Source organism: Cynocephalus volans, chromosome 6 (assembly GCF_027409185.1).
Source record: "Cynocephalus volans isolate mCynVol1 chromosome 6, mCynVol1.pri, whole genome shotgun sequence".
In the NCBI taxonomy this organism is placed as follows: Eukaryota; Metazoa; Chordata; class Mammalia; order Dermoptera; family Cynocephalidae; genus Cynocephalus; species Cynocephalus volans.
This window is the reverse complement of record NC_084465.1, coordinates 121,308,060-121,425,223: the sequence shown is the minus strand read 5'-3', so window position 1 is coordinate 121,425,223 and position 117,164 is coordinate 121,308,060. Positions and strand designations below refer to the sequence as shown.

At 43.1% G+C, this 117,164-nt stretch overlaps 2 protein-coding genes across 8 annotated transcripts; one reads left to right on the top strand and one right to left on the bottom strand.

Moving 5' to 3' along the window:
* Window positions 1-16,060: 16,060 nt before the first annotated feature.
* On the bottom strand, window positions 16,061-100,127 carry WDR37 (WD repeat domain 37). 5 transcript variants are annotated; one of them, XM_063099839.1, is made up of 14 exons: window positions 99,948-100,127; window positions 83,328-83,505; window positions 75,962-76,058; window positions 73,584-73,679; window positions 73,238-73,302; window positions 69,558-69,693; window positions 68,243-68,314; window positions 61,840-61,884; window positions 59,590-59,666; window positions 50,953-51,193; window positions 49,669-49,810; window positions 30,456-30,590; window positions 29,829-29,943; window positions 16,061-19,015 (listed from the first exon to the last, which is right to left on the bottom strand). In XM_063099839.1, exons 2-14 carry the CDS (start codon window positions 83,463-83,465, stop codon window positions 18,884-18,886), a joined length of 1,491 nt encoding a protein of 496 aa, XP_062955909.1. In that variant the 5' UTR covers window positions 83,466-83,505; window positions 99,948-100,127; the 3' UTR covers window positions 16,061-18,883. The 5 variants fall into 5 exon arrangements, with proteins under 5 accessions (XP_062955909.1, XP_062955908.1, XP_062955910.1 ...); XM_063099838.1 differs by lacking the exon at window positions 99,948-100,127 and adding an exon at window positions 99,358-99,496; XM_063099840.1 differs by lacking the exon at window positions 99,948-100,127 and adding an exon at window positions 99,358-99,496 and having other exon boundaries at window positions 50,953-51,190.
* Window positions 100,128-105,191: 5,064 nt separating this feature from the next.
* IDI1 (isopentenyl-diphosphate delta isomerase 1) lies at window positions 105,192-112,600 on the top strand. 3 transcript variants are annotated; one of them, XM_063100805.1, is made up of 5 exons: window positions 105,192-105,332; window positions 107,025-107,198; window positions 107,794-107,886; window positions 108,328-108,458; window positions 109,332-112,600. In XM_063100805.1, exons 1-5 carry the CDS (start codon window positions 105,248-105,250, stop codon window positions 109,647-109,649), a joined length of 801 nt encoding a protein of 266 aa, XP_062956875.1. In that variant the 5' UTR covers window positions 105,192-105,247; the 3' UTR covers window positions 109,650-112,600. The 3 variants fall into 3 exon arrangements, with proteins under 3 accessions (XP_062956875.1, XP_062956876.1, XP_062956878.1); XM_063100806.1 differs by having other exon boundaries at window positions 105,249-105,396; XM_063100808.1 differs by having other exon boundaries at window positions 105,249-105,413.
* The last annotated feature ends 4,564 nt before the right edge of the window (window positions 112,601-117,164 follow it).

Here is a 117,164-nt window from a genome sequence, read left to right as displayed (position 1 = left end):
GGGACAGAGGGGATTTGGGGGTGAATGAAAAGACAGCAGCTCCACTCCAGAAGCCAACAGGGATCCAAACGAGGTGGCTCACCATGGCCAGGTCATGCCACACATAGGCTGCTCCCAACCGGGAGGCCAGGCCACAGGACTCTGGTGCAGCCTAAGGATGCGGCTCTCGCTTGACACTCAGAACGTCCCAGCACAATCTCTAGGCTTGCTGTACCCTGCCTTTTGACTGCTGAATGAGAGTCTTGAGACAAGCCCACGTACACTTCACCATCTGAAGTATGTGTAAGGAAAACAAAACACAAACAGATGGTGTGTAACTTTTAGTCACCCTGAAAAACAACATGGCCCAGCAAAACTAAAGGAAGACAAACACAGGGTCGGGGAACGTCCAGGCACTTGTGCAGCCGAATCTGCCTCCAAATTGCCATCTTCATCTCTCTTTGTGCTGCAAAACACCTAACGACCCAAGTCCCCCGTCTTCACGTCTTCTGTGTTCTGTATTCATACCATTTAGCCCTCCTACGAAAATCCAAATAAAATCAACATCATCTTTATCTGCCTCCAAAACACACATTGCTTCCCTGCTGGGGAGACAGATAGGCAGTTTAAGGTTTCCTGCTGGTTCTTGGTCAAAAGGTCAGTGTCTGATCATTTTGGAGCCTTTTCACAGGACCCAGCCCGAGGGAAAGGCCACAAGGCGGTTCAGGCTGTACTCGCCTATCTCCAGCACAAGGTTTCACAACAATGCACGATAGCAAGTTATTGAATTTAGGATTTCTTTGGTTTTTCTTTTTGCCAAGGAAAGGATTTGCGAGTCTATAACTATTGTTTCCTTCTTAGTCTATGAGTCTCTTTAAGGCTGTATATATCTGTCATGCCACTACTGATTTTGTGATGAGTCTTACTGTTCCTCAAACATGTCAAGCTGTTACTTTTTAAACAGATGCATAGCTCATATTTTTTCCACATAATTTCCTTTTCACAGAAAGCTGTTCTTATTAATGAAGTTAAATCCTTTTTTTTTTTTTTTTTTTTGGTATAGTATTTAGGTCTGGAGAGCCATAAACAGTAAATACATAGTATATTAATGCCCAGAATAGAACAGTTAAGAGTATTTTGATGAAATCCTATTTTTAGATTATAAATTTCAAGATGTGTCTATAGTATCTTGTTTAAAAAAATTAAAAAGACATTTGAAACTTAAATAAAGTAGACATTTTTAATTTAGAGAAACTTATATAGCTTTTCAAGAAGCCATTCTAATGAAATAATCTGTCCATTTGGCCCAACCAACAATAAATGTCATCTAACAGAGACCAAAGGGAAGTTAGAAAGTCTTCTTTTCATGTACTGCTGTTTGATTACTATGACCACCTCTTTCAGTAGGTCTCACTTAACACTCAGCAAAACCCGATGTCCCCACGCTGGTGTCTCCACCACCTTTCCCTAGTAGAGATTACAGGGTCCATAATCCCGTCCAGGATTAGAAAACTCACCGCCTGCACATTTTGAAAGTCTATCCCAGCCTTGAGTTTCTGCAGAGTTCATGGTTGGAGTGGAAAATTAATAGCTCTGTGTTGCAGAAAAGGCCGTAGCCCCATCAGCAGCTCTCAGCAGGGACACACCCGTCCTCTGAGGTCTTGCCAGTATTTCCTGCATCTCACAGGCTGAGTTGGCTAATGCTTGGGGGATAACCTGGCAGGGGACAGGTGGGGCCCGGGTGATGTGGGGCAGGGCGGATGCCCTGCCAGGCGGCCCTTGCCCTCTGTCCGTGGTCCTGACCGTCACTGCAGCTGCAGCCCAACTGTCTATGGGGGCTCTTGTCCAACCTCTCCCACAAATTCTGAACCAGATAAAGGATGGTGAGGGGGTGAGAGCAGATCCAGAGACAGTAGATGCAGGCTGTCAGAGACGGCTGTGCAAGACAGCGGAGCTGTGTTCCCCGCTGTTCCTGCCGCCCCTCAACTCTGCGAAACCAGCGGGGGTGCCCATGGCCCCCACTCTGCCCGCTCTCCCAGCCACTCCACCTCTTCGGCTTCCTTTCTCATCTTTTGCCCTCCCTCCCCTTTCTTCTACCTTCCTTATTGTCTGTCCTTCTTGTTCCTTTGTTCTCATTCCCTGGTACGGCTGAGAGGAATGAGGTCTCAGACATGTGGCTGCCCCAAGCTGATCTACAGCAGGTTTACGCTCAGGGCCAGACAGAGCTCCCAACATGTCCTCCCAACACCTGGTCCACAGCAATTCACTGCAGTCTGTTTGTGGACTCCTGGAACATGCCCACTCAGTGTGAACTCCCACCCAAAGGAACTCTGATCTAGAAATACAGACCAACCAACTTCACTCCTGCAGGGAAATGTAGACATGTCAAACCACGGTGAAAGAAATACCTTATTTCCCAACTCACCATTTTAAAATCGGAGTTCGAGAAATGAAGCATCCTTTTAAAATAAAGATAAAATTGTCTGGATTCTAGTGCTTCTTTTCACACAGGCACTAGATTTCTATCACTCTGCAGTATATGCATCAGTTAAAAAAAAAAATCTTTCCCAGCAGTGCCCAGTTAATTTTCGGCATTTTGTAAACAAAATGAACTTAATAAATAGTAATTCTTAATTGAAGGTATGTACATAAAAAGCATGAGTGAATGGCAATATTGTATCAATGGATGTACATTTGTAATATTTGTAAAAAAAATAAAATTCCAAAACCTTAAAATATGGATTTACATATGTCAATTTGCCTTTAACTTCTGTAAATTGCACTTCAGTGATAAGAGAATGTTTCTGTTAAGTGAATAAAAATATCAAGTAAGATTGTTCTTTCCTGGATGGTCAGGCCTTTTTCATCAGGCAGAGTTCTAGAGGTCTCTGGAGCACGTGATGTGTAGGTTAACTTAGAGTCCACACAATGTCTTCCCACTCCAAAAAAAACACAGCACACTCAGCTCTGAAACCCTTTTAATTTCTATAATAATTGTGTCCATTAGGAGATGCTGCCTGAGCAAAGGTCACTAGCACAGATGTGACCCTTCCGTGTTCACATGAACCAGGATGGGGAATGAAAAGTTTAGACTTCAAGCCTTGAGCCACCTCCACAGTAACTGTGAAGTGACCCACTTCGTACGTGATTTCACACCTCAAATTCTCACTGTCAAGTGTGGGAAACAAGCCCCATCCTACTGCTTTACAGGATTGCTAAGGGAATCCATGAAGTCAGAATGTCACCATGCTGTGAAAAGATAAAGCACTGTAAACACTTAAAACACTCTGAGTTCTCCACCCACATTTGCCATAGCAGGTGAGGTACAGGCATGCTGATCACCTTTCTGTAAAATGCTAAGAGGGACCCAGCTCATGTGAGAGCTTGATCCCACTTGACAGTGTTAAGAGGGTGTGAAATCTAACGAAGGTGCTTGAAAGGTAGGGCCTTTGGGAGGTGATTGGATCATCAGGACTCCATCTTCATGAATGGATTAATCCACTCATGGATTAGTGGGTTATCAGGGAGTAGAACAGAGGCTTCATAAGGAGAGAAGAAGCATGTGAAACCCCACTCTTGCCATTCTCACCAGGTGATGCCCTGGTCACCACAGGGCTCTACAGCAAACCCCCACCAAGAAGACCCTCCCCAGATGTGCCCCTAAGCTTTGGACTTCCCAGCCTCCAAAACTGTAAGAAATAAATTTCATTTTCTTATAAATTACAGGTATTCTGTAATTTATAAACAACAGAAAACTAATACCATGGATATTGGGGCATAATAAATACCTAAAATATCGCAGCCTCAGCTCTATATACTCCACAGAGACTGAACATTCCAGAGTTCAGTTGAGTGTTTTCCCAGTATCACATTTTTCCCCTTTCCAGAGATATAAGTTTGGATACAACTATGTCTGGAAAGAGACATAAGTTTGCCAGCTGAAAGAACTTTTATTTTCCACTTGTCACCTTAGGAATAGAGAATATTACAAGTATGCTGAACAGAGAGAATGCATGCTATAGTGGAGTGATCACAGGTAAGATTTTCTGTTTGAAAGTACTCAGCCACCCCAGGGTCTGAAATTCCAGCACACATCCCCTTGCAGGCCAAGGTGGGGATTTCTTACCTTTTTCAGTCCACACTTATTTCACATTAACCACAGTGAGGCTCAACTCAAGTGAGAGCACATGAGATCTCACACAGAGGACAGAGGTGGAAGTGAGGTCTGCACACATCTCAGGGATGCCCCACGACCTTCCCTTCATCTTGGGTGGTGGGGGCATGCTCCTCTTGGTTGAGTGCCAGTGTTCTAAAGAGGTTCTCATCTTTTGAGTCTTATAGTAAGTTACCCCTAATAAAGAGGATAGTTAGGAGCTGGGGCTATTAGTAGGGAATAAAATTAGAGACCCAAAAGCATAAACAAGGTTCAAGACAAATCTCAAAGTCAGAGGTCATCTGGTTTGAATCATCACCAAGCTTTGAGAACCTGAGTGTCTGGTGGCAGGGACTGTTTGTTCGCCAAAAGAGAGAAAGGTCTCCTGATTCAGTTGTCATGGTCTCCAGAAGTGACTTTTGGGGTTGGTACCCAATGCTTGCTGTCACTCACAGAGGACCTCTTCCCACCAGAGAAATGCCATCATGTCTGGAAACGAGAGTGGTCTGACTCTTGGCAACCTCCTTAAACTCAATGCTTCTACAAACCTACCCAAGTCATTCCTCAAGCCGGCCGAGTCCCTGTCTGCCCTCTCCTGGAGTATTGCCTCACTTCTTGTGGTATTTTTCTTTCTTGTTGAAAATATTTTAAGGCATGAAACATGAAGCTTATGATATATTGTCTTAGTAAAAGGTTTCAGCTAAGGGCATGTTCCCAAGGAAAGTAACTGGAGTCTACTCTGATTCTTAGAATCCGACAGGTGTGCACAAAGGCTGAACGGTGAAATGGCCAGAGCAGTGGTTTTAAGCGCCGTGATTGATAGTGCCTTTGTCCTCCTTGGAGCTGTTAAATCAGGTCCCTTTAGTCAGGTTTAACTTGATGACAGAAATTCAGAAAGCCACTGCCCTTAAAGGGCCAGGTTTCTGAAACAGTCTTCTGGTCAACAAAGTTGAAGTGCAAGGAAGACCAAGGACAATAAGGGTGGACACTAATGCTGGCCTGCTCCAAAGCGGCTGCCCCCCACCCTGGCCTTTCAGAATCCTGAACCACCTGGCTAAGTCTAATGCTAGGCCCACTGAGAACTTCGTATTAGAAGGTCCCCACTTGCACAGAGCTCAGGTTGCTGCAGGAGAGTTTTGACTCATATCTGGCACTCACCTTTGGGAAACAATCTCCACTAACTCTTCAGAAATGAATGACTTGCTCTGTGAGGAAGTGGCTCAGAAGGACTGGGATGCTGGCTTGCAGTCCTGGCTCTGTTGTCAGTGAGCTCTGTGACATCTGGGCAGACAACTCTGCTCTTTCAGGGATTTCAACTGCAAAATGGGGCAATACTTACCCTGCAGGGTTGTGGCAAGGATCGGGTCAGATATAGAGAAAACCTCCTACACTGAAAGATGCTTTTCTTCAGAGACTGAACACATCTGGTGGGAGGCCCAGGTGAGATGCTCCTAAGGATAGCTCCACTCAAAGATGCCACGGTTTTAATGGCAAGAGCAAGACAGCTTCCAGGGTCAGAAAGTATTGGGGAAGGAATTGGATCCATGGAGGGAGATAAGTTGTCACAGAGATAGGAGGAGAGCGGGGCAGTGTAAGTTTCATTGGCCTAAGAGGAAAAAGCACGTCGGGGAGACACTTAACCGCGTAGAAGAAACCTGTGGAGAGAGCAGTACGAGGACATGGATAATATCGCAGATGACCAACAGGATGTCTGGGAGCTTTAAAGGAGAAATTCCATTAGGTTAGGGGCAATGTTTTGACACCATAAGATAAGGTGGGAACAACACAGGCAGTGGAGGGGTGCATGCAGGCGGCTCGCTGGGAGTCCACCCATGAAGAAGTGAGCAGAGCAGTTAGAGGGACAGGAGGCCGGCCAAGCAAAAGAGCAAGGGGCACTCAGCTTGGGGGGAGCCCACAGGACAGCCAGGACGACAAGGAGGGTGCAGTCAGTGGGGCCTTGGAGCTAGCCTCTTACTCAGCCCAAGCTCCTGCTGACGGCTGGGCTCGTTTCGTCCTGCACAGTGGCACCATGTCCCCAAACCTTCAGGAGGGGACCTGCTAGAAAGCACACTCCACAGGGCCACGATCTGGAGCCACTTTCTTTTGGTTGGTTTGCTCATTCACTTATCAGCATGTTTCTAGTGCCCAGCATGTAGTAGGTGTTCAGTAACATACAAATAAACAAATGGATAAGCAGTTCTCCCAACGAGGAGCGGGGGGAGGAGACCTGTTCAGGCACCCAGCACAAACGCCAGCTTCTGCACTCTGGTTGTCCTCCAAACCCAGATTTTATGGCAGAGGAGTCATCTGGCCCCTCTGAAACATGCCATTCCAACCTGCAGAGGGAGGTTCCACTCCTGCACCATCTCTCTCTCCCTTTCTGCCCCCTTTCCCCTCTCTCCCCCCTCCCCCCTTCCCCTTTTCTCTCTGGAAAGCACACCTGCCACTGCTGGTTCCGTTCTGTGAACACAGCGGCCTGCTGAATGATGATCACTTTCCTTATGCTCCCCTTCAACTACACTAACTGGGTAAATGTCCCTTGTGACCAGAGTCCGTCTACCAGCTGATGCAGTGGGTTATGTCCTGGCTGTCAAGTGACACCTCCGTGGAAGTTGGTGTGTCCCTGGAGCCTGGCCATCAGGTCTTCGAGCCAGTTGGGCCAGGACCATCAATTCCAGTTTGTGTGCTCGCCGGGCCCCCTGACTCACCATTGACGACAGGCACCTGGGAGCTGTGGCGAAGCACGACCAGAGCCCCCATCCCACTGGGCTCTCCAGACGCAAGCCACGGGCTGTGTCAGCAGGAGTCCACAGGGGACCAGAACCCAACCCTGAAAGGACCTGCAGGACAAACCCCTGGGGCCTCCAGCAAGCCAGATGTTGTCACACTGGGGCCCAGGCTACAGTGACAGTGACGTGAAGGCTGCCTCTGAGCACCTGGTTTGAGGCAAAAGTCTTACTTCCCTGATCTGCATAGAGCTGATGATAAAATAGGCTTGAAATGGCTTCTTTAAAAACAAATGCTGATGTGCTCTCCAACACTGAACACTGTTGGGAAGAGTTCAGACAGCCAGGCCCAGGGAGGCTGGGGCAAGGTGGCCCACCAGTGCGGGCAGCTGCCCTGGACAGTGACTTTGGCATAGAGGCTTGCAGGGTCTTCTAGACCTAGCTAGAGGCTCTCCCCACTTACCAAGTGTGTTAAGCACATAGAGAGACACCTATGATCTTCTAGAATACCGAATTCTGTCCCCAAGAATTTCACATGCTTTGTGCTCTAATAATGCCTGACTGCCAATAGACTTGGACGCTCCTGGGTCTTGCCCACCCTGTTATTCTGCATTGCCTTGGTCAGCATCCTCCAGAGAAGCAGAACCAACAGGATGGGTACATCTATATGGAGAAAGATGTATTTTAAAGAATTAGCTCACACGATCGTGAAGGCTTGCTCAGTCCAAAACCTGCAGGGCTGGCAACAGGTTGAAAACGATGAACCACCACACATCCGAAGCTCCACTCTTGCCTTCCAGCCTCACCTGCATCACGCTCGCCGGCATCACGCTCACTGGGAGGTCATCCTGGGGCCAGGCGGGTGTCAGCCCTCTGATCCCATAAGACAATGTGCACACACACCGCCCACTGAGCTGCGCATCCGTAGCTTCCTCCGGCTGGGGACTGCTCCTTGTCCATCTGGGAACCCCAGTACTAGTTCAATGCTTTGCACAGACTTGGTGCCTGATAAATATTTCTTGAAATGAACTAAATTTCAAGTGCCAAAATCACAGCATCTCTGCCTCTATTGAAGACCAGTGATGTGTCCAGAAGAGGACCTGATCCAACCTGGCCTCACTTCAGAGGCAAAGGCCCAGCTCAGCTCACCAGATGTGGGTTGTCACGTGTGGAGTAAACATGTCACCAGTTGAGCCAGCTCACCTCTCTCCCTGCTGCCTACATTGTGTACCACACTGAGCTAACACGCTTCCCAACTTCTTTCTGTATCACTCAAGATTCTTATTATCCAGTAACAGGTTAATGTTGCTCTGTTACACAGGAACAGGGATCAATAAAAGTAGTAAAATAGGCAAATTGGCCACAAAATTATTGGACAGACTGGAGAGTTGAGCTTAAAGCTCTGGAGCTAAGAGAAACATCTGAAACATACCCCAGCTGCCTGCTGAGGAGGGATGACCATGAGCAGCGGATGGGCTAGGTGCATTGATGGGGCCGTGACAAGGGCACAGGCCCAGGTCCCGCCCACCAGAGGTGCTCCGCCTCTCAAGCCAAAGGTGGATGTGTCTGAGCTACGCACCGTGCTCTAGCCACACAGGACCAGAGAAACAGATACCCAGCAATTTTGTTTTCTATGGCAGGAGATGGACTTTGCCCTCAGCTGTGATTTACAGAGAGGTATGTGTCATGGCACTACTGGTGCCAAACCTAGATCCCTCTGACGGCTGGTGCGCAGCTCCCCAGCTGTTGTGAGAGCTGCTGGCTAATGGGTTACAGCCACCATTTTTCTCTGGAGGGCTCCCCTCAGCTAAGCAGAAGCCACTCACCCAGGCAATTATGAACCACTCCCTCCCCCACACCAGGCACAGCCCCCAGCTGACGATTCAGAGACATGCAAAAGCCAGACCCCTTGCCTCAGCAAGGAGCTAATGCTGAGGGACAATTCCTGCTCCGGAGCTCCCCGTGGTAAAAGGCTGGAGCCAGAGGCCGGCTGAGACCAGAATTGGCAGGCTTTGCTGCTCTCCTGGGAGCACTGTTTTCAATAAATCACGTGCCCCAATCTCTGTCTCGGGATCTGCTCCTGGAGAGCGTGATCTAAGACAGCTGCTATCAAGAACGGTCCCAGAATTCTGTGGCTATCAATAAAGGACCCACCATTGGTAGAGGGGGTGTCGGTGGTCCTCAGTGCTGCTGTTAAGACATCTGCCTGTTGAGGACTGAACAAGAGGTGGGTGGAAGGGGATGCATATCCTCATGCAAATCTCCAGCATTTGAGCAATGCTACAAAGACTGTTGAGTTGAGCCATCATTGCTGAATACCATGTTGCCTGGAAGAAAATGACATACTTGGGATAATCAATGATCAATTTTGAGCAAAGTATGATTGTCAGAGAGCTTCTTTGGTTGTCATTTAAACAAACACTCACATCCTGCTGCCAGAGGGCAGGCGAGGTAGAAGCCAGGCACAGAACTTGACTGTGAGAGAAGGCTGAACTCCAGAGAAGGCTGAACTCCAGTTGAGGCAGAGCTCCTACACCAAAGTCAGGAAGAGCAGGAGCCTAAGACTTGGAAAGGGGACATCAGCAGATACTCATTCAAGCAGGTTGAGCCCCACACAAGCCGTGTGGGCCTGCAGCAGTGATCCACCTGCCTGGAGACGAGTGCCAGCCTTACAGGAGCATGTTCCCTGCGAGATGAGGCTCTCTCCACCTCCCTCCACTGCCAGAGAAACAGGGTCTCCCTTCAACAGGTCCTGACTGTGGAAAGCTAAGCAAGGAAAGGCATTATACGACAAAGGAACTGCAGGATCTGCTCCCACACTGTTAGCACACGCTGGCGGGGTCTGGGAGGGAACACCTGGGAGCAGACCCCGAGGACCCTGCACCACGAGGTGGGGCATAAAGACAGATAAAGGAAAGTTTGTATGCATAAGGGCACTCTTCCACCACACGAGATTTAACATCTGTGTTACTCAGGGTTCTCCTGAAAAATAGAGCCAAAGGAGGATGTACAGAGAGAGAGAAAGACATTTAATTTAAGGAATCGGCTCGCACAATGATGGAGGCGGGCAGGTCCACGATCTGCAGGATCGACCAGCAGGCTGAGAGTTGATGCCACCGCTCAAGTCTCAAGTCATCTGGAGGCAGAATTCCTCTTCCTTGGGGGACCCCAGTCTTTCTCTGAAGGCCTTCAACCAATTAGATGAGGCCCACCCACATTACAAAGGATCATGTGCTTTAAAGTCCACTGATACAAACGTTAGTCTCACATAAAAAAATACTTTCACAGCAACACCTAGACCAGTATTTGACCAAAAACTGGATTCTGTGGCCCAGCCAAGGGGACACATAAAATTACCCATCACCCACTCTGACAGGGGCCTCCGGGAGATGCTTCTAACATCTGGGTTGGCTCAGAAGCTTAGGAAAAGTGTCAGCCTCTGTTAATGAAACAGAGACACGGGAAGACAGAGAAGACAGTGACTGAAGACTCACAGACACAAGGGTGCCCGAGCAAGACCCCTGAGCACTTCCTCTCCAGGCCAGTGTTGAGAGCCGGGACCCTGATGCAGAGTTGGTCCCTGAAACAGCGGTCCCCAATCTCTACAGACAGAGTCACGGGTGCCCACCACAGACGTCTGGCTTGCTAGGTATGGGCCAGGGTTTCTCAGACATGGCACTGCTGATATTTGGGATGCATAATTCTTGGCTGTGGAGCCATCCTGTGCATTGTAGGGTGTTGAGCAGCAACCCTGGCCTTGACCCTCCAATGCCAGGAGAAGCCCCTACCCCGTTGTGACAATTTGTCTCCCGACATGGCCAACTGTCCCCTGGGTGCAGATTTACCCCTGGTGGAGAACAGCTGGTATTGGGTGCAGCTTTGCATCTGGACTTGTTAAAGCTCTCTGGGTGATTCCCGTTTGCAGCAAAGTCTGGAAGCACTGCCCTGGGGCAATGGGGATTGCAGAGAAGAGTCCTGGGGTCCAGCGACAGCAATCAATGGTCGGAAGCAAGGAGGGTCTAGCTGCCAGAGTGGGCAGCCAGAGGGCCTGGCTGCAGGGTCTGTGGTGGTGCCCATAGAGCACAGCGTTCACAGGGCGAGACAGATGGTTGGTCAGCAAGGGTGTCACTCAACACACACAAAATCAAAACAAATGAAGAATGGACAAGCAGAAGCCTGAGGCCAGCCACCCTAAGGAGAGACCTGGGGAACCTGCCAGCTGGAGGAAAGACCCGCAGCATCATTATAGGTGGTGGATCAGGGCCCCCAGGCCCTCCCCAGTGTGACCTTAGAGCCACAACGGTGGGGCAACCACACACAGGGGACAGGGAAACGTCTAGTCCTCTTGGGGCCCACTGCAAATGATGTCCACATTGATTCCAATACTCCAGGGAATAAATGCATCATGACAGGCCCCCCACCAGAGTAGAGGCCTGTGGCGTCAGGTGATAAATGGAGCCCTGTCTCAGGTCCACCTCACAGGATCACCTGGAGCCACAGACACCGTCAGGGTCTTTCCTGGTTCCCACATGTATAACCAACAAACATTCTCAGAGATTCTAGATGTTGGCAGAACCCTCAGATTGGTTCCTTGAGCTGTAGGAGTTAGAGTTGTTTTAATAGGGAATGCCAGGTGGGAGTCCCAGAAACTGCACCTCTTAGAACAAGATAGTGAATCAAACCATATCACAAGTCTGAGAGGACGGCGGAATTAGTCACACTAAAGACAAGTGATGCAGGAGAGGAGGTCCCCTCATGTACCCCCTTGATTCACCAGCCTGGTCTCTGCAAAAACCAGATGGGTCACGGTGGAGGACCACTCAGGTGAATCCAGGCCCAGTTTTGACTATAACAGACTAGTACAGCAACCAGAGCTGGAGAAGAGCGTGGGGACAAGGGGCTCAGACACCACAGTGATGAGCCTCTAATCTCCCTATCAGGCAAGTCTAGCTGGTGCCAATGGTGCCGTCCCACTCGCAGCATCAACACCACAGGACATGGGGGAGGGAACCTGGAGTCAGTGATGGAAGACGGAGATTGGGGTATCATGACACACTGCACCAGTGAGAGGTGTCGTGCATCCCACTAGCCAGTTCTCTAGAAATTTTCCCACAACTATGACCAGTGAGAATCCTTGAGAAGCTGTGCCTGCTTCTCAAGAAGAGAATTCAGTGGGAGAAAGGAATGGTCTGAGCAGGACACACAGTGGGCTGTGGTGGACATGCTTTCACTCAACGTAGATTCCCGTAAAGACAGGTGCACCCAGTTGTCAGCTGCTATAGGGGATGATTTCAAATGGCTCACAGCTACCCCTTCACCAGACAGCTGCTCTCAGCCAAACAGAAGCCAGCGTATCTCCTCACAACCAGGGGCAGCCCAAACCATTGGCTGACTGACAGAGAGGATGAATCTGACCCTCATGCCTTAACATGGTGTGATTCTTGCTCCCAATATCCCATAAATCAGGCTGAAGCTAGACTCATCACTGGTGCTTTCCTAACTGCCACGGTCCTGCAAACATACCCTCTCCAGAGACCACCTGCACATGTCTCTGCCCCAAGAGCAACCCCTCTCCAGAGACCACCTGCAGCCAGTTAGGGTTAGGCACACCCTCCCACCCCAACCAAACAATTATGCCTAGGCAAAGAGTCACGTGACAGAAAGTAACAGCTCTGAGAGCACCCAACAGGTGAGGGAAGCACACAGTGCCTGGCTTGGGGACGGTGTGGTTTGTGAAGTTGTGGTGCCAAAACCCCTATTGCACAGGCAGGAGAATTGAGCTCAGGCAACTTAATGTCTCTAAATTGGGACTGAAATTTCTTAACACACTGTTCATCTTTTTTAAGTGAAAAATCCTTACGCATTCAGGATGTCCATGCTTGAAACATCTTTTGGGTGCACTAAGGAATGCATGCAGAGTTGAAGCCATAGGCTCGGCAGTAACAGTCTTTTCACAGATGTCTGCTCAACTATAGAATCAAGCACCCTCCCAGCTAGCAAGGACTGCCTGCTTTAACTCCAAAATAGATCTCAAATTCGTTCTCTCTCCACACTGCCCAGCACCCTGCCCCGGCTAACAGCGTGGCTTCTCATCTCCACCCTGTCCAGCCACCTCCACCAAGAAGTCGGTGCACACAGAATGAAATCCACACTCAGAGTGAGACTGTGCGTGCCTCATCCCGGGCCAGCCGCCCTTCGCTCGGACACAATGATTTCCCAAAACGTGCCAAGCTCTTTCCACTGCGTTGCCTGGAGTTGCTGCTGCCATTTCCTGGATACCCTCGCTAACCTCCAGGTTTCCGCTCCAATGTCCCCTCCTCAGAGAAGCCTCCTTGACCACATCACCTGCAGCAGCTCCCCCATCTTTCTCTCAGCCCACAAATCACAACCAGGTCACCAAGGAACCCTGTCCTTTGTCCTTCACACAGATCTCCCACAGCTCCAAACATATGTTTAGTCTATTTTCATTTTGACCAAAAGCGTCTTAACAAAAGATATTTTAATAAAATTAATTTCAAATTACACAAGAATTTGGTTTCATTTTCAGCCTTCTTCCTGCTGTAATATGGACTACACATGTTATAGGTTGTATATAACAATTGAGATGTTCCCAATTTTTGGAATAACTTTTTAAAATTCTGAATTATTAGAGGAAAACCAACAGAAAATCTATGGGTAGTGAGGGAGACAGACGTCTTAGCAGCATTTGATGAAATCATAGCAATGGAAAAAGCAATGACAGCCAAGCTGGGGCCGCTAGAGCTCAAGGGAAGAGGAGGAGAGACCTACAGAGTGCATGAAGGCCAGAGAAGCCACGATGAGAGACAGAAAGGCTTGCTTCCACCATTTCGAGCTCCAGCTGCTTCAAGGCTGGCCCTGGTGAGCACACAGAGCAGGAGCCGGCAAAAGCCACATCTGTGGCCCTTTGTATGAAGTTGCTTGGAGGTGGCAGGGGAGAAATGGGCCTTGGTAGCCATTAGGCCAGCAAGACCACTAACAAGGTTCCCATGGACCCACATAGGAGTGAGGAGCCAGAACAACTGAAAAAAGGAGCCAGTGAGTCATCGCAAGGGACCGGCACATGGCCCATCCCATGGAAAGTGTTTGGAGTGCGGGCAGTGGATATGGGCCCAGCAGGGGAACATTGGGGCACAGCATGGACAGCTGATCTTCCCTCCAATCAGTACAGACCTACTCAGTGGAGACTGGTCAGGAATATAGAACTGCAGGGGGTGCAGTTTGTTGAAAAGACTCAGGCCCAGACCAGAATTTCCATACAACCCAGGTGTACCGGATCTCACAAGACCCAGAGGTGCTTACAAGGTGAACAATTAAAACCTGAGCTGCACAAAAAGCCTTCCCCAGAGAATCAGCAGCAAAGCAGCAACTCAGCTCAACCACACAGCTCAAGTGCTGGTTCCCTTAGGAAGTTCCCCCATTTTAGAAGTAAGCAAAGGACAACAAATTAGTTTCAGAGTCCAGAGTGCTAACCATTACACGATGGAACCGCCACTAACAACAAATTAGTTTCAATGCAGAATTTTAAGTGGTGGGGGTAACTAACAATCCAACACACAGAGCTGAAAAAAACCAAAAAACCCACAGATCAGAGACAAAGTTCTGATACTAACCAGTAAAAGTCTAACACCACCAAAGAACACTTATAAAACCTAGAAGTACCGGAAGCCCCCTGAGCTTCTGAGCCAGGATAGGGGCAGGGCTGAGGGCCTCAGCCACACCCCCAATGTCTTCACCCAGCCCAGCAATGACCACCAAGCCACCGCCAGAAGCACCCGGGGCTCCCAAGCCAGTGCAGTGGGGGGGCCAACAGCCTCAGCCATGCCCCCCCCCACCATCTGCCTCCAGCCCAGTGATGACAGCCACCTCCAGAAGCCCCCTGGGGTCCCCTGCCGGAATGAGGTAGGTGCCATGAGCCTCAACTATACCCCCTCCTTCCTTCTCCTCCCACCCTATTCTCCTCCCCCTTCCCCTCTCTCTCTACCCACAACTGCTCCACATCTTAGAATGTTAAAAAAATAAAGAAACCATAGCAATGCAAGTCTTTTCTTCTTGACTCTTCATACTAATACAGCATGAACCTTTAAGTCAACTGAAGATGTAACTATAAAATTCTGACAATAATCACTACTTAAGGAGTAAAGTCAAAGTTAAGTAATCAGTGGAGCTATTTCTACCTTTGTGGGTCCGAATAGACTCTGATGCCTGTGCAATTTAGACAGTGAGCTTTACTAGTCCACAAAAGGAGCCACTAACAAGCAAGAACAGTCCAGAGGTACTTGATGCCTTCTGAGGTTGCTCTACCAGCCACAAAGCTTCGTCCACTTGGACCAGCGTGTAGCGAGACACAAGCAGTCACTACCAGTGCTGACTTGCACTCTCCACAGAAAAAGTGCCTGCTTTCTACAGCTGTAATCTTTTTACTTTAAACAAGCTTACTGTCATAAGAACAGCACAAGCACTTTATGATCCTAAGGAACTTTACCAAAAACTTGTGTTATGTCTAATTACTAGCCCTCTCAGAAACTTCCGGGGTGGTGATGAGGGATGAAGAAGCATAATTATGTATCATTTAATGTTTGCACAAGAAATGGATAGGAAACACAACTGATTTTTAAGTCTAAACTTAAAATGTTTCAAATGGGAAAAACAGACAATCCCTGACTTAAAATGGTTTGATTTTCTATTTTTCAACTTTATGTTGGTGCAAAAACCACATGCATTCAGCAGAAACTGTGCTTCGAGTACCATGCCACCATTCTGTTTCTCACTTTCAGATGGGAGTCAAGAAATTACAAGATATTCAACTTTTTCATAAAATAAGCTTTGTGTTAGACAATTTTGCCCAATTGTAGGCTCACATAAGAGTTGAGCACATTTAAGGTAGGCTAGACTGAGCTCCAATGTTTGGCAGGTTAGGTGTACTAAATGCATTTTCAACTTATTTTCAACTCACAATAGCTCTATCGGGACATACCCATTGTAAATCGAGGGCCATCTGTGTCATCCCTGTAAACTGGTAGGTCACTTTGATGTTTATACAGCTGTTAACAATGTTCCACCAAAGCAAAACACAAAAAAAGTAAAAATAGTAAGAGATCTCAATAATATAAAACTTTTATAATAGTAATCATGGAATATGAATGTTTTAATGAATTTCATATTACAATGAAGACACTGAACACTTAAAAACAATTACATCAATACAATAAAAACAAGTGATTCCATATAACAGTTACAAATGCATAATTTTTCCTCCAAAGAAACTTATTTTTCACAGATTTAAGTAACAAATGATTCACACAGAATTCTTCAGATTCCAAAATATGTACAGAATTTTTGACTCTACAGACACTGATGTGCAGTGTTGCCTTTTACAGCATCTCTCTTATATGAGATTCTATGTCAACACACATCATTCAGTAACCACTGTTTTCCTTCCATTATTAAATGAAATTCTGGACATATCAGCACACAGAACAAAACCATCCCCATTTCCAAACACTGATTCAAATGAGATTACACGTAGCTGACAACATGATAATGCTAGCCACACATGCGCATACACACACATACACACGTGCACACACACGTGCACACTATCCCCAATCTCCTTTGTGACTCTGGACCAACACTAGGCCACAGCAGCAGTGGGGTGAGGTCACACTGACAGGCGACACAGTGGTTGACAGTAAGTGCTGCCCTGCTCCCCAGAAGTCTGCCCGAGCACCCTGGGGTCTCCTACTCTCACAGAATGAGTTGAGGAGCCTCATTTCTGGTGTGTGGGTTGGGGGGCCCTCCAGTTCATGAGAAGAAGAGCAGCTACTGGCAGTGAAGGCCACTAGTCTGCACAGACCTAAATGGCCATCATGAATATATATATTTTTTAAAGCTTCAAAACTTTTTACTCCGGTAGAGATCTGGTTCTTAAGTTTGATTTAGCTATCTGTAAGCATCTTTCAATGTTCCTAACAATCTCTCTAAGACACCTAGACTTTCAAATTAAAATATGAGGAACCCGAGAACTCAGCACACAACACTTGCACTGGAGTCGGGTACTGGATGTCAGGTGCAGGAATGGGAGGGTGTGGCCATCAGGCCTCTTGCTGTAAGGCAAAGCCAGGCCACAGCTAATACCAGATAACATACAGGATCCATTGAGCAAACTGTGCTCCAGACAGCAGGAGCTGAAACGTAAAATCCTGATAAACCATAGAGACCAGCCTGACTCCAATTCTCAAAAAGTGCAGTTGGGTAAAAGAGTGGGACTTTAAAAATGCAGCAAATTTTTGAGCTTCAAAAATCAAATTACTCCAAAGCACTTGTTGTTTGTCCTACAGTCAGCAACCTCCACTCTGTACTACGTCGTCGTGGGATATCCCTGGGTCCCTCCTTCTCTGCCAGCTGTCAGCCACTGCGGAAGCATTCTGCATGGCTTAGATCTGAACTTCCTAAGATCAGCTCCTGCAGGACCCAGGTAAACGGTGCCAACAATGAGGCACTTCTCACTCTGTAAGCTCTCCGAGGGACAGCACTACATCTTACCAAATGGCTACCTATCAGGCAGCAGCCCAGGTGCCGCCCACATCCCCACGGAACAAGTGAAATCATGGGACTGGGGAGGGCACCATGAAGGTTTTAGATATTACCCTCCTGTGTCTCTCCACGTGATCAGCTTCCAAACATGTATTTAAAGAACTGAAAATATGAGGAGCAGTAACTGAGATGTCTCTTTATCAAAACTGTACTCAACAAGAAACATTAACTTACAAATATCAGATGAACAGCAATTTCTGAGAAGGCAAGAGTAACAGGCTCACTCAAGCAGTAGTAGGATTGGCACTGAGAGGTATCCCGGCTACTCATGACAACAGCATCTTGCTGCTTCCCGCTATTTCTTACGGTTATCACCTGACCAGCCTAACTGAAGGAGCTTCTACCTCCAGGATACATTTGATGCGACTGTCTGTCTTCATTCTGAATTGAGCTCAGTATTCCAACTACAAATCAAAAGTGCTTCAGCTAGGCAACTGTGAGACTCCAAAGTTTTCCAAATATTTGCTTTTGAGGTAGTACTCATTCATGTGCATTGTTGGCTCTCAAATACCACCAAGGAAGTGAACCCATCTAGAAATATGCAAACCAAAGATGTAGACAGGAAATAAAACTTTGCTTTCAGGTAGCAAGGCCTTCGGATATAAAGGTCAAGTCACATTTAGTGGATAAGTCATTTGAACCTTCTAAAAACTGTTTATAACCATAGCTATAAACTAAAGTGCTTTACATTTTGCTTAATATCTGAAATTAGTGATTAGAATCATTATACTTTAGAATTTGCTAGTACGAGACCTCAGGAGATTGAAATGATTTTCTATAAAAAGAACAGAAACCTTTTCTTTTCAAAAGAAACTCTCCAAACGTTGCAACCTCAATATTTTGTGCTATTTTTTTTAACTTCTAAAATCTAGGTTATATTTACAGAACTGTAACAGAAATCAGAAGTGAGATTGAATTACAAAACAGCACATGCTAAAACGTCATAGAGAAGTAAACATGAAATCTTTGCTCTTCCCTGTCATTCATTAGCCAACACAAACACAGCTCTGCAATCTTCCCGGTACAAGGTAGATACGTACAATTATTCCAGAAAATGCAACAGACTGCTTGTGCCTCACAATAGGTACACAGGTTCACATTTAATTCACACAAATGTAATGCCCGACTGTCCATCTGCCAATGTCAACAACTCACAGCATCTTCTGTGCTACATGGTAGGTGAGATTCACTTCTACTGACCAGAGGATGCCAATGTACACACACAGGACAAAAATAAAAACAGGATCATACGTCTTTCTGTACACTTCATGCAAGCAGGGCACAACGTGAAAGAGCACATATGAGGCACCCTTCCCAGGGTCAGACTCTCACAAAAATGGCTGATTAACTTCAGAAAGCCCACACCAGGCAAAGGTCCATGGCAAACGAGGGAACTAGGAACAGGGCGCCCTTATTTCTCCTGTAACAAGGCAGGGATATTGATGTTCCAACCGATGGCTTGCCTGTCAAACCCGCAGGTAAACAGATTGCATATGGGGTGGTCTTCACTCCATGCTGAGCAGCACACCATCCTTCTGTGGCCCTATTCACAACCAAACAAACCAAAATTAGTGAATTATTCCTAAAACAAGAGTTATAAAACTTCAGCCAAATTAATAACCATACCACTCAAAGCGATTAAATTAAAAGAAAAAAAAAAAATTAACACACAGGATTACTCCAAGTGAGCCAAAAACTCTGAGCGTGACCCCAGGCTTCCAGGGATGTGTTGGTAATGTCCCAGTGTGGAGGTGAGGTCAGAACATGTGATTGGATGAAGGGATTTGGTGGGGCTCATACCAAAAGCACTTTATGATTCTTTCTTTAAGAAAATGAATAAGATTACAGTCCAACAGAAAAAAATAAGTAATCAATTTGAAGATTTTAAATAAATAAAGCTGGAACATATTTAACAATAAATTAAATAAAATTCACTGAAAGACCTCAAATACCATTTTAATGAATAATTGGTTCGGGTAATAAAGGAGCTAGAAAAACACATTTGGTGCCAAATAAAACAAGAATAAACAAATGGCCTTTCAGGTAGATTCCTGCTATCATCAAGAATTCAAGTTAAATATAAGAATGTTGAAAAAATGACTCCAAAATATTGGAAAACCTTACAGTGTGATATAGTAGTGCATATGTATTAGCATGTCTCTGAGCAATGCCTTAGGATTCATCTGCATTTCTTCTAATGATAGCACTAATACACTGTTGTCATTACATCATACAATAAAGGACAAGAATCAGTATTAAATAAAACTGACTGAGACTTATGAGGTAAAAGAAACACTCAGATAATGACGCAAAATTTTCTTCTGCAAAACATTCACACATATATAATGATGTTTATACATTTGGAGAAAGAACTACCATAGGCCACAAAAATAAAGCAATTGTGAGAAAGATCACAGGACAAAGGGCTACAAAAGATATCTTCTCTTACTTCTTTATCACCAAAAATAAATAAATAATACATCCATTAATTGGTAGTAAAACCAAGCCTTTGGACAAGAACTAAAGATTATTTCCAGCATTCACTATAGAAACAGTGAAACCAGGTTCTTAACATCTGGGTAAAGGAAAAGACCACCTGGCACCCAGGAAAGTTGTTAAGAATAAAGAGCTGCCCGTTGAGAAGGATAGAGGCTGCATCTCCTGGTTTGATGATTGTCACCTCGGGTGAAGTCCCAACAGGGACTTCCCTGCCTCATGCGTTCCCCACAACAGCACCAGCCAGAAAGAGAGGACTGTGGACACACACATACATGAAGACACTCCCCACGACGATGGATAGTCATAAGACATGTCAGCACATGAGAAGTTCTGGGGCTCCCAGTTTAGGACCTGCTCACACATCACAATGACCACACCTCAGGGCCTTCTACCCTGGAATTCCTTGTTACTCCCCACAGAGCTGGCTTTCCCGAAACAAACTTCTGGGAAATGTCACTTACCTTATCCCCAAAGTAAAACAATTTTAAATTATTAGTCCCTTTCATCACTCTACTACTTAAAAGTTCAAATTAATGTTTTTTCTCTTTTTAAAATCAGTCAGCTGACCCAAGTGGACAAAAATGGAAACAATAATTTTAAAAAATGAAGAAAATCTAAGAGATTGTCAGCTAACAGACAACCTTAAGCACACAAACATCTGAATTATGGGTATTCCAGAGGGGAGGAGAAAAGAAAAGACACAGAACATATTCAACGAAATAATAATGGAAAACATCCAAGGCATAGGGAGATACATAGACCTTCAGCTCCAGAAGGCTCAAAGATCCCCAAACAGATTCAAACCAAAAAGATCCTCTCCAAGACACATTACAGTCAAACTGGCAAAGCTCAAAGGCAAATTAAATCTTAAAAGAAGCAAGAAAGAAGCATCAAGTCACCTATAAGGGAGCTCCATCAAACTAACATCAGACTTCTCAACAGAAACTCTACAGGCCAGAAGAAAATGGGATGATTATCCAAAATACTAAAAGAAGAAACCTGCCAGCCAAGATATTATATCCAGCAAGACTAACCTTCAGAAATGGGGGGAAAATAGTGTATTTTCCAGACAAACAAAAACTACAAGAGTTTACCACCACAGGACCAGCCTTGCAAGAAACAACAAGGGAGTTCTGAATCTGGAATCTGAAAAATGATAATCACTACCATGAATACACAAGAAAGAACAAAACCCACTGATAGAACAAAAATGCAAACAAGAAAGAAAGACACTAAGTCTTACCACCTCAAAAAACCAACAAACTTCGAAGACAAAAATAAAAGGGGAAGAAAAGAACAAAAAATATTTAAAATATTCAAAGAAAAATGGATAAAATGCAAGGAGTAAAACAAAACATTTCAATAACAACCCTAAAATAAATGGATTAAACTTCCCACTCAAAAGACACAGACTAACTGACTGGATTGCTGTCTTCATGAGACTCATATCACCTATAAAGATACACACAGACTAATAGGTAAGGGATGGAAAAAGATATACCATGCAAATAGAAACCAAAATCAAGCAAGAGTAGTTATTCTTATACAGACTTTAAACCAAAAACCATAAAAAGGAGAAAAAGAAGGCCATTATAATGATAAAGGGATCTATCCGGCAAGAAGACATAACAATCATAAACATACATGCAACCGGACATATAAAGCAAACACTATTAGACCTAAAGAAAGAGACAGACCCCAGTACAATGATAGCTGGGGACCTGAACACCCCTCTCTCAGCATTGGACAGACCATCTAAGCAACAAATTAACAGAGAAACACAGGAATTAAACTATGCTTTAGACCAACTGGACCTAGCAGATATCTACAGAACATTTCATTCAACCACTACAGAATATACGTTCTTCTCATCAGGACATGGGCATTCTCCAGGATTGACTACATGTTAGGTCATATAACAAATCTCAACAAATTTTAAAAATTGAAGTCATTTCAAGTATCTTTTCAGACCACAATGATTAAAAATAGAAACCAATAACAAGCAAAACTCTGGACACTATCCAAATACATGGAAATTAAACAACAGGCTCCTGAAGGACCAAGAAAAAGTTAAACAGGAAATCAAAAAATTTCTTGAAACTAATGAAAATAAAGATACATCATACCAAAACTTGATACTGCAAAAGCAGTACTAACATGGAAGGTTGCTGCAATAAATACTTATATCAAAAGAACAAAAAGATTTCAAATAAACAACCTAAGGCTAAACCTCAAACTAGAAAAGCAAGAACAATTCAATCCCAAAATTAGTAGACGAAAATAAATAGTTAAGATCAGAGCAGAACTAAATGAAATAGATACCCAAAAATGACATGAAAGATCAATGAAACAAAAACTTGGTTTTTTAAGAAAACAAACAAAACAGACACCACTTACTAGACTAACTAAAAAAAGAGGAGAGAAGACTCAAATAACAAATATCAGAAATGAAAAAGGAGACATTACAACCCATACCACAGAAATACAAAATCATCAGAGACTATCATAAACAACTACATGCCAATAAATTCAAAAACCTAGAGGAAATGGATAAAGTTTTGGACACATTAAAAACTACCAAGACTGAACCAAGAACAAATAGAAAACCTGAACAGACCAGAAGCAAGCAATAAGATTGAAGCAGTTATCAGCAGTCTCCCAACAAAGAAAAGTCCAGGACTAGCTTTACTGCTGAATTCTACCAAATCTTTAAAGAGGAATTAATACCAATTCTCTTCAAAGTATTCCAAAAACTTGAAACAGAGGCCATTCTCCCAATCTCATTCTATGAGGCCAGCATCACCGATACCAAAACCAGACAAAGAATAACATAAAAAGAAAACAACAGGCCAACATTTCTGATGAACATACATGGAAAATTCCTCAACAACGTATTAGCAATCAGAATACAGCAACACATCAAAAAATTTATATACCATGGTCAAGTAGGATTCACCCCAGGAGGAACGGATAGTTCAACATACACAAATCAATAAATGTGACACACCACATCAACAAAATCAAGGAAAAAACCACATGACTATCTCAATAGATGTAGAAAAAGCACTTGACAAAATTCATCATCCCTTCATGATAAACACTCTCAGCAAATTAGGTACAGAAGGAAAGTATCTCAAAACAATAAAAGCCATATACGACAAACCCACCACCAATATCATCCTGAATGAGGAAAAGCTTAAGAGTGATCAGGTACAAAAAAGAAATAAAGAACGTCCAGATTGGAAAAGATGAAGTCAAACTGCCACTGTTTGCAGATGATATGATCTTTATATAGAAAAACCTAGACTCTACAAAAAAAAACTCTTAGAGTTGATAAATGATTTCAGTAAAGTTATAGGATACAAAATCACACAAAAATCAGTAATGTTTTTATACTCCAATAATGAGCTTGCAGAAAAAGAAATGAAGAAAGCAAGCCCATTAACAACAGTCACCAATAACATAAAATACCTAGGAAACAATTTAACCAAGGAGGTGAAAGATCCATACAATGAGAACTACAACTCACCGCTGAAAGGAATTAAAGAGGATACAAAAAGATGGAAAGACATTCCATGCTCTTGGACTGGAAGAATTAACACTGTGAAAATGTCCTTTCTACCCAAAGTGATCTACAAGGTCAAGGTAATCCCCTTCAAAATACCAATGACATTCTTCACAGAAATAGAAAAAACAATTCTAACATTTGTATGGAACAACAAAAGACCCTGAATAGCCAAAGCAATCCTGAACAAAAAAATAAATAAAGCCAGAGGCATAACATTGTCTGATTTCAAATTACATTACAAAGTTATAATCACCAAAGTAGCATGATATTGTCATAAAAAGAGACACTCAGACCAATGGAACAAAATAGAGAACACAGAAATCAACCCACATACTTACAGCCAAGTGATCTTTGACAAAGGCAACAAGAACATACACTGGAGAAAAGGCTGCCTCTTCAATAAATGGTGCTGGAAAAACTGGACATCCATATGTAGAAGAATGAACTAGACCTGTACCCCTCACCATATACCAAAATCAACTCAAAATGGCTTAAAGACTTAAATATAAGACCTGAAACTATAAAACTCCTAAAAGAAAACAGGGGAAACATTTCAGGAAGTAGGACTGGGCAAATACTATATGAATAAGACCCCAAAAACAAAGGTACAAAGGAAAAAATAAACAAATGGGATTATATCAGACTAAAAATCTTCTACACAGCAAAGGAAACAATCAACAGAATGAAAAGACAACCTACAGAATGGGAGAAAATATTTGCAAGTTATATATCCAAAAAGGAATTAATATCCAGAATATACAAGGAACTCAAACAACAGTAAAAACAAACAAAAAAAAGTAACCTGATTTAAAAATGGGCAAAGGAGCTGAATAGACATTTCTCCAAGGAAGATATACAAATGGCCATCAGATAGATACATGAAAAAATGCTCAACATCACTAAGCATCAGAGAAACACAAATCAAAACCACTCTGAGGTATCATCTCACTCCAGTTAGACCGGCCAGTATCAAAAAGACAGAGAATAATAAATGTTGGTGAGGATGTAGAAATAGGGAACCCCTTATACACTACTGGTGGGATTGTAAATTAGTGCAGCCATTATGGAAAGCAGTATGGAGGTTTCTCAAACAACTACAGATAAAACTGCCATACAATCCAGCAATCCCACTACTGGGTATATACCCAATGGAATAGAAGTCATCATGTCAAAGGAATACCTACAGTCCTATGTTTATCACAGTTCTATTTACAACAGCCAAGAGTTGGGACCAACCTAAATGTCCATCAATGGACAAATGGATAAGGAAAATGTGGTATGAATACGTAATTGAATACTACTCCGCCATAAAAAAGAACAAAATCCTACCATTCACAGCAACATGGGTGACTTAGAGAAAATTATGTTAAGTGAAATAAGTCAGGCACAGAAAGAGAAATACCACATGTCCTCACTCATAAGTGGGAGAAAGGAGGGAGGGAGGAAGGAAGGAGGGGACAGAAAGAAACAACAATCACAATAATTCGTTTAACTTTCAAAAGGAGAGAACGGACCGAGACCACCAGAGGTGGGAAAGGAGGAGAGAGAGGGGGGTTAGCAAGAAATTGGTAAAGGGCCATAAAAAATTATTACATTGTGCAATGATAAATATAGTTAATTATCCTGATCTGAGCATCACGTATTGCACAAAGATACTGATATTCAATGCTGTACTCCACAGATATGTACAATCAATTACGTTTCAATTAAAAAAGAAAAGAAATCAGTCAGTGGAAAGAAGTTAGAACAATATAAACTAATAATTTCTAGCTCTTCTTTTTCTATTTTCTTAAGGTAGAAGTTATAGGTATTTACAAGTACAAATTTCTAGCTAAGGTTCTGTGACACTGAAAACCACATCTGAAGAAGAGTTACAAGTTCAAAATGAAGTTAAATGTTATTCATTAATATTAAAAGTAAATTTATTTCATATACCACTTTAGGAGAGAATAAAATCCAAGCACAATAGAATTCTATAATTCCAACAAGGCTGAATGTTTACAGATAACTAATAATGAAATTATCTACACGGAATTAGGACCACAAAAAAACATGCAAAACTCCCTATTTTCTTGAGGGAAAATACTCTCCATGTAATAAAGTCAAATACATTCTCATAAATTTGTGTTTCAAAATGGAAACGTTACATGTTGCACAGCAAATTTATGTAACCCACATAGACCAGATTTTTTTTTTTTTTTAAAGATGACTGGTAAGGGGATCTTAACCCTTGACTTGCTATTGTCAGCCCACAGTCTCCTAAGTGAGCTAACCAGCCATCCCTATATAGGGATCTGAACCCATGGCCTTGGTGTTATCAGTACCAGACTCTCCCAAGTGAGCCACGGGCTGGCCCCACGTAAACCACATTTAAAAGAGGACATTCTATTGTGTTTAAGATGCAACTTAGACAATACATTCACTGATACGCAGCAGTTATCAAATATGAAAAAAATCCCCTGGACAAGCAATTTATGGTTTTTTTAGGGGTTGTGAAACTTTTCTTAGTTACTTTAATTTCATGAGTAATTTTTCTTTTTCTTTTTTTACTTTTTAGCCATAAAACAAGCCTTAATACATTTAGAAATAGAAAATATATTCACTGACCACAATTACAGAAGGAAATTTAGAAAATTCACAGATGTGTGGAAATTAAACAAACACAAGATCACAGAAAATATTTTCACTGACCACAATTACAGAATATAGAAAATTCACAAATGCGTGGAAATTGAACAACATTCTCCTAAATAAACAATGGGTAAAAAGAAAAATCACAGGGATATTAGAAAGTACTTTGAGATAAAGATCAAAGCACAAGATATCAAAATTTATAGGACACAGGGCTCATGCAGGGCTTAGAGGAAAATTTATACTTGTAAATACCTATAACTTCTACCTTAAGAAAATAGAAAAAGAAAAGCAAGCTAAACCAAAAGCAAATAAAAGTAGGAAATAACAAAGATTATAACAGAAATATATGAAATAGGGAATTAAAAAACAATAGAGTAAATCAACAAAACTAAAAGCTTTTCTTTAAAAACACGAACAAAATTTGCAAACCTTTATCTAGACTGACCAAGAAAAAAAAGAGAGAAGACCAAAATTACTAAAATCAGAAATAAAGCAAGAGCATTATTACATTGTCATTACAGTTTTTTGTGGTAGTAAGATTTGGTCTCTGTCTCGTTTGCATTTTTGTTGTACCAGTGGGTTTTGTTCTTTCTCTTTCCTGTGTATTCATGGTAGTGATTACTGTTTTCTGGATTCCAGATGCAGGACTTCCTTGAGGATTTCTTGTAGGGCTGGTCCTGTGGTGGTAAACTCTTGTAGTTTTTGTTTGTCTGGAAAATACACTATTTTCCCCCCATTTCTGAAGGTTAGTCTTGCTGGGTATAATATCTTGGCTGGCAGGTTTCTTCTTTTAGTATTTTGGATAATCATCCCATTTTCTTCTGGCCTGTAGAGTTTCTGTTGAAAAGTCTGATGTTAGTCTGATTGGAGCTCCCTTATAGATGATTTGATGCTTCTTTCTTGCTTCTTTTAGGATTCTCTTTGTCTTTGAGCTTTGCCAGTTTGACTATAATGTGTCTTGGAGAGGATCTTTTTGGTTTGAATCTGTTTGGGGATCTTTGAGCCTTCTGGAGCTGAAGGTCTATGTATCTCCCTATGCCTTGGATGTTTTCCATTATTATTTCACTGAATATGTTTTCAATGTCTTTTCCTTTCTCCTCCCCTCCTGGAACACCCATGATTTGAATGTTTGTGTGCTTAAGGTTGTCTGCTAGCTCTCTTAGATCTTCTTCATTTTTTTTAAAATTATTTTTTCTTTTCTTTTTTTTTTTTTTTTGTCTGCCTGGGTTATTCCAAAAACACTATCTTCAAGAGCAGAAATACTTTCTTCTGCTTGTTCTAGTCTGCTGCTTAAGCTATTGGTTGTGTTTTTTATTTCACTGAGTGAATCTTTCAGTTCCATGAGTTCTGCTACATTCTTTTGTAAGGTTGTAATCTCTTTGTAAATTTCCTACTTCATAGCCTAAATTTTTTTTTCTTGTTTCATGATGTTGTCTAACTGAATCTTCCCATATCTCAGTAAGTTTCCTCAAGATTGTTGCTCGGAATTCCACTTCAGTCATTTCAAAGCTTTCCTGTTCTATAAGGTCTGGTATAGAGAATTACTGTATTCTTTCAGTGGTGCCATATTTTGTTGGGTTTTCATATTTCTAGTATCTCCACATTGATGTCTGGCCATCAGGTAGAGCAGTTGCTTCTTCTATTACTCTGGAGTGAGCACTGAGGAGAGAGACATCCTCTTTTTCTGGTCTCTGCTGGTGACTTTCCTTGTGTTGATGCTGTCAAATGCCTGGCGGACCACCTGCATGATGGCTGTGCCTACTGCTGTGGTACTGAGCCACTTTTGCAGCAGACATGGCTGTGGCAGTGGCTGTGGTGGGCCACTTGCATAGAAGTGGTGTTCTGGGTGTGCTCCTTGCCTGTTTCCAGGAGGGTGATGTTGCCCTTGGCTCCTGCCTAGGACCCCAGGCATGCTCTGTTTCTTGCCCACTTCCAGGCAGAGGGGGCTGCACTTGGCTCCTGCCTAAGATCCCGGAGGTACTCTGTTTCCTGCCCACTTCTGTGTGGAGGGGGCTGCCCTCAGCTCCTGCCCAGGATCCCAGGTTTGCTCTACTCCCCACTTGCTTCTAGGAAGAAGGTTCTTCCCTTGGCTCCTGCCCTGGAACCTGAGCATGCTCTGCTTCCTGCCCACTTCCAGGCAGAGGGGGCTGCCCTCCTCATGTGTAATTTTTCTATGATGTGCACTCAAAGAGTAAAAAGATCAATAATTAACTTCAAACAGCACACTTATGAGCCATAAAAGAGAAGAATGGCTGAAACACCCTTGGTCTTAAGAACAGAGTTTTTGGGAAGCTCATGCCACTTAAAGAAAAGGTAATTCTCTGTTGATAGCAAATCCCCACTTTACAATCTATCTCCCTTTACTATCCTTGGTCTCCAGTTTCTGAAGTGCACGTCCAGTGCAGAGCTGACTTGTAAAGCCTGAGGCTTTACACCATGACACAAGCCTCGTCTCAACAACAAGCAAACAGCAGAGGAGCAGCAGGAAGCAGTGCCTGAGGGCCAGGGACACACAGGATTGTACACGTGGACACACGCACATGGAAGGCCAGGGAACAAATCGATTTAAAAAGAACACAACAAATCGGCTTATTTATCACACAGACATCAAGATGATACTCCGAAAAGATCAAAAGAAAACAAGAGAGCGATTATGCTGTGGAGATTGTGTTGTTGAACACAAAAACCTGGAGAAATGCTGCCTCGACAAGTGGAGGAGGTTTTACTTACCACGGCTACCTCCATCACCTGACCACATTAAAGCTCTGGCCCTAACTCCAGAGTCCATCACATGGAGAATCACCCAAGGCACTGCTCTAGACACAGGCTCCTGGGCATTCCCTCTGCACACTCTGATTCTAATGGCCTGAGCTGGCACATAGTCCAGACAACCACGGTGGTGTGGCCTGAACACCACACACTAAGAAACACCCATCAAACTCCCCACACCACATCTGCTGAGGTTATATAAGGAGCAATCCCTTAATTTATAAGAAAATAGCATTTAAAATGGAATTTCTTCTTGTTGTGACAGTCTGCCACAGAAAGGTGTTTCTCTGGTTGGTTTCTCACCACCTTGGAGAGCTCCCACCACCCTGCCTGACTGCTGTAATTGCTTGTCATTTCAGACGTGTGCTGTCTGTGTAAACTCGACTGCAAATATCTAAGACTGTGCTTCCTAATGTAGCAGCCACCAACCCATGTGTTAATGAGCTTGTCAACATGGCTAGTGAGACTGAGAACTGAATGCTCGAGTTTACTTAATTTTAAACTTAAAAACTGATACTCAGGGTAGTCAGGGAAATACTGACATGGGTTTGGAACAACTTGAGTATGTGACTCTACTTTTTGAACTTTAAATTTTATAAACTCTAAATACAGAACAAATATTTCCAGTGAAAATTTATGATTCAAAGACTTAGTAAGAAAATAAGAACATAAAATATCTCTAATATTTTTATATTTATTACATGTTGAAATTATATTATTTCAAATATTTGGTCAAAGTATTTAATTTCGCATTTCTTTTTATATTTAAAGTGTCAAATTACCTACATGGCTCACACTATCTTTCTGTTAGGCAACGATGACTTAAGATGGGGAATTTCGAGCCCCCCTCTCATGTGTTGGAGGGTACGTATTAACAGGCTATTACCTGTCGACTGCTCCGGGGAAGCCGTGCTAGCCGCACTCCTGACATATCAAACAATCTCACTTGTCGGTTGTCATGGGGGAGGGCTATAATTTTTTGGCCAACACATACATTGATCCTGCAAAGAAGAGATAAAAGTGGGTTGTGTGTAGAGAGTGACACTGAATTTTTGAGTTTATGGATAATGATGCAGTAGGATATCCCATATTATTCACACTTCAAGACAATCTATTTTAACAACCACAGGTGTTACTTGCCTATGGCATTAGAAAAGATACCACATTACTTGTATATAACTACAGGAGCACACACAGACCCTGCCCCACACAAGATCAATCCCTCATGGAAAGTAAGCAAAATCCCTACAACATTTGGCCATAAGTGGCTTAGTCTTAGTCTTACAAATGTCACTACACCAACCTCAAAAACCTAGTTATACTTATACTGAATAAGTTTAAATATTTATGGAATATTGAATTTGCATTGAGGATGAATAAAATGTATTTTCCTAGGAGTCTAAACCACTTTTCCCAGTGCTCAATTAAAAACTAAATCTGTATTAATAAGACATTAAATCACAATCAACCACTTAACATCAAGCATCTTATGAAATGAAAAGCTTTACTTTACCTGTTAATGGCAGAGTCTGTGCGAATAGTTGCAATTGGGGATCTCATATTTTTTAAGTCCCAGACTTTCACCGTGCGGTCGTCGCTGCCCGAAACAACATTGTCCCCCACAGTGAACACAGCAGAGGTCACAGTGCTACAAGTAAAGGGGGTGGATCAGACACCTCAGTGGTACAGATGCAGGAATCAACTATGTGTCCCCCCACACTGCACACTGAACACACAATCCTGCTTCCAGAGACAGTACAGGGGTGAAGGGAGGCCAGAAACATGCAGGCTCACAGTGGCCGTCTGCTTTGCACATTGCTCCTGCCTCTCCAATCCTCTCCATGTGAGCAAAATAAGGACACCCAATTTCTTCTCAGCAGATTAGAAAAATACAGTCCGTTCTACTCTATTCTACCATCTAGTCAATGACAGAGAGAAGTTACCAGAAAAATATGGATTACATAGAACCTGCCAAAATTTCTATTTATTTAGGTCTTGATAGCAGAGAATTTTCTAAAATTCCATTCCAAACTGCAAATCTCAATCAATTTAATCAGAACATAGGCGTCAAAGAAAAACTTACTCTGACTACTCAACAATTCAAAAATGGGCAAAGGTCTTCAACAAACATTTTTACAAAGAAGATACACATATGGCCAATAAACACATGAAAAGATGTTCAACATCACTAGTCATTAGGTAAATGCAAATCACAACCACAGTGAGAGAAATAAGAACCCTGTGCACTGTTGGTGGGAATGTGAAACAGTGCGGCTGCTATGAAAAACCATGTGTCAGTTCCTCAAACAATCAGACACAGAATCACCACAGGATTCAAAAATTCCACTCCTGGCTATATATCCAAATAACTGAAGACAGGTCAAACAGGTATCTGTACACCAGTGTTCATAGCAGCATTACTGACAACAGCCTTGGTAGAAACAACCCACATGTCCATCAATGTATAGATTTTTAATGTGGTGTATACAAACAATGAAATATCATTTAGACATAAAAAGGAAGAAAATTCTAACACATGCTACAACATGAATGAACCTTGAAAACACAGAAGGATCCCACTTATATGAGATCCCTGGAATAGGCAAATTTAGAGACAGAAAGCAGAAAAGAGGTCTCCAGGGTCTGGGGGAAGGTGGGAACAGGGAGTTTCATGGGGACAGAGTTTCTGTTTGGGACAATGAAAAAGTTCTGGAAATGGTGGTGATGGTTGCACAACACTGTGAATGTACTTAATGCCACTGGATTGTACACTTAAAAATGGCTACAATGGTAAATTTTGTTATGTATATTTAACCACAATTTTTAAAAAAATAGTTTGGGAAGAAAAACTCAACATAAGAACCACTCTCTTGGAACTTGTTTATATAATCCAAGAAAATAATTAATAATTTTCTTTCTCACATAAATGATCTGAAGCATGTGAGCATGGGGTGAAGGGCTCATGGGACGAGGAGGATGTAAGATGGTAAGAGGGGGAGACCCAAGGACCATATGCTAAAGACCAAAAGTGCTACAGAAACAGAAAAGACAAAAAAAGGTTTCATCTAATTTGTTACTTAAACAATTTCATAAACTGTACTCTTGAAAGGTAGGAAATACATGGTGTCTGATACAGTGTTACGTACATTAAATATTCTAATGGTGAAATTGGATTAAAAGTATAAACAAGGGGCAATCTCATCACTAGAGCTGCACTGATAATCTTTGAAGAAACCCAAAAAAACCTTCAGAGAAAACCATGTCTCTCCATCAGCTGATGTCATCTCAGAGGCAGCTGTGGTTACCACTTAACCAGCAATACTAACCTCCCTCTCAATCAAAAGAAACTTGCCACTTTTTAGAAGATATTTAGGACTAAAGTAATAAAATGACATTTGAAGAAGAAAAGACTAAATTCAGTCACCTCTGTTCACTAGCAAAGTTCAGTAAAAAGAATGTGATAAAAACCTTAATTTTCCGGTGAATTAAAGACTGAGAAACCTTACTTACATACATATCCTTTAAAACATGATCCAAGTGCCATGGAGGAATTCCTAAAGTATGTTGGATTTTCATTATGTGCACACGAGTTCCCACTTTATCACTGTCTCCTAAACGGGCCTGAACAGGACTTGCTTCCTGCTGAGTACGGTGCCTCATGTCCACTTCAGTCCATGTGTTAACAACGAGTCTCCCACCAGTAGTCCACCCAGGAAGACAGCACGTGACCTCAGGCCAGTCAGCAGACCCATACATGTCAGAGCAGTAGCTTCTCAAAGAGACATGGGCCTCACCCCTGCCACTGTCTCCATGACCACAAAAACAGGTCGGTCACTCTGTGCAGAGGCTTAAAGCACATCTCAGTGATCACTGAAGCAGCTAAGTCACCTACAAGATGCCAGCATGTGAACTTCCACCCATCAGTAAAGTAAGGTGTCCTTTTATCTTCACAAGTCACTAATTCTCAGGGACTAAAGCTTGGTCTCTAGATCCTCGATTTACGCATATCCACCCCAAATGGGCTCAGGCCCATCGTCCCGTCGACTGCTTGAAATTTAGCAAGTCCAGTGTAACTACCAGTTGTTGCTGTCACTGATGCTGTTCTGCGAGATGTGACTCCATGTTCCACCCAGACTCCTGAGGAGACATGCTATCCAGGCACAATGCCCCAGTATAGAAACCCTCTTAATTTAAATGGACACAATGAAGTTCTAATTGAGTCTAAGCTCCACTGCATTAATACAAAGTTTTAAAAAATCAGAGCATTGCAAAGATGCTAAGAATCAAAGAGTTTCAACAATGCTTGACAACAACATCTGACATGCACTGAAGCCACAGGAACACGATCAGGAGCAATGTGAGGTGGACAATGACTTCACACAGCCCCTCTGCCTCCTAAGGTACAATCCTCTCCACGGCCCACACTCACAAGTGCCCAGCTCACAGCTGACACCTGGGGGACCTCCTCTGGGTGGGCATCCTGCACACAACAGGGTGTAGCAGCCTCCCCCTCTACATATCAGATCTGGAGTGAGCCCCTCCCAGGTGTGACAATCAGCAGTGTCTCCAGGGGGCAAAGTCGCCCTGTTGGAAGCCACTGCCCTACACCTGGAGGGACATAAAAGCACCATCTTGCACCCAGTCACAGATGATGCCAGGAGAAATGGGTAGAGAGGGTCAAATCTGTAAAATCAACCCAATGACCCTCCTGAATTCTTTATGTAAAAAAATAAAGAACAGTGTAAAGGTTTGACTATAATTTAAGTGTTGCTATTCCTTAAGAGCAAAGGTTACAATAAGGCTCAAAGAACTTCAACTGCTGGTAGAACTTTGAAAGGCAGAAGGCAGAGATGCCCACTTCAGGAGGTATTGGCCAAGCTGAATTTCAGTTAACATTCTGCTAAATTAATGAAAGAAAAGCCTTAACAAAAGATCATCTAACCCTATGTTAATGAAATGCTAAAAGACATTAGGTTTTTAATAAATCACAATCTTGACAGGTATTGTAGGATATCAAAAGAAAAAACTGGCAAAGAGGCAGTCGTTTTAAAGGCACCCTTAGACCATGGGTCCCTTGGGGAGATTGGTAAGCTACAACCGCTCACTGGAAAAGCTTCAGACTCTGCCAAACTCCAGCAAAACTCATTTATCTTGTCGTGGAGAGCAGCCGAGCATGGACTTCCAGCTGACAGTGAGGCGCCTTCTCACTGCACACCACTGCCTGATCTGGAACACTCTGCTCCCTCCGTGGATCTCAATCAACAGAAATACTCTAATGCTAGCCTCCTCATTAGGATGAACAGCTGTCTCTTCCCAGTCACACAGAGACACAAAACTGTTTTGCATAACAGTCTGCCAAAATTTCATGGCTAAGAAAAAAAATATATGACGTGGAAAATGCTGGACCATGAAACGCTAATGCAGAGTGCTTTTCTGGCACCACCACAAAATGCAGCTTCCTACAAAATAATGTTTCTGTGTCTCAAGAACAGACCAGGATGTTCACAGAGAGGGAGCATTCCCTAAAAGCAGGGCCACAAGAGCGTGGGCACCCCTCTCCTGAGGAAACAGGTACACAGATCTGTCTATGAAGGTATCATTGTGACTTTACTACAGGGGCCAGTCTTCACTTGTTTTTGAAATATTCCAAAAGGAAATAATATTTTACATCAGCTTTTGAGGTATTATGATACATACAAGCCCTACTCAACAGAATAATTAGGAAAATTAAAGTCAGATGTATATTAAGAACTATAAATTTTTACTCTCAAGTACATCAGTAGATGAGCCAATACCTGCAAAGTAGAAGAAAGGTCACTCTGGCTTTGACGGACACACAAACAAAGCCCCTGGAGCAGGGAGTGCCAGGCGGGGCCTACGCCTGTTCTGCTCTGCAGCGACTATGGGAGGAGTCTCTGCCTCATTCGTAGAATAAAGAGGTTGACCCAGGTGTTTCTCTCCCTCAGCAGCAGGCCGACTCCACCCGTCCAGCAGGGGGCTGCCCTACACGAGAACAGGCTCCGTGGCATGAGAATGAGGTGAGCCCTACAGGAGGGAACATGCGTGAAATACAGCTGCCCTCCCACAGACACAGCAGTGGGCGTTACTGAGCGACTGCCAGGAAGCAAGTGAGTTTCAACAAGCCACACCTGACTCCGAAGGCACCGTGGGGCACATGGAGGTGGGGAGGACTGGCTGAAAGTCAAATGTCACTTCTACAAGTTCAGAACGGGGTGTTGTCACAGCCCTCCAACACCTGGCGTTTTTTTAGAGAGCCAACCCAGCGCCAGCTCACAGCTTTATTTTCTTAGTACATGTGGAGTTCATGCATTTATATGTCTGCTCTTCTGGAGACTGATATTTGAGGGGCACCAGTACACAGGATAATCAAAGCCCCTTCATATCCTGGAACCCTGAGGAGCTCAGGGTGAGTGACAAGGCCCCAGGGTGTCTCAGACCTCACAGAAGGTCAGACGACAACCACCAGAACAACTGGTTCCTCAACTGGCAACACAAACACGCCTCTCCATCAGACACACCGTCGGATTTGGGGTGTTACAGTACTGGTGGGGTGGGGAGGATGACTATAAAACATTGCAATGGGAAAATGTGTTTATTAAGTTTATTAAGCTGTGGCCAACATATACTCCTTTAAGCTAAGGTTCAGACATTACAAAGCATGACTCATCAATGCCAATCAACTCCCAAAAGATTGCAAAGCCCCATAGTCCTCTGCTGTCCTCTGCATTACATGCAGACCCACGGCACACACCAGCACCAACAGGAAGGGACTCAAGTCACGGTGTCCTTGTTTTCTTAGCAAAAAGTCGACAGCCCTGTCCCCATTCAGGTCAGACTCCAAAGCTGGCTTAACTTCTAAGAACAACCATCACAATTATGCCCTTGCAAATACCCTCAATGCCCTCAGCTTGGGAAAACTTCTACCTACCCTAACCAACCCTGCATACTCCGTGCTGCCCCTGCACAGCTGGCCACAGCCCTCCTAGAGGCCCCCACTCTACATGCAGCTCCAAGCTGCCCACAAGACTCCAGGTCTACCTGACACCTGCTGGTCCCACCTTCCACCTGGGGATGCTTCCATGCCCAACTTCCAGGCACACAAAGAGCAAAGCATACGAGTGGCAGAGACCCTCATCTGCTGGGGTCTGTGTGACACGTCTCACCTCCACAGTCTGACCAAGGCCACAGTCACCACTCCCTTTCCCACTCCCCCACACCTAGCACTCACCTGCATGGCATCCCTCCACGTCTCTCCACCTAGAAACACAGCCTCCTTCCCACCTTCCTGTGCCCTCTGCAGCGAGTGTCCTCAAGAAGGCCAGTCACCCTATGAAAGACGAGTGCACCACCACGCCACCAAAAAACCTGCATGAGGCCATCCTGCTCCGTGGGACCCACAGCTCAGGGTCATACTGGGCTCGTACCCACATGGCTGCTCTGAGTGCCCTCCCACCACACTGACCGTACCAGCCCCTCCTGCGCTGGCAGAAATATTTTTAAATAGCAACTCACAACTATACATATTCATCAAGAATAGATGTTTTCCCCTCAACAAAGTCTACAGTTGTATAATAGAAGTGATATACCTTAAAACAACTCCTTGTGAAACACACATTTTGGTGCAAATATTGTACCTTAAGTTTTAAAAGTCCTCCCTCACAGCAATCACTCCCTGAAAAAGTAGAATACCAGGTAACTACCTACGAGATATAACTTTCTTTTTCAAATTAGACAAACAACATTTTAAAAAATCTTTTTAGTTGTTAACCACATTAAGCTATCTTTATTAAACTGTTTATCCTTATTATTCTAACACGTACAAACTAGGTTCTAAGTTAGGTCCATTAACAGTGTGGACACAGTGAGAACCCTCTTAAGTTATTAACTAAGCAGAGCCAAAGAGTATCATCTTGGCTATTATATAAAAGGAAGCAGAACCATTACAGAAACACCAAACTGTTAACCTGGACTAAGTAACAACACTCAGCTCTGTGTCTTCTGAACTAAGTAACAGCACTGGGCTCTCTGTTCTCTGAACTAAATACACAGCACTCAGCTCTGTGTTCCCTGGACTAAGTAAGAGCAGTCAGTTCTGTGTTTCCTGGACCAAGTAATAGCAGTCAGCTCTGTGTTCTCTGAACTAAGTAACAGCACTGGGCGCTCTGTTCTCTGGACTAAATACACAGCACTCAGCTCTGTGTTCCCTGGACTAAGTAATAGCAGTCAGCTCTGTGTTTCCTGGACCAAGTAATAGCAGTCAGCTCTGTGTTCCCTGGACTAAGTACACAGCACTTAGCTCCATGTTCTCTGGACTAGGAGCACTCAGTTCTGTATTCTCTGGACGAGGTAAGAGCACTTAACTCCGTGTTCTCTGGACTAAGTAACAGCACTCAGGTCTGTGTTCTCTTCATTCAATCTGTTTCAGGTACTGGTCTTGTCTTCCCAGAAGATCAAGGCTACGTAAGGACACAGACCATTTCTTACAACTATATGCATTTGCAGGCGCTGGGTACATATTTTACAAACACAATTGTTTAGACTGTTTGCAACACAGCCTTTCAGAATATAGAAGAGTAGCCCTCAGACTTTTATTTGGGGTTAATTTTTATTGCTGTATCAGTTTTAAAATGTTGGGAGCAATGAATAAGATAAATTGGGGATTTATAAGAGAAACAATGTTAGACACTAGCACAAAAATAGCAAAAAGTGCACACACACACACACACACACACACACACACACACACACAGTCTTTTTAAAGTTTAGGTGCTTGAGAGATTACTGGAAAAATCACTTATGTGGAACAGCTTGCTCCCCAAAGACGGCTCAGATGGACACAGAGAAGTTGGGCAGTGCTGAGAACGCAGGAGTGGAAGCAGATGCAGGTGCCAACCAGGTACAGCCTCACCTGCGTGAGGGCAGGTCAGGCTGGTGCTGGCCGGCAAGACCAAGCACACATGCCACTGTCACCATCATCTTCTAAAACTAAGCTCGACCTTCGGGCAGCTGCCCCCTCCCCACTCTGCTTGTTGTTCTACACGTTACCTGATGGCTTCTGCCAACACATGGCATCTGATTGAGAGACATCTCATATTTGTCTCAGAGAATCTGAACTGAAGCATCTCGTAGTTAGGAAGCTTCCAGTCTGTGTCACTAACCTGACTGTTGTTTCAGGTCATCTCAATGAAAAGTGATGGAATCCAACAGCTTGCAACAAAGCTGCAGAGCAATTAAAATGCACTGATTCCCTTGAAGTCCTTATTATTATTAGTTCCTGAGCAGCCCTTCTTAAATGAGGAATTTTAAAAGAGTAAAAATGGAGGAATATTAAATCTCCTCTTACTTTCAAAGATCATATTCTGAATTGACAACAGCTTTAAAACATATCAACATGGGACTGGCTCAGTAGATTCTCATACGTTCAAGCTTCAGGATAATGTGAGAAGGAAGGGGATTGGGAAGCCCTGGAGGTGCCACCAGCAAAGTGCTCAGACACTTGCAAAATGAAGTCCTTTGCACGAGAAGAGCAACTGTGCCTAAGTGTGTACAACATGCTGTGCAGAGCATAGGGTCTACTAATGTCTCCTTGGCAGTTTCTGTTGTCAGAAGACAAAACACTCACTAATGAATACAAAAGAAACGCCCTTGAACACAACCACTGCAGTTAGATCCCACTTCTGCCAACCACAGCCCATTATATTTCTCTTTCAATCTGTGCAGCCTCTTTAGGCTAACTAGTAAAGCTGAGAAAAACCAAACATGGAGCAAAATATTAGGTGTTTACATTTTTAGACCATTAGTCCTTAGTGATCCTAAGCCTTGGTTTTATGATAACCTTAGACATTAAACAATTATTGCTAGAACTACATCTATAAACTTCCTCAAAATAAAATTACTTTTAAAATCCATCTAGTTAAAGAGGACAGAACAGCCATGCTTTCAGGCATGTGGGTGAGGAGATGTAAAATGGAGAGAAAGTTTTAGATTCAAAGGCACTAATGTAATCTACAGCTCACTCTGTTTGTCAGACAGTCATTTCCACCGCAGGAGGTACCTCCAGAGCCATCCTTCTGTCCCTACAAGACACTACTCAGTAGACAGACACTGTTTTCTCCTCCTTCCTCCACACAGATGAAGGCTTAAAAGCAATCACCAAAAGTAAAACAGATTTACAAGGCAAGTGAAGTCTTCCAACATCTCTACCCGCAAGGCAGCTTGCCAGTGGAACTCTACCCATCCTCCCCATGGACCCACACAGAAGCTGATTCCCACAGGCCAACTCTGGTCAAGCACAAAATTCAGCTATGATTAAAATCAACCTCCATCCAGTTAAAAATGTCATTTTCCAAATATTTTCTCTCTTTAAAAGTATAAAGAGAACTATTAATGTCATGACACAAAATTCAAAGCTATTTTCATCTTGGTAAGTATAAGATCTAGAATTTAGTATTTAGTAGTATCTCCCCCAGGTATTTGGCAATAAAAGTATATGAAAGTGTCACAACTTCATAGCAATCATTACAATTTTAAACTAGTTTTTAAATATTTTAGATGTGTGCTTTGTTTTCTTTAGGAGAAAGCACCAAAGCTCACATTTTGGGGATAAAGTTACAGTCTTGTGGGAAACATTAAAGCAAAAAGGAAGGAAACTAAAAACTTTGCATTCTCAAAATATTTTATCCACGTTAAGCTAATTTCAAATTTTTTCAGTGCCAAAGTTTATTCACACTTTATTCAGCGACAAAAAGTGGAGTCTTAGGCCACCCACAGAGAAGCTTAATGACCAGTGACTTCTCACATCATTGTCTCCTTTTATAGTGACTGAAACAAAAGAAATGGGGACGAGAGGGGAGAAAACTCCACCCAGCGTGGGGGATGCTGGGCCTCCTGTTGGAGGACAATCTAAATGGGCATCTACCGCTCCTTACAAAGGACAGTTAGTGGACTTTACCTGAAAATAAACGCTATGACAATAAGCCTCTTGCAAACAAGCACATGCATCCACAGCCTCACAGGACAGGGAGAGGCACGCTGGAGCGGACTTTGTGCTGAACCCAGTCCACTTAGGTGTGTGGAGGGCGCAGTGGCGAGAAAAGGGTGAGGCTTTGCAACAGTCAGCTAGGTGCACTGAATTACACCGTCAGGCAAAAAGCACATGGACAGATGAGGATTTAGTTTATTTCAGGTAAAAAGAACTGAATGTCGGTTCCACCTCTTAATGATTAGGACAGAAATACATGAGAAACTGTCAACAGCTGAAATTTCTGTAACTTATTGTGGGGAAAATAGAATAATTGAGTCAGGCTCCCTGGACATTTCTTATAAACAAGTTGTGTGTGGGTGGAGTTAGTGTGCATGTGCACCAATGTATATTTTTAGTTTTGTAGCTATTGTGTGTTCTGCACTTTGTGAAGCAGGCTGGCGGCAGAGAGCTCACATCTAACAATAGAGCATGTTTACTCTGCTGGCAGCTGCTCAGTTTCAGTTTTTCTTTGGACTTTGCCGGTAGCAGTAGAGTTTCTGAGTTTCTCTTGGTATGCCTAGCTCATAGTGGTGTGTGCTGAATAAAGACTATTCCTTCTTCAACCAAGGCTCCAAGGACATTTTGCTGGTTACCTAGCTCACAGACCTGTATGTGAAGGGTTTGTGAATGAGCTCGAGGGGTCTGTGAGCTTCAGACCCTAGCCCTAGCTCTACAATTGGCGTAGTCAGCAGGATTACACCAAAACTGGTGTAGTCGGTGCAGGATTCTGAGCAGATACAGGAGCCAAGAAGCCCTTGGAGAAGGAGGAAATGTGGCTGCTTTTGAACATGCTGTGCCCTGTGGCCACTTTCCTGTTGACCGGGATCTGGTTGCTGCTCACTGCACTGCAAGTCAGCATAGATGAGGCACTACAGTGGAAAACCCCTTGGGAGGGGGAGGGAATGTGGCTGTCCTTGAGTGTGTGGTGCCCAGTGGCCACTTTTCTGCTGAACAGAGCCTGGCTGCTGGTCACTCTGCTGCAAACTTATCAGGATTTGAAGTGGAAAGCAGAGTTGTTGGCAGATGACGTGCAGCTACTGGCAGATTCGAAGTGGAAAGCAGAGTTGTTGGAGGCACAGATATATGTCCTGGAGGATGACATGCAGCGACTGGCCACTCCAGCTTCTCACACCAGGGAAGATGACAAACCCAGTGGGTGAGTTGGGGGAGACCATGCTTCCCCAGGCAGGACGTGTCATGCACCAGAAAGTGAAACACAAGCAGCCTATGGGACCAGGCGGACAAACAGTGGGCAATCCACAGGTGACCCAATTTACCACCTATGTCCCATATACCCAGGTTGAGTTAGTTGACTTGGGGAGACAGTTTTGGCAGAAAGAGGGGGAGCCGCTGGCTGCTTGGCTGTTGCAGTTATGGGACCTAGGGGTGGATAATGTGATGTGCTCTGGTGAGGAGATGGAAAAATTGGCCTCCATCACCATGCGCCCATCCCTGAGGCAGCGGCTGCAGAATAGCCGCAGGTACGCACAAGGGCCAGGTAATTACTCCTTAATGGAATGGGTGAATGCAGCTGCCCGAACCATGTGGGCAAATGCTGGAGAACTGCCCAAGATTGTTAGCAAATGGCAAACGTATGCTGAGTTAGTTCAAATAATTCGAGAGCTGGGGATGTGGCAGTCCACGTTTAATGTGAACACTTGTGGCCCGGACGATGAAAATTTTATTGGCAGCATGAGAGACATAGTGCTGCAGAATGCCCCATCAATGTTCTTTGGGTCACTGATGGCCATACTGGCCCCACACATTGGTTGTCCTATACATGAGGTAACAACCACGATAGCTAGCTTGGGTGAAGTAGAGGAGAGGAGATAAGCAAAAGGGGTCCAAAAGGTGGCTAAGACCAAACCCCAAAGAAATACTTTATCCCAAAGGGACCAAGCAAGACTAGCCATAGGCAGACGTGGCTTGACTTGCTTGCAGCAGAGGTTGATAAAAAGAAAACTGACCAGCAGCCAAATGCAGTTCTGTTTGCCTTATGGCAGCAATTGAGCCCTGAACAACGTTTCTTCACTAAACATCCAGAAACAGGTAGCAAGGTACGTTCAGTGGATTTAAAGGACTTTTTGGTTGTTCCCAAGGAGGCGGACGAAGTGTTCAGAGTTGAATAGGGAGCAGGCCAAGGTACTCATCTTTTGGGGGCAGGCAAGGACCAGAGGCCTCATGATGAACTGGCAATATACTGGTCGAGGACAGATGTGCAGCGTGTTTTGGCATTGATGGATACAGGTGCAGAATGTAGCCTGATACATGGCAATCCAGATAAGTTTCCAGGGGCCACAGTTCATATAGATGGCTATGGAGAACATACTGTTGAGGTCAAAGCCGTGTCATTGCCATTGGGCATAGGAAGATCAACCCCTCGTGTATTCACTGTACATATATCCCCTGTAGCTGAATACATCTTGGGTATGGATGTACTTTATAGTTTGTACCTGCAAACAACATTTGGAGAGTTTTGGCTGCAGATACGGACAGTAAAGCCTATGTTACAAGGATATGCTAAACATGACCCACAGGTGTTACCCAAGCCAAGACATGCAGTTAATGTAAAGCAGTATCACCTACCAGGAGGACATGCAGAGATAAGTGCCACTATATTGGAATTAGAGAAAGTTGGCATTATTCGTCCAGCTCAGAGCCCATTTAATGCTCCAGTATGGCCAGGTATCTCCTGATGGTACCTGGAGAATGACTGTAGATTACTGAGAACTGAACAAAGTAATGCCTCCTTTGCATGCAGCTGTGCCTTCAGTTCACAACTTGATGGATCAGCTGACAACTCAGCTGGGGACTTATCATTATGTATTGGACCTTGCAAATGCTTTTTTCTCCATTCCGATCTCAGCTGATAGCCAAGATCAGTTCACCTTCACGTGGGAAAGGAGAGAGTGGACCTTTCAAGTATTGCCCCAACGTTATCTGCATAGCCTAACCATCTGTCATGGTTTGTTGGCTGGGGACCTAGCCAAGTGGACTAGGCCCAGCACGGTTACAATGTTTCACTACACTGATCATGTGTTATTAACTTCTGATTCTCTTACAGATTTAACCTAGGCAGCTCCAACGCTGCTAAGTCATTTGGAACAATGTGGGTAGGCTGTGAACACAAAGTGCAAGGACCTGGGCTGTCAGTCAAATTCCTGCGAGTGGTCTGGTCAGGTAAGACAAGAGTCATCCCAGAAGTTATTATAGACAAGATACAGGCATACCCTCAATCCACAACCGTTGCTCAGCTACAGACATATTTGGGATTTCTGGGGTATTAGAGAGCTGTTGTACCCCATATGGCCCAAATGGCACGACCACTGTATGCATTAACAAAGAAAGGAGCCCCCTGGGATTGGACTGAGGAAGTAGAACAAGCTTACCAGGCTACAAAAAGGGCAAAACAGCAAGTGCAGGCTTTATAAGAGGTTGATCCCACTAAGCCTTTTGAGTTAGATGTACATATAACCCACGAGGGGTTAGGATGGGGTTTGTGGCAGAGACAAGACCGATTCCACACACCTGTGGGATTCTGGTCTCAGCTCTGGAAAGGTGCTGAAGTGCGTTACACCCTAATAGAAAAGCAGTTAGCAGCTGTGTATTCTGCCTTGATAGCCACTGAAGCTATCACAGGAACTGCCAAAGTCCTAGTAAGGACGACATACGCCATAACAGGTTGTCTGCGCATATGGGCCACCAACCCTAAAACGGGTATAGCTCAGACTCCCACTCTGTCTAAATAGGGAGCATATATAGAACAAAGGAGCACTGTGTCAATGAGTCCTCTGTCCAAAGAGCTGTAAATTGTGCTAGGCCCAGTAGAGGTTGTGGAGGAAACTTTGACACAACTGTTACCCCTGGAGGTGGAGGTTACACCTTTCCATGCGGGAGAGGGACTTATCCCAGAGTAAACTTGGTATACAGATGGCTCTAGCAGGGGACCTTCAGCATCGTGGACAGCTGTTGCTGTCCAGCCCTCAAAAGATACCATGTGGTATGAAAACAGCACAGGGCAAAGCAGTCAATGGGCTGAACTGAGAGTAGTATGGATGGTGATAAAAAATGAGCCTGGGCCATTAACCATCTGTATTGACAGCTAGGCTGTGTTCAAAAGTTTAACCCTTTGTATCTCTACTTGGAAATATCAATGGTGGATGGTAGGCCACTGACTCCTGTGAGGACAAGCCATGCGGCAAGAGTTATGGGAACAGGGACATTAGAAAGAAGTAACTCTTTCCCTTGTCACAGGACACTTCCCCTTAGCCAGTCCAGGAAATGATGAAGCCAATGCCTTTGCTAAGGTAAGATGGCTAGAGCTCCAGCTACTAATGTAGCCCAGTGGTTACACTGATGAATGCAGCATGCTGGCAGTAAAACCATGTGGATGGCAGCTCAAAGACGGGCCCTGCCTATAAAATGGGAAGATGTAGTGAATGCCTGTCGTGCTTGTCCAGTGTGTGCTCAAGACAGTCCACACCCCCAGTGGAGGACCCATACAGATGGGCAAATAACTCAAGGAAGGGTGCCCCTGACTCAATGGCAGGTGGACTTAGTCGGACCACTGCCAAGGTCGGAGAATTTCAGATATATCTTCACAGCTGTTGATACAGCTACCGGTCTTCTGTTCATATGGCCTTGTAAGACCCCAGACCAGGTAAACACTGTGAAGGCATCGAATAGCCTTACTGCTATGTATGGCCGGCCTGTAGTCATAGAGAGTGATAATGGAACCCACTTTACTGGACACAGGGTTCAGAGGTGGGCCTCCCAGTTGTCCATTCAGTGAAAGTTACATGTGCCATATCATCCCCAAGCAGTGGGAATGATTGAATGGTACAATGGCCTTTTAAAAAAGGGACTAAGGCTATCTGCCCAACCCCCATCCCTGAAGGGGTGGACAGAGTGGTTATGGCTGACAGTAAGGATTCTAAATGAGAGACCCCGCAAGGGCAGGCCCTCTCCAGTGGAAGATCAGTTGTATAGGGCTGCAGCACCTATACAACTGCAAGTCACTACTAAAGATGAGCTTTTGAGGCCAGGATATGGTAAGAATGGAAATATTCTCTTACCAGCCCCAACCTGTTTGCAACAGGGACAGACAGTACAATGGGAATGGCCTTGAAGAATAAAAGCACCCATTTACACTGGGTTGGCTTAATAGGGCCTTGGGTAAAAGGATTAGAGGAAGGCTTGCAAGTTTCACCTTGGGTGACAAGTGCCTGCCCTCCTCGAGTAAAGGTAACATGGCCTGGAACAGATAAGTGCTCTATTCTAAAGGGCACATTTGTATTATCATTATGGCCAGTTATGAGTTCCCCTGTACTGTTACATGTAGAACCTATAGATCCCACAGTGTCAGCAGATAAAAGTATGGTATCATAAACCAGGTAAGATACCTATTCCTGCAACCATTCTTTCTCAGGATGGCAAACTGGCATGTATCTTACCAGAGGGGCAAAAACTTCCCCTGTTGGTACCAATAACCCTTCTGTCTTTTTGCCCATAGTGTTCTGGCTGTGGGCACTGCACCAGAGTCGACTGAGTACATACATACATTGGTGTGATCATCTACTGAATATGCACTGAACTTCAAATCAGTATGACTACAGGATTCCCATGGAAAATCACACCAATGATAACTACTAACCAGACATGTGCAGCTAAAGGACAGAACTATAGGACAAACATTAAGGCATATCGAACAGACAATAGGTTGTATAAATAAACAGGTCATTTATCCTCACTAAGGGAACATCGCAGAAGATTTTTAACATGTAGATTGTATGGTGAGGGACCCTAAGGGGTGGATTGTGGGGAAAATAGGATAATTTAGTCAGGCTCCCTGGACATTTCTTATAAACAAGTTGTATGTGGGTGGAGTTAGTATGCATGTGCACCAATGTATCTTTTTAGTTTTGTAGCTATTTTGTGTTCTGCACTTTGTGAAGCAGGCTGGCGGCAGAAAGCTCACATCTAACAATAGAGCATGTTTACTCCACTGGCAGCTGCTCAGTTTCAGTTTTTCTTTGGACTTTGCCAGTAGCGGTGGAGTTTCTGAGTTTCTCTTGGTATGCCTAGCTCACAGTGGTGTGTGCTGAATAAAGACTATTCCTTCTTCAACCAAGGCTCCAAGGACATTTTTGCTGGTTACCTAGCTATAGACCTGCGTGTGAAGGGTTTGTGAATGAGCTCGAGGGGTCTGTGAGCTTCAGACCCTAGCCCTAGGTCTACAATTGGTGTAGTTGGCAGGATTACGCCACACATTCCAAATCTTTCTAACTGAACATTTCTATTATTCCCAAGAACAACACATGCTACAATTTTGCATCCCTGGTATTAGGAAAACAATGTTATATAGAGTATTTGAAATTACTTTTCGTATAAATCAGTACACATTGGGCTGCTAAGAACTAGTCAAATAATAACAGGCACACAGTTATACTGAGCAAATACTGTTATGGTAAAATTCCTGTTATAATGAAGAAATTGTCATAATACAGAGTGAAAATAAATGTAACACATCAAAAAAGAAAAAGGCTTATTAGTCCTTTCTAAAAACGTACAACAAAAGCCTTAAACACAGCTTACATCAAGGCTTTCTCTCAACCCAGCAAAGATAATGACAGTACAAATTTCAAGGGGACCCACTTGGATAGAATTTATCTTACAGTAAAGTATTATATCTCAAACTCTAGTTTTTCAAAAAGGCATAGATCCTTGTAAAAGTTCAGGGATAACAGTAAGAGAAAAAAGGGAGAAGGGGTAAATCTCTCTCCCAGCTCCTACAGAAACTAGATTACAAAAACTGGGCCAACAGTCTTGAAGCCTATATAGCTACATCTTGCCTTAAAAAAATCCAATATACAGAAATTCAAATTAACTGACAGTTAAATGAATCATTCATGTTATAAAACATTAGATTCAAATATACCTTAGTAAAGAATTTATGCTGAGTTCCTGTAATTAAAAACACTCCCTAAAATAAAATTTCTTTTTTTTTTTTTTTTTTTTTTGTCTTTCTCATGACCGGTACTCAGCCAGTGAGTGCACCGGCCATTCCTATATAGGATCCGAACCCGCGGCGGGAGCGTCACCGCGCTCCCAGCGCCGCACTCTCCCGAGTGCTCCACGGGCTCGGCCCTAAAATAAAATTTTAAAGTGTGTTCCATATCATGTTAATATGAATTACATGAGAAAGGGTTTTTGTAGTCCCGTATGTTTAAGAAATACTACCTCTGTTTAAGAAATGATTCACTAAGAAACACTTTACAAACAACTTTTCAGGGCTGCACCAACAAAAACAGCAAACTTCTAACTGCATGTCTGAGTTCCGCTTTAATGTTCAGGAACAGAACTGGGTACAAAGTGCATGTCCTGGAAAACCAACAGTCACTCATGAGACCAGAAGACTGTGCTGTGGACCTGAGGATGCACAGTGGACAGGGGCTCACAGTGTCACGAGGATGCTGTGGAACACTGCAGAAGAGCCACCAGAGGGGAGGATCCATCAGAGCGGTGTGACAGGGGAGGGCAGGAGACCAGGGTTTACTCTGATAAGCCACACTCAGGACAACCTGAGGAGTGACAGGACAGCATTGCTCATAACCCTCATGTTTGCTTATAAGAAAAGCAGGCTTGGGCGTGGACACACATCTGTACATTTGCAAAGATAATGCACTCTGTAGGTTTAATTTTCATACAGGCTCAACCCTAGAGAACCTATGACAGAGACAAAAAGCAATAGTTATTAACTATGAAGATTCCACAACTGAAACCTTGAAAAATGCCTCATGTCCTGCTTTTCTAAATTAGAGGTATTTCTAGAGGCTTGCTGCTGATCTAATATTAGTATGAAATACTTCCTGTTCAATAAAGGCTCCTGCAGCTCCATCTGCTGACCACATCCTGAACCTGCACAAGTGGCCTGAAGGGAGGGAAGGAGGCCCTTAAGCAAATCCAGCCTTGTGGTTCCTCGCAAGTCCCACCCATTCAGAAAGGTTTAAAAAAGTTAAAACTTCCCCTTCTCTGACACTTACAGCAAGGAAATTAGTACCAAAGAAAGAACACTTCAAAACTTATTTTTGGATGTACACATCAACAAAATATGCTAGTTCACATTAATTCAAGCAAGAAAGAGAAAAAGTAAGTAATCTGAATAGAACAGTTCTTGTGCATACATACTGTTCTCACTAAAATGTCCCCTTATCCCCATGGCTGAAGTGAACATGGGCATCAACCTGCATCTGAGAAGACCTGGGTGGCAGTGCTACCTGGTGTGAATTACACACTCCACACTTACACTGAGCCTGTATCTGATTCCATTAAAACAACACAACCCTAAGAAACTGTATTCATAGGTCCATATTAAATTACAAGAACTCTTTCATAACCAGTTACATACTCCTCTTAAGTGTATCTTTTTGAAAGTATTATTTCATGTACCCACCAGCTGCACAAATGCACCACGAATTAAACATTTAAACATAACACCAGCACTCCCTACATCTCACAGCCAAGAGACAATGAGAAATTTATTGTTGAAACACCCTTAGAACTGGAACACTGGTGCCCCAAAAGGAGACAACACTGTACGTGCTCAACTGTTGAGAACTGAGGGGTTTCTGTTGTTGTGGCTACTGTCAACCCAGCTACTGGAATAAATGCCTACGTATGTCAGGACAACATCATAAGACATGTGTGAAGCTCCCATAACAGACCAGTCACACACGAGGACCTCACCATGCATCGCAACTGCTGCCAGCCCCCAGATTCAAGTCTCAAGCTTCTTAACAAACTTGGTCCTCTCTTCCATTTAAGCATTTTACTAACATTTGACACTGAATCTAAAACTTAGTATCTAATGTTAAACACAAAAAACAGATTTTCATTATTTTGGAATAGCCAAATAAACAAGTATTTTACTCATTTAAAAAACAGTCTCTGAGAGCCACTGTGGGCAGGTGCTCTCTGGACTTGAGGCATCAGGCAGGCCAAGCACTACCACCCAGGTCTGTGCCATGCAGATGCGACTGGACAGGCGTCTTGCTCGTGGACTAGACAGGGGATAGTATGGGGGATGGTGATAAAAGAGAACAACCAAGAAATATTTCAAAGTCTGTGGTGTGAGTAACTGGGCAGATAGTCTCGTCATCTGTTGAGAAGGGTCAGACTGGGAGAAGAACACGTTTGTGGAAAGAAATAAGGTGTTCTGTTAGGAGATGCTTATGCTTGAGCTCTGACGGAAACCCAAGCAGAGAGGGACATGCTAGAGCGAGAGGCCACGTCTGCATGCGTGTGCACGTGTGTGTGTGCACTTTCTCCCAAAATGTGCCTTTGCAAACGCTTGTAGTAACAAAAACTAGACAAAGAAAACCCAGGAAGATAAGGAGAGTGGCTGAGAACAGCTCCAGTGGGGTCCTCTCGTGGGCCTGGAGTGCTTTTGATCCCCCCACCTATCCCCACCCAACTTGTTCAGAGAACATCAGAGTCTTCTCTTAACCTCCTAACTCTTCTGAAATCTCCAAAATGTCATAAATGTTTAGGAAAATAAGCGCTATTTTGAAAGATAGTAGAGTTGGTAATACTGAAAATTAAGATTAGAATTCAGTTTTAATGTCAACCACAAAACTTGCTCCATGAATAGTTACAAACAAATCTCTGATCAACTGTGACTCACTCTGTGTGTCCCTGGAAAACATTCACGGAGTGGATAGAAGGGTCCCTGAAGTCCCAGAGACGGAAAGTCGTGTCACGGGAGGAGGTCACCACAAGCCGCTGGGTGGGGTGTGTGCAACAGTGCGTTAGCTCCTGGTCGTGCCCTGAAGCCAAAGATGACAGAAACGCAAGGTCACCCGCAGCAGAGCCACAACAAGAGGGCTTCCTAAAAACACAGGAAACCCAATAGAGAGATGAACCTAAAGGAATCACTGAATAACAGGTGGAGTCACAGTGGGACACGTTTTTCCTAACAAGCTGGAAGTGCTTTCAGTCATCCTTTTAAAGGGAGCAGGGAACTAGGAGTATGTGTAACCTACAGGCTGAGTGCACAAACAACTCAAATCTTAATTCTTCACCTCCAGAATAACTTCTTATAACATAATACTGTGGGCCCTCAGTAAAACACAATCTTAACACTCAATTAGGAAATGCAATTTTCCTGACACATTTGTAAAACTCTGGTAGGCAGAATCCTCAAACGGCCCCGAGACCCCAGTCCCAGGGTACATGCCCTATGTGACGTCCTTTCCTTGCATTTGGGCAGAACCTGTAAACAAGATGAGATCTCTGGTAATTATGATACATTTTAAGACAAAAAGAACTTTGCAGATGTAATTAGGGTCCCTAAATCAGTTGACTTTGAGTTAATTAAAAGGAAGATTGTCCCAAGTGGCCTGACCAGGTGGGCCTTTTAAAAGGGTCCAGGCCCTCCCAGAAGTCGGAGAACTCAGAGCAGCAGAGGCACATGTTCCCTTTGGCCTGGGGGAAGGCAAACTGTACGTGGTGAAAGGTGTCTTGAGGGGCCGCCAGCTAGCAGGAAAGTGAAGGCCTCAGTCACACACCCAAGGAAATGGACTCTTCCAACAATCAGTAAGCTCAGGGGAGGACCACAAACCTCAGTGAGTTCCCATTACCAGGACCCAGAAACCCCAACTCTGGAAATCACTAGGTAGTAAATTCCTGTTGTTTTAAGCCACTAAGTTTGTGGAGATCTGTTACAGAGCAAGAGAAAGCTAATATACCACAACCATATTTTAACCATCTAGATACTACATGCTACAATTAAATTCCCTAAAGATGAATTTAACTACCAATACAGTTATATTATAATTATTATATAATTAGAAAGGATCGCCAAAACTTACAACCAAAGAGCCAGAAGAACTAAAAATAATTCTGGCCAAGAAGTAATCTGCCAGAGAGGACCTACACACACAAGCACAAACCGAAAGGCGGGAGGCACCTGTCAGAGAATGCACAAGTTCAGACGTCTCCACGTCATACAGGTTGGCTGTCCTGTCCCAGGAGGCCGTGACAGTCTGCTTGCCCCCGACCAGCCAGTCAGCAGCTATGACCACCCCCTGGTGGCTCCTGAGTGCTGTCAGTGGGACCCGGATGGTGGGGCAGTCGCTGGACGTGTCTCCATCAGCATCAGGCTCGTCCTTGTCAGAGCATTCTACTTCATCCTCTCCAGACATCTGCTGCTAAAGTCAGGGTTAGAAAAGAGAGAAATTTCCTGGGGACACAATCAAACTGTTCCCATTTACCTTTCCAGGACTTATTCATCATTATAACCAGTACGAGCGCAGCGTCTGGTACATAACTGGTACTCAATCAGTGCTTATCAACTTTATGACTATCTACTTGGCTAAAACCCAGGCTAAATATAAGAAAAAAAATTAAGGCCTCTATTATGTCAAATGAGCTACAATTAATTTCCCTTAATAAATGAAATAGCAAATAACGTAATTTTCAACATTTTATGTTTTCACCACTTAACAGTACAGATGTAATAGAAAGCTAAACAAACAAAATTGAAAGTCAGTAATTTATCACAATAAAAAAAGAAGCATTTCAATCCTCAGCAGCCTGTTTAATATATACTTAGAATTCTACAGCTATAATAAGAGTCCATTTTATTTTTCTACAATATCAATGAAGTCTTTTGTCAAAAGCCAAGGATAAAATAAAAAGATAATAGCTCCGGCTTCAGCTCTGTACAAAAATGTTTATTCATTCAACAAATATTTATCAGGTGCTTACAATGTGCCGGCCCCCAGACCAGCATACCAGTTACACTGCATAGAAGGCAGATGACACCTGTCTGACATGAGATGTACAGAGAAGTCAGGGAGGAGAGGGCAGAGGGCCAGAAGGAGACCCACAGGCAAGGGGAGGGCAGGTGTCGGGAGGAGGAGAGAGCCAACAAGACGTGAGAGGAAGGAAGAAAAGGGGAAAGAAGAGTTGTGTGATGGAGGGAAAGCCACAGTGACAAATGGCACAGAGAAGCAGCCCAGGAAGCATCCTGAGAGTGTCCGCTGGGTGGGGTACATGGAAAGGATGCTGATGACCAGGGCTCAGCACAGCGGCAGGGACATGAAGCTGGCCCAAAAGGAGAGGAGTGTGTCTCGGGAGGGGAAGGAGTGCAGGTGATAGTCCGAGGAGGTGGCTCTGGCCAGGCCGTGGGACTAAGGCTGGTATGGTCTGCAGGGCAGGTGCTGTTGGGAAGGACAGAGAAAGAGGAACATTCTGTGATATAGGACAGAGGGAATCCATGCAGGAGGAGAGGGGACAGGACCCAATGGCAGGCAAGGATCACACCCACGACTGCAGCACAGCGGTGCCTGCATGGATGTGCTAGGGGAGGGAGGAGATGATAGCCCACTCGGGTGCTTCCATCTCCTCCAGTTGTGGGGAGGGTGGGAGGAAGGATCTGAAGAGGCCAGGGCATGACAGGGTTGCCACACAGCAGCCTGCAGCCCAGGGTCCACTGGACGTGGGAGGCTACACACTCAACGCAAGAGCGGCCAAGCAGGGTGCTCACTGCTCAAGAGCAGGAAGGGAAAGAGCAAAAGTGGATTTAATCACAGCTGGGATTTCTCCATGGAGAGAGGATTTACAACCTAGTGAGAAAGTTCAACACAATGATTATGCAAAAAATGACCTATTTCAGATTATGCTGAATGTACACAGAAAAAATGCAGGAGGCTTTGGGAGCACACCAGATGGTCCGGCTGGTCAGGAAGTGACATCTGAGCTACCCTGAAGGCTGAGGAGCTTGGGCAGGGGAAAGAGGAGATGGCCTAGGAACTGGCGAGCCACGACTAGGAAGGAGAGCATTCGGCTGGCTCAGGGCGGCTGCAGAGGGTGAAGGCAGGAGAGCACTGTGCACCTGACCCTGCAGGATCACTCCTGCTGGAGCACGAAGGACCTGGACATAGCAGCCAACCTGTGGCAGGGAGACTGGTCAGGATGCACTTGCAGCAAGCTGGCCGGAGAAGATGAAGCCTTGTTCATCTGCGAATGGACGCGGCTGACAAACTCTTTCCCTTCTGCCTGAGGATAGGGTTTTGTCCCCTTGCTGCTTAAGGTAAAATGACCCAACTGTAAACAGCATCTATACAGGGGACTCCACATGTATTATCAGTTCCTGACAGGACACTCCAGCATTGGGCTTGGTGCCCGGCTGGCTCTGGTGCCCAGCCCTGGCACTGCCTGTGGAGTCCTGGCTCCTGGGCCGGGAGGCTGCTCAGCTTCCACAGTCTACTTGTCTGCACCTGTGCTATACCTGGGTGGGGAAGGAGAGCAGCTTTGTGCAGCTCTGTGCACACATGCATGATGGCTGCAAAGACACTGGCAGACAAGGGGTGAGGGATGTGACCTCCAGCGCCAGTCCCATCTGTCCCACCGCCTCCTGCGTGATCCAATCTCAGGGGCAGCCAAGGGGCTGCTTGGAGGAGACCTCTGGATGGATGTTGCAGAAGTGGTATAGAGAAAGGTGGATTCAAGAATTATTTAGGAACCAGAATCAGAAAGGTTTCATGGACTAAACGGAAATGGGGTAGGGAGAGGATAAAAGAGAGGGATGTGTCAAAGAGAATTCCAAATGTTCTGACCTAGAGCAATGATCACAACAGGCTAATTCACTAAATGGTTTTGGCCAAAAGTATTTAAAACTAGGCATAAAATAATGCTACTTCCTCAGACAGAAAATGTCTAAGAGGTTTGGGAGTAAGATCGTGTGCTTGGTCTGAGTCATGTTCAGTGGGAGGCATTTGAAAGGTCAAATGGAAGAACCATGTGTGTGAGCTTGTATGTGTGTGTGCATGTGTATATGCATGCATGTGGGTGGGACAGACACAAAAGGAACCTGGAAGAGAGGCCTGGCATTCCTGGTTGTCAAGATCCACATTTTAAAAGGTGAAACAAAGTCACTACTTTATAGAAGTAATTTTCCAACCACACAAGGAATTTAAAAGTATCTTAAAGTGTAAATGTAATAAGTCCCATGTTAAAGAACAGTTGTAAATTCTTTTAACCTTAATTTTACAAAGGGTAGGAAATAGAAAGGGTAGGAATTATTTACATGTATTCTACCATCTTAGAGATAATTAATATACTTAACTTTAATCAGTTTTACTGCCAGCAACGTTTTAATAAATGTCCGAGAATTGCCAATTTTATGCTGACAAAGCTTCTAAGTACCAGCAGTCCACAAATCAACAAATCATTGAATCATAGTGTTCCAATATTGCAAGAGCTATGAGAAGCCACTTAACTCCCTTTCAATTTTCACTTTCAAATGGGAGAAATTAATTAACTAATTAAGGACTCAGTATCACATAACTAGTGTGTGATACAGTTATTTAGTTAATAATCTAAATCTGTTTGGACTACATCAACCAAATTTTTTTTTAACCAACACTGTGAATGTCAAGTAAAACTCACGGATACAAATTTAAAAAAGAAAACATCTGTCCAAATGCTGATTCAATATGAACCCAGATCTTAATAGGTTCATTTTCAAGTCTAGGATTAGAACTGCTAAGCAGACCTGAGTCAAGACTGGCCAGCAAAAGCTTAACAAGTTGCTTCCACCCTAAGACATACCACGGGCACTCAGCAACAGGTAAAGAAAAGTGCGTACCATGCCGCTTTGTATCAGGGACTTGGGCATCCACGGGTCTTGCTATCTGGAACCTATCCCCCGCGGACTCCCAGGGATGGCTGCACTATCTGCTCTTCATCAGGGATGGTCACACAGAGCCTGTCCCTGACAGCGCCTCTGAAGCAGCTTGAGGTATGGCAAGTGACGCAGGCTAGTCTTCAACTCAGACCAAGCTCCCCACCCCTGACATGAGCCCCAAATCCTGAGGAAGCAGCTAACAAGCAGGAAAAGTTCCCGCATCCAATGCAGACAAAGCATGAAAAAGAAACTATAGTGAGTTTAGTATTCTAACTAAACAACAAAGTGTTTTAATGTAAGTTCTGTACGTAAATCTCCCCTCTGAAAAACTGGTGCTTTTTTTCATATTTTATTTGGGAAAAAATCCATACAACGTTAACTCACTTCTCAAATTTCCTGGACATTAATCCTCATCTCATCTCTCTGTCCCATCTCTTGTCAGTGCTCATCTTGCTTGTTTCTTAAATGAATGTGCAAGTGAAGTTCACCACATAAGGAAGAGTTTGGTAATTACATAGGGGGGAAAAAAAAAAACTATGCTAAAACAAAATACGTAACATGATCAGTATGCACTGTTAAGATGTCTCAACTAATGAAAGCTCATTCTTATTTATCACTGGAATTTATTAATTGCTTAACCCATCTCCAAATAGAACAATGTTTAGAATGTTTATAAGGTCAGAACAGTAAAGGAATATTCAAGACGGAAATATCAAAACTAGAAGATCACTGTCGTCCTCATGACAATCACACATACTTGCTCTGTCTGCCTGGCACCACTGCCACCTGCTCAGGCAGCACCAGGCAGTGAACCATCCGTTAAGACCATATCGCTAAAAGATAATAGAAACACACCTTCACTCAAAAATAATTAAAACCTCTGCATGATCATAGACATAAGGTGTTGCACTGAAGTGGTTCAAATGTATCCAACAGCACAAAGTAAACAATAATTTAAGGATTTCTGGTATAAATATATCATTCTTCTTAATAAGCAACATCTTTTGTTACTTATGTTAAAATTTTACCCACATAAAAATGTCATATAAGCCATTAACTGATGCAGTAATAAAAATCCATGAAAGACAAAGTGTCTAATGTTAAATATATAAGACATTAAGAAACACAATCTAAGCACAAAATGTTAAAAAATGAGTAGTTAGTGCTAAGTATGTGTGGAGAGGAAAGCTGAAGCAAAGGCACACACACATGACTGATGGTGCTTCTTGGATACTGTCTTACAAAATACCACGGACCGAGTGCCTCAAACATCAGAAACTTATTTCCTCACAGTTCTAGAGACGAGAATTCCACGATGTCAGGTTCTGGCCGGGGCTCTCTTCCTGGCCTGAGGGCAGCTGCCATCTTGCTGTGTGCTCACATGATTTTTTGCGTGTCCAGGGACAGAGCAAGAGCAAGCTCTCTGGTGTCTCTTCCTACAAGGACACTCATCCCATTGGATCAGAGATCCACCCTTATGACCCCATCTAACCTTCACTACTTCCTTAGACGTCTCATCTCCAAATACAGCCACACTGAAGATTAGGGTGTCAATTAGGGAGAAACACTCAGTCCATAACACTATGCCCCAACCCTCCCCACAATTTATGTTCTTCATACATGCAAAACATTCATCCCACCCCAACAGCCCTGCAAGTCTTAATTCGTTCAGCATCAACACTCAAGTCCAAAGTCTCATCTAAACATCACCTAAACCACATATGGGTGAGACTCAAGGTGAGACTAATCCAGAGGCAAATTTCTCTGCAGCTGTGAACTACCAAAACCAGACAAGTTGTGTGCTTCCAAAATATGATGGTGGGACAGACACAGGACACATATCCCCATTCCAAAGGGAGAAACAGGGAAGAAAGAAGGGGTGACGGGTCTCAAGCAAGTCCAGAACCTAGTAAGGCAGATTCCACAAGGAGTCTTCAGGCTGGAGGCGATCCTGCTGGGCTCCATGCTCTGCCCTCGGGCCCATGGAGGGAGCAGCAACACCCTACGGCTCAATGAGCAGCCCTGCCCCCCCACCCAGTGCTGGGCCATGGCATCCCAGCCCCCAAAAACCAAAGAGGCCCCACCCTTTGAAACCAAGGAGGAACCAATCCTACCCACCCCCCAGGCCTGTGATGGGAGGAGCAGCCCTGCCAATCTCTGAATCCCCTTCTGGGTCCTTCTTCCCTTGTCTTGAAGGATAACGCCTGTTCAGCCAGATAGCACTACTTTCTGGTGCTGTAGAATCCCAGAAGTCCAACAGTCTACCTTCATTTCATCCCATTTTCCCTGTTTCCTCTAGCTCCACTGGCAATGTCTCTACTGGTATCCCTTCTCCATTCCTGGCTTCTGCAGAGGTGGCTGATTAAATTTGTGGTTCACGCCTGATGGAGTTTGGATGTGTTGTCCCCTCCAAAACTCATGTGGAAATTTGATCCCCAATGCAGCAGTGTTGGAAACTGATTGAGTCATGGGGGCGGATCCCTCATAAATGGATAATGCTCTCCCTGGGGGAATGAGTGAGTTCTCATTCTATTAGTTCCCACAAGAGCTTGTTGTTTAAAAGACCCTAGCATCTCCTCTCTCTCTCTCTCTCTCGCTTCCTCTCTTGCCATGTGATCTGCTTATACCTGCCAGCTGCATGACACTTTTCTGCCATGAGTAGAAGCAGCCTAAGGCCCATGCCAGATGCAGCTGTCCCAGAATCATAAGAAATAAACCTCTCTTCTTTATAAATTACCCAGTCGCGGGTATTTCTGTTACAGCAACACAAAACAGACTAAAACCGAAAATTGGTACCAGGAGTGGGGTGTTGCTAAACAGATACCTGAAAATGTGGATGCAGCTTTGGAACTGGGTAATGGGCAAAGGTTGGAGGAGTTTGGAGGACTTAGAAGAAGAGAAAAAGATGAGGGGAAGTTTGGAATGTTTTAGAGACTTATGTGGTGGTGAGCAGAATGCTGATAGAAATGTGGACAGTAAAGGCCATGTGGATAATGAGGTCTCAGATAGGAATAAGGAACTTATTGGGAATTGGACAAAAGATCACCCTTGCTGCACTGTAGCAAGGAATTTGGCTCCATTTGTCCATGCCCTTGGACTTTGTGGAAGGTGGGACTTAAGAGTTGTGAACCAGAGCATTTGGCTGAAGAAATTTCTATGGAGCAAAGTATTCAGGAAGCTGCCTGTCTACTTGTAACAGCCTACACTGAGTTATGGTGGCAAAGGCATGATGTAAAACCAGAATTTAAAAGGGAATCAGAGCATAAAGATTTGGAAAATTTGCAGCCTGACCATGAGGTAAAGAACCAGAGAGCAGGAGAACAATGCAAGGGTGAAGCAGATGAACTGGTTGCTAAAGACATTATATTGGCAGTGAGGCAGCCAGATGCTAATAGCGGAGAAAATGAGAGGAAAGCCCTGAAGGCATTTCAGAAGTCTGGAAGGGTTACCCACCCATCACAGACCCTCAGGCCTAGAAGGACTGAGTTATCCTGGAGGACAGACCTGGGGCACAGCTGCCCTTGGGATCCTGCTCCCTGCATCCCAGCTGCTTTGGCTGGAGCAGCCCCAAGTGTGGTTCATGCAGCAGCCCTGGAGAGTAGAGGCAAAACCTTGGTGGCATCCACACTGTGTTAAGTCTGCAGACCGGCAGGATATGAGAGCAGTGGAGGCATAGCAGCCTCCACCCAGATTCTGGAGGATGTATGGAAAAGCCTGGGGGCCCAGGCAGAGACCTGCCCCAGGGGCGGAGCCACCAGAGACATCATCTACTAGAGCAATGCTGAGTAGGAAAGTGGGGTCAGAGCCCCCACAGAGAGCTCCCACCAGGGAAATGTCTAGTACTGCCAATGCAGCAGGGCTGCTGCCAGGACCCCAGAACTTCAGGGCCACTGGTAACGTGCAATGCAGGCCTGAGAAAGCCACAGGCACCAGTATGGCCCACTGCGCTGTGCCTGGCAGAGCTGTGGGAACAAGGCTGCCTGATGCTTTTGGGGCCCAGATGCCCAATTGTCTCCAGGATGCAGGAGTTGGAGTCAAAGATTATTTTGTAGCTTTAAGATTTAATGTCTCCTTTAAACCAGACATTAATGTCAGATTTAACCCAGTCCTGCTGGGTTTCGGACTTGTTTGGGGCCTGTTTCTCCTTTCTTCTGGCCTATTCCTCCCTTTTGGAATGGAAATGTATACCCAATGTCTGTTCCACCATTGTATCTTGGCAGTGGATAAATTTGGTTTTGTCTTTCAGGTTCACAGCTGGAAGGACTTTTGCTTTTGGTCTCAGATGAGTGTCCATATTTCTACCAATAATCCCTTCATGGAATTCTAGGCTTTTTCTAACATATACATCAAAATTCCTCTAACCTCTAACCATTACCTAGTTCCAAACCACATCATATTTTTTGGTATTTTACCCCACTTCTGGTACCAATATCTGTCTCAGTCAGTTACGGCTGCCATAACAAAACACCATAGACTGGGTAACTTATAAACAACAGAAACTTATGTTCCCACAGTTCTGGAGGCTGGAAGTCCAAGAACAAGATTCCTGTCAATTTGGTTTCTGGTGAGGGCTCTCTTCTGGCTCACAGATGGCCACCCTCTCATTCTGTCCTCACATGACAGAGGGAGAAGGAGAGAGAGCACATGAGGTCTCTGGTGTCTCTTATTACAAGGACACTAACCCATCAGATCAAGTCCCCATCCTTAAAACCTCATTTAACCTTAACTCCTTCCTTAGAGGCCCCATCTCCAAATACAGCCACACTGGAGATGAGGGCTTCAACATAGGAATTTGTGGGGGACAGAAACATTTAGTCCATAAGAGATATTATAAATTTTTGCTAAAATCTGCAAACATTCAGAATCCTGCAAGGACAGTCAAGTTGAGTTTTCAGGGCAGATAAATGTGCTTACACTGGTGTCGGCAACAGGCTGAGGAGTTGGCAGCTGCACCGCATATCGCCAAATATGAGCAGTCTGATCTCCAGAAGCTGAAGAGAGAAATCAGTGGAAAATTACCCGAGGAACACACTGTGCATAAAATGTGCTCTTTGCTATGCTCTGGCTAAGCAACATCAATCAGACTTCTCTAACGTAGTGACAATTTAGTGAAATGAATGTACTTTATTTAAATAGGTACTTGTGAGACTGCATAATGCTATTGAGAATAAAATAAGTGTGCAAAATTAAAATGATAATTTACAAAAATTTTCCCCTTCCTTTTTTTTTTTTGGCAGCTGACCAGTACAGGGATCCAAACCCTTGGTCTTAGTGTTATACATCCCCTTTCATTTTAGGGTAGAAAGCTGTGGCAGTTCAGAGAAAACTTACAAGAGTAGATTTTATTCTCCATCTGTCTAAGTGAACCTATTACACTGTAATTGTGACTATAACAGATTCTGAAACGTTTCATGAAAGTGAGTGACTCTCACTTCCATCCCTTCAACATTGATGGGACCTTACAATTTGCCAGGCTCCTGTTAGTACCACTTACTTGTGCTGCATCCCTGTTCCTCTCTTTCCACCAGCCAAATTTGCAAGGAAATGCTCTGACTCAGGAATGGAAAGACAGGACACCACTGCAGGGCACAGAGCAGGCCTCAGATACATCAAAACGGTCATGTCTCACCCCTCACAAAGGCAGCCTGGCTTCCACCTTGTCTTCACTGCTGCAGAACTTCCCTAAAGAAGTTACTACGTGTTGATGGTGGTGAGCTTTTCCGAGTGCAAATGAATTTATTGCCCTGACTTGCCAACTTCTCTTCAAATCAATATCATCTAAATCCCAGTCTAACTCCCATTACTTTATCTGTCTCAGAGTTTCTACCAGTTCCTTCTTAAAACGTCTCTTGGTTTCAACCCTCCTTTCTAGCCCTTGGGTTTAAATCTGGACACGTCCAACTGCCACTGGTCTCCTTTCCTCCCTTCTCCCTTCCAATCATACAATAAATTGCCAATTTAATGAAGTTTAAGCTCCTTGCCTACCTTATCCCTCCAGTATTTATTAAGGTATAAATTGCCTACTTGGTCTAAGTCTGCTAAAGTGATTGTCAAACCAACCATGACACCATATTCCTCTCACATGTGAGACCTCTCTTACCACACTGAGTGACTTGCCACTTCCCCGGAGAAGGCACTGTGTTTGGGCTCTTTACTTAAACAAGCCCTCCTGCACGAAGCGCCCTGTCACTTCGACTTGTGTGTTCTACCAGGGGCATCAAAATCGGTTCCATGGACATAGCCCAGGCAGCCACCACTGTTGTAAGTAAAGTTCACTACAGCATGGCCACATCCACTCATTTGTGTACTGTCTCTGCTGCTTTCTCACTACAACAGCAGAACTGAGTAGTGGTGACAAAGACCCCATGTGGCCCTTAAAGGTAAAAATACTTACTACCTGGTCCTTCACAGAAAAAGTTTGCTGACCCCTAGTCTATCAAAAGACCTTACATATCCTTGAAGATTATCACCAGTGTCTCTAAAATATCACAGGGCTCTACAGGTGTCAGACAATTTTATAGAAAAAATCCTCAGTACAATAAGGCTATCCTCCAAAAGCAACAAATAGGTTTGTTTTTAAATCACTGTAAAAAACTATGACAAATCTAAGCTATCTCAGCTTAGGTAAATTCTCTAGAAAGGAATAAAAACACTGACTCTGGCACGCTGCTGTGTCTCTGTAGCTTTTTTTTTTTTTTTTTTTTTTTTTCATTTCTTTATTTCATATGCATACAGCATTAGGAGACACAGCAGTAATCACTGAGCTTCAAAGAGTTGTGTTATAGTCTACCATGAATCCTCACAGGCAGAATAAAATGCTTTACAAAAGGACTTCAGGAAGAGCATGAAATGATTTTAGTCACATAAAAAATTCAAGTTAATTTGGTTGGTAATCCACTACTAATTTTATTTTATTGTTGGCAGTTGGCCAGTACCGGGATCGGCCCCCTTGGCCTTGCTGTTACACTACTGATTATAAAAAGTACTACTCAGTGTATTTTTCTTTATTCATTCATTTCTCATTTAATTCATAAAATGTCTACTAAAGACTGTCTAACTTTCATAAAAAGCAATGGATACTTCTGATGCCACTGATAAGAAAGGGATGTTTATAGATGTTTTAAGATTATCAAATTTGTTCAATAAAGAAAAAAATCAACATACCAGTGAGAGCCAACTGCTCTGAGGGATGAAATTTTATAGAATTTACTGCAAAATAAAAATATTATAAAAACAGATTTAAAGTAACAAAAACATGTTATCCATATTTATTACCTACAGCATGTATTACAAAATTAACATTAAAAGTTAAGAGAACTATGACAGTTCAATATCAGATCTCATTCAATTAAACTATGAATAACTGTGTAAGTTAGAACAGAAGCACAATTAAAAAATAATAAAAATTTGAACTACCAAAATGGCTAAATTACAGAACACAAGAAAAAGAATATTAATAATCTATTCCTCTTTGTAGACAGAGAAGTCACTCAAAGCTAAAAATCAGTAAGGATGAAAAAAGAAAACATAATTACGACAGCTGGTGAGGGCAAGTTAGAGAGTTGGGAATGCCGCCCTCTGCCTCCTCACCCGAGCATCAACCCACCCTCCCTCCCCCGCTCAGAACACCCGCCTTGCTGGAACCAGTGGAGATGGCAGGGCCTCGGAGGACATCACCCCCACCAGCCTCAGGAAAGGAACTGCAAAGGGCCAAGCCGGTTACAAATCTTCCATTCTCCTCACCGAGATGGGTCGGTCTTCCAAGGAAGCTCTCCGTTCCTTGATAAAGGAGTGAGAGCAAGAGGAAAGAGCCCTAGCACCTCACTAGCAACTTAGATGCAGATGGGACCGCTCAGACAACGGTCAACTACAGAGCAAGCATGCTGAGCTGGAGCCCACTTGACAGGACTATCCTGGTACCAAGCCCACCCTGCGTCCACCCCACCACCTAGGACAGGTCTGATAATGGGGGAACCACAACAGTCAGCCTGACCCCACTTCCACACCTTGTCAAGAAAACACATGTCCCTAACACAGAACTAGAGGAAATGTTACCAGATTAAGCTACTTCTTCATGAAATTTTGTTAGCTACACCATTAGAATTACGTTTTTCCAAAGAGCTAAATGAAATTTGCTAGAAGATGCTCTTTCATTACCAACATTAAAATACAAACAACTATGGTAAGAGCTGGTGAAAACTGTGTACACCTCTTAAGTAATAAATTTAAGCACTAAATAATGCTAAAAATAAACTATCACTACAACTACTAACAGAAAAATAGTATTAATGCTCCCAATTTCAATGAGAAATTTTGATAGAATCAGTAATCAAGTTTCACTTTATTATGTCTATGTAAACCTCCCACAGGTCACTAATAAAACTGGGAGCATTCATACTCTTTGTCTCCAGACTACTGTAGGTGTAAATGAAAGAAAGCAAGTCCGTGCTTACCGAGAACCTGCAAAGCGGAGGGCACTCAGGGGCTGTGAGTAGCTGCAGTGACAGTTTATATTTGGCACTACTTACACAGACATAATAAAGTGAAAACTGATCACTGATTGTACCAAAATCACAACAGAGTTATGTTGTGGGGGACTAGAACCACATGCCGGTGTAACACGGCAGAGAAGGCGGTTTTGAAGAAAGCTAATCATCTTCCACAGCAGAAAGTCAGATAATAGCTAAAACTGAAATATCAAATGGCAGCACCATGAAGACGTTATTTAACGATGTGGCAACAGAGCCCAAATTGCAGCCAGCATGATCCATGATGGCCATGCTCAGCAGCAGAAATGGAGAGGTGCCAGCTACTGCCACTTTTCACAGCAAGTGTCAAAGATACTCACTGGCTCTTTAAATCTTTTGCACAGACAACTTTAATAAAGATTTGAGCTTTAATCTAAAGGAGAGGAACAAATAGGACAACAATCTCCCTCTGCTGGCATCTCCACCTGTAAGAGGTCCAGACACCCCCCACTCTCTTGGAGGCCAGGGGACAGCTGCAACAGACAGAGCATTCTGTTCAGAGGGTCCAAGAGGAGGCAGGCAGAGTGGGTGGCACTGTCTGTCTAGTGAGTGCTACTGAGTAGAAACCCAGTCGGCTTAACCACTCCCTTTCGTGTAAGTAAACCCAGCAGCAATCAAAATACCCTCACTGGGAAAAAGCAAACTGAAGGTCTGAGTAGGAAGAGCAGGGAGACAGCAGTGCGAATGTGGTGCTAGAAACACAGGCCCCCACACCACTCTCTCCTGAAACTTCTCTAAACACACTACAGGCCCTAAAATAAACAGGCACAGACCCACAAAGGAAGAACTGCAGGGGCAACGAGCAAAGAGACATCCACCAACTACTGGAAGCTAGAAAAGTAGATGGGTAATGGTAAGTAACTGAGTAGAAATAGGAAGGCTGAAGTTAACTTGAATGAAGAAAGGAAAGCCTACGAAAAACAAATCAAGGCTCAAGAATAAGAGGAGGATAAAGTTGCTTGTAACAGACTCACTTAATTCCCCTACTTGATCAATCATTCAAGCTGTATACAAATATCAAAAAATAGATAAAAGGCTTTTGAAGTCACCACGGAGCACCCAAGGCAGTCAGGGACGAAGACCCCAGAGAGAAGCATTGGGAGAGCCCACAACCTCACCACCTCCTCCAAGGCACAGATCAAGCAGGCAGCCAGCCGTGTCGCGGCCTAGAACCTGCCACCTGCTCAGCAGGGGAAGAGGCAACAATGGGAGCAGGAGGCCTTGGAAGCAGCAGGAACTAGAGGCCCAGATCCCTGAGAAGGCAGCCAGGAGGAAGCTGCAGTGACCCTGTGCACCCTCCAACCACTGTCAATAGCCATGCTGGGCGGGTAGGGCACAGGGCCAGAAACCAGGCAGAAAGCAGTCTCTAAGAGCTAAAAAGCTGAGAGTACCGGGCAACAAAATTCAAGTTCAGGGCCTGTGAAGACAGACCCTCAAAAGATGACACCTTTAGAACAAGGGAAAATCAGAAACACACCAGAGCTCCTAACACCTGAAATCCATCCCAATCATCCAACCCTTAACTAAATCAAGACAAGCCATCCACACTCTACCTGCTGGCCAGAGAAAAATTAAATCCTATCCAGAATGAAGAAATACCACTCAGAGCCTGTACAATTTTTTATATACAATGCCAGACCATGAAATAAAAATTACTAAGCAGAGAAATGTACATGAGTAAACAAAGAGTGAGAACGCCCAGGGCTCAGCTGCTCGGTGACTGTGCACCAAAAGACAGGACACGGAGCTGAGTGGAACAGAACGTCTGCCCTGAGAAACTGAAGAAACTCACCATGCAGAATAGAAACACAAATAAAAATTACAGAAAGAGGAAAAGGAAAAAACTTACCAGGCATATAAAGAGACAGGATCAAATGACTGAAAACCAACAGGAAATAGACTATATAAGGAATCCCACAGGAAATCCAGGTATTGGAGTTAGCAAACACTCAAATTAAACTAATAGTGATACTACTCCACACACACCAGAAAAGCTAAGGTTAACACACTGACTGCTGGAGAGAACGTGAGCAACTCACACTCACTCATAACCTGCAGGGACAACATGGGCACAAAAGGTAGAGACTGCTTGGAGTACCTGCAGCACCAGACGTTCCAACCACTGTACTCCAAGACATGCACCAAACAGAAATGACTGCATACGTGCTGTGCGTGCATATCTCAAAAGACTCAAAGAAAAACTACACACTTATAGTTATCTGTAAGAGCTCAACACTGGAAATATCAAAGTAATATAGTGCCATATGACAATGCAGTAACATGGATGAATCTCACAGTCAACATCTTAACCTTGGAGGTAGTTACACAGGTGCCATCACTTTGTAAAGGTTCACTGCACACTTACGATGTGCACTTTGCAGGGTGTATGTCATACTGAAATAAAAAATTCAGTGTTTAAAAAAAAAAGAAAAATGAAAGGTCCCAAGCGCCCTGCAGGCATGGGACTGCACACGGGGGAATGCACTGAAAGCTGGTGTGAGACACAGCTGGAGTCCCAGGAAGCACCCCCCGCTGTCCCCACACTTCACCTCCTCACCCCAAGGAAAAGACAGGTTCAGTGTCTTGATGGACTAATTAAAGGGATGAGTGAAGACTTTGAAGAATATTATGATAAAAAGGAAATTTCGGAGAACAAGAAAGAACCATAGGAAATTAAAATCATGAAAACACAGGTTTTTTTCAATGGAAGAACTGGAAGATAAAGTTTAGAAAACCTCCTAGAAATAAAGAAAAAATAAAGTAGAAAATAAAAGAGAAAAGACAAAATTAAAGGAACAATCTAGAAGGTCCAACATCCTATTAACAGGAATTCCAAAACACATAAATATTTCTCAGTATTTCTCAGAATATACATTTCTAGACTGAAAAGTCCCACTGAATGTCCAGCACAATTTAAAGAAAAAAAAGTCCTCAAGAAAAAAAAAAATCCCGTAAAGGATCAAGATTCAAAATAGCATTCGACTTAATATCAATTCTGAAAGCTATAAAAATAGGACCCTGGAACAATACCTTCATTTTTTTTTAAAAGAAAATTGCTTCCTATGTAAAAGAATATACTCAGCTAAATTATCAATCACGTGTAAAGACTAAATCTATTTTTCAAACATTTAAGGTCTCAAAAATGTTTCCTCCAACAAAACTTTAATAGGGAAGTGACTGAAAGTTTTCTGTGAAGAACAAAGACAAGGGGTCCAGAAACAGGGGATGCTACGGATGAGAGGCCAAAAGAAACCCCAGGAGGCTGCTGAAGGCAACGCGCAGGGCAACCGCGCAGGACTCGGATATCAACCAGTCCAGAGAATGGAGAACTCCAGGGAGGAAACAGCAACAAAGAGTCTGATCGCCCTGTGAGGAATTTTACAAACCTGGCAGTGTTTAAGGATGAATTAGGGATGCATACAGAAAACTAGGCAAGAGAAAAAATAAGGAGACTATTGATTCCAAAGAAAACAGAACTGTGGGTGAAATCAAGGCTCAGTAATTAGATAGGTGTGAACAACATACTGCAGCAAAATTACTGAAATCTGATTACCCATTTTCAACAAAAATCATAATATCACTATCTGGAGTAAAGACCGAAAATATTTATGTGAGGTAAATCTTCGTTTCTCTTAATAAGAGTCAATTCTTTGTTTAAAATTCCAAAATTAAAAGTACAAGTTGAGCATTCCTAACCCAAATATCTGAAATCCAAAATGCTTCAAAACCTGAAACTTTTTGAGCACCAACATCATGCTCAAAGGAAATATTCACTGGAGCACTTCAGATTTTGGATTTGGGATGTTGAACCAGTAATTATAATGCAGATATTCCAAAATCCAGAAAAACCCAAAATATGAAGCACTTCTAGTCCCAAGCATCTCAAATAAGAGACACTCAACCTGTAATAAAATAGGCTTGTGTAGAAAAATGGGAGAAAAAAGACTAGGGAGGGAGCGAGCAAGAAAAAGCCAACAGTTTTTCATGCAGACTGTGTAACACTTTAAGAATTTCTAAGCTATGTATCTACATTTAATTTTTTAAGTGTTTTAAAGAGCAAATTTGAGGTGAGGAAGTAGAAGCAGAACACAGCACTCACTCCTTTAACAGGGCTTCACTATACTTTTGAGCACCTGCTCTGCATTCTGCAGGCTCTGCGGGACACAGGTGAGAGGAGACTGGGGAGGAAGAAGCATGGGGAGAGGAGGTCTGACATAGGAAGGCACGGAGTGTTTGCATGCCACGTGGAAAACGCCCCTGCCAAGAAAGACACAGAAGCTGCAGCGACAACAGGAATCACTAGAGGAAGGAAGAGTGGGGTCCGCAGCTCACCCAGAGCCCTGGCCTTGGACGGGACCACTGAGATGTGTAGGAAGGTGCTCAGGTGGACGGGTTCACCCAAGTGTGCACCTCTGTGACTTTGGGTCTGCCTACAAGGTGCAGTGGTAGGTTGAGGCAGGGGACTGAGCAGGGAGGTAGCTTCCGACAGACAGACAGGATGAGGGCGTTCCAGGGACAAGGAAACACACAGGGCATTTGGGAGAAAAGTGAAACACGAAATCTGGTCAGGACATCGGTACATACACAGGTATAACTGCAAAGGCAGAAAACGGCTGCTGCTGTGTAAAGCACTAACTGCAGGCACAAACGCACAGTAACAGAGAGCATCACTGACTGCACCTGAACACATCCAAATTATCACTGCACTAAATCTCTAATGCAGACATACACTATGTGATAGAGAATGAGCATATTTCAGTTACAAAACTGCCTACATACGGTTCATATACAACGTTAAATAAAAGGTAGACTAATATGATTTCTATGTGGTTCAGGGAGTTAAGCTTTTTACCTTCATGAAACCCACACGAGCTAAAGGCACAGAGTTGATCGAGTCTTTGAATACACTACACAGTCCCTGACAACCAAAACAGTAAAACTTTCAAGCAACACAGATGACTTTAACACGCAAGAATTTAAAAGCGAATCAAAGTAGGAAACAGCTTCTGACTACAGCAGTCACTCAGGAAAATGCTTACCCGAACCCACATGGCCTGTGTATTTGACAAGGCACTTCCCTGTCTCTATGCTCCACAGCAAAGCCGTGTGATCTGCAAGATCAAAATAAACAGTTGTAACTTAGCCATCATCAATGTTATAGTCTTTTTAATAAAGTAAGATAAATACTCTAAAAATGAGAAGTTACAATACACTAATATCTCTTGCAACTTTGATTCTGCTACTCTGTAAAATTCAACTGATTGAAGACAATGCTTCCAAGATCGAAGAGGCTGTAATTTATCTGAGGCCACAGACCGGCAAATGGACAGGCAGGGACTCAATTTCCTAGTTCACTACTACATTGACCGCATCATGCTCGAGACTTACAAACAGAGATAATTTGCATCACAGTTTCAGTATTTTACTGAAGTACTAATAGTTTTCAGAATATCTTCCAATATTCAAACTCAAATAGCATCCAGATCCAGTTACAAATTATTTAAGATAATAAGACTTCCTTTGAGCCTTTCCTCTTATAGGCATAATTTTTTAAAAAACAGTAGATATAATAGAAAAATATAAAGTAAATGCCTATTATCCCAATGAAATTTCAGAAATATGAGAAAGAACCCTTTTTCTCTTTACTCTTTTTTTAATGATGATTTCTAAAGTTTCAAACAAGAGAAAGAATTTTCTTCAACACTAACTGGTTAATCATTTTCTATTTTGCCTTTAAAAAGCAGAATCTAGTGAGTGAGTAATTAATTTCTCACAACCTAGGAAAGTCATTTTCAACAAGTGAGCACCATCTTGCACTTCAGCAACTTCTGTCTGGAGGGATGTCATGTCATGCCACCTCAGACACCCCACCCCTGCAATTCCTGGAGGCAAACCCTGGTGGTGCCACCAGCACCCACTGCCGGGTCGACTCCCTGATGACGTGCGTGTTTCAGTCGTCACCACAGCACTCTCCCCCAGGTGTACCACGCTAATGGAAAAAGACTGTCAAATATATGTGCAGATCACAAGCACACTTGGCTATGAATAACAACAACCAAGACAACCAAAAAAAATCTAATGTTTAAAAAATATTCCACTTTCAAGGAATTCCTTGACACAACTAAGCTAAATGCACCCAGAACAAGCATCTCTTTCCTCAGAGATGCATGTCCACTGTTGGCACGGGACCACAAAAGGGCAAGAGGACTGCAGGCCTCTGTACTAAGCATGGCCAGCACCCCTGCTTCAGTTCTAACGATTCCCATCACACTGTTGCCTCCGGGGACATCTCCAGCAGTCTGTGTCAGGCAGAGCCGCATTTCAACAAGCTGGCTGGATCAGAGTCCGACTCACCAGCAGACGCAGTCCCGAGTACCACAGGCTGTGTCCTGGCCACACTGACATCCCAGATGCCATCCCTGTGCCCGATGTACTCCTTCACAAGCTGGCAGACGGCCCTAGACGTGGTGGTCTTAAAGCTGGAGACAATCTAAAATCAAGAAGAGGAGTATTTTTAAATATTTACTGAAATAAATTTTTCAAAGTTGAAAAAGGTAAAACAGAAAAAGATGACTTGAAAAATGCATAAGTCACTGCATAGAATGTATAAAACACCAAAGCAATACAATACAAGCAGAACAGAATGAAAGTGTCCTGCAGGGCAAGGATGGGCTCACACCACAGAGAATAAAGGTCATGAGAGAGCTTCTAGGGCCCCACGTCATGGTGACAGAGCCAGGGAAGTCATGTCTTAGTATAGAAGAAGGGCATACTGAGGCATTTCAAGTCGCTCCTCCACAAATCCAAATCGTCAGACAAAACTTCCAAACTCTTTTAAAAAAAGAAATAGCTAGCTATCCAGCCAGACACGAGAAAGTCAGGAAGGATACCCCAAACAGGTAACACTAATTACTTCGATCATTAGGGGACTTTCACTTTTTTGTTTTTGATAACTTACACCAAACACATATCACCAGGAGGAAAAAAGCCCACGGTGGGGGAGGACCAAAAGACGACACTCTATAACAGAAGAGTAGGTTGTTCAAGATAGTTTATTGAGCACTTGCTCAGAGCCAGGCATAGGGCTAGAAGGGAGGGACACAGCCGCGTGACAGTTGGGCTCCTCGCCTCTCGGAAGCTCACAGTCTAATAAAACAGACACGAAAACAACAAAAACACTGAGGCACACGTCGTGACACACTGTCTTGTATAACAATACACATGACAAACAGCTCTTGTCTTCTCTGATAAGGAAATACATGAAGTGAGTGAGGAAGAATCTAATTAAACACAAAGATTTCTTCAGAGTTTGGTTTTTAAATTGCTCTCAGATGAGAGAACTTCTTTTCAGCTTTTAAGTAAATCAGAATAATGTAGATTATTTAAATAATGAAGCCATACAATCAAGTGAAAAACAAAAATTGGTAGCATTACACACCTTGTTTTAAACATTAATTTAGCAAAGCCCTGAAAAGCATATCTAAGTTCATTCTTACATACACATATTAAAAGCACAATCCACAGTCACGGCCACATCAATTTGGTATGTGCTTCAAACTACTCCCCAGATACAGTGAAAGACCAAAACTAATGCTTGACAGGAGACCGACATTTTTACCCATAACACAACAGGTTCCATTTGACCTGGTTTAAGTTCAACAGGAATTATAAAAGGACTCGTTCAACCTCAAACCCATCATTATCTTTTCTTCTTGAAATTAACATCCTGTTTACCCAGGGAAGTTATCCCTCTGCAATATCGGAAGATGATCTGCCTACACAGAGTGCCCTTCGGCTGTTAAACAGTATTGTAACATGTTAGGAGAGAAGGTGAAGAACACACAAAACTTCCCCATAATGAGTTGTAGTAAATTTCATTGTCGACATCACTCCCCATGTCTAACATAATTCCACTGGAAGAAACAAACCCCTGGAGAGCACCCTTCACCTAGCCCATTTGTACAGTTAGAACAGGAGGTTACTGCGGGGAGACTCCAGCTGCACTTCTGGAGGGATTGGGTGCGATTTTGGAAGCAGATGACATGCTGTTTATGGATATGGCAATAAGTCATTCCATGTGTTACTTCCAGAACACCCATTACACTTTGGCTGTCTGTCAGCTTTAACTCTGTTCTTGAAAACGCTGACTTAGGCACGACTACAAAGAGGCCCCACCAAACAGACTGAATTACTTAGAAGAAACGTTCACAACAGAAAACAGTGGAATGAAGCAAAAAATTGATGCTATGCCTGTCATCCTAAATCACGTTAACTGAGACACAACCTAACACACTTCTTTAAAAATTGGGAAGAGCTTTTTTGACAATAAAAGATACTTACCTTTATAAAAATATTTGCAAACATTTTCACAAGGTTCTTTAAACTGGTTTGCAAGTCAGACTGTCTTACCTGCCTCCCAATAAAGCATTAGAAATATGTCATTAGCGACCCATGAAGGGGAGAACCCTCTCCTGAGTATACTACACTTTTGTGCTCCCCATCTCACCAAACACGCTACCTGACTTTCAGAAGGAAAGTAACGAATCTAGACTGTAGCGTTTTTCTTGCTCCATTCATGCTTAGCTTTAATACCAAGAATCCATGCTGCAGCTGTAGCACAAATCAGAATATATTCTGTTACCAAATAATTTCAATTTTCAGATGGCTTGTATTTTCATTATTTTTTAAGATGGGTACACAGTGTGCAAAATGCTATAAAGGTCACTAGTAATACGTTTCTTACAAATTCAGATGAAATTCTAGCATCTAAAATGACTTGGGCTTTAAATATCTCTAATACATTTTTTAAAGCAAAGTATTATTATACACACCTGACATTTGTCAAATCTTATTTTTTACTGCTAATGGTAAAGGATAACTTTATATAATCATTTTTTCCTCTACTTCAGAAATAATCAGAAAGTTTTGGAATTCTAAGACCATACTTTGTATATATACAACTATAAGCACCAGAATAAGCAATATAATTCAAGATAATGTAACAAGAAGTTAAATGAGGAAGAATATAACTTCACACTTCATTTTGAAGAAAAAGTTTAAAGCTAATTTATTAAAAATATCAGAACTAATAAATATAAGCTAGACATTATATGACAAAAAAATAAATTAGCAACTTACATTCATGATGTTATCAAAGGAAAAAGTAGAAAATGCCAGCGATATTCAGATTTTCTTTAATAGCAAAGAATTATCAGACTTTCAAATAAGGAGAAATAGCAGAAAGACTAGTCTGCTCTATCAATTGCAGTTAATCTCACTACAGATGTCATGCTGAACTACAAGCTCAAGGAACTACAAGCTCAAGGAATTAAACTGGAAAAGTAAAAAGCTAACGATGACTGTTGATGTCACCACAGCAGACTCACTGCAAATTTCAACGCTTTCCCTCAGGTTTAGCAAAAGGAGTATACGTTCACTGAGGGTAGAAAACTAATCTTTTGTATACTTGAAATGCATACAAAATTATCTCAAAATATTACTTCAGAGTAATACTCCATCATAGTTCAATGAATTCCAAAAAATTAAATACTTGCCATTTTAAAAAGATACTTAAAAAAAAAAAATTCCACAAATGTCCCTACATGCCCTGGAGACAAATCTTCATTTCCTGATCTCACTCAGAAAACTGAGGAAAATAAGATAATGAACTAAAATGTAACTTTAGCTCAGAACATAATTTTAATTACTGTATATTTTTCATTAGCTTTCTGCTAATTCAGAGCCTTTATATCTAGCCAGTTAACAATAGAAAATATATTTCCCTCTAAAGACAATATATTTAATAATACATAATATATTAATCTCAGTAAGTATTAGGGCAAGTTACTGTATTAGTATTTGCATACTGTGGTTACTTAACATATGATATTCCCTTTAAAAATTAAATTTTCCTGAAAACCAGACGTTTATCTTTCTCCATCACACATTTCTAGCTGGAAAATATGCAGCTTGAAGTACACGTCTGCACACCGCAAGCACCACACAACAGGCTCGAGGGCCAGCGCCCTGCGTACCTTGCTGGTGGAAGCCTTGTAGGTGGTCTTCAGCTTCTGAGAGAGCTGGCTAGTGCTGTGACTGGCTGCAGAGACAGAGAAGTGACAGTCAAGCGTCAACACCACAGCTGGACGAAGTGCACCTTTCATCCCACACAGGAGAAAGTGAACTCCCAAGGGCACATCTGCCATGTGACCCCAGCCCCTCGCTCATCCTTCTTCTAGACCACCCCTAGTCACACGTTTCAGGTTCTGCTGACAGCAAACAGCAAGTAAGCCAGTGTCCTTCACATGTCCTCTGCAGGACAACACTTTCTCTTTCCACACATACCCTGCAGGACAACACTTTCACAAGCATCCACATTACCTTTTGTCTTAAGCTGGCCCTTACTCAGTTCTGCCCCATCAATCGCTTGTCCTTCAGCAGCTAAACGTTCGTTAAGAGTATCAATTTCTCTACGCACTGGGAATAAAAAAAAATTTTTCAAAAATGTAAAATGTGGTTTTACGTTTAAATATAGTCACTACTTTCAAAATTTGCACATGTTAAACTGTTACCTGTTAGTATTGTCTAAACACAGACATATATAACATTCTAATAAGCAAGATCACAATTTATAGAGTTACTGAAAAACTCAAGACATCATTCAAGATACCATCCTAAAAATAAAAGCTCATACACTCTTGCTACACTATGGAAAATGCTGCTCTCACAGTTTCCTTTGTGCTTGATTCTGTGCACTTAAAAACATTATTCTGACACCAAAATTCAGTGAAATCTTTACAGTCTAGCTGGGAACAAACTATAACAATATGTAACTACTGATGTGTGGTATCACATCACCACAACCTGATGACTGTATATAACAAGGACTAAAAATTCAAGAAAAGTTTTGAAAATCAAATAGGAGCTCCAGAATTATAGGGAAAAGAGAAGTATAAAAAGGGAGGACATCAGCTATCAAGTAGAGACAGAGCAAAGACACTGAGAAGCGAACTGGCCCTTCTGGTTATCTGTCCTGTGGAGCTGGCCCGAGTACCCGGCCAAGGACACAAGCCTACTCAAGAGCCACCGCTGGGACCTGAACTGCACAGACCCACCCAGCTCCAACTCTTAGGCCCTTGCCACTACACCACACAGCCTCCCAGGATGTGCAAGCGGCAGACTGGTCTGGCCAAAAGGTTCGAAGGAAAGAGCAGAATGAGGCCAGGTCAGGAGAAGGCTGGGGCAAAAGGCTCTAAACAACACCCGTCTAAGCAAATTGCCCTTTATCTTACAGGTAGCAAGAGCCACCAAAACCTTCAAGCGCTAGACAACATAAACTCAAAGTACAGTCAGCATTAGTAATTCTTAATCTTATAGCTTCCTGAGCAAATTGTATGAATTCATAAAACATAAGGCTTTAATCACAATGGAAACTTAATAATATTCTAGTCATTAAAATTCTGATACTTAAAAACCCTCAAAATCAGATGCAGTACATGTACCTAATTTTTATTTTATAAAAAGTTGAAATAATTTCTCCCTCTGTAACTTTTCAAGGTGAACTTAAAAAAGAAAGAGAATCCAGTATTAAAATGTGAAATTTTCCAACAGCAAATTTTTAATGACATAGGATTACCTTTTCATTATTGATCCAACCACGCCACTTAGTTATGGAGTGAAAAAGTCTAATAATGCAAATGTTATTTCTTGTATTTTTTTGGAATCAACTTGTAAATAAAGCATTAAACACTTCTTCAGAGGTACATTTGCACAATATAAATTTTATAACACAAACCCAATAAAAATAAAAACTGGCATGCAACAAAGCAGTAAAAGGAGTAAAGGACACACTACTGGCTTCTCCCTAACACCACAAATGAACGAGCTCAAGCATGGAGGCACGTGGCCTGCTACGGACAGACCTAAAACTAGAAGTAGACCGCTTAAGTTTACAGAAATGATCACCAGAACTAAACACAGAAAAATACAGAAAATGTTTCCCTTTGAAATATGCGAGGGGTAATGGTAGATATCTTTTCTTTTCATACTTTTTTTTTAAGTATATGTAAGCTTTACTTCCAAAAAAAAAAGCTAAAGCCAAGTTAATTAAAAATTCTTTTGCTTTACCTTTATTAAGTCAGGTAATACATACATTTTAGGAAATGTTCAAATGACAGTATATTATGAAGAAAAACGTGAATCAAAGTTTTCTCAATTTATAGTATACTTGGTATAGAAAGAATTATAAGATGCATTTATTTTCATAAAATCACAATTTGGATTGGTAGGTGCAGTAGGCCCATGCCCTAAGCCCCATACCCTGCTACCCCACAAGGCACAGAAGGACTCTGCAGGTGGAGAGAATGCCCTGGATTGTCCAATCAGGGTGGGTCAGAGACAACAAGGAGATCCACCAACAAGGGAAAAGGGGGCCATGTGCCTAGGAGTACAGCAAAGGGACTTCTGCCCTAAACTACAAGAAAGAGAATTCTGTTGCTATCCAAACAAGGCAGGAAACGTTCATCCCTAGAGCCTCCAGGAGGGAAGCACAGCTCTGCCAACACCTTCACTTTAGTGTGGTGAAAATCATGCCAGCCTACAGAACTGTAAGATAATACATTTGTTATTTTATGCCACTAAGTTTGTTGCAGCAGAATAGAAAACTAAGACAGTGATAACTGTCATTCACAAACTTTACTCTCAAAAAATTTCTATGGATAGGTGAAAAGTTATACAAGTATATTAAGATAGATACTCACATTCTAAGTTTTCAATATAAAGGTTTTCAAATTCTCTTTCTATTTGACCAAACAGTTCCAGAAGTGTACTTCGAACCGCGGAAGGCAGTTTAGAATCCTATAGAAGAGGAAGATTTTGTTTAAAATGAACGAATGAATAGGAGACTCTAATACCAAATACCAATATTCATTTTTAAAAATGGATTACCTTTTAACCTAAACTCCTATTTTATATCATTACATATTTTATTTCTTATACATAAAATGCTTAAGGAATTTAAAGTTTCAAATTTCTACAGAGGAAACTATAATCAAATTGTATAAATAACTACCTAGGATAATATGGGATTTAAAAATAAGCACTTCTTCAAAATAACATAATTTTTCCCTTTACAAGAGAAAATGTAAGCTGACCTTATTAAAAAACTTCCAAATTTGGAGAAGGCAGTTCCCATAAATAAAGTTATATCATGAATAGCTTTCAAGCTCTATCACATGCTATTATAAATGTATTTTGATATGCTGTATACTAATAGAAAATGTGCCTTGTTAGAGTTCTCATTATGTCCACTGTGCTTCAAGCAAAATAAACTGTAACTCTACTTAATACCTAAAAAACTGTTATGAAGAGGGAAAAAAGGGAAATCTCACCCAAAAGAACAACATCTATCAGTTAAGTGAAAACATTAATTTTCACATCCCTGGCTGGGCCCCCCACCTCATGCCCTACACATCCTGTCTCACACCAGCAGTCTCCATTTAAAATGTCAGGGAGACAGGAGGAAGCAGAATCTCAACCACACCCTAGGCCCCAAGCAGGCTCACCAGATATGCACTCTGCCTGTACATGGCCCATCACTAGGAAACTGCTGGGCTCAAACCGGTTCTAACCTAACCTCCCTGAGAGCAGGGCCCGCGTAATACCGTGTATGGACCCCTGTGAGGAAAACAGAGTAGTTTAGTCAGGCCCCCTTGCCTTAGGTCTGGTTGGGGATGGTGCAGCACATTCTTTGTAAACAAGTTGTGTGTGGGTGGAGTTAATGTGCAAGTGCACCAATATATCTTTTTTAGTTTGTTGCTATTGTGTGTTCTTCAGAGTTTGTGGAGCAGCCACCTGAACTGCTCATTGGCAGAGATCTCATGTCTAAAAATAGAAGGTGTTTACTATGCAGGCAGCTGCTCAGTTTTTCTTTGGACTTAGCCTGTAGCAGTTGAGTTTCTGAGTTTCTCTTTGGACTGCCTGGCTCTTAGACGTGTGTGTGCTGAATAAAACTTACTATTCCTTCACCTACAGCTCCAAGGGCCTATTTTCTGGTTACCTAGCTCATACACCTGCATGTGAAGGGTTTGTGACCTAGTCTGGACAATGGGCTTGAAGGGTCTGTGAGCACCAGACCCCATCCTAGCTCTACAGCCCCACACCCAGCAAGCAGGGTAATTTTCCAAAAAAGATTCTCAACAGATATTTCTAAAACAATGTTTTAATACTTAACTACTGTCAGGGTGATTTTCTAAGTGACTTTTCAAACTTATACACAGCACAAACTTTTTGATGTTTGATAAGTTGCAAGTTAAAAAGATACACAATTTTTATTAGATTCCTTCTCAGATTAACTTCTTAGAAAGACAAATTTTAAAGAAAATAACAGCATTTTAGCAATATGCATTTTGCAATATCACAGAGTTCTCACATAAATTTTACAAACTACTTTAAAAACTATACATGTAAAACCACTAGTTTAAAAATTGAATCTGGTAGAACTGGTAACACAGTCTCTCCCAACATCACTCTAAAACATCAATGAAGAACATGGGAAAAAAAGAAAACAAAATAATAATGAAAATTAAAACTGAACCATCAAAGGGAACATTCCAGTGACTACAAGATGTGAGCTTGTGCTGAACTGAGAGCCACATCAATGTTCAACTCTCCGCCTGCCTGTGGTCTTGGCTACTCCCCTCCTTCTCCATAGAGAACTCCCTCCTCCCACAGTGTGCCTCCTTAGCGAAGCCTTTCTCACTTCTACACGAAGCCAGTCTCCTCCAACACATGTCAGTTCCTACTCATCTGTACACATAATGTTTTAAGGTCCTTATTACTCGGCAACTAAAATGTTATATTTAACATTTAATATTTAAATGCATCTTAATTTAAAAGTAATCACTATGGAAAACAAAGCTGAGATGTCAGCATTAACCTCAATTTATATTTTTTTTAAAAAGATGATGAAAAGGGCTGGCCCGTGGCTCACTCGGGAGAGTGCGGTGCTGATAACACCAAGGCCCCGGGTTCGGATCCCATATACAGATGGCCGGTTCGCTCACTGGCTGAGCGTGGTGCTGACAACACCAAGTCAAGGGTTAAGATCCCCTTACCGGTCATCTTTAAAAAAAAAAAAAAAAAAAAAAAAGATGATGAAAAAACTAAACATACAGTGAAATAAGAACTTTCCACTAGGGGGCAAGTTGAGCCAAGTAAGGAGATGCCTCACAAAATCACTTCCCGGACTTCTCCATCAGTACTCCTTTTCTATGCCGTTCAATTTCACAGACCCTGAAAATAAGAGGTGTTGAACTTATGGTACCTCTTGGGAAAACTGAAGACAGAAAAGCTGCTATGATTTAGTAAAGCTCTTAAATGAATGTGCATTTCTTCATACCAACACTGACATACACCTGAAAAGCACACATGTGCAGGAAGCAGCTCAACAGGACACAGCAACACTGTGTGCACACCTAGATTTGCAGTCCTCTGCAGCAATCCGCCCATCCCCAGCTAACCACTACTCTCCAGTCTGCCTCAGATGTATGAATCTAAGACAAAAAGCTAAACCTAATGTAATATCTCATTCAGAGCTTCCAGTCAAGATGGCAGAATAAACGGTCCCCAGCGTCACTCTCTCCCACAAGTCAACTAATTTACAACTATAAAAAAGCAACAACACCCAAGCGGGGCCACTGGAGCTCAGAGGAAGAGGAGGAGAGACCTGTGGAGGGCATGAAGGTGGGAGAAGCCATGATGAGAGAAAGAAAAAACTTCTCGGTGCATTTCGAGCCCCAGCTGCGTCCAGGCTGGAGCTGCTGAGCACATGGAGCAAGAGCTGGCAAAAGCCGCAGTTGTGCCCTTCAGATGGGCTTGCTTGGAGGCAGAAGGGGAAAAGAGGGCCTTGGTGGACCCCAGGACAGCAAGACCACTAATAGGGTTCCCATGGACCCACACAGGAGTGAGGAGCCAGAACAGCTGAAAAGGGGGAACCATTCAGAGGCCAGTGAGTCATCACAAGGGACTGGTGCATGACCCATCACACGGGAAGTGTTTGGAGTGGGGGATTGGTGGCGGCAGGCCCACCGAGGCAACATTGGGGTACTGCATGGAGAGCTGATCTGCACCCCAATCAGCACAGGCCCACTCAGTGGAGACAAGTCAGGAATACAGAATTGCAGGGGTACAGTTTACTGAAAAGACTCAGGCCTAGACCAGTTTCCAAACAACCCAGGTGTACTGGACCTCACGAGACCCAGAAGTACCTATAAAGTCAACCATTAAAACCTGAGCTGCAAAAAAGCATTCCCCAGGGAATGAGCAGCAAAGCAGCAATTTAGGTCAACCACAGAGCTCAAGTGCTGGTCCCCACAGAAAGTTCCTCCAATTCAGAAGTAAGCAAAGGACAACAAATTAGTTACAGTGAAGAGTTTAAGTAGTGGAAATAGCAAATAATCCAACACAGAACTGAAAAAAAACAAAATACCCACAGACCAGAGACAAAATTTGATGTTAACTAATGAAGGTCTCACATCACCAAAGAACACCTATAAAACCTAGAAGGACCAAAGCCCCCTGGGCTCCAAAGCCAGAGAGGAGGGAGGGCAGGGGACCTCAGCCACACCACACCACACCACACCACCCACCACCCCCCGACACCCACAACCAGCCCAACGATGACCATTGAGCAGCCACAGAAAGTGCCCCAGGCTACTGAGCCAGGGCAGTGGGAGGACAGAGGGCCCTGGCCACACTGCCTGACATCTGCATCCAGCCCAGCAACAACCACCAAGCTGCCACAGGAAGAGCCCCAGGCTCGCTGCAGGAATAAGGAGGGTGCCACAGGCCTCAACCCCGGCCCCCTTCCTTCCTCCTTCTCCCACCCTATTTCCTTCCCCTTTCCCTCTGCCCCTCCCCATCAACTGCTCCACAACATCATCTTAGAATGTAAAAAAATATTAATAAAATAAACTTTAAAAAAATCTCATTCAGACTAATCTTCACTTTCTTTTTGGTATGGCTTCCCAGCAATTGAAAGAGCATGACCACATATGTTGTCCAGAAAATGATCACAAATTCAAATCCACTGGCGATCCACCAGTCCATGTTCTTACATGGTTCCACTTGCACCTACCATGCCAGCTGCTTGCACCAAACACTGCCACTCCTCCCTCCTGCTGCAGAGTGCCTATCACCAGCCACTATACAACACGCTGGCTGGTCCCACTCCAAAAAACTGTACTCATTGAACAAATAAGCACCATCTGGGAACAAGGGGGACACAGAAAGAGGGCCACAGGGGATTCAGCAGTTCAGTTTGGAGAATTCTGCATCACCTTCACAAGCGTTGACCATGAGATGCGATTACCTCCTTTGAGCTACATCACGATGGAGGACAGAGACCCAACAAGACCGAGAAGATCACATTTGGCTCATGTGTGAGGCAACACTAACACACCAGCCATAGAGGCTGTGGAATTCTCATTGCTAAACATGTAAGAAAACCTAAAAATTAAAAAAACCTACTTTAGACTGTTTACCTGCATTATCCAATATGGCAGCCACTAGCCACATCTGATTATTTAAATTTCAATGTAAAGTAATTAAAATTTTAAGAAATTAAAATTTGAGGCTCTGAGCCACACCAGCCACATTTCAAATGCTCAATAACCACATGTGACTTGTGGCTCCCATATCAGGTAAAGGAGATAGAGAACGTTCCCATCATCACGGAAGTCCAGCACAGCTCTGGTTTCACTCTCCTAAGTGCCGAAGCTCAGCTGTGTCCCCAAAATTCATATGTTGAAGTCCAAAGCCCCAGGACTCCAGAATGTGACTGTACAGTCATGCACCGCATAGCAATGTTTTGGTCAAGATGGACCACATGATAGTGGTCCCATAAGTTTATAATGAAGCTGAAAAATTCCTATCACCTAGTGACACCATAGCCATCATACCACTCATGGGTTTGTGGTGATGCTGGTGTAAACAAACTTACTGCAAAATATGTGGAGGAGGAGTGCCTAGCTTACCCATGGGTGACCCTCCCAAAGGCAGCTCAGACCTATAAGAAAGAAAGCCAAGCATTTGATACATTATATCTGACTCCAAGTGAAAGGGTTCTTGTCTACTTCAGAATTCTTGCATTTTTAAATGATTCCAACCCATCCCCACAGAAAAACAGTTAATAACACTTAGTTAATGATGGACCAGCGCCACTGTGGACACAATAAGCACAAAACAGCCACCGGCCTTGTCTTCCACTCCATCACCAAACCCCTCCCCACTTCCCTTTATGAGAATCCTCATGACTTCTGCAAAACAGAAACCCTTTTGCTGCTGCAAGGGCGCAATTCTCCAGCCTGGTTGCATAGCTTCATTATTACCATAATGCCCCTCCTTGATGGTATCAGCCAGCCCTTGGCACCCTATATAAGCTACCTCACCCCCACATCTGAGGCCATCCTCCATTCTGAGGGCAGCCCAGGGCTGCCCGCCACTTTGAGCGCAGCCCGGCAGATTTTCTTTTCCTTCAATAAAGCTTGATTGGTACCCAGCATCTCGGCTCACTTTCTTTCAGTTAACACTCACTGAATGCTTGCTGAGTGCCAGGCATAATCCCTACCTGAAGTTTAATTTTCATGACTGTGGGAGTGATAATTATTCTAATCCTCATTTAACAGATGAGTAAAGTGAGGCTCAGAGAAACTTAGTAACATAATTAGAGGTCTCACACTCATGCAGCTAGTGGCCAGTGCAGACAATAGGAAAATTCACTGAGGTTCACTTTCATAATACACTTCTGCACAATGAAACTGCCAGTAACACATTTCTCAAAAAGTTACCCCACTGTTTACTAACACATCACTGTATTTGAAGACAAGGTGTTTAGAGATAATTAAGGTAAAATGAGGTCATAAAGGTGGACCCTAATCCAATATGCCTGGTGGCCCTATAAGAAGAGATGAGGACACAGACATGCACAGAGGAAAGACCACGTGAGGACACAGGGACAGGGTGGCCATCTACAAGCCAAGGAGAGAGGCCTCAGGGGAAACCAGACCAACTGACCACTTGATTTAGGACTTCCAGCCTCCAGAACTGTGAGAAAATAAATTTCTATTGTTTAAACTAGCCAGTTTGTGGTACTTTGTTACAGCAGCCCTAGCAAATACACTAAGAATATCAAAGCTATTTTTATGATTTTACTTCCAACATAAAATTAAAATGTAATCATTTTTATAGAAAGTAGAACCAGATATTTATTTATTCTTCCATTCAACACATAATAATTGAATTCTGATTGAATATCTGCTTTATGGCAGCAACTACGTTGGGTTCTGAGTATGCAGTGCTGCCCCTATAGAGGTTACATCCTAGAAGTCCTGGGCATAAAGTTATCCACAAGGTTCTAACAAGATCCAATATTCTTATGAGCCAATTTCTCAGATTTAAGCCTTATTTTTCCTGCAGCATTACAGCCAATCAGTTCTAATTATCAAAGAATGGTTATAAATTTATATATATTTATATACATGTATAAGATATAGCTATAATTTATTTTAATATATACTTTTGTCTAGGTTCCAAAATAATATTCTTTTAAAATTCTTTTCATCTGTGAAAGAACTAGAAAAAGTATAAGCAGAACTTATCTTTATCAATAATATACTAGTTCATTTAATCAAAGGATGGCACACTCACTGCAGAGACAAGGCTAAAGCCAAGTAAAGTTACTAAAAGATCTAATTCCAAAAACTTCAGAGAACAGAAAGAGATCATTAAACTTACATGAGGCTTTTCTTTTCTTAAGACTATTAAAGAAAGAATAGCGTACTGTCAATGTATATAAAGAATAAAAACTAATCCAAACTGTCACATCTACTTCTTTTGGTTATTGAGTATTATGAATATGTTAACCCAGAAATCTAACTATCTCTTGTATGTACTGTTGTACTTGATGGTGGTTTTAATGGGATTATTTTGTGGGAGTTTGGGGAGGATCTTTTTTTGGTAACCCAAACATTTTTTCTACCCTGGTAACCATCACATAGTTGGGTACTTTCATAGCATTACAAGCACAGTCCCCTCTTCACCATGAGGCACTGACCAATACCAACTTACTTGTCCTTCCAACATCTCTCGTGGCAGCCCCGTCCGCTCCTGCTCTGAGCTGTTGGTTCTCCGTATGGAAAGGCTGTGTGATTTGCGCTTCTGCTTTGCTTGGCGAGCAGTGGAACAGCTCCCGCTTTCTGTGGGCATTACTTCCAGAAGGCAGTGTCCTGGTCCCTCCTGCAATAAGCTAAACAGCAGCAGGAAACACAAGTGTTTTATTTATGATATAGCAAATTGAAATAAAGGCAAAACAGTGGACAAGATATTACTACTTTTGATTACAAGCTTCCTTACTATGGTTAACATTTACTACATAATTTGGAACAGGACAAATTAAGATGTTTTAGGTAGAGACTGAAACAGAGTAAGGCTAGGCCTGTGAACCAAACCAACTCCATTGTCCCTGCAGAGGACACTTTGTTACTTTTCCACTCCTCAGTCATGAGACCCCCAGGGCAAATGATTACCCGTGGCCAACCCTGATAAAACAAACTGAGATAAGAGAGGAAACAGATATTTACTGAGTTGCAAAACCCCTCCCTAAGGCTTGTTTACCCTAACTGTGTTACGATTAACCTTAACACCCCTTTAGGAATTCCCACATGTGCACAAAGCTTCAAGATGGAACACTACAATGACCCTCCTGGGGTGACAATGATGAACACCACTGCCATCTTGGACCTACTGAGCATGCACTCCTGATGCAACCAGGAAGAACAGAATGTACTACTTCCAGTGATGCTGGCCTGCACCCCTTAACTCCTTTCCCTATAAAAGACCTTGAACAGCTCCCCTTGGGGGGCTAGCTTTACTGTTGCTGCCCACCTTATGCATAAGTCTATCTCCCTTTTAATAAAGCGTTGCCTGCTTTACTGCTGGGTACACTGTTCATTTCTATGACTTTGGAATATAAGAGCCTAATTTAGTCACCGGCAAAAACTGGAAAGCTTTGGGCACCAGAGAAGACTGTAGCTGCAAAAGGCAAGTGGCCACTGGGACTATTTTGCTCCCATGTCTCTGCTGCTGGTAAGTCTCTACTGGAGTCTCTGGCCTAAATTCTAACAAGGCAACGTTTTATTCTCTTTTACTCTTTTTCCCCTTTTCTTCCTCTTTAAAGTGACTGCCAGACAACTATAGCTTAAACTCCTCTCAACCTGTGAGAAGCATGCTCTCTCTGGCTGGCAGCAGTTTGCCCTGACAGATAACTAGCAGAGGTAGGAAGGCCAGTCCCACACCGTGAAGACCTTGCTTGAGCAGGTTCCCCCTGATGGGGGATTCACGAGAATGGTGGGGATTCATTCCCGTGCCACACAGCGACTGGAAGTCCGGAAGCCGCTAAAATTCTCTTTACCTTTCTCCGATTTTCTGAGCCCTCTCCTGCTGTTTGGTTGGATTATATCTGCTACTGTAAGTGGGGAACCCTGAGCATTTTCTGATTGTTAGACCTGCCTCCTTCCACCAGAGAAACTATCTTAGAAACTCTATGCTTGACTGCCTTAACTGCAGACTCTGGCCTCTGCAACTTTGCTTGCTTGCTTCCTGCACCCGCCCTCTATGAGATAACAGCAGTCTCACGTCCCCCAAGGGCCAGATGCAAATTAGGCTCCAAAAGTGACCAATGGACTGTGTCCCATAATCAGCCAATCCAAATTAGCAGGACTGCATCCCTCATTTACAGAAGAGGACCTGAATGGGAACTAGGGCGGGAAAAGGACAGAAATTTAGGCTATATAAGATGGCCTTTTCCTTTGTTCTGGGAGACACTGGTATAGAAGTCTTTGCTCCCCAGTGTTCTCCTTGCTTATAAGCAAAAGGGGCTCTGTAACACTGAACAAAGAGCTGCAACACAAAATAAAGAGCTGTAACACTGACACCAGTCTTGGATTCCTCTGTGCATTCGGCCCACAACACTACTATGTAGGTGCACCCTGGAGGGCTCCTGGCTATGTTTTGTTTCTGATTTTCCAAGCCCTCTTCTGTTCTGTATAGGTGTGCCCTGGAGAGCTCCTGGCTATGCCTTTTTTCTCTGATTTAAATCTAGTTGGTACTTTTCTTCTCTGTGCCGACAACAGTGGGGAGAACTGCTTTTATCAATTACTGTGTCAGAGGAATAGGTTGGCCCCACCGACTGGAACTAGGATAAACTGGACCCCACTGCTCCTCTTTTCTATTTGTTTGTTTGCTTGATTAGACATTTAGCTGAGTACCAGTAATCTAAATAAAACTTCCAATCCTTGCACCAAATTTCGGACTTGAAGGTTATTTGTTTAGTGTGAGAGGCAAGCCAAGCCTGGTCTGTCTGTAACAAGATCACTGCCTTTGTTAAAGAGGTAATTTTTTATCAAATTTCACTAACATGTTTCAAAAATCAAATAGCACAAAAGGGCTTAAAATAAAAAACAACTCTCCCTTAAGCCCACTTTCCCCCAGCTCAACCCACTCCCTGGAGGGAGCCAGTTTTAAGTGCGTGATTTAGACAGCAGAGCGGTTTCTGGAGTAGTGCTGTCCAAAAGAAACACGTCGCAAGTCAATATGTAATGTTAAGTTTTCTAGTGGCCACATCTTCAAAAGTAAAAACATGTGAAATTACTTTTAATGATTTACTTAACCCAATGGTCAATATAAAAAACATTAGATATTTTACATTGTTTTTGATTCCCTCTGCAAAATTCAGTATTTTATATTCACAGCACATCTCAATCCAGACTAGCCACATGTGATTAAGTCATTCAAATCTCTAAATAATTTAAACATAATTTACCAACTTTGGATATTTTCTGCTCATTTTCTGATATCCATTCCTCCTCCCAATATATCGCTACATTAGTTAATATAATTTTAAGAACTGTATTTACACATTACATCTTCCTTTTTCAACTACAGGTGTATCTGTTCCTAACACTTCCACAGACTTTCTATTACCCATCCCTCCTCCTCCAAACACAACCCTGTCACTACATCACTCACATTTGCGCTGAGCAGCAGCACTGTGCTTTGCTTTAACAAAATGCCTGCTGAGCCAAGCACTGAGCAAAGCAAAAACAGGACATTCCCGTGAGCTCTCAGAAGCCAATATGACGAAAGTTATCTCGATTTGGAAAGGAAAACTGGCCTAAATCCCAAAGTTAGGGGGATGATTCTACTAAATGAATGTATCAACACTACGGGAAAATATGCTGCCCTTTAAAACTGCTGCAAGGTCTATGTGAACATCAAAATTCCAAGCAGGCAGTTAAAACTGCAACTTAAGTTAAGACTGCATAACAGGTCTGTACCCCAAGACCTTCTTCACGTGTGTCCAAGCTTCTCCCTTGCTGACTTCTCACAACACTAGACGCAGACAGCAGTCCCTAAAACGGTATTCCTCTCCTCCTAAATGGTTCTCGTTTACTTAATAACTATACCTTACACTTTGTTAAAAGTTAATTTATGTACTATGGTATTTTAAGATCACCAGCATTCCCTTTTCTTTTAAACAAAGTCAGTTCGTTTTGAAGAAGAAAAACAGTTTACTCAAACATAAAGGAGAGTATTTTTAAAGACAGAATGTATTGGCAAAAAAAAAAAAAAAAATCTTTCATAAAAGTTATTAACATAATAACCAAGATTCTTTCCTATTTGGTTTGTTAAGCATTCTAACACTAAATATTGAGGCTGAAAATATTCCTTTTCACAGGAGAAAATATTATCACATAAAAATTCAATTCAATTTAGAGTTTTTAATATTATAATTAAGATAGTAGAAATCAATGAACTTAATCTTAGAATATGGGGAAGTCTATAGTTCTTTTTTCTAAATAGTACTACAAGAATGTGAGCACATACAGTTTAACTAGTTTTGTTTCCTTTTTACTATACACTATTGAGAATTCTCATATATAAATTTTGGTAGTAAAACTCTTTTTAAAAGCCAAGCTTAGGGGCCGGCCCGTGGCTCACTTGGGAGAGTGTGGTGCTGATAACACCAAGGCCACGGGTTAGGATCCTATATAGGGATGGCCAGTTAGTTCAATGGCTGAGCGCGGTGCTGACAACACCAAGTCAAGGGTTAAGATCCCCTTACTGGTCATCTTTAAAAAAAAAAAAAAAAAAAGCCAAGCCTAACCCAAAAATGTCAGAAACCTGGGTAAGTTTGCTTATCATTTATGTTTAAGACACTTATTAAAAGACTTAAGTTATTCATAAAGTCTAGTTATTTTTAGTTGTTCTTAACCAAAAAAGTCTTGTGTTAGTTACAAAGTCCCCAATTTACCACACATACCAGGATCATCTTTTTTAACTTTTTATTTTGAAATTAGTACAGATTCACAGGAAGTTGCAAAGACGGTACAGAAATGTCCCTTATTTCCCCAATGCTTTTACTGTATATAATTACAGCACAATTTGTTATTTTATCTGTTAATTTAGTTAAACCAGCAAATTAATATTGGTACAATGTGAGCATTTGTCCCTTTTGTTTCATATATAAAGTCCTATAAATACCACCAAAATCAAGATACAAAACTTTCCCATCACCACAAAGATCACATTCAGGCCACCCATTAAAGTCACCCTAACACTATTCCCCAGAGAAATCCCTAGCTCCTGACAAACACTAGCTTGTATCCATCTCTATAATTTTTCATTCTGAGAATGTTATACAAATGTGATCATTGATTTCATTACCTTTTGAGATTTTTTTTTTTCCCATTCTCAGCTCAATGCTCCAGATCCATCCGATTTGCTGCATGTATCAATAGTTACTTCCTTTTTATTGCTAGGTATTATGGACAGTATGAATGTTTAATCATGTTTGTTCAACTACTCGCCTACTGTAAAAACCTTTGGTTTTTTCCCATTTTTTCCTATTACAAATAAAATTGCAATAAATATACAAGTTTTTGTGTGAACGTAAATTTTATTTCTTTTGGATGAAGAGCCCAGGACTGAGACTGCTGGGTTGCAGGATAAATTTATGTTTAGTTTAAAAAAAAAATCTGAGATATAATTTACACACCACATAAGACACTCATTTACAGTTTACAATTCAATGATTTCCAATATATTCACAGGGTTGCGCAACCATCACCCCAAAAAGAAACCCCACGCTCATTAACATTCACTCCCCATTTCTTGCAGCCACTCTCCACAGCCAGCCCTAGGCAACAACTAATCTACTTTCTGTATATAAAAATTTGCCCATTCTGGCCATTTCGTACAAATGGAATCATAAAATATGTGGTCTGGTCTACCGTGACTGGCTTCTTCCACTTAGCACAGTGGTTTCAAGGTTTATCTATGTTGTAGCACATACTGGTAATCTATTCCCTTTTCTTGCCAAATATTCCAATGTATGGATATACCATATTTTACTTATCCATCCATCAACTGATGGACATTTGGTTGTTTCCATTTTCTAGGTTATTATAAAAATGCCACTATGAACATTAGTGCAGCATGCAAGTTCTACATACATGTTTCACTTCACTTGGGTATACACCTAAGAATGGAATTGCTGGGTCAGACAGTAACTCTGTGTTTAACCACACTTTGTTTTCTGGTTTTTGTTAACGAAACTGTCAAACTATTTTCCAGAGTGTCTGCATCCTTTCACTCTCCCATCAGCAACATATGAGCAACAGAGTTCTCCACAACCTCACCAGCATTTGGTACTGCCACTATTTCTAATTCTAAGTGTTGTGGTAGGTGTGTAATGTCTCATTATGATCTTAACTGGTGTATACCAATGGCAAGCGATATGAGGTATCTTTTCAGGGGCTTATTCACTAGTCATGTGTCCTCTTCAGTGAGCTGTCTCTTCATGTCTTTTGCCCATTTTCTAATAGAATTGTTTGGATTTTTTTTACTGTAGAGACTTAGGAGTTCTTTATATACTATAGAGCAGGAATTTTTTTGTCACATACAAGGATTTTTCACAAAGTTCACGGACAGCTTCCGGACAGCCAAACACGTGGAGGTTCCAGGAGGGTGGCACACTCTGGGAGGGCAGAGACTCCGTACCCCTTCTCCCATACCTCACCCTATGCATCTCTTCATCCATATCCTTTGTACTATCCTTTCTAATAAATATGTAAACTAAGTACCTGCTTCCTCGGGTTCTGTCAGTTGCTCAAGCAAATTAATCGAACCCAAGGAACGAGTTGCTGGAACCCTGATTTATAGCTGGTTGGTCAGAAGTTGCAGGACCTGGACTTATCACTATCTCTAGGTAGATAGTGTCAAAACTGAATTGGAGGACACCCTGTTGGTGTCTTGCTTGCCAATGGGGAGAAATCCCCACACACTAGGTCACAGAAGTGCTTTTTTCCCCATTCACTCCTCATTTGCTGTCAGGATTGGGGTTTGCTAGAGCAGTCCTGGCTCACGGAAACATATGGCTTAAACAGGTGGGGGATGAGGAAACTCTGATTCCTGGGTGGTCACGGGGTAACCCGGAATAGGGAGCTGCAGCTGTGCTGTGCTCAGTTGATAAAGGTAAAAGTTGCCAGTGGAATTTAGAGATGGATCTAATTCCCAGGGAGCTATCAACAGATGCATAAGGAAATGGAAATTAGTAAGAAAAAAAAAAATCCAATTCCTTGATTACTGTTACCTGTAATAGCTGAAATGAAAGAAGAGTGCTGGGTCAGACCACAATGCTAGACCAAGCTCAGATTTCAGTCGGGTTCAGTTTAGGTCAGAAACCTCAGAGCCACCCACAAAGTGAAATGTTATGCGGGGATAAAAGAAAGCACCTCCAAGACCCCTGGTTACTAAGAAGGTAGTTTACGTGGAGGAAAGGCAAGACCAAGCAATTACTGAAACCAGAGAGTATGATGTGAAGGAACTGTTTCATTTTTGTAGATCTGTACCACCAGCTCCCTGCAGAGCCTTTACTAAAATTGATTCTGAGAGTAACTAGTTTAGGGGAAGTATCTTTGGTTTTAAATGCTACAGAATGGAGAAGTATGTTTGGGTTGATGAAAGCCCCACAACTTGCCATGGAACATGGATGGCTGTATATGATCCAGACACACAGGAGGATATTCCCGAGAGAACAGCCAGCCTGGATAAAAGCCACTGTAAGGTCCGTTTACCTTGAGAAGGGGGCCTGCCCGATTCCCCCTGTGAATACTAAGTGGAGCACCCCAAATGAAGCAGCTGGCACACTTCTTATGCAAGCCACATGGGACTGGCTTTATGATGACCAGGATGTTCCCCTGCAGAATATGCCAATTACCATGGTAAATGCTGTGGTTAAGGGGGCCACGTTAGCATGGGCAGCCCATGTAATTTTACTGCTGCAAGGTAGAGATACACTCAGGGAAGCAGTATCAAGTTTGGTGTCTCAGCTTCCCCTCAAGGGTCTTACAGATGCTTAATAAAAAAGGGAGGGTGAATGACAAGAGAATGGCAAAAGGCAGAAGGGAGTCAAAGGACTGATCCCAGGAAGGTGGAAATTTTTAAACGTTTATTAAGAAGTAAGGTGAATAAAGAAAACACTTATAAGAGTGAAACTAAGTGGAAAAGAAAGGGGAGGTTCACGGGACTCATCCACAGCAGGGTGGAAATTTTTAGATGGTTTTTAAAAAATGCAATGAACAAAACGGAAGTTGATGGGTTTAAAACAAAGGTCTTAATACAACACTACCAAAGGTTGGATGGACCAAAGGGAGCCTCTTCTGGTCCCCCAACATTGAGGTTCCAAAGAAGTTTGCTGTATTTACCCCACTTTGAAAGAATCTGAGGGGCAGAAAGGCAGAGATTACAGTGAAAAAGCTGACCAACAATTGTCTGGGGCAATATTCAAGCAGATTAATCAAGATAAACACTGAAAACAGGCAAAGACCCAAAGCCTTTTGCACCAGAGAGTGTAAAATGGCCAGGAGGTGGAGAAGAAACTTTTCAGAGGCTCCTTGACACAGAAGGCCAATGTGCTGTGACTTCAAAACCTGAGATAAAGTCCTGGTGGAGGTGACAGGAAAATGAGGGATGACAGAATTAAAAGAAAAGTTCACAGGGCCGGCCCATGGCTCACTCGGTAGAGTGCGGTGCTGAGAACACCAAGGCCTCGGGTTCGGATCCCATATACGGATGGCCGGTTCGCTCACTGGCTGAGCGTGGTGCTGACAACACCAAGTCAAGGGTTAAGATCCCCTTACCGGTCATCTTTTAAAAAAAAAAAAAAGAAAAAAAAAGTTCACAGGAGAGTTGGTACATTTAAATATGCTTCATGTGGGGTAGGATGCTGATATAACTATGCAACTCTTGACAAGGGAGGAGTACACTAGTATGACAAGTATAATTTTTTCTTTCTTCTGCATATCAACTCAATCTTTTCCCCCCTACCTTACACAGTGGTCCTAGGACCAGGTCTTACAAGTGCTGGAAGCAGGCAGGCATGATTTCTAAGCAAGCTGTAACAATGTGTTTAAACCTTATGTCAGAATTCCTAAGGGCCTGATGAGGGTGAGTTATGCCTTCACCCCATCTGGCAAGATTTGGGGTTAACAGTGATTGCAGCTATATTGCCCGGTGGCAAACACAGCCAAATGTTCTGCACCTGTGTAACCTTACGGTGCAGGAAGGGGAAGAAATGAGGGGGAGGCACTTGGTAGACTAGCACTGCTGCCTGCAATCTAGACAAGCAAAGTTACTGAACCGAATGTCCCTTTTCCAAAGGTGGGAAAGTTTGGATATTAATGGACAGAAGGAGAAATTATAGCTGAGGGTAAAAAATGAATAAATAGGTAATAAGTTGACAGAAATCCAATGATACATTTAACACCTTGAAAGAGGCTCACAGCAAGAGATGACATCATCTCTTAGCTCAGTTATTCCAGATGCCTGAAAGGGTGAAGCTGTGTTTGCCAAAACCACACCTGCTTTTGGAATCTGTCAAGACTGAATGGCAGCCTGCAGACCTCAGTAACCTCATCCTGGGAAACAAATGACATGATGATGACTGGACTAATTACTAATAATGACTGAATGGGATCCTAGCAACATGCCAGTGTCTTTTGAGTTGTATGCCTTTTTGACATAAAGGATCTGTGTTCAAACACCAGGGGATGGACTGTGACATTGTGAAAACACATATTTGGTCTTCGCCCCTTCATCTCCTGACATACAACTCCTAAAATCCTTGGAATCTCCCAAATGATAAGAGTCTTCTCATTAGCTAATGATGGCTGGCAGGCCCTAGATAGCTTCAGGATGTGGGCTGGTCACAGGAAAGACCAAGGCAGGACTTTCAGTCCCACTCCCCAAGCTCCAGGGAGGGAAGAAGGACTGAAGGTTAGATTGATGACCAGTGCTCAATGATTTAATCAGTCGTGCCTATGTAATGAAGCCTCCATAAAAACCCAAGAGCAGAGGGTTCAGAAAGTTTCTGAATAGCTGAACACATGGAGGTTCCTGGAAAGTGGCATGTCCAGGGAGGTACATGGAAGCTCCATGCCCCTTCTCCCATACCTCACTTTGTGCATCTCTTTGTCTGTATCCCTTGTAATACCCTTTATAATAAACCAGTAAATGTAAAAAAACTTAAAAAAAAAAGTTCATGGAAAAATTCGTAGTATCTTTTAATTCTATTTCTTCATGAACTTTTTGAAGTACCTATGCATGTGGGTTGCAAATTTCTTCCAATACATTCTTTTATCTTTTCATCCTAACAGGATTTTCCACAAAGCAAAACTTTTAATTTTGATAACTTATTCTGTGGATCATACTTTTAGAATCATGTCTAAAAACTTTTTATCAAGCAATCCCTAGGTCCCAAAATTTTGTTCATTTTCATCTCGAAATTTTACAGTTTTATGTTTTACATATAAATGTATGAGCTATTTGGAGTTATTTTTGTAAGGTGTTAAGATTTAGGTCAATGTTTTTGGGTTTTGTTTTTGCCTATGGTACCCAATTATTCCAGCACCATTTGTTGAAAAGACTACCCATTCTACATTGAATTGCTTGGCATCTTTGTCAAAAATCAATTGGCTGTACTTGCATGGGGGTTATCTCTTGGTTCTCCATGGTTCCTCTCTCTCTCTCCCTCCACCAGTAACACAGTTTTTATTGTTCTGTTAAAGTCTTGAAACCAGTTACAGTGATTCCTATCATTTAAATCTTTCTCAAAATTGTTTTAGCTATCCTAGTTCCTTTGTCTCTCATTTTAAATTTTAAAGTAATCTTTTCCATATCTATACAAATCTTGCTGGGATTTTGATGGGAATTGTGTTAAATCTGTTACATCAGTTGAGGGAGAATTGGAGAATTTATTATGTTGAACCTTTCAATCTATGAACACAGTAATTATTCAGATCTTTCGGCAACTTTCTAGTTTTCTGCATTAAAGTCATATGTATATTTTCTCAATTTTACAGTGAAGTTTCCCTTTTAATTATTCTGAGCAGTCTTAAATATTATATTTTTATTTTGATCTCCACATGTGAATTGCCAGTATACAGAAATGCAATTAGATTTTTGTATTGAAGTTGTACTGTGCATTCTTGCTGAACTTATTCATAAATTCTAGGAATTTTTTTTGTAGATTCCTTGGGACTTTCTGTGTAGATTATTACGTCACCTGGAGAAAAAAAAAGGAGTTTTATTTCTTCCTTTCTGATCTGCAAGCCTTTTATTTCCTTTTCTTAATCCTAGTGATGTCACTAGAAATTCCAGTACTATGCTGGATCACAACAGCGACAGCAAACATCCTTGATTTGCCCCCAATCTTAGGGTAAAAAATATTCAATCTTTGGGCCGACCCCGTGGCGCACTCAGGAGAGTGCTGCGCTGGGGGCGCAGCAGTGCTCCCACCCCAGGTTCGGATCCTGTATAAGGATGGCCGGTGCGCTCACTGGCTGAGCGCAGTACGCTGGTCACAAAAAGACAAAAAAAAAAAAAATTCAATCTTTTACCATTAAGTATGATGGTACCTATAGGTTCTTGCAGATGTTAAGAACGTTTCCTTCTATCATTCATTTTCTGAGTTTCTTTCATGAGTGAGTGTTGAATTCTGTCATATGGTTTTTCTCAATCAATTAATATTATGGTGTAGCTTTTCTTTTCTGACCTGTTAACAATGTCAACTATACTGATGATTTTCAAATATTGATCCAACTTGCATCCATGGATAAACCCCACTTGGTCATGGTGTGTATTTCACTTGCTCTCCCTGTATTCTCTTTTTTCTCTTTTCTTTTTCCTGCCTTCTTGTGAATTACTTGAATGTCTTTTAGAATTTCATTTAGACTTATCTTTTTTTTTTAGTGGCCGCTCTAGGTATTACATTATACATTCACAACTTAACACATTTTATTGATTATCAACATTTTACCAGTTCATGTAAAATGTGGGAACCTTACCTTCCTCTACACCCCTTTACATTTCCCTATTTATAACGTAATCATTTAAAATATTCCCTCTGCATACACTGAGACTTTATCAGACAGCTGTACTTTAACATTCAAACACAAGTTGGAAAAGGAATATCTACCGAATGTACCAGCAGTGCGGCTCTTTCCATGGTTTGTTCTTCCTTCCCAAAGTTCCCACATTCCTGTCATCATTTCCTTTCTGTTTAGAGAAATTCTTTACCTGTTATTGCAGAGTGGGTCTGTTGGAGACAAACCATGTGAAGGATGTTTCCACTTGATACAAAATTCTGAGCTGATTGTTCTTTTCCTTTGGCACCTGAAAAATGTCAGGCCATTTCCTCCTGACCTCCCTGAGCTCTGATGAGAAAGCCACTGCCATTTCAAGTTGTTTCCTGGGACTGGCCAGGTAACTCAGTTGGTTAGAGCATGGCCTTGTAATACCAAGGTCAAGGGTTCACATCCCTGTGAGGGCCAGCTGCCAACCAAACAAAAAAAACCCACAAACTGTTTTCCCTCCTATAAGTAGAGTAGCGTTTCTCACTACTTGCTTTAGTTTGCAGAAGTTTGACTATGACGTCTTAACATCTTTACAGTTATCCTGTCTTCACTCAGCTTCTTCTATCTATAGGTTTACAGCTTGCCTAATCAGCCATTATTTCTCCAAATACTGTTTCAGTCCCACCATCTTTCTCCTCTCTTTCTGGAACTTTGATGATGCAAATGTTAAATCTTTTGTTAAAGTCCCACAGGTCCCTGAAGTTCTGTTCATTTTTTCCAGTCTATTTTCTCTCTGTTGTTCAGACTGGGTAATTTCTATCTTCAAGTTTATTGATTCTTTTCTCTGTCCTCTCCATTCTGCTGTTGAGCCATCCGCTGTTTTTTATTTCAATTATTGTATTTCTCACTTCTAAAATTTCCATTTGTTTCTTCTTTATATCTTGTATTTTCTCCCTCAGACTTTCTATTTTTTGTTTTCAAATATAAGTTAATGCTTATTGCAGCATTTTTATGATGGATTCTTTAAAATCCTTGCCAGATAATTCTAACATGTGTCATCTCTGTGTTGGTATCAGTTGTATCTTCTCATTCAGGTGGACATTTTAGTGGTTCTTCATATGAGTGACTTTCAACGGAAACCTTGACATTTTGGGTATTATCTTATTGGACTCAGGATCTGATTTAAGTCTTTAGTTACAGCAGGCCTCTGCCAACACTGCTTCAGCGGGCAAAGAGAGCGCTATTTCTGCCAGGTGAACACAGAAGGTGGAGGGGAAGTTAAGGTTCCCAGTTCAGCCTCCATCAATCCTGCATGAGGAGGTACTCCTTGTTACTGCCGGGCAGGGTGAGAGTTCGGCCTCTCCAAAGGCCTCCAGTGATACCTACATGGCTGAATCGGGACGTCCTGTTATGGCTCGCTACACAGCCTCCCCGACACCACAGAGGGGTAACCTACACTGCCAGTAGATTGAGGTAGAATTCCTCAGTTCCTGCTAGGTCTCCCCCAGTGTCGCCCAGCAGATATGAAGACCCCAGCTCCTCATCCAGGCTTCTCTGATACAGGCCCTCCAGAGATGGGCATCAGTACAGCTTACCAAGGGTGGAAGTCTAGATTCCCCATGCCGCCTTTGATCATTAGGGCGAGGGTGGAAGCTGCAGTGTTTTCTGTGATATTTGGCTGGAGTAAAGCACTAACTGTCTAAAAAGTTTTCTATCTGGTTGCCCCTTTCCTGGTCTTTTGGCTAGATATAGCAGGCTCTTCTTGGGGCTTTTCTTGTCTGAGCCCTTTGGTGTTCCTGGGTTGCTAGCTTCCCCAGCACTAAGTCCGGGATAAATGAGGCAAAAAGCAAACCCAGGGAACTAAGCTCTGTCATTTCTCAGGTCCCAATGTATCTGGCCAGTCTATTTTCTTTTCTCCACCTTTTAGTCTTATATTTGTTTTATATATAAAGTCCAGTGTTTTTAGCTGTACTTAATGGTTGGAATAGAAAAATATATATCTACTCCATCTTTCCATAAGTACAAAGCCAAGGATCATCTTTTGTTTCTCAAATTGCATACGTGTAGGCCTTATTTTAAAATAGGAACAAGAAAGCAAGTTTTACTTTATCACACTAAAAATGTTCAGTTACCTGTTTATAAAGAACAGTTTACCTCTTTACAAAATGTTACAGTTTACAAAGTATGTTTTAGAAAGGAAAAAAAGTATCAAAAGTCTGTGAAAGCTTCCTGATATGGTTTCAGAGAAAAAAGGAGATATCTCCAGACATTTAAATCAAGCAAATCTTTCTAAAAATAGTAAAGGGCTTCACTTCCCTCTCTTAAGAACTTCATGTGGAAACATTCTGATAAGTATAAACTGGATGGTTAACACATTCCAAAGATTCTACAAGTAGTTATAAAAAAATGCAGAAATTGCAGTATCGACCCTCCTTTCACCTCACAGTTGTAGGTTTTGGTTCACTGACTTCATCTCAAGAATCACACCACTGGCTTTTTCAGCCCCTGTGTCTTCAACAGGAAATAAGCAGTCCTCTTCCCAAGTGATTTTCAAATCCCCACACCTGTTTCCCTGAGCCTTCAACCCTCCTCTCCTCCTCCCCATAAATCACATGATGCTCTTTTTGGCCTCACTTGCTTTTGGTCATCACTTCACAAAACAGTTAATATATTGGCTACCTTTTTTCCATTGATCAATTTCCAACCAAATATATGCATTTCAAACAATTACTTCCCAAAACCTGGCACCAAATGGACACTTTTCATACTGGAGAAACTTTATCTTTTAGTAGCTTTCTAAACTCTGTGAAGTCATATCTCAAAGATGTGTTCAAAAGGTCTGACATACACTGAGTTATTAACACTAAAAGATTTCCTGGCAATTCAAGTTCTGCTTCTTCCTATTACTTCTTCACTATATAGTTCACCTACCAATATTCTCCCAAAATTAGTTCTGTAGCTTCCGCATTTTTTTAACCTCTTCTATACTTTTTTCCCCCTCCTGTTGTTAATCTTTCTATTTGGCACAATCTCTTCCTGCAACATTTTTCTAATCTTACTCTTGTCTCTGCGCTCACATCCTCCACCTTCATTCTCAGCAGTCTGTACTGGTCCTATCACCACTTCTTTTCACACCAGATGCTACATGGAGAGTAAGTTCTTGGCCCAAGAAGTACACTATCTTCAGGCTACAGGCACTACTGCCTTCATTTCAGGCCATGTGTATTAGCATATATCTTATTTAAATGTTTAAAAACAAGTTTGGGTTTTTCAGATTGGTATTGTGGAAAGAGGGGCAAGGAAGTTGCGGGTGTTCATAAAAGGAATACTGAAATGACATACTACGGAAGGCACCGTGGAAGCTGGACAAGAAGGGAAGCAGAATCGAAGAATTAGTGGAAGAAAATCAGTGCACTGTCAAGTCCACCTGAGGCTGAAGAACTACTACAAAGGGTTGCTGTGAGGCTTAAATGGACCAATAAATATGAAGAATCACTAATCCTCACAACAACCGTGTGAGGTCGGGTTCTCAATCCACTTAACAGTCTGTTAATATTTAACACTTTAGTAAATTGATCACAGAACTGCAGAGTGAAGAAAATTTCTTCACTCTAAAATAACTCTAGGACTGGCGACTTAGCTCACTTGGTGAGAGCACAGCCTTATTACATCAAGGTCACATTCAGATCCCTATTCCAGACAGCCACCAAAAAAACCCAAATAACTCTAAAATAAGCTACTTCAAACCACTATGCACTATTTCACCTAAATGCCAACTAAAACAAACCTGAAATACCAAAAGATAATTATCTTCTTCCAAAATATTCACGTTTACCCAGTATCATAGGACAGACCACCACATTAAACAGAAACTTACGTAAATAATGTTTATAAAAAACCAAGAGGACATTTTACTTTCAAGAATCTATAAATAGTCCCCTCCAAAAATCCAATCTTCCTATCCTGTCATTGAAATAACTGATTAAAGAATCTTCCCAACTCCTGTGCCTGGGTATGCTGCCACACACGTTCGTTTTCCCCACCTTTCATAAGCAAGGTAGCTGCCACATCCACGCAGCTCTGATGCAGCACAGCAGGCCCTGGCCAAAGAGTCAACAAATTAATGAAATCCATAAACATCCTTTGTGTTAACAAACTGAATTCCCTGCCTTCCAAATGCTGTAATATTAAATATCATCAATGAATACTTAGTTTTCTGCTCTTTTCAAAAGGCTCTTTATAATATTTCTCATATTAATAACTATGTAAGTTATTAGATTCTTCTAAGCGCATATGATCTGAAAAAGGCAGACAACCAAAGTGGTTTTAAAAATACAACAAATTAATTTATGCTTTCATTTGAAACAAAAAATACATAACATTACCCTCAGTTTCACATCTGCTGGGATTTCAAACATTCCAGAAAAGGAAAAACACTCACTCAAACGGTTAATTTCATGAATGTTGATCATATGCACCCCTCCTCTACCCCGACCCACCCGCACCCCGACTCACCCGTACCCCGACCCCTCCTCCACCCCGACCCAGCCCGTACCCCGACCCCTCCTCACGCAGACCCCACCGCACACGAGTCCTCCTCGCCACCGCTCTCGCACCCCGGCCCCTCCTCCCGACATCCCAGGAAGGACGCGGCGCCCGACCAGTGGGAAGATGGCGGCCCTCACCCGTCACAGCCGCCGCTCCCGCCACCGCCCGGAGCCTGCCCGGGTCGCGCTCAGCACGTCGGCCCCCACGACACGGATCCCAGGAACACCTGGCCGACGCGCAGGACACCGGCTGTCTCCGCACTGACGCGACCCCGCGACCCCGACCCGGCGCGCCCGCATTTCCGGCGCCGATGGAAGTCCCGCCCCGACCTCCTCCCCACGCCCGGCACCGCCGGAAGTCCCGCCCCGGCGTCCCCCCAACGGCCCCGAGGTTTCTAGGAGCGCGCGGGGAGACCCTCTCTCGGCAGCAGTGTCGGCGCACCGCACCCTGGCTGCCCTTCGCGGGCGCTGCGGCCGAGAGAGGACGAGGCGGGCCACCTCGGAAGGGGGGCGGGCTCGGCGTTCTCTTCCGGGGGCCTGGATGAGGAGGCCGGGGTCGTGGCCCCCACCCCAGAGCCCCCAAGGAGTGCCCCCCGGCCCGCAGACCCCTACCCCGTAGACCCCAGGGAGCGCCCCGCGGCCCGCAGCCCTGAGGGAGCGCTCCCCATCCCACAGTTCCCCTCCCGCAGCCCTCGCTCGCGGACTCTCCCGGGGACGGCGCTGCTTACCGCAGCGAGCTCGGGCGGGGTCCGAGTCCATCTGCCCGGGAGCCGCGCTCCGGCCTGGGAACGGGAGTCCAGAGGCGCGCGCGCGACCGTGTCACAGCTCGGCGGGCCCCGTGGGGTCGTGCCGCTGGGCGCCGGAGGCGGACCGCGAACCTCTCGGCTCGTCTGCAGGAGATGACTCACCGGCTCCCTCTGAGATGTCTGCTCGCCATTGGCTGGGAGGAGACAGGATGAGCCGTGCACCGCTGGAGTGCGAGCGCGTCGCGAGAGGAGCCCCCACGCAGACACGAACCGGCCGGGAGCCCTTCCCTCCAGGTGGGCCACCGGGCCTGCGCCTTCCTTCAACAGTAGATCTCGGGGTGCAGATCCAGGAAGCGGTAATATGCGTGTTGTGCAAGAAACGGCTTAACGTTATATTTGGAGATGCAAATAAGTGTGTGGAATAAAACGTGAAGTTATTTCTGCCAGAAGTGTGATAATAAAAGCTTACCGCTGGAACAGTTCTGCAGGATGAACTCTAAGGAAGAGGTATTTGACTCCTTAGAGAAGTCATTTTCAGGCGTTTGCAGGTTGAGACACACATTCAAGAAACAGTTTATTTAGCACCTAACGTGCACAGGACATTCTGCTGTAGCAGACAGAAAGCTTTGTAAACCACGATATCATGTTCAGCCAACTCACATGCTCACAGGTGGCTTCATTCTGCAACACAACTCCACTTTCTCACAGCATTCCCCCTGTGTTCATGTCTAATCGTTATCAGGAGATAATGAAACCTAGGTTCTTAGAAAATGAGGTGAATTATTAGGGGGAAAATGTTGCCAGTGAACTACCAAACATAAACTGTAAACCTGATGTTACAGTGATGTTAGAAAACTCTCTGCTGACAGAAAGCACATGTAAATGAAAAAATAAAATACCGTGAATAACTTTATACGTCTCTAAGCCACATAGTTGATATCTTTATTTCTTAATACCACATAACTTCTAACCCCACAAGCATTTACAGTATTAAAAGTAATACTGAGTGAGGTATTGTGCCTACCTTAGGGAAGAGCTCCAAGATATTTAGTAACTAATCGTAGGTCACAGAGCACAAGGGTAACTCCTAAGTCTCTTTTTATGTTAATAGTAGCCATATGGAAACCAACTTCTGAAACAGTTTTGCAGTGATCTTTCCAAAAAAATCAGAACAACTTAAAACCAAACGGCTACAGGAATCCGAATTGCATAAAAGGGCCTATGCGTGCATAATGGACCTCCTCTGTTGTGCATTCTGAATCCTGTATTTCTTTGTATCTATCAAGATTATATACAAATAAGCTGGTCAGTTAGCTCAGTTTAGAGCGTGGTGCTGATAACCATAACAGCCTAAAAAAAAAAAGATGTTATGCAAAGACTTCATGACAGAGATATCATTGTCCCCAATCTGATGGCAATATTTTGCATAACAATCTTCATAGTAGAGTATTGGAGTGCAAATACTGTGGTATGTTAGTATGTTATTGAGTCCATAACATTTGGTAACGTCAGTGTAATTAATTATGTTATAAATCACAAAATCAAAGAGAAAGTAAGACCATCTAAATTGCAAATATAGGAATCCTTCCTTCTTTCCCTTTTGTTAAGGACTCTAGCTGTTCATTAGAGGATTGTGAGTTGTTTACGGTGTCAAAAGAAAACGATTACAACAAATTTAGTTTAAATATCTAATTGGCTTCTATTAGCAATTCTAGAATTGGGAAGCATCATTCTAAAAAATGGAATGAGTGCTCTGCTGGGCGTGGCAGAACAGTTGGTTTTTGTAAGGTGGGAAGAAGGAAGCAGAATAAGAACGGATTAACATCAGGTCACTTCTTGTAAGGACTTAAGTAGAGAGGACTTCCTTATCGCACTGGGCAGGTTGACTGGGCCCCTTCAGATTGGTTGCTGTGAATCTCATGTTTTCAGGAAAAACTGGTCTGTTTGGGGATCTAACTGCTTTCTTAAAGTTTCAGTTTAATTATGTGGTACTTAGCATGAGTGACTCCATTTTGGTTTGGTATTTTGTGACCTAGCACAGGAGCTCAGTCCAGAACAATGGCCTCCCATAAATTTTATTTAGTAATGCTAAGAGTGAAGGAAACTGGAAAAGATATTGTCTTATTTATAAAAATTTTTGTATACGATTCCTTACGTGTGAAAGCATCTACTCATGTGGCATCTCACTGGCATCAAGCCAGAAAAAAAAAAAACAACTAAAGATCTGAAAGCCCTCATGTTTTCTGTTTCTTGCTGTTACTCTTGATATCCTGAGCTGCCACACACATTGAAAGAGTCCTGGCACCAGTAACATCTACCACCATAAAACATTGTTTACTCGGTGGGCATTTATTCTCCCATTACTATGCATACACATGTGTGACAAGACAGACAACATTAAGATACGGTTTCAGACCTCAAAGAAATTACTAGTTACTTAACACTAAACTAATAATATGAAGTAAAACAAGGTCCATTAAATGTGATATTAACTCTAAGCATATTCATAGTTTAGGGAAGAGAAATAGAGCACTGTTTTCTTGGGAGGAGTTGGAGAATATACCCAGGGAATGAAACTTAAACTGAACTTTGAACCAGATATATTGATAGAGAAATGGCTGGAGAAGAGGGGGCACATTCCAGGCAGAAATAAGAGGAAAAATGAAGACAGAGAAGAAATGGGCAAAAAGTGGCAGCAAGAAGGCTGGCCCACCCATTTGAGCAGAGGGTCTGTTCGGAGAAAAACAGAGGGGCTCTAGAAGGACCAGAGCAGGGAAGGCCTCTGAAGTCATACCACTCGATCCTGACAGGACAGGTACCAAGGAGTTGTTCTCCACCCCAGCACAGAAGCCTGTGAAATTCTCTCCAGGGACTCACTTTTGCCCACTTCATCCACCAACTCTCCCCAGTAATCCACGGCCTGCCCATTCCCAGTCTCAGTCCACACCTCTTGCATCCACTTTTGTTGCTTCAGGTACAGCTTACCTGCTGATGGGTGCAGAGCTCTGCTTTCAGCCTGAGACAGGAGGTGCTCGGTTTCCCCAGGTTGGGGTTTCAGGACACACCTCTGGGTTTCAAGCCACTTCCCAAGGTCTCAGACCCCTCTTTTAAGCCCTCCCCTAAAGGAATGCTACTGTTGCCAGTTAGACCTATTTTCAGTACCAGCACAGGGAAATAGAGACCACAAGGAGCAGGTTTATGCAAATTCAGTGGCTGGGCATGCTCAGTAGAGAAGGGTGATGTAACCCTGTTAGATGACCTTACACTAGGGGTGTTAAGAGAGCGCAGAACTTTCTTGAATTCATGTCTGCTGCATGTGATAGGGCCTGACCAATGAACATGCTCCAGGAACCAACTGAGCATGTGCAAGACTAATGTTACATAACTGGGAACCACCCCCTTAATTGAATATTCATTATACATCATGAATATGTATAGATAGCAAAACTACAAAAGGCGAATCCTAGCAGAAGTTGGGGCTGCTGCTCACTTTCCTGGAACCAGCCAGCACTCTGTACTGAACTTTAAGTGTGTATTGCTTATTGTCGGTCCCCAGGCAGGCCACGAGGCGCTGGCGTAGTCTTCTGAGGCCAATGGAATTTCCATTATACCAGTGGTTCTCAAAAAGTGGTCCAGGGACCTCTGAGGGTTCCTGAAAACCTCTCAGGGGCTCCATGAGGTCACAATTAATTTCATGATACTAAGATCCTAGTTGCCTTTTTCACTCATTCGCTCAAGAGTATACAGTAAGATTTTTCAGACTATAGGATACATGACATCTGTTGGAAGGTTACTGGAAAGTGTGCTCATGTATTATATTTCCTAGAATTTTCTAAGGTAGTAGACTTAGGGCTGTGGTTCTCAAAGTGCTGTTTACAGATCCCAGGGGGTTTCTGAGACTTTTAAGGGTCTGTGATGTCAAAACTGTTTTCACAATAATAATAAATTGTTATCTGCCTTTTTCACCATGTTATTTGCACTGATGGTGCAAAAGCAAGTGGGGAGTCGGAGGTGGCAGGAGAAGGTTGGGACAAAACTATTGGTACCTTTGTTACTGGACAGCAGTTTCAGGTTTTCCGTCAAACCCTGAAGGAGAACCTTTCAAGGGACCAAGGGAAGCCTGCAAGTGGTAAGCACCGCTCAGTGAAAAGGGAGGAGGGACAGAGAAGAAACATCCAAACTGTAGGACTTTATTATAGAGGGAAAGCACACGAATAGGATGTGAGGGCGTCTGCGACTGAGGAGCCCTAGATTCCTGAGGGAGTTTACGAGTCCTTCTGGGGAGGTGTCTCTCTCTATCCTAAGGGGAGGGATATTCGGCATGGGGGAGCATCAGGGCTTCCTGTCACGAGCCCTGAGTTTCTGAAGATCTGGGTGAGGCGCAGTGGGTCACTTTTCCCTTAACTTGGTCCCTTCTGGTCTGGCCTCAGTGGGCGGTGGTTTGGTCGCCGTGTGCACTTGTGTCCCCAGGTGCGCAGGTGCGCGGTTTCGTAGACTGCGAAGTCCCAGGTGCAGCACGCGATGGGTAGGCTGGCGAGGCTGTCTCAGCTGTTCCCAGTCCCAGAGAGTGCCCATGCAGTCTGAGTCTTCATGAGCAGCCGAGAGCCACACCAGGCCAGCTGGCGACTTTACATTTAAGAAATCTGTCTCTAATACTGAAAGGCATGAGGGCAGGCGCTAGCTATCGCTCGCTGCAGGCAGGACCGCGCGCCGCGGTTATCTCAAGACTCCGAGGAGGCGCCCGCACTCGACCCCGCTCCGCTCCACGTCTGTGAGCGACGAGGCGCCGCCTACGCCCTCTCCGGCGCGGGCACCGCGCCCCGGAGCCGTCGCCAGGCCAGGACGCCCGGCACCTGCTAGACAGTCCCAGACTTCTGGTTTCCGTCCACTCGGCCGCGGGGCCCCGCCTCGTCGCGTCACACAGCGCGTCCACGTGCAGGGCGCAGGCGCACTAGAGGCGCGTCTGACAGCAAGCACGCCCCTCTCAGCCCCGGGCGTGCGTCCGACGTCAGCACGACTCTCGCAGCTCTGGGAGCACCTCCGCGCGCCTGACGTCACCTGGCCCCTCGCCGCGCCTCGGGAGCGCCCCGGCCGCCGCTGCGAGCCAACGGGTTCGCCGCCAGGGCCGAGCGCGCGTGGCGGGCGGGCGGGCGTCGCCTGCGCCCCCGCTGCCCCGCCTTTCGGCCGCGTGAGGCTCCTCGGCAGGCTCCCCGCGGGCCCGGGCCGGCCGCGGCACCGTGGTCTGAGGCGGTGGCGCCACCGCGTGACGTCGACGCGCGCCGATGGCGATTGGCCGGGCGATGTGGCGCGGGTGCGCGCTAGCGCAGGCGATTGGACGCGGGGGCGGGGCCCGGTGGGGCCGGAGAGGTACGCTCGGGATCAGGTGCGGAGGATAAGGCGACAAGGGACGGGGACGGACGGAGAGACGGAGGTACGCACGGAACCGAGGTGCGCGGACGGACAGGAAGACGGGGACGAGAGACGGAAGGATGGGGGGACTGGGGAAGGACGGGGTATGGGGAGACGTGGACGGGGGTGCGAGGGATGGAGGGACGGACGGGGGCACTGGGGAAGGTCGGGGACGGAGGTGCGGACGGATGGATGAGGGAGGGGAACGGAGGGACACGGAGGTGCGGGATCTGGCGGGCGGACGGGTTCTCCTTGCGCAGTGCTTGTCCTCCTGTCCTCTGCATTGGTCGTTAAGTTCTCTCCGGTTTGGGGTACTGAATAGCGTTGTTTCGGCTGTCACCCTCGTCTGTGACTCTTGCCGCCCCGAGTCCCCCCGTACACACGGCCCCAGCCCGCTTTCGTTAGAATTCTTGTCGCGTGTCCCCTGTAGCTGACACTGCGCACGCTCCGCCTGGGCTTGAGCTCTGCACGGACAGGCAGGGCACAGTGCTGGGAACCAGGACCTGCTGTGTGCGAGGCGCTCCGCAGAGTACCCAGGTTGGAGAGCTGGAGTCTGCTGGTTCTAGATGGACAGAAAGTGAGACTCAAGATCTACAGAGTGCTTTAATGCCTGCTTTAAACTGCAAGGCAGAGATTAATTAGGGTTCAGAAAGTTAAGCTTCCGTCCACTAAGGCAGGGATGGGCCAGATCTGGTTGGCTGCGTGTTTTATGTCCTGTGAGCTCAAAATGTTTTTTGTTTTTGTTTTTGTTTTTTGTTTTAACTTTTAAATTGCTGGAGGGGAAAAAAGAAAATATTTTGTGATATGTGGGAATTAAATTCAGATTTCAGTGTCCGTAAATAAAAATTGGACCGTGGCAGCACTCAGTTTGCACATTGCCCGAGTCTGGCATTGCCTGAGTCTGGCATTGCCTATGGCTGCTTTAGTGCTACACAAGGTAGAGTTGATGCTGTCTGGCCCTTTATAGGAAAAAATTGCTGAGCACTGCCTTCAGACATCCAGTGAGTATAGTGACTTAAGTTTTCCGTTTATCTAGAATAGTATTAGCTGTGTACTGCTGGCCATGGAGAGAGTTGACAAAGCAGTCCCACAGCTTGTTCTTCTGATTAGGAGCCCAGGTTGAGGAAAACTGGATTAAATGTTCTTGGGACATTGATGAAAGTGTCATTGAATGGTTGGCACATGAACTGGACCTTGAAAAATGGATCTCAGCAAAGATCAGCATGTGGCATTCTTGGGCAGCTATGCAGAGGCAGGGAATAGCAAAGTATTTGAGATGGCTGTGGAAACACGTGATAAAGAACATTGAAGCTGTCACAGAAGACCAGGGTGAAAGTTAGGTTGGGGCCAGATCACGGAGTCCTGAGGAGGAAAAGCTCATAGAGCAAAGAGCGACTGTCAAGTGCTGCAGAGGGCTGCGGGTCAAGAGTTTAGAACACTGAGTGTGACAGTTCAGGGAGAGGCGGTGGTGAAAGACCCTGTGACTGTCCGCAGGAGTGGTGAATGGCTGGCAGCAAGCCAGCAGTATTCTCGGGCAGGTGGCAGCAGCAGCATAGTCCGTCACCTTTGATGTGGCTGCTGCTTGTCCACTGTACCTGTGACGTTCAGGAAAACGTGATGTGGTAGCCTTTCTTCCTCTTTCCTCCTCAGTATTACCAAGACAGACCAGACATTTTGTAAGTATGCCTGAAATAAATACCGACCATCTTGATGAGAAACAGGTTCAACTCCTAGCAGAGATGTGTATTCTCATTGATGAAAATGACAATAAAATTGGAGCCGAGACCAAGAAAAATTGTCACCTGAATGAAAACATTGAGAAAGGTACTGTTTTAAAATATACTTTGTTATGAACAATTTGCCTGGGCATTTCAGGTTAGCTGAGGAACATTCTCTGGTAAAGGAGATGCACTCTCTGTCATATCACACTGTCTTTAGTTCCAGTGGGTCAGATGCTGTACCTTGCCACCTTCCCTGTTTCACAACTCTTTCTCTCCACTTCAAGTCTTTTACTCAACTTCTTCAGAGTTATTGTGGTTTCATAAAAGAGGAAAGAATAGTCTAACCCTAACATAACAACAGTTGTTGAGCCTGTAATCCTTCTTTCTAATGCATGGAGAGGCAGGTATCGTAGAGATAAGCATGTGCCTTCACAACTTTCCCAGGAGTCAGGACAGACTGGGCCGTGGCTAACTGTCCCTCAAAGGGAATTGGGCCAGTACAAAGCAGCCAACAAGCTGACCATTTCCTTCACTTGGTGGCGGACTGCCCTACTGGTATGCCAGAGCTCTTCTCACTCAAAGCAAAAATAGCAGCAGACTGCTAATATCCTTCTGGACTGCAAGGAGGAAGTCGGGCAAATAGCTGCTTTTTATGACTTGTCCACTGTAGAAATTCATCACATTTCTTTTGCTTTCAGGATTATTGCATCGAGCTTTTAGTGTCTTCTTATTCAACACTGAAAATAAGCTCCTGCTACAGCAGAGATCAGATGCTAAAATTACTTTTCCAGGTTAGTATACTTAAGGGACAAGGTAGATTTCGTTTAGAAATATATTTGACTTTTTATCACTCTGAACTTCATGGAGCCAAGATCAAAAAGGAGAATCCTGTGAATGACATAATTTCATATTCTATATAGAATAAGTTTATGACGATTATAACACAATAAGACAGCAATAAAGGATAAGAAGTTACAGAATGGGTGTGTGTGTATGTGTATATGTTGTTTTTTTTTAAATCTGTATCTACACATTCTGATCTTTTGGGCTAAGGAGATAAAAGAACTTGTCTACAAATGATGTCTGTTTCACAGAATAATAACTGGTAGCCCTTTATAACTGATTTAAAAATCCTAACAAATCATTTTATTTTTGTTACTTATAAAAGTTTTTCTTGATCTTATAGATCACTTTGAAGGGGAGTTAATCTGTATCTATGCTAACTTCTCCAGGTTGTTTCACCAACACTTGTTGTAGCCATCCATTAAACAATCCAGGCGAGCGTGAAGAGAATGAAGCCATTGGAGTCAGGCGAGCAGCGCAGAGGCGCTTGAAAGCTGAGTTAGGGATTCCCCTGGAAGAGGTAACCAGTTCTATTGCACAGCCATACCAGCCAAAATCTAAACATACGTTAAAACGTTTTTGAACAAAATTTTTAAATTTAGATGTTGATCTCTGCTTAATAACCTCCTGTGTTGTGAATTAGCCCCAGAAAGCACCTTGAATACAGATGATTATTTAAATTTTGGTTTCTTAATATCACTTGTCAGAATTTAGCTCAGTACTGAGATGGGTTGATATGTTGACTGCTTTTATAATTGATCAAATCAGAGATGAATATTTTCTTGTGGAAATCTTTAAGAACATGAACTATAAATCTGATTATCTCTGATCTACTTAAATGGTACATTTTTTTCTCCAAAAAAGTAATCATAAAATGTGAAGGAGAATATATTACATTTCTAGTTTGAGTGAGTACCTTTTTAAGAAATATTTTGAAATAATACATGTTAGGTCCTATGGAAAGAAATGTAGACACTTAAAACTAACAATGTAATAATTTTTTCGTATATCATGGGTAGGACATTAATACTTTTTTTTTTTTTTTTTTTTTTAAGATGACCTGTAAGGGGATCCCAACCCCTGACTTGGTGTTGTCAGCACCACGTTCTCCCAAGTGAGCTAACGGCCTCCCTATATAGGGATCCAAACCCTTGGTCTTGGTGTTATCAACACCACACTCTCCCAAGTGAGCCATGGGCTGGCCCTTAATACTTTAAAAGTTCTAATTCTAAAACTCCACTGCTATTGTTCAAGGTATTCCTGTAATGTGGTGAGTTAATTTTAGAGCTCCCTTAGTTTGTGTTTTGAGATTTAAAAAAAAATAAGAAGAATTTTAGATTACTGTCTTGGTTATGTTTTTATTATTATTACTTTTTTTTTTCCAATGTCTTAGGTTCCTCCAGAAGAAATGAACTATCTAACACGAATTCACTACAAGGCTCAGTCTGATGGTGTCTGGGGTGAACATGAAATCGATTATATTTTGTTTGTGAGGAAGAATGTAACTTTGAATCCAGATCCCAATGAGATCAAAAGCTATTGTTATGTGTCAAAGGAAGAACTAGAAGAACTTCTGAAAAAAGGAGCCAGTGGTGAAATTAAGCTAACTCCATGGTTTAAAATTATCGCAGAGTCTTTTCTCTTTAAATGGTGGGATAACTTAAATCATTTGAATCAGTATGTTGACCATGAGAAAATATATAGAATGTGAATGTGGAGCTGAATGATTACTGAAAAATTTCTCAACTTAGTAAAGTTAGAATAATTTTTTTGTTTTAAATTTGGTTCCCTATTAGAACTTTCATGTGATACATTGATACTTTATAACTTGTGTGAAGAAACAACTAACTTAGAATTTTGTATCACACACCCCATATACATGCACTGCCTTTTGTAAAAGACATTTGTGAGAGATTATTGTAAAATGGGAGAACAAATGAAACTTAATTTAATCCATCCAAATGTGGTTATGACAAATTTGAACAAGCGAAGCTCTTCGTTTTTGATATGTTGTTATAAACCTTTTCACAACACTCATAGAGCACTCTGCTATTTGCTGAGTGCTCTATGTATCATTAAATTTTTATCACAGTCCAGAACAGTGCGCAAAGGAAACTTTTTGCTCCGCTACTTCAAAACAGTTTTAATCAACTTTCTGTATTAACAGATTAAACTATATATCCTAATTTTTATCATTCTAAGTTGATTTTCTAGTTTAATCATTCTGAAAGTATCATTTTGATACTTAAAGTCAGGCATTGCTTTTGATAATGATATTGGTTAGGTTAACCCTTCTTTGAAATAGTATTTTCCAATTAGTAAAGGCTGTGTTTTCAGAATTATGGTGGGCAGAAAGGCTGTTCATAAAGTGGGAATTGAGTACTGGTCTACAACAGGGTTTTCTTAACGTTGGCACTGTTAACATTTGGGCTGGATACTTCTTTGTTGTGGGGAGTGTCCAGCCTATGCATTGTCAGGTGGTTAGCAGCATCTCTGGGCTCCACACACTGAATGCCATTAGCACACCTTCTCCTATGACAAGTAAAATTACACCGGTTATTCCCAAGTGTCCTCTGGGAGCAGTCACCCCAGGTTGAGAACCACTGTTGTACCAAGGCCATGTTATAGGGGAAAAATAACAGTGAGAAAGGCTAATGTTCATGTTACATAGGTTTAGATTATGAAATATGTGTATATTAATATTTAAAATTGTACCTCGATTCATGCACTTTGATAAAACTTGCCATAGATTTCTCAACTCTGAAATCTTAAGACTATTATTCTTAAGTACTATGTAATAATGAAGAGAAAAATCTGTTTCTTACAAAGCTAAATGTTTTATAAAGTCAGTAGAATAATTCATTTCTTGTGAACCCTGAGCAATTAATTTATAATTTTAGGTAAGACTATTTAGCAAGTATTTTATTGAAAAGTAAAAACAAAATTACATTTTAGTACTGTTGTCTAGTTTGCTAAAATTTTAATACAGTAATAGGTTAATTTGCCTATAGTGGCGATAAATACCAAATAGTTTCAAATGCACTTTTTTGTTTTTATTTCAAATGCATTTATAATATTTTTCTAGTTCTTCAGTTTTATTTTCTAGGACATTTTAGGCTGAATGCCACACATTAGTTACTCCATAGCTATATGTGACTAACAGCTGCCAAATTGGACACTGGAGCCTTAGATTGTTACTGGCACTTTTTAAGCACTTAGCAAGTGTTAGATAATCACTATTGTTACATTACTAGAGTGCTGTTCCAGAACATATATATAAGTGTGAATGCTTTTTGACCTGATAAACTCCTTAGCACTCCTGTGCCTTTTGTAAAGAGTAATATTCCTCTCCTGGAATACAGCTGCTTCAGACCTCAAAGGCAAGAACTTAGATGTGTTGGTTTTGAACTTTAAAGTTAATTGAAACTTAGTTTTTCTTAAACTGTTTAAAATTCTTAGTCTCCAAAATAAATAATTTTGATTCAGACCAAACTATTGCCAACTCCTTTAAGGACAAAGTAGCAGTGGCCTTCTGTAAGATTGTTTATTCTGTCCCTGTACCAACATCATCCAGAGAACGAGAGCAGAAAGGAAGATTTGTGGGAGAAGGGAAGGAAGGAAAGCAAACTGTTTTTTTTCTTACTTGGCCCCAGCAGATGGAGTCAGGCACAGATGACAGGTCAAGTCCCAGTGGCTCCCTGAAGCCCAGAGGCCCATTACAGGCTCCTGGGTCCTGCTGCTGCAGTGGTTCTCATGGGGGGAGTCATCCTTCCACCTGCTCCTTGGGGTGTTTGCCGAATGGTTTCATTCCCTCAGTTGGGTTAGTCACACATCTGCTGGACCCTTGCCGGGTTGGGAGTCCTCTCTAGGGTGATTTATTACTTCAGATACACTCTTCCTCACTCACCTTCCTCACCGGGTGATTTTTCTGTCCTGTACATTCTTCTCACTCTTACGCATGTTAGACTGAACTTGTATGTTTGCGTGCATTTAGACACCCTGACAGATAACTTTCTACTTCACAGTTTTCACATATACTGTATACTTATCTACATGGTTTAGACTCCCAAATTTTAATCTCCAAAAGAGAATTCTCTCCTATTCCTTCTTCATATACATGAATGGGTGGGTAAACTGGTAGAACCAGACAATGGAATATTTAGCACTAGAAAGCAAGGAGCTTATCAAGCCACAAAAAGACATGGAAGAAAGTTAAATACATGCTAAGTGAAAGAATCCAGTCTAAAAGGCTGGATGTATGATCCAACCATGTGATGTCTAGTAAAGGGAGAACTGGAAAGAGTAAAAAGATCAGTGGTTGCTGGGGTTTAGAGGGAGGGAGCATTGAACAGGTGGAGCACAGAGGATTTTAGGGCAGTGAGACTGCTCTGTATGACACTGCAGTGGTAGATACAAGTCCTTGTGTGTTTGTCCAAACCCTCAGAATGTCCAGCACCAAGAGTGAACCCTGATGTAAACCATGGTCTTGAGTGATAATGATGTGTCAGTTGTAACAAATGCATCTCTCTGATGAGGATGTTGATAATCGGGGAGGCTTGCCTGTGTTGCGTCATGGGGTATGTGGGAAATCTCTGCATCTACTACTGAATTTTGCTGTGAATCTGAACTAGTCTAAAGAATAAAGTATTTTAAGAAATTCAACAGGTATTAAACATTTTTAAAAGATCTTAACCTCATTAATCACTGAGTAAATGCAAATTAAAACCAGGATTTAAAGGACTGGCATTATCCAGTGTTCACAGGATATAAAGTAATTGCTGCACTCAGACGAACTGGTGAGTGTCGATGTGTGCTACTATCAAAAATGTTAGGTACCACCTACGAAAGGCAAGTAATTGTACCTGACCAGACACAAAACTGGATGGGTCTTCTGGCTGGCCTGTTTGATTTCCATTTTGACAACTTAGTACTGAACTGGTTCGGCTGGACCAGTCTGCAAGGACTTTTTCAGGATTTCGGCATGCAGACTGGTCCTCAGTTTGCAGACTCAACTAGCATTACTTTGAGCCAGGAAATTATTGGCATAGTCACTGTTACTTTGAGAAGCTCAATGTTGCCTGGATTCTCATACTTTCCTACAATCATTCGGCACAGTGTGGGGTCAGGGCTTGTTCTCCGGCATGGATGTCCAGCCTGCTAGTCCTGGAAAGCCCCTGAAGAACAACTAGGAGTAAGTCAATCTTGGTTTTTATGCACAGAGTGCTATCAAGCAGTAAAAAGAACAGACTTGCTACACACAATATCAATAAATCTTGCAGACCTGAGTGAAAGAAGCCATAGAGAAAAAGTACATATTGTGTGAGTCCAGCGAAATACAGATTTTGGTAACGAGTAGTTCTAGAGGAACAGAATTTTAAGATATGTTTTCCAAATTGGTTCTGGGGTTTCTGGAATTGGCTTTCTCATCTGATGTGATGAGATTTAAGTATGCTAATCACTCTAATTTCAGTAGTAAAGAGAGCACTGTTGGTCCATAGTGTGATATGCCAATAGAGATGAATAAAATATCTTCATTGGATACTGCTAATTAACCGCTTACCTTTAAAAAGGAAGAAAATTCAGCAGGGACAAATAATGCATTTACTCAGGAACAGGAAGACTGTAACCTGGGTAACAGTCAAGAGAACTTTCCACCCGAGAGGGGCAAGAAGACTTAAATTTGTAGGAAATTTATTTGGGTTACATAAATTGTCAGATTATTTCATTGGTTAAACAAAGTGTTTAATTATTAGTAAAGCAAGGGGTTTGCATCAGTGTGCAAGAAAGGCTCTGCAGAGTATGCTACAGTTAGATCAGTCTCCTGGTATTGTGTATTGTTGGGGGTGCAGGTGTTTGTGAAGGAACTTGGTTCTTACAGTTCCTTTGTGGGTCTCTCAGTTCATCAACAACTCAGTGTCTAGTCAGCAGTCCAAAATGTAGTCACTGATGTCAGGCCTGGAATATCACTCAGCCCACAGAAACAAAGTTGGATCAACTTCACTCCAGAAGAATCACTTCAGCTTCCTAATTTATAAAGACAGAATGGGGGTGGGGGTGGGGCGCTTCTCTTTCCTGCAGGGTGGGGCTTGGCCCCTGAGCCACAGCTGAGATACCTCCTGCGTGGACGCAGTGGGAGTGCCTCGTCACTGGCCCTCACATGGCCCCTGCTGGCCACGGGTGTGCAGCCTTGCTACTGCTTGACACTGTGGAGGTCCTGGCACCACCGCTGTCCCGACTTCCCACGTGGTCTCTACTAGTCCTCAGGGGTGCCTCACCATAGCCTCACAGGTTTGAGAGCCTGACGCCTGTGTAGGTGAGGCTGGGGACCATGTTTTCCTCTCGTGCTGGGCTGCAGGGCAGGCCTTTACAGGGCTGTTCTTATCTGCAGTCTTAGGCTTCTCCAGGAAGTGGCTTCCCCAGCTCCAAGCCTGGGCTATGGGAGGTGAAGAAAATTCCCAGGGAGCTAGCCCCATGCCACTCCCTGGGGCCTGAGGTCCCTGGCTGGTCTGCCACCTGCTCTCCACCTTTCAGGCTATGATGTTTGGTGTATCATGTTCAGGGTTGTCAGTTGTACTTCGCAGGAGGAATACAGAACGTCTACTCAATCTTCCCAGAAGTGGAAGTCAAGGCAATTAACTTTTAAATCTTCTCTGTTTGTATGTTACCTGGACAGTCAGAGGAGTTTTAAATTATTTTAAAGTAAATAAAAATTGATAACTACAAGGTCATTTTTTTTTTTTTTTTTTTTTTGTGACCAGTAAGGGGATCGTAACCCTTGGCTTGGTGTTGCCTGCACCGCGCTCAGCCAGTGAGTGCACTGGCCATCCCTATATAGGATCCAAACCCGCGGCGGGAGCGCCGCTGCGCTCCCAGCACCGCTCTCTCCCGAGTGAGCCACGGGGTCGGCCCCAAGGTCATCATTTTCAATGTGAAAAATATTCCTATAGAATTGTTTAGTTTTCTGTCTCATACATAATTTTAGGAAAGCTTCTCTAGACTGAGATAAAGATTCAAGCTAAACTCTGTCAAAGTTTCAAGTCTTGCAAAATAAAGTAGAAAAGTAAAATGTCTTGTAAACCCTTTAGGTTAGTTGGGAGTCTTGGCTTATTGCCACTGCTTGTACAGCTTTTAGGTGGAAATGAAGAGAACCCTCCTCAATCCCTTCTTTAAGAAAAGTTGGGGGGCTGAGCCCGTGGCTCACTCGGGAGAGTGTGGCGCTGGGAGCGCCGAGGCCGCAGGTTCGGATCCCATATAGGGATGGCCGGTTTGCTCACTGGGTGAGCGTGGTGCTGACAACACCAAGTCAAGGGTTAAGATCCCCTTACCGGTCATCTTTTATAAAAAAAAAAAAAAAAGAAAAGAAAAGTTGGGAAAATATTAAATAGGTAAACAGAAAAAAAAATTATATTTTCAAAATGCTTTTTAATACTAAGGTTTTTGCCTTTGGAACCCAAGAAAAGGGACAAAAAAAGAATGGGACATGTCCCTCATCCCTCTAGGTGCATACACTGGAGAAGCCGAAAGGGTGATGGAAGGTAGGATAAATGTTTGCTGAGAGAGGAGCCAGGACTCAGAAGAGATGCCCAGATGGAAAAATTCCTGAGTAGAAGGATGCTGAAGGGAAAAACTGAGTCCACCTCCAGGTGGACGGAAGAAGGCCAAGCCATCCTGGCTTCCTCACCCAGGGGAGAACAATGGATTCCCTAAATTTGGTATTAGGAATAGAGCCAAAGGGAGTCCACACATAGTTGGAAAACAGTCACAAAAGGCAGGAGAAACTCTGGTCCATGTACACCAACATCATTCATAAAAACCAATAGAAACCACTCAAGTAAGTCTCAAGTATATCTGATAGTCCAAGGTGATGTCTTCACACAACAGGTCTCTCCCACTTTTTAATTGTATATTGGTGCTCCTATGTAATTTTCTATTGTAATTACATGTTTTCAATTGTAAAATAAGAACTCTTGGTGGCGTAAGGATAGTAAGTCTTTATCTGTAATATGGAATCAAGATAAAACATTCCATTTTATGATTTCTTTTTCTTTGATCACGGCTTTCCTGACTTACAGAATTACTTTAATGTATTCAAATCTATCATTTTTGTGTGTCTGGGTTTCTGCTGTTGGTTTCATGCCTAGAAAGGCTTTTCCTCATAAAATATAGTGACTCTTTATCCATACATTTTTTTCTAGTGTTTTTATGCTTTCACTTTTTAAAATCTTAATACTATCTCATCAATTCTTTAATAATTCATCTTTTCCATGTCTATTTAAAATGCTACTTTAATCACACACTAAAATGTATACAGTAGAACACGATTTACTCCAGGTTTAAAAAAAATAAATTTAAAAAAAAGTGCAGGTTCCAGTCAAAATGGTGGAATAGACGGTTCCCAGCATCACTCTCTCCCACAAATCAACCAATTTACAACTATGAAAATGTAACATCAGTGCAAGAGGAGGAGAAACCTACAGAATTCATGAAGGCAGGAGAAACCACAATGAAAGAAAGAAAAAACTGCTCTGAGCGTCCTGGGCCACAGCCACTTTAATGCTGGAACTGCAGAGCCCATGAAGCAGGAGCCAGCAGAAGCCATAGCTGTACCCTTTGGATGGAGTTGCTTGGAGGCAGCAGGGGAGAAGAGGGCCTTGGCAGTCCCCAGGACAGCAAGTCCACTAATAATAGGGTTCCTGTGGACCCACGCAGGAGCAAGGAGCCAGAACAACTGGAAAAAGGGAGCCATTCAGAGGCCAGTAAGTCATCACAAGGGACGGGCACAGGGCCCATCCCATGCGATGTGTTTGGAGCACAGGCAGTGGGGGAGACGGGCCCACTGGGAGAACACTGGGACACAGCAAGGATAGCCGATCCGCCCCCCAGGTCAGCACAGGACGGCTCAGAGGAGACTGGTCGGGAATGCAGAATAGCATGAGGTATATGTAGTTTGATGAAAAAACTCAGGCCCAGATCAGAGTTTCTACACAACCCAGATCCAGTGGGTCTCTACCCTATAAGGTCAACCATTAAATCCTGAGCTGCACAAAAAGCTTTCCCTAGGGAAACAGCAGCAAAGCAGCACTTTTAGCTCAACCACATAGCTCAAGCACTGGCTCCAACAGGAAGTTCCCCCATTTTAGAAATAAGCAAAAGACAAAAAATTAGTTCCAGCCCAAGCACATCACCAGCACCTTGGGGCCTGCCTGGGAACCAGAGGCTTGGAGCC

Excerpts from the sequence above, each read along its gene's own strand:
- WDR37 (XM_063099839.1), bottom strand. The coding sequence starts at position 83,465 with ATGCCCACAGAAAGCGGGAGCTGTTCCACTGCTCGCCAAGCAAAGCAG. Across the intron at positions 76,059-83,327 it reads GAGAGATGTTGGAAGGACAA|GATTCTAAACTGCCTTCCGC; the intron begins GTAAGTTGGTAT and ends CCTCTTCTATAG. Across the intron at positions 51,194-59,589 it reads AGCCTGTTGCCGACACCAGT|CAGCAGATGTCTGGAGAGGA; the intron begins GTAAGCACATTT and ends CCCTGACTTTAG.
- IDI1 (XM_063100805.1), top strand. The coding sequence starts at position 105,248 with ATGGCGATTGGCCGGGCGATGTGGCGCGGGTGCGCGCTAGCGCAGGCG. Across the intron at positions 107,199-107,793 it reads GAATGAAAACATTGAGAAAG|GATTATTGCATCGAGCTTTT; the intron begins GTACTGTTTTAA and ends TTTTGCTTTCAG. Across the intron at positions 107,887-108,327 it reads TGCTAAAATTACTTTTCCAG|GTTGTTTCACCAACACTTGT; the intron begins GTTAGTATACTT and ends TAACTTCTCCAG.